The following is a 115,927-nucleotide window of genomic DNA, read 5'->3' on the forward strand; positions in this document are numbered from 1 at the left end:
CCAGAATATTGCTGCCGATGGATATCGATGCCTATCGATAGGCAGCGGGAGCTGCCCATCTCCAGAGGCAAGACGAGCTTTCGGTGTGTGGGCCGTATTGCTCTTGGGAGGCACCGAGGCCTATGGACACTGACCATTTTGGGGATTGAGGGCCCTTATGGAGCATTGATTTCCGTAGGCCTTGCATGGCATCAACATGCAGCCGTAGCAAGCCCTCAGGCTCTGCCTCAAAAGCTGTGCATCTCGACAGCTCCGTAGCCAGGGGGAGGCATCAAGAGGGAGAGGCGTGCTTAACTCTCCATGCCTAGCGATCGGTGTGGATCTCGACGGGCATTATAGCTTTTGGGATGGGGCCGATGCTATTCTTGGGAGGCATCCAAGGAGTCTCGCCATCGATACCTCTCGGTCTCGAGGGGCATTGAAGCCTGTCTAATTCCACACCTATCGATAGCCATCAATATCCATCGGCATCCATAATATTGCTGCCGATGGATATCGATGCCTATCGATAGGCAGCGGGAGCTGCCCATCTCCAGAGGCAAGCCGAGCTTTCGGTGTGTGGGCCGTGTTGCTCTTGGGAGGCACCAAGGCCTATCGACACTGACCATTTTCAGGATTGAGGGCCCTTATGGAGCATTGATTTCCGTAGGCCTTGCATGGCATCAACATGCAGCCATAGCAAGCCCTCAGGCTCTGCCTCAAAAGCTGTGCATCTCGACAGCTCCATAGCCAGGGGGAGGCATCAAGAGGGAGAGGCATGCATAACTCTCCATGCCTAGCGATCGGTGTGGATCTCGACGGGCATTTTAGCTTTTGGCAGGGGGCCGATGCTATTCTTGGGAGGCATCCAAGGAGTCTCGCCATCGATAACTCTTTGTCTCGAGGGGCATCGAAGCCTGTCCAATTCCACACCTATCGATAGCCATCGATATCCATCGGCATCCAGAATATTGCTGCCGATGGATATCGATGCATATCGATAGGCAGCGGGAGCTGCCGATCTCCAGAGGCAAGCTGAGCTTTCGGTGTGTGGGCCGTGTTGCTCTTGGGAGGCACTGAGGCCTATCGACACTGACCATTTTTGGGACTGCGGACCCTTGCCTAGCACTGATTTCCGTAGGCCTTGCCCGGCAGCAACATGCAGAGGTAGCAAGCCATCTCGCTCTGCCTCAAAAGCTGTGCATCTCGACAGCTCCGTAGCTAGCGAGAGGCATCAAGAGGGAGAGGCATGCAAAACTCTCCATGCCTACCGATCGGTGTGGATCTCGACGGGCATTTTAGCTTTTGGCAGGGGGCCGATGCTATTCTTGGGAGGCATCCAAGGAGTCTCGCCATCGATCCCTCTTTGTCTTGAGGGGCATCAAAGCCTGTCCAATTCCACACCTATCGATAGCCATCGATATCCATCGGCATCCATAATATTGCTGCCGATGGATATCGATGCCTATCGGTAGGCAGCGGGAGCTGCCCATCTCCAGAGGCAAGACGAGCTTTCGGTGTGTGGGCCGTGTTGCTCTTGGGAGGCACCGAGGCCTATGGACACTGACCATTTTGGGGATTGAGGGCCCTTATGGAGCATAGATTTCCGTAGGCCTTGCATGGCATCAACATGCAGCCGTAGCAAGCCCTCAGGCTCTGCCTCAAAAGCTGTGCATCTCGACAGCTCCATAGCCAGCGGGAGGCATCAAGAGGGAGAGGCATGCATAACTCTCCATGCCTAGCAATCGGTGTGGATCTCGACGGGCATTTTAGCTTTTGGCAGGGGGCCGATCCTATTCTAGGGAAGCATCCAAGGAGTCTCGCCATCGATAACTCTTTGTCTCGAGGGGCATCAAAGCCTGTCCAATTCCACACCTATCGATAGCCATCGATATCCATCGGCATCCAGAATATTGCTGCCGATGGATATCGATGCCTATCGATAGGCAGCGGGAGCTGCCGATCTCCAGAGGCAAGCCGAGCTTTCGGTGTGTGGGCCGTGTTGCTCTTGGGAGGCACCGAGGCCTATCGACACTGACCATTTTTGGGACTGCGGACCCTTGCCTAGCACTGATTTCCGTAGGCCTTGCCCGGCAGCAACATGCAGAGGTAGCAAGCCATCTCGCTCTGCCTCAAAAGCTGTGCATCTCGACAGCTCCGTAGCTAGCGAGAGGCATCAAGAGGGAGAGGCATGCAAAACTCTCCATGCCTACCGATCGGTGTGGATCTCCACGGGCATTTTAGCTTTTGGGATGGGGCCGATGCTATTCTTGGGAGGCATCCAAGGAGTCTCGCCATCGATAACTCTTTGTCTTGAGGGGCATTGAAGCCTGTCCAATTCCACACCTATCGATAGGCATCGATATCCATCGGCATCCATAATATTGCTGCCGATGGATATCGATGCCTATCGGTAGGCAGCGGGAGCTGCCCATCTCCGGAGGCATGCAGAGCTTTCGGTGTGTGGGCCGTGTTGCTCTTGGGAGGCACCGAGGCCTATTGAGACTGACCATTTTTGCGATTGAGGGCCCTTGCCTAGCATTGACATCCGTAGGCCTTGCACGGCAGCCAAATGCAGAGATAGCAAGCCCTCAGGCTCTGCCTCAAAAGCTGTGCATCTCGACAGCTCCATAGCCAGCGGGAGGCATCAAGAGGGAGAGGCGTGCCTAATTCTCCATTTCTAGCATTACGTGTGGATCTCGATGGGCATTTTAGCTTTTGGCAGGGGGCCGATCCTATTCTAGGGAAGCATCCAAGGAGTCTCGCCATCGATACCTCTCGGTCTCGAGGGGCATCGAAGCCTGTCCAATTCCACACCTATCGATAGCCATCGATATCCATCAGCATCCATAATATTGCTGCCGATGGATATCGATGTCTATCGGTAGGCAGCGGGAGCTGCCGATCTCCAGAGGCAAGCCGAGCTTTCGGTGTGTGGGCCGTATTGCTCTTGGGAGGCACCGAGGCCTATCGACACTGACCATTTCTGGGACTGCGGACCCTTGCCTAGCATTGACATCCGCAGGCCTTGCATGGCATCAACATGCAGCCATAGCAAGCCCTCTCGCTTTGCCTCAAAAGCTGTGCATCCCGACAGCTCCGTAGCCAGGGGGAGGCATCAGGAGGGAGAGGCATGCATAACTCTCCATGCCTAGCGATCGGTGTGGATCTCGACGGGCATTTTAGCTTTTGGGATGGGGCCGATGCTATTCTTGGGAGGCATCCAAGGAGTCTCGCCATCGATAACTCTTTGTCTCGAGGGGCATCAAAGCCTGTCCAATTCCACACCTATCGATAGCCATCGATATCCATCGGCATCCATAATATTGCTGCCGATGGATATCGATGCCTATCGATAGGCAGCAGGAGCTGCCCATCTCCAGAGGCAAGCCGAGCTTTCGGTGTGTGGGCCGTGTTGCTCTTGGGAGGCACCGAGGCCTATCGACACTGACCATTTTCAGGATTGAGGGCCCTTCCGGAGCTTTGAATTCCATAGGCATCACATATCAAAAACATGCAGAGATAGCGAGCCCTCTGACTCTGCCTCAAAAGCTTTGGATTCGACAGCTCCGTAGCCAGCGGGAGGCATCAAGAGGGAGAGGCGTGCTTAACTCTCCATGACTAGGGCTACGTGTGGATCTCCACGGGCATTTTTGCTTTTGGCACGGGGCCGATCCTCTTCTTGGGAAGCATCCAAGGAGTCTCACCATCGATACCTCTCGGTCTCGAGGGGCATCGAAGCCTGTCCAATTCCACACCTATCGATAGCCATCGATATCCATCGGCATCCAGAATATTGCTGCCGATGGATATCGATGTCTATCGGTAGGCAGCGGGAGCTGCCGATCTCCAGAGGCAAGCCGAGCTTTCGGTGTGTGGGCCGTGTTGCTCTTGGGAGGCACCAAGGCCTATCGACACTGATCATTTTCAGGATTGAGGGCCCTTGCCTAGCATTGATTTCCGTAGGCCTTGCATGGCATCAACATGCAGAGGTAGCGAGCCCTCTCGCTTTGCCTCAAAAGCTGTGCATCCCGACAGCTCCGTAGCCAGGGGGAGGCATCAGGAGGGAGAGGCGTGCATAACTCTCCATGCCTAGCCATCGCTGTGGATCTCGACGGGCATTTCAGCTTTTGGGATGGGGCCGATGCTATTCTTGGGAGGCATCCAAGGAGTCTCGCCATCGATACCTCTCGGTCTCGAGGGGCATTGAAGCCTGTCCAATTCCACACCTATCGATAGCCATCGATATCCATCGGCATCCAGAATATTGCTGCCGATGGATATCGATGCCTATCGATAGGCAGCGGGAGCTGCCCATCTCCAGAGGCAAGACGAGCTTTCGGTGTGTGGGCCGTGTTGCTCTTGGGAGGCACCGAGGCCTATGGACACTGACCATTTTGGGGATTGAGGGCCCTTATGGAGCATAGATTTCCGTAGGCCTTGCATGGCATCAACATGCAGCCGTAGCAAGCCCTCAGGCTCTGCCTCAAAAGCTGTGCATCTCGACAGCTCCGTAGCCAGGGGGAGGCATCAAGAGGGAGAGGCGTGCTTAACTCTCCATGCCTAGCGATCGGTGTGGATCTCGACGGGCATTATAGCTTTTGGGATGGGGCCGATGCTATTCTTGGGAGGCATCCAAGGAGTCTCGCCATCGATACCTCTCGGTCTCGAGGGGCATTGAAGCCTGTCTAATTCCACACCTATCGATAGCCATCAATATCCATCGGCATCCATAATATTGCTGCCGATGGATATCGATGCCTATCGATAGGCAGCGGGAGCTGCCCATCTCCAGAGGCAAGCCGAGCTTTCGGTGTGTGGGCCGTGTTGCTCTTGGGAGGCACCAAGGCCTATCGACACTGACCATTTTCAGGATTGAGGGCCCTTATGGAGCATTGATTTCCGTAGGCCTTGCATGGCATCAACATGCAGCCATAGCAAGCCCTCAGGCTCTGCCTCAAAAGCTGTGCATCTCGACAGCTCCATAGCCAGGGGGAGGCATCAAGAGGGAGAGGCATGCATAACTCTCCATGCCTAGCGATCGGTGTGGATCTCGACGGGCATTTTAGCTTTTGGCAGGGGGCCGATGCTATTCTTGGGAGGCATCCAAGGAGTCTCGCCATCGATAACTCTTTGTCTCGAGGGGCATCGAAGCCTGTCCAATTCCACACCTATCGATAGCCATCGATATCCATCGGCATCCAGAATATTGCTGCCGATGGATATCGATGCATATCGATAGGCAGCGGGAGCTGCCGATCTCCAGAGGCAAGCTGAGCTTTCGGTGTGTGGGCCGTGTTGCTCTTGGGAGGCACTGAGGCCTATCGACACTGACCATTTTTGGGACTGCGGACCCTTGCCTAGCACTGATTTCCGTAGGCCTTGCCCGGCAGCAACATGCAGAGGTAGCAAGCCATCTCGCTCTGCCTCAAAAGCTGTGCATCTCGACAGCTCCGTAGCTAGCGAGAGGCATCAAGAGGGAGAGGCATGCAAAACTCTCCATGCCTACCGATCGGTGTGGATCTCCACGGGCATTTTAGCTTTTGGCAGGGGGCCGATGCTATTCTTGGGAGGCATGCAAGGAGTCTCACCATCGATCCCTCTTTGTCTTGAGGGGCATCAAAGCCTGTCCAATTCCACACCTATCGATAGCCATCGATATCCATCGGCATCCATAATATTGCTGCCGATGGATATCGATGCCTATCGGTAGGCAGCGGGAGCTGCCCATCTCCGGAGGCATGCAGAGCTTTCGGTGTGTGGGCCGTGTTGCTCTTGGGAGGCACCGAGGCCTATTGAGACTGACCATTTTTGCGATTGAGGGCCCTTGCCTAGCATTGACATCCGTCGGCCTTGCACGGCAGCAAAATGCAGAGATAGCAAGCCCTCAGGCTCTGCCTCAAAAGCTGTGCACCTCGACAGCTCCGTAGCCAGCGGGAGGCATCAAGAGGGAGAGGCGTGCCTAATTCTCCATTTCTAGCATTACGTGTGGATCTCGACGGGCATTTTAGCTTTTGGCAGGGGGCCGATCCTATTCTAGGGAAGCATCCAAGGAGTCTCACCATCCATACCTCTCGGTCTCAAGGGGCATTGAAGCCTGTCCAATTCCACACCTATCGATAGCCATCGATATCCATCGGCATCCATAATATTGCTGCCGATGGATATCGATGTCGATCGGTAGGCAGCGGGAGCTGCCGATCTCCAGAGGCAAGCCGAGCTTTCGGTGTGTGGGCCGTATTGCTCTTGGGAGGCACCGAGGCCTATTGAGACTGACCATTTTTGCGATTGAGGGCCCTTGCCTAGCATTGACATCCGTAGGCCTTGCATGGCATCAACATGCAGAGGTAGCGAGCCCTCTCGCTTTGCCTCAAAAGCTGTGCATCCCGACAGCTCCGTAGCCAGGGGGAGGCATCAGGAGGGAGAGGCGTGCATAACTCTCCATGCCTAGCGATCGGTGTGGATCTCGACGGGCATTTTAGCTTTTGGGATGGGGCCGATGCTATTCTTGGGAGGCATCCAAGGAGTCTCGCCATCGATACCTCTCGGTCTTGAGGGGCATCAAAGCCTGTCCAATTCCACACCTATCGATAGCCATCGATATCCATCGGCATCCATAATATTGCTGCCGATGGATATCGATGCCTATCGGTAGGCAGCAGGAGCTGCCCATCTCCAGAGGCAAGCCGAGCTTTCGGTGTGTGGGCCGTGTTGCTCTTGGGAGGCACCGAGGCCTATCGACACTGACCATTTTCAGGATTGAGGGCCCTTCCGGAGCTTTGAATTCCATAGGCATCACATATCAAAAACATGCAGAGATAGCGAGCCCTCTGACTCTGCCTCAAAAGCTTTGGATTCGACAGCTCCGTAGCCAGCGGGAGGCATCAAGAGGGAGAGGCGTGCTTAACTCTCCATGACTAGGGCTACGTGTGGATCTCCACGGGCATTTTTGCTTTTGGCACGGGGCCGACCCTCTTCTTGGGAAGCATCCAAGGAGTCTCACCATCGATACCTCTCGGTCTCGAGGGGCATCGAAGCCTGTCCAATTCCACACCTATCGATAGCCATCGATATCAAATGGTATCGATATTATCGCTGCCGATGCATATTGATGCCTATCGATAGGCAGCGGGAGCTGCCCATCTCCAGAGGCATGCAGAGCTTTCGGTGTGTGGGCTGTGTTGCTCTTGGGAGGCACCGAGGCCTATCGACACTGACCATTTTTGGGACTGCGGACCCCTGCCTAGCATTGATTTCCGTAGGCCTTCCACAGCAGCAACATGCAGAGGTAGCAAGCCCTCTAGCTGTGCCTCAAAAGCTATGGATCTCCACAGCTCCGTAGCCAGCGGCAGGCATCGAGAGCAAGAGGCGTGCCTAACTCTCCTTTTCACGCGTGACGTGTGGATCTAGACGGGCATTTTAGCTTTTGGCAGGGGGCCGATACTCTTCTTGGGAAGCATCCAAGGAGTCTCGCCATCGATACCCCTCGGTCTCGAGGGGCATCGAATCCTGTCCAATTCCACACCTAGCGATAGGCAACGATATCCATCGGCATCCATAATATCGCTGCCAATGGATATCGATGCCTATCGATAGGCAGCGGGAGCTGCCCATCTCCAGAGGCATGCAGAGCTTTCGGTGTGTGGGCCGTGTTGCTCTTGGGAGGCACCGAGGCCTATGGACACTGACCATTTCGGGATTGAGGGCCCTTCCAGAGCCGTGATATCCGTAGGCCTTGCCCGGCAGCAACATGCAGAGATAGCGAGCCCTCTGACTCTGCCTCAAAAGCTGTGCATCTCGACAGCTCCGTAGCCAGCGGGAGGCATCGAGAGCGAGAGGCGTGCCTAACTCTCCATGCCTAGCCATCGCTGTGGATCTCCACAGGCATTTTAGCTTTTGGGATGGGGCCGATGCTATTCTTGGGAGGCATGCAAGGAGTCTCACCATCGATACCTCTTGGTCTCGAGGGGCATCAAAGCCTGTCCAATTCCACACCTATCGATAGCCATCGATATCCATCGGCATCCAGAATATTGCTGCCGATGGATATCGATGCCTATCGATAGGCAGCGGGAGCTGCCGATCTCCAGAGGCAAGCCGAGCTTTCGGTGTGTGGGCCGTGTTGCTCTTGGGAGGCACCGAGGCCTATCGACACTGACCATTTTCGGGATTGAGGGCCCTTCCGGAGCTTTGATTTCCATAGGCATCACGTGTCAAAAACATGCAGAGATAGCGAGCCCTCTGACTCTGCCTCAAAAGCTGTGGATCTCGACAGCTCGACAGGGTTCGTTACGATCCCAAGGACGAGATTAAGGTGCTACAATCGGTCAAATATTGTACAACCTTTTAACTTTATTTTCACAGAGTGGGGAGAAAAGGTGGGGAAAGGAGAAGGGGAGGAGAGAGAGAAAGAGAGAGAGGGAAAGGGGGAGAAGTATCACCACCCGTGGATCAAGCAGTGTCTCGTTGGTCCTCTTCACCCCGGGTGTAAATTTTAGCGATGCGCGTGCAGTAACTACAACTCGAGCAGTGTACGACCCTAGGTTCCCACTGGAAAGTTCAGAGCCAAATCAAGGCAAATTAAATAAATTGTAATGACACGCATGCTGTAGTTACAGCTCGAGTTGGGTGCCTCCGAAGAGGGACCTCGAACAAAGAAATCCCTGGGCAAGTATAGCTTTTTCAAATTAAGTTTCCCACCCCTCACACGGTAGTTCAGACCAATAGTAATTTTTGGGTCTGGGGTCTCCTGCTCCCTATTGGGTCTCATCGTTGTTCCTAGGCAGGATGCTTTTCTCCCTTATCTTTACTGTTGCGGTTTCTGCTGACAAATGTGTTTTGATTCCTCGGGTTCTGCCCTTCTCTCTCAAGGCCCTGACAAACAGGTGTTGTTCCAGCAATTAGCACTGCCCCAGCAGTGACAGTAGGTGTTATCTCCCAAGGTCCTGACAAAGAGGATATAATCCACATCCCCCCCTAATTAACACTGTTTCAGCAGTGAGGGGAGGCTTTGTTTCCCAGGGTCCTGGCACCCAAGCAGGCCTCACTTCAAAGCCTTGACATCCTCCCTGGTGGAGTGTGAAGCACAGGAATGCAGACTGCTTGTAACTCCCTTATCTTTCCAGTCTGCACCAGCTCTGGGGCCCTTTCTCACTGAACTAGGGAGTGCGGCCTAAGGCTTCAGCAAATTTAGCCACTCATGCTAAGCAAGTTTTATAAAAGTTGTGCTAAGCGCCAATAATTTACAGTCCAGGTCCCAAAGTCTCTGCCCGATCATGCCCTGGTTTGGCGCAGGCTTGGTGTGTCCCAGGTGGTTGCAGGGAGACCATTTTGGGGGTCTCAGCAGCTCAGTCCTGTTTCCGCCCAGAACAGCTGGCTCATTCGGGGTTATGGTTTGCTTGCACCTTATGTACCAAGAAATGTTTAAGGCAAAAGTTCTCTCATCTGTCTGCCACAGTGGCTCTATCAATGTCGGGGTGTGTCAATGTCGGGGCATGTCGATGTGCGTCTCTATCGATGTCAGCACATATCGATGTCAGGGCGTATCGATATGCAGCTCTATTGGTATCGGGACATATCATTGTCGGGGCATATCGATATGCAGCTCTGTCCATGTCGGGGCGTTTCAATGTGTGCCACTATCGATGTCGGGGCGTATCTGTGTCAGGGCGTTTATATGTGCGGCTCTATGCATTTCGGGGCATGTCGATGTCGGGGCGTGTCGATGTGCAGCTCTAAAGATATCAGGGCGTGTCCATGTCAGGGCGTATCGGTGTGCAGCTCTATCAGTGTCAGGACATATCGACGTGCGGCTCTATCAATGTCAGGGAATATTGATATCATGGAGTATTGATGTCAGTGAGTATCAATCTGCAGCTCCATTGATGTCGCGGCGTGTCAATGTGTGGCCCCATCGATGCAAGGGCATAGCAATGTCATGGCATAGCGATATGCGGGGCATACCGATGTGCAGCTCCGTCATGTCAGGGCGCATCGATGTGCAGCTGTACCAACATCAGGGCACACTGATGTGCAGCTCTATCGATGTCGGGGAGTACCAACGTGCAGCTCTATCAATGTCGGGGCATATCAGTGTCCGGGCGTGTAGATGTGCAGCTCTATCGAGGTGCAGCTCTATCTATGTCAGGGCGTGTCGATGTGCCGCTCTATTGATGCCCAGGCGTATCGATGTCAGGGCACATGAATGTGCAGCTCTATCAAGGTGCAGCTCTATCAAGGTGCAGCTCTATCTGTGTCGGGACGTATTGATGTGCCACTCTATTGATGTCGGGGCATGTCGATGTGCAGGTCTATCGATGTTGGGCCATATCGATGTGCGGGGTGCATCGATGCGCAATTCTATGGATGTGCAGCTCCAACCATACTGGGGCACATCGAGGTGCAGCTCTATCGATGTCGGGGGCGTATCAATGTTGGGGCATATTGACGTGCCGTGATTTCCGTGTCAGGGCATATCAATGTCAGGGCATATCGATGTGCTGTGATATCATTTTCTTCTGCTGTGGCGAGGCTTGTGATGCTTTTCAAGGTAATGGTGAGTTTTGAGTCTCTTCAGCACCCAAGTCGTGCTTTTGTGCCAGGGGAAGTCCTTCCAAAGGGTGTTTCCTAGGAAAGCGAAGTGGACATGCTCAAGCAACGTCAAGTTATGAAAGCGCATTTTCTTCCATTCCGGTGAGGCTTGTGATGCTTTTCTAGGGACTCGCAAATTTTGAGCCTGACTTCAGGGCCCACTGGGTCGAGTAGGGACTGGGGAATGCCTTGCAAAGTGTGTTTCTGACAGAGAGTGAAGTTGAGGTGCTCAAGCAATGACCAGCCACGAAAGAGCATTTTCTTTCATGCCGGAAAGCCTGGTGATGCTTTCCAAGGTCGTGGCGAGTTTTGAGTCTCTCCAGCACCCAGGTCCTGCTTCTGTGCTGAGGAAGTCCTTCCGAAGGGTGTTTCCTGGGGAAGTGAAATTGACATGCCCAAGCTATGACCAGCCATGAAAGACCATTTCTTCGCAGCCCTGGAAAGTGTGGGATGCTTTTCAGAGGACGCGTGAGTTCTCAGCCTCGAGGCTGTGGTTTTGAGCCGGGGGACTGCCTTCCAAGCAGTGTTTCCTGGGGAAGTGAAATTGACCAGCCCGAGCAGTGAAAGACTGCTACTTCTCCAGGGTAGCGAAAAATGCTCTTTTAGGCCTGGTCATGGATGGGCCCGCCCTTTTCCCTCCTCCAGGAAACACTGTCAGGCCAACCCCAACCCATACTGATCCTGTGGGCCCTCAAAATGTGCAGTTAGCTTAAAGAGAGTCACAAGCCTCCACAAGATGGGCATACAAAAAAAAAAAAAAAAAAAAAAAAAAAAAAAAAAGCAGCTCTTCGGGGGATTTTCACTGCTTGGGCTCAACAGTTTCTGTTCCCTGGAAACACCACTTGGAAGGCATTCCCCAGTCACAAATCGATCCTGTAGGCCCTCAAGACAGACTCAAAACTCACAGTTAGTTTGAAAAGAGTCACAAGCTGCCCAGGGTAGGGGAAAAAAAAATACTCTTTCACTGCTGGTCATTGCTTGGGCTAGTCCATTTCTCTTTCCCAGGAAAAACCTTTTGGAAGGACATCCCCAGCTCAGAACAACAACTTCCGAGCTCAAGAAAAGCTCAAAACTCACGATTAGCCTAAAAATCATCACAAGCCTCCCTGGGGTAGCGGGAAATTAATGCTTTGTCGGGGCTGGTCATTGCTAGGGCATGTCACTTTCACTCCCCCAGAAACCACCATTTGGAAGGACTTGCCCAGTCCCAAACCAACCCTGTGGGTGCTCAAGAGAAGCCCTCCTGCAAACTATGTTCTCCTGCTGCGGAGGGCTGCCCTGTGCCCTAGAGTCCATCCCACTGATTTTATCAGCCTGCTCCCAACACCTTCAGGCTTTTGAGCAGCATCCACTGCTGAGACATTCCAATAGCAGAGCTCCTCCTTCCAGAACCAATGCAGCCAAAACGTGCAGGCTGCCGAGTCCCTCTCTCCACCAGGGAACTTCAACTGCCAAGGCCCTTCTGCTGCCAAATCAGACAGCTGCTGAGACCCTCCCACCACCAAGCTGAGACTGCTGTCAAGCAAAGACTGCAGCTGAGATGAGACTGCCATCATGTCCATCATGCTGCTGAAGCTCACCACAACCCTGCCTGCTGCTGACACCCTGCAGCCGCCGGGATCACACCCTGCCATCAAGACCTGTCAACACTGCAACTGAACTGCAGGTCTCGTTGAGACCCTGTCATAGCCGAGACCCTCCTGCAGCCAAGTCTCCCCCCAGCCATTTGATATACTTTCCATGGCCCTCCCAGTGCTGAGCCCCTCTGACTGCTCAGATCCTCCCACCACTGGGGGCCTTCTGCCACCGAAACCACACCCTGCCATCAAGACCTGTCAACACTGCAACTGAACTGCAGGTCTCGTTGAGACCCTGTCATAGCCGAGACCCTCCTGCAGCCAAGTCTCCCCCCAGCCATTTGATATACTTTCCATGGCCCTCCCAGTGCTGAGCCCCTCTGACTGCTCAGATCCTCCCACCACTGGGGGCCTTCTGCCACCGAAACCACACCCTGCCATCAAAACCTACCTACCACTAGGCAAGACGTTTAGCTACTGAGACCCTGCCATAGCCCTGTCCCTCCTTCTGCCGCTGCAACTGCCCTGCTGCCTACCCCCTTCATTCTGACAAGTCCCCTTCCCTTGCTGAGGCCCTCCAGCCAGCAAGCTGAGATCACCACCAAGACAAGACTACTTCCATGTCCTTTGTCCTGCTGATAGTCTGCTGTTCCCAAGATCCTCAAGGGCTTGTAATTAAGCCACTTAGACTGCCCTATTGTCACAGAACATCTAGGCCACTGACTGCCTCCTACCCCTGAAGTTCCTCAGTGCACCACTAATATTTTCATAGAGCAGAGACCACTCTTCTGCAAACACCTCGAAGCTGTTGAGTTCTTGCAGGCCTGAGGCAATCCCATCACTGTGTTCACCTTGATATGAACACCTGCAGGCTTATATGTCCCACCCACTGCTAAGCCCCTCCCTGTCCTCAGGACCACACGCAGCCAACACCTGCAGTCTAGTGAGTCTCTCCTTTCATCAAGAAACTGACTGCCAAGGCCCTCCTGACACCAAATCAAACTGCTGCCAAGCCCCTCCCTCTGCAAAGCTGAGACCACTGCTGCACACAACCTGGCACCAAACCCCTCCCACTGACAAACCCCTCCCACTGCCAAGTCCCACCTTCTGCTGAGCCAAGATTGCAACTGAGCCGACGCCACCGCTGTGTCCCTCCCACTGCTGAGCTGAGACTGCTGAGGCCCACCCACCACTAAGCCCCTGCTGCTGCTGAGCCCACCCCCCGTCATCAATACCTGCCTGCAACTGGGAACACTGATGTTAAGCTTGTTACATGGTATCGCACATGTTTGATTCTACTGAGATGGGTTTGAGACATCTGTGACGTGTATGTGGGTTGTGTGATTATGGATGTGACACGTCTGTGAAGCAGGGGTGAGTCCTCTGTGACATGGGTGATGCTCACATCCTCCCACCACCAAGACCACACTCTGCCATCAATATATGCCTGGCACCAGGACAGACCTGCTGCCGCCTAAACCCTCCCGCCACCAAGCCCCTCCTGCTGTCAAGTCCTCAGGCTGCCATCACCCCCCCCCCCCCAGCTCCTGAGGCCCTTCCTGCAGCCAACACCTGTGGGCTGCCAAGGACCCTCTCACTGCCAAGCCCCTCTTGCCACCCAGACTCCACCCTGCCATTGGGACCTGCCTGCCACCTGGACTGACCTGCAGCCACTGAGTCCCTGCCATAGCCAAGTCCGCTCCACTAGCCCAGCCCTCCCACTGCTGAGGCCCTCCCGTCAGCTAGACTATCCCACTGCCGAGGCCTTCCTGCCACTGTGGCCCTCCTGAGGCTACTGAGCCTGCCTTACTGCCTACACCTTCCTGATGCTGATTTCCTCTGTCCACCTAGCCAAGATCACCACCAAGCAGAGACTGACACTGCCTCCCTCTGGCTGCCGATAACCTACTGTACCCAAGATCCTCCCACCACTGAGACCGACCTATCACCACAAAAGTATCCATGGCACTCAGCCACTTCTGCCACCGAGACCCCCCAACCACTGAGATCCTCCTGCCACCAGTACCACACTTCCCCCAACATCTCCAGGCTTTTGAGTCCCTACCATAGCTGAGGCACTCATCACTGAGTCCACCTTGATACCAACACCTGCAGACCTATAAGCCCCACCTCCACCAAGCCCCTCCCTCCTCCTCAGAACTCTACACTCTCCCTTCAGATATTTATACACATTGATAAGATACCCTCCTGTCTTCTCTCCTCCAGGCTGAACAGGCCCAACTCTCTCAGCCTTTCCTCAGATGAGACAGTACTCCAGATGTGGCCTCACCAGGGCTGAGCAGAGGGGGAGGATCACCTCCCTCCACCTGCTGGCAGCGCTCTTCCTAATGCAACCCAGAATGCCATTGGCTTTCTTGGCCACAAGGGCACATTGCTGGATCATGGTCAACTTGTAGTGCATCAGGACCCCCAGGTCCTTCTCCGCAGAGCTGCTTTCCAGCAGGTCAGCTCCCAGCCTGTATTGGTACACAGGATTATTCCTCCCTAGGTGCAGGACTCTGCATTTTCCCTATTCCTAAACTCTAAACCCTAACTCTACCCCTCAACCCCAACTCCTACCATAACCGTAGCCCCAACCTTTACCCCCACACCAAACCTAACCCTGAGTTTAAACCCTAATCCAAAACCTAAACCCTAACACTAAATCCTAGCCCTAATCTCTAGCCCAGGCCATAACCCAAAACCTAACCCTAAAACCTGACCCTATCCCTAACCCTTAACCTAAAACCACACCCTAAACCTAAACCTAAAACAAATCACAAACCCTAACACTAGCCCAAACCCAATCCTAACCCTAATTCTAAACCCTAACCCCTAACCTTAACTCTAACGCAAAACTATAACCTTAACCGTAACCCTAACCTAACCCTAAATACTAAACCATAACCCCGATCGTAAACCCTAAACCCAGAACTTCACTCAACCTAACTGCTGAACTCTAACCCTACTCCTAATCCTAACCCCTAAACCTAACCCTAGCAGTACCCTTAATTCTAAACCAACAACCAAACCCTGAGCCTAAACTCAAACCCTAAACCTTAACTCTAAACTACAAGCCCAAGCCATAACCATAATAGTAACCCCAACCCTAACTCCAATCCCCCAAATAACTCTGATCCTAAATCTTAACTATAACCCTTACAGCTCTAACCCTAAACACTAACCCTTGACCCCCAACCCTAACCACAAAAACACTAACCCTCACCACAACCCTAACCTAACCTTAAAACACTAAACCTTTACCCTAAACAAAACACTACCCCAACCCTGAACAAAACCTAACCGTAACTGTAAACCCTAACAAAACTTAACCCAAACCTAAACTCTTATGCTAAAATGTAACTTGAAACCTAACTAATCCTAACCTCTAATGCTAAACATAGCCCTAACCCTAAAAACTATTAACCCATAACCCAAACGCTAACCCGCAAACCCGTAACCCTAACGCTACTCCTAATCCCAACCTAACCATAATCTTAACCCTACAAACAAACCATAACTATAAACCTAACTCTAACCCCAACCGTAACCTTGAGCCTAAACTCAAACCCTAAACATCAATCCCAAACCTAAGCATAACTGTAACTCCAATCCTAATCCCAACAATAACCCTGGTCCTAAATCATGACCAGAACCCTTAACCTTAATCCTAAACACTAACCCTGACCCCCAACCCTAAATGCTAAATCCTTACACTAAATGCTAAACCGAACCCAAAGCTAAACCGAACCCAAAGCTAAACCGAACCCAAAGCTAAACCGAACCCAAAGCTAAACCGAACCCTAATCCTAATCCCAACCCTAATCCTAATCCCAACCCTAATCCTAATCCCAACCCTGAACTCCAACCCTAAAACCTAACCTAAAACCTAACCCTAACTAAACCTGAACCCCTAACACCAACCATAAACCTAAACACTAACCCTAACAGTATTCCTAAACCCAGCCCTAATGCAAACCCTAACACAAACACTAATCCTAAAACCTAACCCTAATCCCCCCAAAACTAAACCTAACACCAAAACCCCTAACCGCTAACTAAACACTAACCCTAACCGTACACCTAAATCCTGAGCCTAACTTTCTTCTAAACCCCAAACCCTAAACCCTAACCCTACCACTAACTCTAACCATAATGCTATCCATAAGCCTAAACCCTAACAATAACCCTAAACACTAACCATAACCCTAAAACTAACGCTAACCCCTAACCACAAACCTAACCCTAACCTAACACTGAAGGCTAATCCCTTATCCTAAACCCTAATCTGAACACTAACCCTAACCCCAAAGTAAACCTAATCCTAACCCAATCCTAAATCCAAACCCTAAAACCTTACCATAACCAAATGCGAACCTCTAATCCTAACCCTAAACCCTAACCCTTATCCTAAACCCTAACCTAACCTTACCCCTAAACCCTAACCCTCATCGTAATCCTAAAACAAACCCTAAACCCTGACCCTATCTCTAACCCTAACCTTAACCATACCCCAAACCTAAACCCTAATGCTAACCCTAACACCTAACCCTAACCTTAAACACTAACCTTAACCCTAATTTCTAAACTCTAACCATAAACCTTAGCCCTACACCCTAAACTCCCCCAACACTAATGAGAACTCTAAACCTTAACAGTAATGCTAACCCTAACCTAACTGTAACCCTAACACTAAACCTAACCCTAATCCTGTCCCTAATCCTAACCTGAACCTTAACCCCTAAACCTAACCGTAATGCTAATCCTTAACCCTTAACCCCAACTCCTAACCCTGATCTAATCCTAAATCCTAACCTTAATCCTCACCCTTACCCCTAAACCTAACCCTAAATCCTAATCTTAACCTCATCCTAAACACAAACCCTAAACCTACAACAAAACCCAAACCCTAAACCTAACCCTTAACCCTAAATCCTAAACAGTAACCCTTACCCCAACCCTGACCCCTAACCCTAAACCCTAATCCTGACCCTGACCCTAATCCCAAACCCTAAGTCTATCCCCAACCCCCACCCTAACCTTAACACTAATCCTATACTTAACTGTAACTCTAAAACCTCACTCTAACCCTACCTACCTACTCAACCCTAAACCAAATGCCAACCATAAACCCAAACCCCCTCTTAACCTAACTGTACCCAAGCCTTAAACCCTAAACCTAACCCAAAACTTAGCTCTAACCCCTAAATTTAACACAAACAATAACCCAGACTACTAACTCTAACCCTTATCCTAATACAAAATCCTAACTCTAACCCTTATCCTAATACAAAATCCTAACTCTAACCGTAAGGCAACCCCAACCCTAACCCTAAAGCTAATTGCTAACACCAACCCTATACCCTAAACCTAACCTTAAATCTAACCCTAATCCTGAACCTAAACCCTAATGCTAACCCTTACAATTAACCCTAAACCCTAATGCTAACCCTTACAATTAACCCTAAACTCTAATCCTAACCCTAACCTTAAACTGTAGGCATAACCCCTAAACCAAACTGTACCACCAAAAATCTAACCCTAAATCCTACCCCAACCCTAAAACCCGACCCTAACCTTAACCCAAAATCTAACCATAAAACCTAACCCCAACCCTAACCCTAACCCTTAACCCACACCCTAACCCTAACTGCTAAGCCTAAACCAAAACTCTAACCCTAATGCAAAACGTTAAATCTAACCCTATCCCAACCCCAACCCAACCCTATTTCTAAATCATTACACAGAACACTGAACTCTAAACTTAACCTTTAATCTAGCCCTAAGCCCTATCCCTAACTCCAAGCCCTAGCTCTAAACCCTAAAGGTAATCCTAAATCCTAACTCTTAACACTGACCCTGCCCTAACCCTAATGATAACCCTAAACCCTAACTCTAACCCTAACCTAACTCTAACCCTAATGCTAAACCTAACCCTAATCCCTAAACATAATCCCTACGCTTTGCAATACCCTAAATCATTAATTCTGGCACATAACCCTAACCTGTCAGTAAAACCTAACCCTGATGCATAACCCTAAACATAAGCCCTAACCCAACTCTGACCCTAACTCTACCCTAAACCTAAATCCTAATGCTAACCCTAACCCCTAAACCTAAACACTAACCTTAACAATAAAAATAACCCTTAAAGCTAACCCCAAACCTAACCCCTAAACCTAACCCTAACCCTAAACCTTAACACAAATGCTAACCCTAATGCTAAACTTAACCCCAACCTGTGATTCTAATTCTAACCCTAAACTTCACCCCTGACCCAACCTTAACATCAAACCGTAAGGCCTAACCATAACCCTAAACCCTAACCTTCAACCTAAGGCCTCATTCTAAACTAACCCTAAACCCTAAAGATAATCCCTAAACCTAACCCTAAACACTGACCCTTATCCTTAACACTGACCCTTATCCTTAACCCTAACCCCCTAACCCTAACCCAAAACCTATACCTAAACCCTAACCCTATCCTCAACCCTCACGCTAACACTTAACTCTAAACCATAAACCCTTACTCTTAACCTCAAACCTAGCCCCAACTCTAAACCTAAACTCTAACCCTACCCTGCTTACCCTAACCATACCCAAAGCCTAAACCTAACCCCTAACCCAAACTTCACCCTAACTCCTTACCTTGATGCTAAATCTAACCCAAACTCTTACCCTAACACAAAACACTAACTCTAACCAATCCAACCCAAACCCTAGCTTTAAATCTAATCCCTAACCCTAACTCTTCATCTTAAACCCAACCCTAAACTATAATCCTAACCCAACCCCCAACCCAAACTCTAACCGCAAAACCTTAATGCTTACCCCAATGCTAAACCATAATCCTAAATCCTAATCTTATCCCCAAGCCTCACCCTAACCCTAAACCTAACGCTAACCCTATACATAATCATAACTCTGAACTCCCATCCTAACCCTAACGTTTAATGCTAAACCATAAACCCTAATGCTAACCCTAACTCCAAACCCTAATGGTAACCCTTAGCCCTAAGCCCTAGCCCTAACCCTAAACCCTACGCATAACCCCAACGCTAAACCCAAACCTCATCCAAAGGCTAAGACAAACCCTAAACCCTAACCTTAAACACTAACCTGAACCCTAACTCCTAATCCCTAACCATAAACCTAACTCTATACACTAAACCTAACCCCCAGCCTTAACCCTAACCCTTAATACTAATGCTAACCCTAACCTAACCCTAACTCCTGTCCCTAATCCTAACCCAAACCCCTAAATCTAACCCAAATGCTAATCCTAACCCTAACTTTAAACCCTAACTTTAAACCCTACCCTGCATAACACAAACCACTAACACTAGCCCATCCCAACAATAACTCTAATCTAAACCCTAATCCCTAACCACAAATACTAAACTCTGACCCTACCCTTAACCTAATCCTTGCCCTATACCCTAACCTCAGCCCCAAACCCCAACCCTAACCCAGAGCCCTAACCCTAACTCCTTACCTTTTCCCAAACCCAACTGTAACCATAAAACTTTACCCTAACCTAACCTGATCTCTAATCCTAACCCTGAACCTCAACCCTAATCCTAAATCTAACTCTAACCTTAAACCCTAACCTTGACCCTAAATAAACACAAACTAAACCTAACCCTAAATGCTAAGCCCAAACCCAACCCTAACCCCAACCCTGAAACTAACCCCTAACCATAACAGTAACCATAATCATAACCCTAATCCTAACCCTAAAACTAAACCCTAATTATAACCCTAAGTATAACCCCTAGTCCTTAACCCAACCCTAATCGTAATCTTAAACCCTAACCCTAAAACCTAACCCTAAACTATAAATCCTAACCCAGAACCTCCCAACCCAGAACCTTAACTCTAACCCTAAGCCTTAACCCTAGCCATAACTGCTAACCCTAATCCTAAACCCTAACATTCTAACCTTAACTGTACGCAAACCCTAAAACCAAAACCTAACCTTAACCCCTAACCCTAATACCAAAACTTAACCCTAAAACCTAATCCTACCCCAAACCCTAAACCTAACCTAAACCCTAACACTGATGTTAAACCTAACCCTAACACAAAACTAACTCTAACCATAACCCAACCCCAACCCTAAATCTAAACCTAACCCTAAATCTAACCCTCACCCTTAACCACAATCCCAAATCTAAACCTATCTAACCCTAACCCATAACCCTAGCTCTAACCCTAAACCTAACCACAACCTCTAAGTCTGAACCTAATGCTAAGCAAACCCTAACTCTAAACTCTAAACCTAAATGCTAAACCCTAACCACCCAACCCTAATGCCAAGCCCTAACCATAACTGTAATGTCAAGCCTAACTCCACACCCAATGCCAGCTCTAACCGAATGCCAACCCTAAGATGAGCCTAAACCCTAACCCATAATCCTAACACTAGCCCTAAACCTAATGTTAACCCTAAACCCTTATTCCCTAACCCCTAAATCTAATGCTAACCTAGCCCTAACCCCCAGCCCTAATGCTAAATCCTAACCCTAATGCTAAACCCTAAACCCTAACCCTAAAACCTAAGCCCTAACACTAACCTAACTCTAAACCATAAATGATAACCTTAATCCTGAGCCTAACACTAACCCTAAACCTAACCCTACAACCTAAACCCTAACTGTAATGCTAATCAAACCCTACACCCAACTCTAACCCTAAACCCTAACCCAAACCCTCATTCTTACCAAATACTAACTCTACTTCTGAACTCTAAAGTCTAATCCTAACCCCAATCATGACCCCTACACCTAACCCTAAATCAAACCCTAACCCATACACCTAACCCCTAGCCCTGATCCTAACCCTATCCTTACCCTTAATCCTAAACCCTAACCCAGAACCCTGACACCACCCTAACCACAACCCCAAACCCAACCCTAACCCCAACTCCAACCCAAACCTAGAGTCCTAACCTTAACTCCTAACCTTTACCCAAACCCAACCATAACCCTAAAACCTTATCCTAACCCTACCCTATCCCTAACCCCAAACTCCAAGCCCCTAACCCTAAATCCTAACCCTAACCCCTAACTGTAATTCTAACCCTGACTCTAAACACTAACCCTAACACCTAACCTTAATTCCTAACTCTAATCCTTAACACTAACCATACTCTGTAAACCCTAACCCCAAACCCTAACTCTAATCCCTGAACTCTGATCCTAAACCCTAACCCTCTAACCCTAATGCAGTCCTCAGGCACCTCTCCTGATTGCTGTGACCTTTCAAAGATGATTGAGAGTGGCCTTGCAATGAAATTGGCCAGCTCCCTCAGCACTCGTGGGTCTGTCACATCAGGCCCCACGGACTTGTGTCCATCCAGTTTGCTTAGGTAATCTCTAACCCAATCCTCCTCCACCAAGGGCAAGTCTTCCTTTCTCCAGACTTTCTCCCTGATCCCCAGGGCCTGGGATTCCTGAGGGCTGGTCTTACCAGGAAAGACCGAAGCAAAGGCGGCATTCAGTATCCTTGCCTTTTCTGTATCCTTTGTCACAAGGATCACCAGCCCCATTCAGCAGCAGTCCCACATTTTCCCTAGTCTCCCTTCTGTTACTGAATTTGAAGAAATCCTTCTTGCCCTTGGTATCCCATGCCAGATTAAATTCTAGATGGGCCTTGGCCTTCCTAGCCCCATCCCTTCATACTTGGACAACATCCTTGTATTGCTCCCAGGTTATCTGTCCCTGCTTCCACCTTCTGTACACCTCCTTCTTCTGTTTGAGTTTTGCCAGGAGCTTCTTGTTCATCCTTGCATATCTCCTGCCCCCTTTGCCTGACTTCTTGCTCATCAGGATGGACCGCTCTTGAGCTTGAAGAAGGTGATTCTTCTTCCTTCTAAGGCCCTATCCGATGGGATTCTTCCAAGCAGATCCCTGAAGAAGCCAAAGTTTGCTCTCCCAAAGTCCAGTGTTGTGATCCTGCTCCCTGCCCTGCTCCTTCTTCACAGGATCCTGAACTCCACCATCTTATGGTCACTGCAAACAAGGTTGCCCCCAACTTCCACATCTCCAGCCAGCCCTTCCTTGTTTGTTAGTACAAAGACTAGCAGAGTAGTTCTCCTTGTTGGCTCCTCTATCACCTGTATCAGGAAGTTGTTAGCAACACTCTCCAGGAACCTCCTGGATTGCTCATGCTTTGCTGTGTTGGTCCTCCAGCAGATACCAGACTGGTTAAAGTCCCCCATGAGGACCAAGTTGTGTGAGTGTGAAGCTACTTCCAGCTGTCTGAAGACAACTGCATCTACTTCCTCCTGATCAGATGGCCCATAGCCACCCACAACAGTGTCACCCATGTTAGTCTGCCCCTTAATCCTTACCCATAAGCTCTCAGTCAGCCCATCATCCACCCCTAGGCAGAGTTCCATACATTCCAGCCACTCTCTCATATAAAGGGTGACTCCCCCTTCTTGCCTGTCCTTCCCAAAGAGCCTGTATCCATCCATGGCAGCATTCCAGTCATAGGAGCTTTCCCACCACACTTCTGTAATGGCAATGAAATCGTACCCCTGCAATCGCACACACATCTCTAATTCCTCCTGTTTATCCCCCATGCTGCATGAATTTGTGAACAGGTACTTCAGAGGGGCATCCAAACATGCCAATTTCCCAGAAGGGGTGCAAGAGATTTCCCCATAGTCTTGTCTTGTAGGCACGTCCTTTCCTTCATGCAAATGCTTGAGGTATCCCCACCTGCATCCTGTTTTGTTGATTACATACATAGTCCCTGTAACTCTCCCTTTCTCCCATCTTTCCTAGTTTAAAGGTCTCCTTACCAGATTGGCCAGCCTGTTAGCAAATACATGTGCGCCCTGCTTTGTGAGGTGGATCTCATCTCTCCCAGATGTCACCGTTCCCATGGTCGTAGAAACCAACACCCTGTTGCTGACACCAGCCAGGCAGCCAATTGTTGACTTGTAGTATCCATCTACTCCTCCTCCTATCCTTCCCCCTCACTGGCAGGATCAAGGGAAAAAGACACCTGGGCCCCCATACCGCTGGTCACTGCCCCCAGCTCTGTGGCCACATTTGATACATTCTAAGTTGCCCTTGGCAGTATCACAGGTGCCCACATGGAAGAGCAGCAGTGGGTAATAGTCAGAAGGGTGGACCAGTCTCTCCCCGACATCCCCGATCCAAGACCCCAGCAAGCAGCTAACCTCTCTAGACAGGAGGTCAGGTCAGCAGAGTCCCCCTCTGTCCCCTGCAGCAGGGAGTCACCCACTAGTATCATCTGCTGCTCCCTCTGGGTGTTCCTGTGTAGCACAGGGTCTGTAAGTCCAGTTGCTTCACTTGAAACCATGACCATCTCCTCCTCTGAGGGCAGTGAACCCACTCATCAACTGCAAGCCTTCAGGAGCAGCAGAAGCCTTCTCCTTGTATGGGAAGGCATCAGCTTCCAGCCTTCACCTTGTTTGGAGTTACCACTTACTGTCCCACAAGGCACAGACCCCACCTGTGTCTCCACAGGTCAGGTCTCTTGCAGCTGTAGGATCTCTGAGAATATCCTATCTCTTGCTCATCCTCGTGAATGCTACGCAGCCTGCTGGCTTCCTCCTGTAACTCATTTACCTGGCAACACAACTCATCCACAACAGCATACCTTCTGCAAAAAAGCTGATTTCTGCCCCAGCCTCACGGAGAGGCCCAAGGCACTCCCTGCACCCTGAGACCTGAAGAGCTGCATTCTGTCAGAAGGTCTGTCTGGGTGGAAGCCTCTGACATGGCAGACACAGTGACTCCAACAGCTACTGGGGAATGCACCCTGTGGTGTGTCACAGCCATATCTGAGGAAATGTAGGCTACGATGAATGGAGAAGAGGAGCTCTTCTTGGCACCCTTCTGCACAAACTGCTGCATCTGTTGGCTGCCTCCGTTAGCTGTGCTCAACTTTAATATAGCAATGCATCATTATTAAGAAGTATTTTTCCCCAACATATTTTTAAAGTTCTTTTTTTTTTTTATTATTATGCTGAAGAACAGAACTGCAAATAAAAAGCTAAAATATAAAACCCCTTAAAACATTCACTACATTTCTGAGAAAGTCTGGTCCTCTGTGAAAGAACTGTATTCTTGCTAAAGAAGCAACACAATAACAAGTTAACCACATTTCCTGTTACTTCCACACTACCAGTCTTGGGTAGCAATTGGTTCTTTCTTTCTTTCTTGTACTGGGGAGCTCAGAATTGGACACACCACTCCAGATGTGGCCTCACCAGAACTGAGTGGAGGAGAAGGATCACCTCCCTTGACCTGCTAGAAACACCCTTCCTAATGCAGCCCTGGATACCATTGGCCTTCTTTGCCATGAGCGAGCATTGCTGGCTCATGTTCAACTTCTTGTCCACCAGGACCTCCAGGGCCTTCTCTCCAAAGCTGCTTTCCAGCCAGTCAGGCCCCAGTCTGTAGTGGTACATGGATTGTTCCTCCTCAGGGGCAGGACTTGGCATCTCCCTTTGGTGAACTTCACGAGATCCCTCTCTGCCTAGTTCTCCAACCTGTCAAGGTCCCTCTGAATAGCAGCACAACCATCTGGTGCATCAGCCACTCCTCCCAGTTTTGTATCATCTGCAAAATGCTAATGTCAAATGTTCTTCAGTATTACAGACTCGTTACAAGATATAACCAAATCCCATGCAACTGAAAACTTGTTTCACAAGTTGTGCCATACTTTTTTTTTCCCCTTTATTGAATTTTTGGGGAATTTAAACCTTTTCATGGAATAAACACGTCTCAGTTTTAGAAACTGAACTTCAAATGGTTTTCATTACAAAATAATTTTCAGAACTCTGCTTTAAAAGCATTATAATAAAAACTCCTGCTGGGGACAGGCAGAGGGAAGATCTGACACACACACAGTAATACACCTGCATCATTGTCAGACACACTCAGATTTGCAAATTAAAATTCCAGTTAAGCATAGCTGCCAATCCCTCTTCCCCCAGTAGGCTTAGGCAAAGTTACTTCTCATAAAAAGCCAGTGCATCCCTTATCTTCAGACATGAATGTGAGCATCTGTTTATGGGACAGGCCCAGAAGCTACTCTTCTGGACTTTGTTCAGCAGATGCAGACAGTAATTTGTCATTTTAACAGATAGCTGTTCTGGCTGGAAGTGAAATCCCATAAACTGATGTCATATATTGACTAAAATATCTTTTTTGCAGCACTGCTGATCAAAATGGTTTATAGAGAGAACTTCACTTTTTTATAGAGCTAAATTAGAAGAGAGCTGTATCTTAAGCCTTGAGGGAAGAAACACACAAACTGGGGAACAGACGAAGAGGAACAGAGGGTAGGAAGAAGCCTCCACTCCCTAAGATAGTGAGTCATCATCAACCACAACTTCATCTCCTGAAACTAACCCTCAAGGCTTAAAGTAATAACATCATGAACAAGTGATTACTTTGTGCCATTTAGTTTCATACCATCCATAGCATAGGTAAATGACTTATCTACATTTCTTCAGCTGTTACAGTTACCATCTAACGCTGTCTTGATTGGCTATACACCCAAGGTAAAGAACAAAGAAAATGGAATTTTCCACTAGAAAATTCTACAGTTTCTCACCAGTTCTATCCTGTCTGAATTTCTGGTAAGCCAGGCAGGAGTTGAAGAGTTCATACAAAGTTCAGGGGTTCTTTCTTTGTTCTATCTTAAGATGACAATTAGTAAAGTGGAGTTAGTCTTCTCACTATTGATTGTCTTTTACTTCCACATTGTAATGCCAAACACAGAAAAAAACCAATTCCCATATACTCCTGGAGTCACAGTGAACGAAACCATCTCATTATCCTTCTCCTACACAGTGGAAGTATTTAGTGCCTCCCCACACACATTGCTGAGTTCCAGAATATTCACCAACCAAAACATACTAAATACTTCATATTTCCTGGAACTGCAGAATTAGAGAAGTATTTGACATTTCAAACTACCATAAAAGTTGCTTTATTAAGTTATATTTCAGATGTTTTACTTTACACAACAGGAAGCACTAATTTAAAAATTAGTATAATTAAACAGCTGAAATAAAGTGTTGTGAATTCATGCTGCTCAGACAAGCCTGCTGTCTTTGCTAAAGAGCAAATCTGTTGACATCAAATATCTTAACACAGTGATCAGCTCCACAACTTGCAAGCTGCAACCACTTGCTGCTGTTCTGATCATAACGTCCAGCTCTGCCCTCATGATGTCTCCAGCATAGACGTTTCACAGCAAGAGCATGACTTTGGCTGCAATAAAAAGAAATCCATATCTAACTGCAAAATGTCAAGCACAGTTGGACATGGGAGTGTAAACACCATCATTCATATAGTTAATACTCTCCTTTCAACATTACCAACACAGAAAACCTGGCTTGCGACAACCAGCAGGTATTAACTTCCTAAAATAAGTAGGGCCATTAACACTAAAAACACTCTATCTTCCTGCTCATAACGTAAATAGCTGTTGATTTCAAGTTTTACCATATTAAGTTGCAGGTCTAGCATCTCAATTACTGAGATATGACAACTAGACATCTGACTTTTAGCCAGAGATTTCCTATCATTTGATATCTCTTTCAAATTCACTTCAACCACATACAGGCAAAAGTTACCATCATCTTTCATTTCTGGTACTACTAATGCCAGTACGTAAAGAAAGAGTCTATGAAAAGTGTTCCAGGTGAACTATTTAAAGTATCTCCACAGAGAGTTTCTTTAGCTGTCACCACAGCACCACTGCATATAATTTGTCATTCCTGTGGTTTCTACTAGAAGCAGCTGCAGAAGATTTGCTGATGTCCAGTCCAAAATGCTTTTTGGGCAGTCCTCATTTATTTACTGATGTATTTAGACAGTGACTTTTTCCCCCCCTCACTGACTTTTATCATTTTTATGGCTAAAGATAACACAAGCTTTTTTTTTTTTTTAATGCTCTTTAAACCAAAAAAGGGAATGATCTGTCAAAACATTTACAGCATGAAGTATCGTAGGGTTTAACCTCTGTCTTCTGTTTTTTCTTAAGGATTCTAAATAACCAATATTTTTATTTCCAGGTTTTGCTTAAAGGGATGACCTTTTCCAAAAAGGATGACAAATTGTTAACATACAAATAAAACCTGCAAATCCTTTTATGCAAAACTCCAGAAATAACAGTTTCAAGAAGGTGGTTTCCTTGCTTCTAAACACCCTTCAAAAGAAATACCTGTTGTCCATCTCAACACACTTAGTCCAATCAGCTAATGCTGGTTCCTGCCCACTCTGCTTCCATGTGTGCAAGTTAATCTTCCCACACTCTAAGCCTACTGCAACGATGTATCTGTCAAGAGAGCAACTGCATTAGCTGAAAATTTTAAAGCAAGCAGTTTAGTAAAACAAGCTAGAAAGAACTAGTGCTTAAAACATGTGTTGAACCTTGCCTTCAAATCAATATTTACTTTGTCACCAAGAAATCACAATTAAAAACAGTTTCTTCATAAAAAAGAGCAAACTAGAAACCTGCAAAATATATTGGGATAGAAAAAAATACAGTGCTCATAAGGAGGGTTATTGCAGCATCAGACCAGCCAGTACTGTTGGAAAAACAAATGTGCTTCAGATGCACTTGCCCACTCAGCCCCCCTTTTTTTTCCCCTCTTGTTACACTGTTTGGAGAAGTCACTGTAGACTGCAATAGGAGGATAGGAAAGAAAAAAGGAGATTGAATTCAATTAAAGAATGGTCAAAAAATTTGACAAGAAAATTTTAAGAGTTACTTAGGCCACAGAAGCTGACTAAAGTGGAAAAAATACTAATTTCTATATTAACACAGAACTGCATTATGAAAAGACAGCAATACCTTCCATCAGGAGTAAGCACATGGCTGATGCTAACTGCCGTAACAGAATCTCCAGCATCCAGCACTGTTGAACAAGGCTTGATTGAATCCAACATATTCCATTCAGTAGTCTCAGATAAGTCACACTGGCCCCAAATAATGACCTATTAGAAAAAGAATCATCTAGAAATTTTCACTTTAATCTTTTTGTAAATGCACTTAAAGAAAATGTGAGGAATAACTTAATTAAAACACCTCCAGAGCACAGAACAAAGTTGCTGACCCCTAAAATAACCAAAAATTTCTCTCTACAGAAGTTCAATTCTCTAAAAAGTCTGCCTCAGTGTATTAGAGACAGCGATAACAAACAGATTCCATTACAAAACCTAAAGAAAAACTTAAAGAGACCCCAAAGAGTTATGTGATGAATCTTTGTCATAGGAAGGGAGGAAGCCTACTTGACAGACCACAGTCTTGCACATACATATGCAAGCCCTTTATTTGGCATAGGAAAGTCTAATTGATTTCTATGGAAATACACACAATAAGCTTTTCATGTATTTATAGATCCTGGGCCCATGAGAACACAGCATCTGCTAATCTAAAATACATTCAAAAAACAATTCTTATTTATGCTAGGCTTTGTTAATTTCCTCTGTTAATTACCTTTTTGTCCCGACTGCCAGTAATAAAATACTTGCTATCTGGTGTCCAATCACAAGACCAAATGATTCGATTGTGAACAGCTGTATTTTTGTCCGTGTATGCACAGCAACAGAAAACTGGTCCTGGAATAAAACATGTAGAGGAAGACCCTTGCTTCAATTATGTTACATATATTTACATATAGTACTCTAAGTAAGGACTGTAGGAATAGTCCAGCATTATTCCAGTCATCTTTAAAGGAGTTGGGAATATTTAGAAATGCACAATATTTTTTTCAACACTTACCACATGCTCCTAATTAGTAGTTGTTGAAGATCATATCGGTCAGCCTTTACAGCACTAAAACTATGGCAACAGCTTGTTCTTTTACGCACATATGCTTCAAAAGACATGAATTCCAAGCATAGGACGTTAAGATTCTATTAAAGCTTTTAATAAGGATACTGGCTTCAAAAGCTTTAGTACAGAGCAATTTTTACCGTACGTACATGTACTCCCCTGTGACGCCACAAAAATTCCTATTTACCATTAAAGTTTTCCAGTAGGGCTTCAAGAACTCAAATCATAATGATTTAATCCTAAAGAGTAATCTGTTCCCAAAGAGACAGACTACCATTTCAATATGCATACAAATTGGCAATATATTTGATTAGCAGATCAATGAATGGGAATGATTTTCCTAAATAGAAAAAGCTGTTATTTTTGAGTGTGGACTTTGAATAACCACTTCTTGGGAAACTAATACATGCAGTTTTGCTTTACATTGATAATGATGTTCTTTGTAGACAGAAAGGTTATTGATGGGCAGATGAAGATTTCATCTGTTTACTTTGTGTGAGAACTCATATCCCTTAACTTGAAACATGATGTACTACTTGGCATTTAACTACTGTTGACAGTGTGCTAGAGTTTTAGAATAGAAGTCTGAATAGAAGTCTCAAGGCAGAACACAAGCAGACACTGTCTGAATGGGCCAAAACACACAGACAAGTCTCTGGGAAAACACTATCAAGCTTAGTAACCTTTTAACAATCCTGTAGTATTTACATGCTGTTAAACAACTGGTGCAGTGATAATAGTTTTCAGCACAAGCATCTGTTCTAGGAATCCGTTAAAGTGTTCAGCAGCAACTGCTTCTTGATTTTCCAAGGCTGAAAGTTGTAGTGAGAAAGTCAACTGAATCTTTACTATCTACTCTTTTTCTAGGCAGAGCCAGTCCTAGTCAAATCAATCAGTTGTGAAGGATTATTAAAAAGCTATGCAAAAGACAGACTAATCCTGTCAAGAGACTCAAAGTGTCATGCCCTGCAAATAGGGAAATGTCAACTCTATGCAGGACACCACACTAATAATGCAACTTCTAGACTGCTCAGAACACAGAGATGCAGGGTTTGTTTGGTGGAATATCAGTTTAAAGTACAGACACTACACTCTAATATGTATATATATTTGATTTCAGTAAGTCTGAAACACAGAATCATGAGCAGAAGAGTAACGACAAATGGCAGACTTCATTGGACACATGATTATTGACTTTACTTTTTAATTAACTTTGTGGCTTTTCTATACACTTAAAGTCACAGGAACCTACAGCACTAATTTTTCTTAAAAGTTCTAAGGAAAACACCCCTTAAATATTTTACCAGTTCTCTCTCAAATATTTTGAAGTCAAAAATATTGAACAAGTCTAGAAGTCTTCAAATATGCATATCCATTTTGCATATCTTACCTGACTCTGATGAGTCTTGTTTCTTCCACAGTGACCAATTCCTGTCTCTAGAAACAGCTAATAGAAATTTATCATTAGGAGAAAATGCCAGCTGGGTAACAGTCAGATTGTGAAAAGACAAACTCTGCAGTTTCTTCCAAGAAGCAGTGCTCCACAAAATAATTGCTGCATGTTCTTTTCTGGAAGCCTGTGTTGATGGAACAGTATCAGTGAGAATTAAAGCAAATACAAAAATCAAAAGTTCCAACAAGGCATTAGGAGCCTTGTTTGTTTGTTGTTTTAAGGCTTGCAGTCAAGTTAGAGTCAGCTTTCCTCTAGGAAGTTTCAAGTTTGTTTCACGCACATTTTTAATAACTTCCTATTAATATTAACAATATATTAGTAAGAAAATTTTTTGTATCAATGTTTGTTAGACTTCACTATATAAAATTTTTCTTCCTAATATCTTCAAGTGAATTATACATCCTTTAGAAATACTAAGTTTTGTGTTGGCTCTCACCTTTGCAAGGCAACTATCATTTATACAGAATCTTTCACGTTAACTTAAAGAGCAGAATTCAGCCCAAACTGAATCCTGACTCCTGCTTTATCAGTCCTAGAAATCTGACAGCGCTAGCTGGCGCTAGAATCTTTTCTTACCTTACATGCTGAGGCAATTACAGTGTTTGAATTATTGCAGGCAACACAAAAAATTTCATATCCATGTCCATATCTGAAATAAATGTGAAAAGATGGTTTTTCACAAAAATGACTGTGATGTGTTATACTTATCAAGACCTTTACATTAATTTCATCCCCTTTGCAGAAAGGGAAGGAAACTGCTAGGAATTTTTCAGCACTGTTATTGCATAACATGCCAAATAATTCCTACTAATGTTCTGCATTCAACTTAAACATCTGCATAAATTCTTTCACGTATGTCTACAAAACAATCTCTCCAGCCTATTCCAAAGTCCTAAAGCATCAACACGGCAAAAACAACAGCAATAGTTCACAAAGCACACTAAGGCAGTATTTAATATATTTAGTTTCCTGTAAAGTAGTTTTAACAACATCAATAAAAAAATGAAGCCACATATTTGAAGATCAAAGAAATACACCACAAACCCTCAGCTAAAGGATGCTTGTTCTATGAAATACTGAGAAAACATTTCTGAACTAGAGGACAAGAGTCAAGTCACAAGAGGAAGACAACACTTCCAGCTTCCTCCAGAAACACATTTTTAATCTGTTTTACACAAGTTCTGCTGGAATTCAAGCTCACGTATTCCGATTGGGATTCAACTTATAAGCAGAAGCACCACACAGACTAACATAAAGGACAGCCACACAAAACAGATTAACGTATAAGAAAATTGGAGATGCAATCTGGCAACAGTGGGCAAGTAGCAGCTAAAAGGGATGTGCTGATACTCTCAGGAAAAGAGAAGATACCAACAATTAAATACCAGTTGGGGGGGGGTTCATTTATAGCCAAATATTCCTGTTCTATGAAAAGCCATAAGAATTCTAGGATGAAATTTACACCATGGAACTCACTTTTTTAGAACAGTGTAGGAATGTCTAAGAAACATGCAAATCCCTATGAACTAAGTTGACTGACCTTTGGATGATCTCAGCCTAACTCAAGTAAGGCCTTTTTTTTTTTTTTTAGTTTTTGTTTTCTTTTCTAGTTCATTCTTGAACAAAGAGATTGGGCAACAGATATTGTTTCCAGCCTCATCAAGTGCCAATATATCATAACCCATTTATTTCTACTCATGGCCTTATACTCATAGATTGTATATTATTTCTGCATGAGGAATAATAAAATAGGCTAGACTTCTTCAGCTTGGAAAACATGACGGGGTAACAACACTGATCCACAAAAAATACAACTGGCGTGCAAAGGGGTGGATGGGAAATCAAGTTTTCACTCTCTCGTCTAATACAAAAAAAATTAGCTTGAAGGAAGGGATTCTTCATACAAGAAACAGCACACTTGCTAAATTCTTTGTGACAGGATATCAAAGGAGTTCCAGTTTCCAATAGAAACTGACAGAGAAAACCAGTGAGTGTTGCTTTAAACAAGTCAAAATTCATATCCAGCTCAAAAAGCCCCTGGGCAGAAAGCAGATAATTACTGGGAGAACAATGATAAATGCCTTCCCTGTTCTCAAACTCTCCTCTGGGTGTCTGCTTATACTCAGCCTAGTCTTCAGGAGACAGCATAAATGCAGTCCTCCACTACCACAAATTATGCAGTGGAGTCTCCTGCACTGGAGGAAATAGGAAGGTCGATGTGCAAGGAGTGAGTCTCAGCCTAGGAAAACCATCATCTTAATCATGGTGTCTCCCCTGTCTCCCACTGGTTTTGCAGTTGTTTATTTTTCCTTGGATGTTGATTAACAGAGGCCAGGCTTGTACACTCATAAACAGCATCTCCTTATTGCTATTATCTTTATTGGAGACACTGGGCTAGATGGGCTCTCAGTCTGACCTAACATAGTCCTGTTTCTGCGAATGTTCAAAAGATGGCATCTTAGGTTTCATTTTCATTTAAAGAGAAAGATTACATTTTAGTGACTCTATTCAGCAAAAGCAAAGTTGTCTGCAGAAGCTCAAAATCACAGAACAGTTGGGGTTGGAAGGGACCTCTGGAAATCGTCAAGTCCAGCCCCCCCTGCTCTGGCAGGGTCAGCTAGAACAGGTTGCCCAGGACCATGTCCAGTTGGGTTTCAAATGTCTCCAAGGATGGAGACTCTGCAGCCTCTCTGGGCAACTTCTTCCAGTATTCAACCAGCCTCACAGAGAGAAAGTGTTTTCTTATGCTCAAATGGAATTTTCTGTTTTTCAGTTTGTATCCATTGCCTCTTGTCCTGTCACCGTGCATCACTGAATAGAGTATCAGCCTGTCTTCTTTACACTCCCCCCATCAGATACTATAAAAACATTGATAAGATCCATCCTGGGCCTTCTCTTCTACAGGCTAAACAGTCAGATCTCAGCCTCTCCTCATATGAGAGCTGCTCCAACCTCTTAATCATCTTTGTGGCCCCTAACCCTAAACCTTAACCCAACCCCAACCCGTAACCCTAACACTTAACCCTAATCCCTGAACTCTGATCCTAAACCCTAACCCTCTAACCCTAATGCAGTCCTCAGGCACCTCTCCTGATTGCTGTGACCTTTCAAAGATGATTGAGAGTGGCCTTGCAATGAAATTGGCCAGCTCCCTCAGCACTTGTGGGTCTGTCACATCAGGCCCCACGGACTTGTGTCCATCCAGTTTGCTTAGGTAATCTCTAACCCAATCCTCCTCCACCAAGGGCAAGTCTTCCTTTCTCCAGACTTTCTCCCTGATCCCCAGGGCCTGGGATTCCTGAGGGCTGGTCTTACCAGGAAAGACCGAAGCAAAGGCGGCATTCAGGATCCCTGCCTTTTCTGTATCCTTTGTCACCAGGACTGCCGGCCCCATTCAGCAGCAGTCCCACATTTTCCCTAGTCTCCCTTCTGTTACTGATGAATCTGAAGAAGCCTTTGCTGTCCTTGAGATAAACCATATTCTTACAGGATTTGTCATATTTTTACTTTAAAGTTACTGAAATTTTTACAGAATCTAGTAAGTTCTTTATACTAAAACCTGTTTAACCAAATAGTTATCAAAACCCAACACTAATCTTTCAAATTTGTTGTCGAGTTGGAGCTGGGAATACATAAATGTCAATGACAGACAAGCTATTTTTAGCAAGCCAGTTTCTTGCACTGTTTTGTTACTCCTATGACAACATGAAATCTACATTACATGATTTCATGTTACTTATTTCAAGATTATTCTCAGCTAAAAAAAAAAAAACAGTAAATCCATGAATGCTTTGCATCTTGTTGTCTTTGCATAGAACCCTGATCATAAGCCACTTCTCTAAAAACAGAGGAAAAGTTGGTCTGATAATTCACCTGAAGACCATAATAAAATACAACTATTTTAATGAATGAAGAATACATAAGTTTATAGGCAATACTCTTGTAGCAGAATATCAAAAATTAATGTCTCCCCAGTCTTTTCACTAGCTTTTCAGAAACATCAAAAGACAAAGGAAAAAATATTTTTGGCCTTGGCTTTTTTCACTACTTAAAGTTCCACCACCGAGCTACTTATGTAAGCGGGTGCATTGGCAGCCACAGCATGAACTGGAGAATCATTTAACATTAAGAGCTGGAAATTACAAGATGTTCAGATATGGTCTAATTCCCACCAGCTTGCCTCCTATGAAGTACTTCTGAGTACAAAAACAGGAGAAGAGCTTAAAAGTAATCAAAGATGATTAACTGCACAGTTGAATGTAAAGATGAGCTCCCACAAAAGTTCTCCCTCTCTCTAATGAAAGCAACTTGCAAACTCTTTTTCCAAAGTTTTTATTCCCCCCTTTCCAACTGAAGTCATAAAAAAAATGGTAATGTATAAAGCTAGATGCAATCATCAAAGGCTTGATATTCTTCTGGTTTCTGGTTGAGGCCACTGTTTTGGGAGGTTCAGATAAATAAACTCCCATGAGCTTGAAAAAAATTCATACATTTGTGCTATAGAATCAAGATCAGGAATGAGAATACTGCTCAAAAGATTTAAGTGTTCACTTAAATATTCATGAAAGGGTACTTCATGCTCAATAGCCATGAAATAGCTGTATTTAAAAGGCCTGCTCCCATTCTCCCCTTCTGTTCCTCTCAAGTCCATTGCATCAACATTTGCAACCACGCTAAGAGGTTCAAAGAACTGATCTGATTGAAAGCTAAATTAGGAAAAAAAAATCACTACACAGGGACAGGTTAGGGAGCAGCAACATGTAGCTGGTACCAGCTCTTTCAGCAGAAGCCTGCAATTAGGAAAGCTTTAAGGATTGTTAAATTGTTGCCTAACACCACTGAGGTTCTTAGGGAACATACAGGTTACAACCTTAACATGCAAATTGTTGTGAAGCGAATACTTGTGGTGAATCTCAGATAAGAAGGAACAAAACGCAAATAATTCTAAAGTACTGCAACCTCAAAATAGTTATTGCCATGACCAGGTAACCATATCATTGTGATCCATAACCCACTCTGTCAGCATACAATACTCAAACAGGATCTGTAACCATCTTACTCAACATTCATTACTTTGCTCTACCACCAGCCACATCGTATTTTGGTTCCTGCCTTTATCTATTGCATCTTACAGCACTGTTAGGTTTTAAGGGGGAAGTTCCTTATTTGATGCTTCAGCCTTTACTAACAGCATTACTTCCATTCCAGAAGGACAGACTTGACCTGCAAGTCTGTACTATGAAGTGGAAAGAAGCAGAAAATTCCTCATGCAGAGAGACCTTCAAAACAGGCAGATGCACAAAGTCTATAGCATGGGGGAAAAAAAGGCCTATCATATTCCAGAGTACAGCTGAAACTATGCAAGCATAGAGTAATTCCTTAGAACAGACTTGAAGAGTTACTAATCTCTTGGAACAAGGAAGGAAAAAAAAAAAAGGGGGGGGGGGGGGAAATCTGTGCCCTAAACAGACCTTCAAAAGATAAACTTCTGAAGGTACAATGAAAGTCTGATCATTAGAAATTCAGCAGAAGAATGCTGGAACATACATATTTCACTGTTACAGCAACAACCAGCAAGATAGATTATTAACAGAAATCAGTCCCAACTGTTATGTCCTGCATTGTTTCCTATTTTTATGTATTTATTTATTTTACAAGCAATATGCTGCACACAAAGTCAAATCAGGTAATAAAACAGGAAGAGTTACAAGACCAGATGTAGCATGTTGTAATAGCTTTCTGGAAATTTTGTAAATTAAAAAAAGGAAAATAAAACTTACAGCTTTTGAATTTCAGGCCACAAGGTATTCTGCAACAAGTGATCCTCTGGGGGAGGTTCTAAAAGACATTTGCACAACATGTTCGAATTTGGTGCTAAATTGTCTAAAATCAGCAAAATCCTGCTCCAAATTTATACCAAATGAACCTCATTTGCTATTTCATATAATAAAACTGAATCTCATACCTGTAAGGATCAAGGGTTGAAAATGAATTTCAGGATGCTGATTAGAAATGGTGTTAAATGTTTCTTCATCCTCAGCTGGTTGAACAGCCATGTCTCCTAATCAAATTAAGGACTTCATTAGCCACAGAGAAAATACTTGACAGAAGGAAAAGCATGATCAAGTATTATACAAGTAAAAACTACCTAGTAGTTTCAAAGTTTCCTTTCCTTCCGTATTTTAACATATTTAAGGCAAAAAAATCTCAAAAACAAGTGATGAACTTCCAAATTTAAGTTACACCCTGCAAATAAAAAGTCCAACTTGCATAAGTGTATCTACAATTTGCAAACTTCAGCAAAACTGTCAAGTGCTCAGCCCTTAACTTTAGACAAAGGTACTAGAATAACTGAAATTACTCAGTTAATTTGTAAGTTAAAATTCACCTTTTCACTTTGGTTTGAAAGTATTATTTAAGAAAAAGATACAGAGTTGGGGAAAAGTTACTCTCAAACAGAATCTGCCTTTTTGCCAAACGCATATTTTGAATAAAGCCGTAAGTTTAAAAAAAAAGAAAGAGAAGAAAAAGTTACAGAGAATTCAGCAGAACAGAAAGACTATCTTCTCATCCATCCTGCCTTCTCTTCTCTTGAAAAAGAAATTAGCAGCATTTACCTAACTTAAGACCACTATCTGTGACCGTAATTGACCATGAAGGTCCCTCTACAAAGTTAGAAAGAAGAGAATTGTATGGGGCTTTAACCTAAGCCATCCATGCTGACAGAATGTGGTGAATGGTGGACAATGAAGTGTGGTGGTGGACCACCTTTTCTACTCATAGTACTGCTGCTGAATGTCCCACCGCAAATCACTTAAAATCAGTTATTGTGTCTGTGAAGATACTTTAGGAGACAGGAGTTTAGCTCCCTCTATCAGTCGAAGGACTTACAAAACAGCAGAAAGAAGACAGCTTTGCTATACTTGAAGTAATTCATAAAATATATTTTGGCAAAAACTACCTTTCTCTCAAAGAAAGTTTATGACAACCTAGCTCTATTGACATTGAAGATCCTGAACAGAATGCTTAAGTTACACCTTCTGATTAGACTTCAGGCAGAAAAAACAGGTCCAATCTAATTGTAAATTCCATTCTAAATGCATATATCAGATTTTAATAAACACAAGATTTCCCATCTCCAGACTCAATTCCATTATATATATCATTCCAGACAGATGTTTGTGCCTCCTTCAGCTACTGGAGACACCAGAGGTCCAGGGCCACTGCCAGAGAGATCGTGGGGCTTGGGGGTCAACCGGGAGACCTGTTTCCACGTATGGGTGTCTGTGTGAGACAACTGGATGATCTGCCTACCAGGGGGACCAGATGGTCTGGGCCAACTACCAGAGAGATCGTGCGGTCTGAAGGTCAACTGAGAGACCTATTTGCATGCATGTCTGTCTCTGTACAGCAGGCAACCAGGGAGCATAAGGATCGAAGGGTCAGCTACTAGATGGACTGTCTAAATCCAGTTACAGGAGGGATCCACAGTGTGTGTGCCTGTGCATGTGTTGGTGTGTGCACGGGTGGCTGCATCAGCAGCTGGAGTGGGGCTGCAAGTTTCAGGGGCTTGTATATTCAGATGCCAGCAACTGGAGAGACCAGGGACGCAGGGGTCAACTACTGGATGGACTGTGTGTCTAAGGATCTACTTACTGGAGGATCCACACTGTATATACATATGATTTCCCACTAACAGACCTGATCAGTCAGAGAAGGGAATGCGATGAGGCCACTGGTGCTGTTTATGTGAGTGCTGCGCATTTCCGTCTGTACTGATCTGTGTGGCTGGCTTCAGGTATATGTATATATGTATTGTATACATGTGTTTGTGTGCCTTTTGGGAATAAATGCTCAGCTTCACTATTGGTTGGATCTGGTAACATGGAGCTGCAGCAGCCTCACCTCTATTAGGCTGGCAGATTCAGCAGTCCCTAACAAAGAATATTATTTAAAGTCTTGTCCTTCAGCACAGAAACGCCTAATAGCCAAAGGTTTATGGAAACTTATTCCCAGAAGTACAAATTTTGGAAGGAGATGGGGAAGCGGAGGGAACTGCCAAAAATCAGTCAGGACACCAAAATTTGGGGGCATGCAATGAGACCAAACATCCATCTCTGAGCAAACAGAATTGGACTGATCACAAAGACCAAAGTTTGTCCTCCTCAAAGGTAATATGCTAATTGCAGACCATGTCTGCCTTCATCAAAAGCTATAGCAAGGAACAGGAACAAGCAGCCAACAGCTTACAAAGTTGGCCTGTAAATGATGCAAGAGCCAGGTTACAATCCCACCAAATGACAGGTTACTTGAGCGACCTAGGACATTTCAATGAAAGCCAAAAAATCCTGTGTTGTGGGTGTAGAATGAAGATAGCCATTAAAGACATCTTGTTGGGTCTGATATTTCAATTCCAACAAATACCCTAGGCAAAGGAACCACTAATGGGAGAGCATTCTAGTAACACCCCGAAACCCCTGAACTTAACTGACTTAGCTTACAGCTAGTGTATCCACAGATACAGACAGGCAGAAATGCTTCAGCATATCCACTACTTATGTTGTGAGTACAGATATTCAGTAAGAGGTGGAGAACATGAGGTGATTCAAGCATGAGGAAACACTGAAGCTGTTCCAACATATTGGGATTGTTACTTGAAGATACTGGATATCTTAGCAACAGAACTCTTCCAATTTTGCCAGTACCAGCAGATTATTTGTGCTCACTTTCACTTCCCCCCCCCCCCATCTGCCATATTTAGGTGCTACCAGACAATAAACACTTTGTACAATTTGTTTCTAGATTCTAAACTTGCAGTCAAGCATACAATGACAGGCCTAACAAAAAGACTTATGGTAAAACAGTTGTTTTAAAAAGTTTCCAGATCATCACCACCATTAATTCTCATTACCCATACCTTCAAAGACAGCTTTATTGGACAAACCCAAAGCTGGCACAGTTGCACCTTCTGGAAGGTCAGATGATTGCTGGATTAAAAAAAAGAAAAAGCACTTAGGCATAGATTGTTGTGTAGAACTACAATACAGATAGCATACTTTATGGAATCTCTGTAATAAATAGGGACTTTGCTGGACAGAAGTGAGGGAGAAGCACTCTGGAAATCTCCCGACACATCCAGAACATACCTCAGAGAAAACACATGAACCATACTCTTCCAGAAAAAGCCTTTGTAAGGCCTCAATTCAAGAGTAGTTTCTTCGCTGTAAAGTATGCATCCTCATTCCTACATACAGGCTTTCCACAACTATTTTATTTATTCTAGCATATGAGATGATTACTTAGAGCACTGCAGGTTTTAGCACAATATAACTGGGAAATAGTCTGTTCTGAGGTGAAGTAAAAAGGACGCATTTTGAAGAGAGGAGGGAAAGTGAGAGTCTGTGCCCATGATTTCAAAGATAATCCAGTACATAACACGGATGTGTTTGGAGCAGCACAGAGGAAAGATCATCACGTAAAAACTACTTCCATAAAGGTACCAGGGAAAAGACAAAAATTAGAAGGAGTAAGTGAGCTTGGGGCTGGGATGGAAAAGGTTAGACGTAATAGCTGTAACATCTCATCCTTAGAGCATGTGAAAAGTTCAAAGACTGCATTAACAGAGTCAGATTACTAATTTAGATGATAGCTTAAAATTGTATATTATTTATTTAAATGTTCATAATTTCATGATAAAACATGTGACACACACACACACACACACACACCAGTAAGACCTCTAAAACAAAAACATTTCTTTGTTATAAGCCAGGGTATAATTAAAGTCCATGCATTTGAATTGAATAAAATCCCATTCAACCCTTTTGGAGTAGAAAATCATCTTTCTGGTTTAAAATATGTTTTTGAGAAGATGTTTGAGATAAATTAAGGAAAAGCTTACATACTTAAATGAAGGAAAAAACAAAGCATTCACCTAAGAATTTCAATAAAACTATTTAAGAGTAGCTATATCATTAGCGCTTGTAAAGCCTTCCTCTTCAAACAAAGCCCCTGCAAAATACTTCAGGATATATATACATCAAGAATAGCATGCAGAGGAAGAGCTAACAAACACTTTTTTTTAAAAACGTAAAAGTAAAATAATGACATCTGCCTGCATTATAAAAGCATGTTATTTACACAGTGCCATTAATGCAAATGCTTACAAAGAGTCATGAAATTAAACCAATAAATAGCGACTTATGTAACTTCTTGCTATGAAAAATGAATAGATTTCTTTTCAAGATACTTCAATTGTTAAATGAAGTGGAATGGCTAATCCTTGTCTGAGAAGCTGCACAGAAAACATTGCTTTTGAGACAGAAATGCAAAGAACAGGCAAGACACTGTTCCCAAGGAACTATCCTGAATGATGACTGCTCTACAAAAAGCAGAGAAAAGCAGAATTAGACCCTGAAGTGAATGAGAATCAAACAAAGGATAGTAGTTCTGCAGTCTTATTTTTTCACAGAGTAGGAAAGCATACTTATCCACAGTAGCTATAGCCCTAAGAACTGGAACATAAAGGCCTCACAAGGAAATTTCTACTGCCAATAGGAAACAGAGGACGAGCAAAGTACATGTTTATAAATATTTATATACAACAACTAACAACAGTGCTGAAAGCTTTGTTATTTCAAAGCATATAATTAAAAATCACATACAACCACACAACAACAATTACATCTAGACAAGACTATGACAACCCTAAAATTGAGAAGCATATTCCCAGGATTTGTTTGCTTTCAGATCACTAAGTGTGTACATCAGTCCACCTGTGCAGATTTCTTATAATTTATCCATATGCTTTAAAATCTCAGAGACCAGGTTTTGTCTTATTTCAAATACAACCTGTTTTATACAACAGCACCATGCAAATACACATGAAATGAAACACATGGAAGCGAATGGCAGGGAAAGAAAAAATAAAGTGAAGGTTTCAGAAGTATTAAAGAATCTTCATGGAATTTAATGCAATTTGATGTTCTTTAAAAGCATTGATTTTACTGATGTGGAAGAGGGCTGTCTTCATTTAGCATTGTTTGAGAACTTACATGGTAGCATAACTTCCCCATTGGAATACCACTGATATTACTGAAGTTTTCTACAAAATTCTTGGGAGCACAAAAGACTCGAAGCACTTTTTCATCTGCTCCAGATACAAACTGAAACCGGCCAATCATTGCCAGGCACCGCATATCATACCCATGTACTTGAGGCCTTGCAATTTCATGCCAGGTTACCTAAAGGAACAAAACACAGTTCTTAACTGGAGAAGCAGCAAGATTTTTGAGTGGCAAAAAAATAGTCATATTTTACTTGCTGACTGTATGAACATAAAGTTAATAGCAACCTTCTACTGATGCTCATAAAACTGACATATGCTCACATACATCAGTTTAATTCCGTTCTTTCACCAAACAATTCATGTAATTATTAAAGATATCCAGGCAGAGACACAGGTTAAGGCATGTGCTTACCTTTGCTACATAGGCAAACTTTCACTAGCCCCTAGTGAGGGCTTCTTCATGTTAGACAGTCAGGAACAGGACGCACATTACTTAGGCAAAAGGAAGATTGTATGCTATTTACTGTTTTCAAACCTGTAGCTCTGAAAGACTTAAGAGGGTAGTAATAATTACCTCCCTTTTTTCAGCTGCCTTTCAAGTATAAAAGCACTGTAATCAGGAGTCTACAGATTTGTACCTCCCCTCTTCTTTAAATGACTGATTTTAGCAGGACCATTCTACAGAAACTTTGCAAAAACTGACAGAAACAATATAGACTCTTACAAGAAAACCATTCGGAAAATCCTGACGCCTTTAGAAGCATTTTCATTCAAGTATTTTTTTCCTAGTTTCCTGAAGCATGAATATGAATATTTCAAGTATTAACCCAAGAAAATCATAACAACAATTGACCAGAAATTAGACAAATTTTATGATCATACTAAGCAAAGAATACTAACAAAAAAGGATATGAGGTTATTTAGATTGCTTTTCTAAAAATCTAATTTGTTCTATGCATGAACAAATGACTTCATCTGGAAAGCGTGCTTTCCAGAAACACCCTTTTATGAAAAGTTTTTTTTATGAACTGTCATTTGCTACTACTTATTCATGATACTTCAGTTGGAAAAAGTATGGTGCGCATTTTTGAGTTAATGGCTAGGAGAATCTTGTTCAGATTACTTCAGTATTAGACTGCCTAGAAAATTGCAGTCAGGCTGGAATTTATATTGTAGTAGATATTATACAAACATAAGGAAAGGCATTACCTTCACTATAAACTGCCAATACCATGCTAAAAAATTGTATTAATGTCATATATCAAGATTTTCCATAGAACATGAACGGGATATTTGAGAGATACTATGAAATCTCATGTTTTCACAAGTGCTTGATTATTTTCCAATAGAAAAAAGAGCATAAAAAATAATAAGCCCTTCTTACTCTTTATTAGGCGTGTCTTTGTACACCTTACATCATAGCACATAACAGGAACAAAAAAACTCAAAACCCAAAGCAAACAAGTAGAGTCGCAAAAGTTGTGCAATGAGCTTCTTCCAGAAAAGTCAGGATGCAGGTTTGCGTGAGCAACTGAAGTCAATTGTTACCCCTTATTTCTGATAAGTGTACCTAGCATAATATCAGAACTGGGATTTTAAGAAGGGTAATTATTTGCATGTAATTCTTCATTCTCTTTTTAAAGATTAAAAACTGAGTAAATTACTGTATTACCAGCTTTCCATAGACATCTGAATTGCCCTTTGTATCTTGTTAAGATGAACATCAGGTGTCACCCACTGTAATTTTTCAGATGGTACAGAAAGTAAGGCATTTTAAAAGCCTAAGTTATCTTAAGTTCATGAACAGCAGAACTAACCATCTGAGGCACAAATCCTGAACATACAAGAACACACTCCTTTAAATCATGCAGCTCCATCTAAACACTTCACCTCATCCCGCCTACAGGATACTACAGCCTTCTCCCACACCCCAAGGGAAGCAGCAACATGTGTTGATGCTGCTTCGATTTATGCATGGTCTAACTGGCCAAATGGCTGCTCTTTGTCAAAATCAGCAAGAGAACTCCAACAACTCAGTTCACATCAAACTTAGATATGAAAACTGACATGACTCTGTTAAATCAATGAATTATTCAAAAGTTTCAGAGGTAGGAGGAAGAGATGTACAAGCAGACCATATAAACCTCAGTTCTTTAGGAAAATAGGCTCAAATATAGTAAACTATACTACATAATGAAAAGTGGTACTTCAGTAGGTCACCAGGTATTGACAAATGTGTGGAGCACTGCTAACTTACATAGCAGCTTTGTCCTGGACTAGGTCTCCATAGAGTCATATCCAACATACTATCTTTTCCATAGAGCTGTTGCACCATCCAGATTGGAGATTAGGGAAAGAGGCAGGGAAGGAAATTGGAGATGCCCTTCCTACAACACAACGCAAAACTTAACACTTGAGCTGGGATTGCCACCACTTCAACGTGGCCTGGAAGAAGGAAATCCATGAACTAATGCCAGATTCACTCTTCCAAAAACATGAGACATCCTGTGCTAGTTTACACTACAGAAGCTTTGCTGAGACAGTTATAATGGCCACCATTTACCTCCCCCAACTAATAGCAGAGCCTGGACAGTGCCTCACATGACTTCAATCAGTTTAGTTTCTGCCAGTTCCCTGAATGGAACATGAGTACTTTTCTGCCAGAAAAAAGGTGTATTCATTGATTAGCAAAATGCACAAAACTGGGAGCTGGACCTTTTAAATTCCTAGACAGGGTTTCCGACATCAAAACTTAGTGGGAAACAAAAGTCTTATTTTGGAACACACAAAGTTGTTCAGGAATAGCTGTTCCTGAAAAGTTGCATGCACAGATGAGGTCGAGTGCACTCATGTAGTTCAGTTAATCATTCTGGCGAAACAGTCACATTCATAACCAAAATAGTGTAAAACACAGTGAGAACTGTGCTTTAATCAGGCATGTGGAAAAAAAGAGCATCTTTATAATCATCTACAGCAGTGCTTAGGAAATCATTAAACAAGGAGAACAGGTGGTTATTAAAACCACCCATCGTATTCCTTCTTCTGAATTACTGCAGTGCTTGGTTTTTAAGAGCCTGAGAGAACAGTAACTGAGGGTAACCCAGAGATGAACACAGGCTTAAACAAAAGTCATGCCACATGATTGCTAAAACTCTGCTGCTAGTATTTTTAAAGTGAAAACAGCAAATACTGAATGACCAAACCAAACATTTACACATACAGTTTTGAACAGATCATAGCTTGGGAAATGTAAGGTATAAGTAATATTCAGATAATTTGTTCCAAACTCAGAACAGGTAAGCTTTCTTTACCAGGCTCACAAAAGTCTTTGAACAACGTACCTCTGTCTCGTGTTTTCTTTTCCAGGGAGCGAAGAGTCTGGTAGTTTGATCAGAACCAACACTTATAATAAATTCTCCTTCTGGATCCCACTTTACATCCTCTACACTGTTAAAATGTCCTGAAATCACAACTTCTGGAACCCATTCTTTCTATAAAAATTTCAAAAAATATCACCAAAGAAGCATGAAGTCTTCAATTGACTAATTGGTGTATTCTAACCAAAATACAAGCGACAAAGTCCTTATCAGGAAAACAAAAAAAATGGACATTTGAAAACCACAGATTATTAGAACCCAGAGTGGCTAAATGGACACAAGTACTTCCAGAAGTTGATTTATTGCTCAGACCAAGAAGAAACTTGTGTTACTGGTTCACCTGCCATTTCTGAACCATAAAGCCAACAGGCTTTAGAGCCTGGGAGATCCAGCCTCCTTTCTAGGCAGGAGTGGGACTCCTGCAGAATATTATATTCAGAGAAGGCCCATTTCTATCATTTATTTTAAATTGACCCATTATACTTGATATTTTCTATGAACTTTACAACTTCTCTAGTGACAGAGAAGTGTAGTATTTTTAAGCACAAAAAAAAAAAACAAACCCACACAGCTTACCTTATTAACTGCAGCCTGTTTCCAAAGGTGTAGTGCTCCATGAAAAGCATGAGCAACAATCATTGAACCATCTGGGCTAAACTGGCAGTCAAAAAATCCAAGCGTGTTGCCACCCACTTCACCTACCCGCACCTGAGTTAATGACCAGAAGTGAAATATACATTAAAATGGTTTTTCATTCTTATAAACTTATCCTAATATCATAAAATGAAAGTTCACCTATAGGCAAGAGTTTATATTATACCAAAAATATGTTTGAAGAATATCATAACTACAAAGTTAAGCACTAAAATGCCACAGGAATTAAAGCCACGTGCCCCTTTAATAGGGCCTCCCTTCATAAACATCTCAGAAAGGGATCTTCCTCAATCACCTAGGGGTAAGAAAACACAACAATAGAGGAGACCAGAACTCAACACACCTATGCTTCAATCCAGCCTGTTTGGATGCAATGGTTTCTCGTCACCTGTTGCTCCCTATTGCTCTGTTGCACACAGTGGTTGCAAGACTCACTTAAACCTTACAAGATTCACTACCCTATTTCCTCTTCCCTCCTTCTCCATGAACCCTGCAGCTTGCTCTGCATTTTCCAGATACCTTCTGTAGCATATTTTGGCCTTCGTGCCTCGCTTGAGCATGAGTGCTTGTATGTAGGTGCGCACGCACACACTATCCCCACATGCTTCTCTAATGCTCTTCCAGGTTTTTGATTACATTAAAAGATTGTTAAAGTTGCACTTTCAAGATTTGAAAGATTAGAACATGATTTCTTTCGCATTAAATTCCAACAATTCCCCTGGTTTTATACAAGTGCTTTTAAGTTCACAACGAAATTAATCTGTGCCTCATGCCAAATGGCAGTGTGGACTAGTTATGTCCAGTTAGTTAGCAGCAATTCCAAATAATACTCCAGGTGTGGATGAGACTTATTTGCCATGTTAGAAGCAGAATTCTAGTCCCACCTCTGAGCAGTGAAATGATACTGTGAAGTTTTCCTGTTCATCACATTAAAATGGAAGAGAGCAGAGAATGGGACATTCTCCTTGCCTACTTCCTCCCAATATTGATTTAAAAAGAAAATGAAGAACAGATTATAGAATGCATTATTCCCCTTTCTTCTCCTGCAGGCTCCCAATATGGGTCTCCTTCCTCAATGCAAAAAGAATTATTGAACTTAACATGTCTGATTTGAATTGTAAGCTACATACTTGAGATCTAATCAGTACAAAAGGAATGTAAAAAGAAAAAGTAACAAACCTGCAACAAGCCTTACAGCACAATGGATTTTTGAGGCATCTCTAGGTGCTGACCTTATTAAGGAAATAATTCCCACTTCTAGGAGAAAGGCCCAACAATTTTTCAACAGAACAAAGGAAAAAATTAATGAACTACTCTATTTCTCTTCTTTTCCTCCAAAGAGTTGTTTTTTCTTGTGTGACAGGAAAAAACATAAAGAATGATTGGCATAACCTAACACAAATTTTTTGCATAATTTGGAAAAGCAAATTGTTCTACCTGTTTGTTTAGGATGATATATGTTACAACAATATTCTAAACATAGTGAAATGTGACTATTTGGCACAAATGGAAGCAAAACATAATGATACAGCCAAAAAAAAGAGCTGTTATGAATAAAACAGGGCTGTGCATTGTGCGTCAGCTGCTCTGTCATAAAGGAATGTGTACTCAAGCAGTTAAGTATTAACTATAAACAATTTAGGGCGGTTTCTTCCTCCTCTTACTGGAATGCACAGCATTTTACTATGTAGCACCTGACTTGCTATTCTATGAATGACACTTGAGTACAAACCCTACTAGCAACTCCTCAATATGGTAATAAGCAAGTGAACAAGTAATAAAAATTGCACACCATCACAACATCATCTTTTTGACAACTATAATTCTAGTCGTGACACAATGTCAAAATGAAAATTTTTGCTAGAAAGTATTTTTGCACTTCTCTCCCAGCATTTTATAAAGTTTTTATTCACTCCAGTACATACATGATGCTGGAAACAAAATATCAAAACACTACATATTATGAGAAAGACTGACACTTGCCTGTTCTAGCCAGACTCCTGATTCCTCATCAGGTGCCCAGAGGATCACAGTTTTGTCCATCGATGCAGACAGTATTCTCATTGGTTGTTGCATGCTGCCATCTACAGCATAAGGGAGAAGATTACCCCTACAACCTATAAGAATGCTTTCTAAAAGAATTTCAGAATACTGAAATCCAAACATGCCAAAAAAAAAAAAAAATTGTTCAGCACTAGAGATTTAAAATGTAGCAGTTAAGTGCCAGACTTAATAAGCCCTGCATTTTTACAAGGCATTTATTAGAAGGTATCATATTTTTCAACCATAATTTTCCAAACAAAATGTAAAATATATACATGAGGACAACCACATTCTACTGTTTAATTCTCTCCAAATTGATACTGAAAAAGCTGTAATTTGGAGGAAAAGCTAGAGCTTCACACAGAGACTGCTTAGCAGTTCTCAGTTCTTTTCCTCAAAGGAGATCTCTGTACTGAATATTTACCATGAGGTTTCCAGTTTAAAATAACAGTCTCTATGCCAATATTCACTGTTCTCCAAATTAAATGTCAGATTCAATAACGGACTTCAACAGACTCTAGCACCTTGCGGCACATACAGCAGGAAGTACTGCTCTCTGAAGTGCACTGCAATGTTCCAGGCAACAGCTGAACACTGCCAGAACAGGAAGAGGAAGCTAATTCATCAGCCAGACAGGAAATTCCAGAAAGAAGAACTGCTGAGAAACCTTCCTTGGAGAACAGAGACACTGGTGTGCATCCATCCCCTGAGGCAATATGTTATACCAGTGCCAGATCTCCTATCTTCTGCATTGGGAAGCAGCAAGCAATGCCTGGAGTACCTCTCTCTGATCAGCCTACCTCTACTGAAAAGGAATAATACCTACTTGGGGAACCCACATTTCGACAGGCTAAAGAACAGAAGCAGCTGCATGTATGTATGTATGTAAATGCATGTATGTGAGACACCTAGAAAACTTCATGGTCTATCAGGATAGGGCTTTCTGGGTTACAGTGTAGGACTTACATGCTTATATTTTGTCTAACCCCTGGTTTAAGGGGCAAGATCTTTTATTGGTGCTTTTAAATAAATAGTAAAAGAACAGATAATTAAGCCATCGTTTCTCAAGCAAGTCCCGTACCTTTCTCTATAGGTATTTTGCCATTCTTATTGCACTATACTGCTTAAGTACTGCATATACACTGGTAAAGCTGTGCTTTGTACTGGTGAAGTCACCTGACACCAGTAACCCTAAAACAGCTTGGGGCAGGGGGGAAGGGCAGCTTTGCCAATACAAATACACTAGAGCCTTCTGATAGTACAAGCACGTCAAATCAAGAATCTCATTCCTTTCTACCTTGGGTAGACATGCACAAACAAATCAGTACTGCAAAAGGGAGCTGTCAGAATTCGAGAATTTAAAAAGAAAGATGAAGACTAGGGCAAGATGCAGAATTAATCTGTAAAAAATTCTCAATAAAACTCTGAGTTAATGCTTTAAAACTACATGTTAGCTAGCCAAAACTGATATGCAAGGAATCTCTGGCATGTTGTATTAATACATTGAAGAATGAAGATGAAACTTCTGAACATTGCTATTTGCTCCCTTCTAGTCGAAGAAAAACAAGAGTGCTTTTGAGTTGATGTTTACCTTCCAAAGAATGGACGTTTCAAGTAAGTTTATAAAGACAAAGTATTAGAGCTATTAATATATACTAAAAAAATGAATTTTATTCCATAAACACCACATTGGTTATAATGAAGTCAGTATAGCTCAGTTATTGTCTTTCATTCATAAAAGAAAACATGACTAAGACACAGCATCACGCAACACACAACCACAGAGAGAGTCTGTGCTAGTAAGATGTGCTATTGTGGCACATGCAGCCAAAACATCAGTTTACCTAGAAAACATTTTGCAGAATTCTAACATTTTCATAGTGACAAGTGAACAATGCAAACAAAATACAAAGACCGTACTCTACGTATGCAACCCCTAACGCAACTGCTAAGATGTTTGGTATCTTTTTACCTTTGAAAAACGAAGGTTGCCAGTGAACTGCGTACACCCAGTTTTCATGACCAGCCAACACAGACTCCAAGGTAATTGCATATGTTGTAACAGTGCCTACCACAAATTGGAGAAAAGAACATTTGTTTCTAGAAGTCAGATCTGAAAAAAGACCAGATCATTTCTGGCATCTTCAGAGATACAATCAACTGCTTTCATCACCTACCAATAGCCTATTAATATTGAACAGCTCTTTGAAAATGTACTTGGATGCTGGCCTCACATACCATATTGACAGCTACATGTCAGCCTATCACCTTGGAGCAGTGCTAGAGAATTCCTGTAGAACTCTCAAGGAATTTTGAAATAAACACTCAAGTTGCCTCTACCCACTCTTAACTTAAGCATACTTGTCTCCAAATGACTGTAAATACAAGCATTAAGATACTTCAAACAATGAATCTGGATTTGCAGCAAACAGCATGAGCACTTTTTACACATACAAAGAAATTTGTATAATGTTATATTACCTAAGTTGCCTAGTAACTTACCTCGTGTCAGCATTACAAGCCTCTAATGCTATAGCGCCCAAGCAGTATGTTAAATAACCACACAGTAAACCTGCACATACTTATCCATTCTATCATCTTTCTTTAAGAGTTAAATACTACTAGTACTTCTTAATGCATTGAAAGAAAATTAAAGGCGTTATTAAACTGGAGCAGAACTGTTTAACAGCTTACTTCCCCCAAACAAACGTATCTCAAAACAGCGTACTAGCAGCTGGAATATATACAATGATACATGCTGATATTAAGCTCTCTGCTTTGCTGTTTTCATAGCACATCTTTAGCTTCACATAGCCACTGCTTTAAATCCACTAGTTTTTTTAATGGCTGTAGAAAAATAATGCAATCAAGCTGGTCTTAGCTGCTTCTAATACAAGAAAAATAAAACAAGCTAGATGGTAACCACCTGGTCCTCAAACCACTAACACATACACTAGAAAGAAGCTGTACAAGAGTATTTTACAGCTGTTACCCACCTTTAACAGTAAAAATGGTCTCTTTCAGTTTTATGGAATCGTCTTCAGTTTCTGGAAATTGCTTCAATTTTGTACACACTTTCCAAATTCTTATCAAACAATCCTGAGCACAGCTTGCTAAGAAGAGATCCTCACCTGTTTGGTTAAAAAAAAAAAAAAGTAATTAAAGAGCCATACTTTCATATGTTTTTTCATTGCAACCATTGCCATGATTAACCTACCATCTTTCTAAACACTCGTATTACTATAGTATTATCCTGATTTTCCATAATTGTATACAGTATCAAACACTGCTGCTTTTATTTCAGCATCAACTCGTTCTCCCATTACAAACCCTTTACTTATTTAGAACATACTGACTATGGAGACTTCCTTGCTCTTAAGGCATGGCACTGCCTTATGGTAAATACCATACATTTGCTTCCCTATTACTTATGGCTCTCACTGTCCATATTCTGACACCCACAATGAGTTACTTAATACTTTTTAAGAACTCCTTTCCTCCCTTTCTTTCATCAGGATGGTTGCTTCCTCTAATTTTACTTTCTTTTCGCCATTACAAGAAATATTTGATTAGTTAATGTCTGTTAACTATTTTTATAAAAAAAAAAAATGGAGAAGAAGGACTCTGCTCCTCTATTTCCCACTCCTTTCAAAAAAGGGGTCAGCTCTTTCTCACTCAGCTACAGATACCAGCACAAGGACAAGTTGCTAAAATTCCTGTTTGTTTTTATTTAGGTACCAGTCAAGTGAACACACTTGAGGCAGGCAAAACCAAAGGGGGTATGCAAACACAAGATGCGAGTGTTTTGTATCAATCTCACTGTAGTCATAATTCCTATCACTAAAAATTTATTGTCATATAGTTTCAATAATTCTTATTTTTAACAGGACACAAAGTTTCACCTTTATTTTTAATAATCTGCTTGTCTTAGATTGGAATTACCATTGACTTTCTATCACCACCTCAGAAAAAGATGCACAGCCAAAACTGCTCAGAAGCTACAGGGCATCAAAACAATCTAGTGGAGGAGTAAAACAGTATTGTCATTAAAACCAATATTCCACTTTATTCATCTTTCATACTGACCACAGACTGCCCACTCAATGCTTCTTATCCAGTCTTCGTGACCAGGGAGTATTAATGTTCTCTGAAACTGAATAAAAATTCCTGTTACATCATAGAAATATATTAATTACCATGCACATATGGCCTTGGACAATTAGGTTTGGAGTTGCAAGTCTCCTATATTTACAGCTCCTGTTATTTCAAATAGGAAACATATGCTGCTACTTAAGATTATAATTTATTGATAGATGTTAAATAGGCCTTTCTGGTGTTGTCACCATTGTGTAGAGGTGTGTCACATTACGGCACTTCCCATATAAGACTGGGAAAGCAGGATAATTAAAAGGAGCTCCCCTTGAAGAGACTTAAAAATTTTAAGTTAATCAGGCTTTGAATGGTGCACAAAAAAATAACATAATGTAGGTACGACATGGTAAATTTATGTATTACAGAGACGTGAAGTGGATGCAACTGCAGATTATATAAAAAATGAATACAAGTAAAATCAGGGGTAAAAAGAAGAAAGTCTTTAAAATAATTTCAATTAATAATTTGTAATACAATACTATTAATAGGTATTACTTATGTAGGTAGAAGTCTTTAAACTTAGAAAAGTCCTTTATTTTTCCTATGTTACCTAAGAAGGATATACATCAATAATTGTATCTGCAGATGGAAACCTCTATGAACACAGGCTCAAGAACACAGGAACGCAATCATGGTCAAAATTCCCTCTTAAGAACTTTCAGTAATAGTATAATTTTATTCATAAAATACGTAATCTTACCATTCTATTTTAATTCAAGTAAGGTAGACATGTTTATTGCTTACTTGGCACTTAAAACATTTCTATTTGTCCATAGAAAGCTCTACTCCCATGATATTTTTTATCCCCTAACTTCTGCTTTAGTTTGAGTAAAGACGAGTTGGCATAAAATGCCTGAAATAATCATTAGAGTTAAAATGTTAGTGTTAATACATATGAACAGTCACATTATTTCTTGTATTATCTTCTGCTAAATCCCTTACCTAGGCCCACTAAGAGTTAAGACAACTAAGTGATAAACCTTGCTATCAGCACAACACTGCAGCTTAGTTCTCTTCCCTTACCTGTACACAAAGCAAAGCAACGCAGTAAGAAAGAACAAAAACCACAGCAACAAGAAGGCTTTCTCAAAACTTCTGTCTTCAACTCAAGGGAATTTGGCCAGCAATAGTGATTCACCTGGGCAGCTTTACAGCTAACTAAATGCATTCAAAAATTAATGCCTCTCCCTGTGGTCTATACCTTCCCGGGTAATCCCCAAAAAATCATCTTCTCCCATTAAGCAATGTTCCTCTGCTTTTCCTTGTTTCACATTTGCAGTTCTAATGTTACAGAACCATCTGTATATGAGACATATGACCAGAACGGTTTAAGAGAATTTTCCAGATCAGAAAGTTTTGGTCTTGATTAAGAATCTATGTTCTCACAGCCATATAAGTTTTGTTTGGCTAGTGACTTCTGCACTCTTGGATACGACATTACAGAAGAGATTTTTATTTTAAATACCCAACTGATTCTGCGTATATAAGAGCAGGAACTGCCGAGGAAGCAAATTCAAACAATGACTCATTTAAAGACTTCTTGTTTCCTATAATGCATTAGAAATGTAATGAGTTTTGCATCTTTTTAACTATTCACATCTCCGATAGTAGTTCAAAATACGTATTTATTCATTCATTTATATAAATGATGTACTTCATGCCCTGTATTTTTCATTCACTAAAGTTAGTTTGCAATTTTATTCCCAATTGAAAAATTAGTTCAGGCTGAACTTTTGCTAACCTTCCTGTCTTCTATGGTTCCTTTTATGTTAAACAGTGTGCATATCTCCTGAAATGCCACTTTAGCAATATCTAACACACATCTAATAATTCTCATTCCTACATTTAACTTCAAAGGGGTTTTTTTTTGGGGGGGGGGAGGTTTTTTTTAAAAAAAACAAAAAACAAAAAACTTAGCCTCATCTTCTCTCATCACAGAGAAAAATTAAGGAAAGTAGGTATTTCTGTCCACTTTAGAGGGTAAGACTAATTACTTTGACATTATTAATTCCCCCCCCTGGGGTTCTAAGTCCCCTCCTGAATAGGCTTTTATGTATTGCTTAACACTAGGTCAAGCATATAGTTGTCTATTGTGCTAAAGTACAAGCATTCACTCAAAATTTTCAAGAGATTGCCTCTCAAAAAAAAAAAATTGTCCATCGAAACTGACACAACAGTAGTGTCACTGTTACAGCCCTCTACTTTTTTGGGTTTTCATACTGTTCCTGCTCTTTTCCTTAATCTCTCTCCCTCTCAATATTGCACATTTAGTTTCCTTCGATGTATTCTGTTTTAAATCTGCACCAATTTAAAGCTTCTTACAGATACATATGGTTAGATAACTTTTTAGTATTGCCTAGATTCTATTTATAAATATTTTCATCTGGAACCCTCCTCATTTTATAGATTTTGCTTCTACATTCTTAGCCTTCCCCTTCTCTATTTCAGTTTTCCCCTTGGTCCTTACTGAATACATGAGGATGTTATAGTAGTATGTAATAGTTGTATCTAACAAAAAATCATTATCTCACCACCTACTTTACAGCCTTTCCCCTGCCTTTTTAAATTAATTTCTTAACCTATACCAGAATGTTGCTCCACAAATATTATCTTTTAAGCAAAGAATAAAGCTGTTATAGAGGTAACAACTAATGAAGCCTGGCTGTCTGTGGACATGCTCAGCACACTCAGTACAACTAACTCTGCCTACAGGTTCTTTGAGTACATGTCCTTCAGGACCAGGCTGACAGCACTGATTGGCAAATTGGCAACTGCCACAGAAGCTAACAGAAGCCCAAGTCCTATCAGTTTTCTTCTCTGTCGGACACTAGATGGGATCTCCCTCCTTGATCCAGTTGATAATCTTCACAGAATTAGGAGGAGTCTGAACTACCTTTAAGTCTCTGACTCCACTTTCCAATTTGGCTGAAATCTCACCACACTATCTGGACAAAGCATACTCAAACATACACAATAAAACCTTCATACAAAACCAAATTCAACACAGAGCTCTTTTGTTTTAAGATCTTTGTTGATACTCTGCTTTTCTTTGATTTCCTTTCATAGGCCTTTAATATCTCAGGCAAGAAGAGCTATAATGGTTTTTGAAAGATTCTTCCCTAGACACCAATTATAAATCAATATCTTCTTTCAGTAACTCAGAAAAGCAAAGAGATTGTTTTTTCTCTACTCCTAATGCTTTAAGGGATCTCTGGGTAGACGACCTTAAAGGATTTGGAGTCTGCACACTCAATTTCCAAACCAAGCAGCTTTTATGAATAAATATATTTCAACAATAAAACTCATGAGTTTACCCAAGAGGCAGGCTGAGTCAGCTAATGAAAGGAACCTGAAGATGTCTCATCTTGCCTCAGAGTATAACAATGCCCTTTGTGTTTTCTTTGAATGTTTCTTTATGAGCCATTACTCTTCGTTTTGGGTTCATATGATTGTTTTTAGGACATGAACTACAGGAAGAGACTCCCAAGAGTCACAATCAACCAGAAGCAGCTAGGGATCCTTACCAGTCAGGGAGGGATGCCGAACTTCAGGTTTTAAGTTCAAATGAAAAATGACACGATAGTGCTAACATTTCCTTCAAATACCTCTAAAAATAGAACTATAGAAGCCATAATAAAGGTGTCAGCAGATCTGAGAGAGCCTGAATAAAGAGGAGAACCTCCCCTTAGCAGCTAGGAAGGATTTTATGTCAGAAGGCTCACAAGGATTTTTCATTTTGTTAATAGCGGTCATATACCCTACAGGCATTTTTATTCTACACGTAATCACATTTGGGCTCTTCTCTTTGATGTCTGTAGAGTTTACTTAATTAACAGTAATGCTCTGGAAAATTAAAATAGACACCAACCAGAAGTCCCAACATATGATACAGTCAGTAGAAAAAAAAACTCCACACAAAAACCACATAATTAAAAAAATCCTTTATATTAAAAAAAGCAAAACAAAACTATGAGAGGACTCTGAACCCTTACCCAGCTAAGACAGCTGGTGAAAACACTTCCTGAAATTGACAATATGAAAAATAAAAAGAAGAAATGCAGAAGAAAAAAATCCCTATTTCTTCTATGAGCAAAGTCTCTCCAAAAAGACAGCAGTGTAAAACTTGCTTCAGAACATGGAGCTTGTTTATTCCAGTTACCTTCCTTCATCCGTCCACAGACTGATGGATCATCTGTGTTTAAGAATGGCTAGGAATGTTGGCATATTCAAAAAGCTGGCCAACATCTGCTAAAATAAGTTATGCTTCTCTGACCACCTTGGCAGTCAAACTGCATGTTATTTATTAAGCTGAGCAATACAAGAAAACAAGTTCTGTATTTTAAATGAGGTAAATGAACTGTGCAACCCTGAAGATGAAAGTCTTCCTTTAGCACAACGATAAGGTTCATGAGTGGCACTCTCATTCTCAGATGTCACTAAAGCAATTCAATTTATGTGCTACACAGAAACAAAAGCTAAGAAAGTGACCCTTCTTTCCTGCTTAGTGGTCAAGATATCACTGAACATAGCGGATAGATGGTGAAACATTTATTTTATTAAAAAAAAGAAAAGAAGGGAAAATCCTTATTATTGCATGTAACAGCCTGAACATGCAAAATAATCTACAAGAGGCTTTTGTCTCTCCCAAAAGGTAGAATGGAATATCTGTTCTTCGGCCTTTAAGGGCTGAAGAATACCTGAAAAGATTCAGTAAGTAAAAGCTTCCTATACGTGTCAGTTTCAGTGAGTTTCAGTGGTTGGTTGAAGGCTTTTTGTTTGTTTGTTTAATTTTCGTAAAGGGACTGATGGGGGGGGGGGGGAAGACATCTTCTCACCTGTTTTGGCTGACAATCGTTCAACAATTCCTTTTAGAGTATAACAAAGCTTCTGAACAGATAGATGCAGGAGAGGACAGAATTTCTTTGCAGTGCTCCAAATGAACATTTAACCATATGAAAAATTAAACATTGTCAGCTTCCAAATAATGCATGAAAAAAAAAATGTATATGCTTGTAGAAGATCAAATCTTTTAAATATTTCTTTGGACTTTCGGAAGCATTCAGCACAAGGGGCATAGTTAATGACAAATACACAATTTCATAGATAGAAATCAATCATCTCTATTTTATCGTGAGAGCTTGCAGACTGAAAATAATGTCATTTCCATATGAAGCACTCAATGAATGGATACCCATTAAAGAAAGAAAGGCAGAGTTATTTCAGGTCAGCAGGATTAGAAAGACAGGCTATCTTCATGTAGAGAAAAAAATATGAAGACTAAAACTTTTACACATTGATCCCAACTTTAATATTCTGTACATAATTACCGAGGAAATGAATGGCGTATTTGAACAAGAACAGTTGTAAGTGATGGCTATTCTAGAGAGAGATAACAGTTACTTGAGAACTTCAAAATATCATCAGCAGCACCCATGAAAAGAAATGAAGCAGAAGAACTTTGTACTGTTCTGAACAAGAGACAAAAGCTATAAATACCTGACCATCCTGCTGTATAAACAAATTTATTTTGCAGTCATCACCACCACAAGCCAATATTGGTACTGGAAAGGAAAAAGAGAGTCTTTATTACTACAGTTACAAAATCTAATATCCTGTGATATTAAGAATTACAGAAATAAGACAAAATAGATATAGTAATACAAATATATAGAATACTTAAAAGATATAGTATCATGCCATCCTAAGTCAGACATCTAATACTGTGCAAAATAAACAAGCATTTCAAGAACACAAGACCCAAAATAAAAGTTATTTTGCCATGTACGTAATATAATTGACAAATATTTAGGATGCTAACAGGTAGCCTTCTTGGAGTTCACACATCTCCAGAAAATTAAAGCATCAGAGATTTTTATTTATTTACATTTATTTCATGGATATGAACATTAGAGCATTTAATTAGCTCTAAATATGAAAGCAGCAAGTAGTAAAAACAAAATAACTCACAACTAACATGATTCAAGTACTGAATCAAGTGAAATAGGTGTATGGGAGTACAATACCACAAATAAAGACAGACTATGACCCATCACATACAAGGAAAAGAGAGCAGTTAACAGTGCTGTATGCCTACTCAAATCTTAAAGTAGTATCTTACTTCCATAAGCTATTAAGAAAGTAAGCAAAACACCCAGGTTCATTGAATCGAACTAGACAAAGCTATGACTGAAGGAAAAAAAAACAAGAGAAGTTATATTGTGACTTATCAAGAAGTATATCAGTCAAAAAATGGACTTTCATATAGGTTTTTGCATAAATGCTCTAGAGTATTATATTTGGATTTGATCAAGAGAGTCCAGCAACAATAGAAACATGAGTTGGAAACTGTGGTCCATTTGTAATGGCGACAATATTATCTACAAAGCTTTTTCAAGTTTGCTCTTTTTCACCTGTTGCAATTCAATTCTGAGGAGACAAATCTTATTTTTCAGAGGCCAAGCTACAGCACTACACAATTATCCATGAGGTAGCAAAATCACAGGATATGACAAGAGAGCTGATGAAGATCTGCAAAATAGGAAATCCTATTCTCATTTTAGAAGCAGAGTTGCAGCAGACATGGCAGGGGAAAAAGGAAAAGAAGGGCAGCAGGAAGCTTCTTCTTCAAGACTCAGGAAAGAACTGTAAAGGAACTACTTTAATTAAGAGGCAGTCAGTACGATGCTTAAGTTATACCCCAGCTGCAACAAACTGTTCAGGCTTTTTGAGCACTCTGTGGCTTTCCACCTTTGACTTCTTCATAAAAATGGTTCTCAACTTTAAGGGGGAAAAAAAAGGAAGATTTTGAGGGACAACCAAAGCTATGAAAAAAAATAAAATATTGGGCACCACAAATTTCAGTGTCTTTTGGAGGTTAACACACTAATTACATATGAATCAATTTTCAACATGAGCTTTAAATTTCTTTGCTTGGAGAAATCAGACGTTACTGTATATGCTTCTAGACGAGGGGGCAGCTTACCACTTTCAGAAAACTAGTTCTGCATTTCTTACTAGTTCTGACTTAAGAACTGCAGACTGTCCTCAGAGAACCTTCTTTAAACCTTAATACAGCTGGCAACGTAGCCTTCCTAAAGGGATTTCAGAGCAGCTCCAAAAGTTATCATAGATCCTCTTCCCTGAGGTCCTTTAATCATTCAAATTGCCATTAGAGATGAACGTTTCTGACAAAATGATGAGCAGCAAGATTTTTCATAATAATTTTCAGCTGTTGTGTTTAGATTTAGAATTGTTCACCTGAACAAAAGTAGTTCAACTACATGGACTACTACATTAGGTTTAAGGGAAAACACACAATGCAATCATGCTCCATTAAAAGCTTCCCTATGGACTTCCAGAAGAAACATTTCCAGCCATATATTTATGGTTTGAAATCTAAGCAGTTTCCTGACAATCTCAGCAGCACAGATCGTTCATATTGGAATTAGCATTCAAAACATAAGTTGTTGTTAGTTTTCATTTGAAAAGAATTACAGTTAAAGAACTCTTTTTCAGGTTGTAAGCATTGTATTATTTTGGATAAGTAATTTAAGTTAACAAGGGAAAGAGACTGTAATAAAGGATTAACTGCTTTAAATACAAGTTTAAGCAACACTAGGTTTTGAGGATTTGGGGGGGGGGCTGGGGGGGTCCTCAACAAAGCAGTGTTTGTTATTCCACCATCTACAGAATTTCAAGACTTCTATGCAATTTCCGTTTTGGAAGCACCTAGTTTCAAGAATTAATGCACTAACCTAGGTTTCATATTTTTTTAATTTGCAAAATAAATGAATAATCACTTCTCTTTTTATATATAACATGATTTCAACATTAAACTGAAGCAGTGCACTAGAGTATTAAAGTGAGAATTTCTTACCTGTACAGTATCATAAATGAAGAAATAATCTATCGAGTCACAGTATGAATTTTATACTGATTTTTGTACTGGCAGTATAGGTACTTCAAACAAAAATTTGCACTGGAAATAAGATTTTCATTTATCCTCAAGCCTTTTAACTTCATCTCAACAACCATCTACTAGTATATTTAGAGTGAAAATAGATAGAGAGGTTTTTTTTTTTATTTACCAGTTATTTACTCGTAAATAACACCGCTTTTGATATCAGACATGCTCTGAAAGCAGACGTTATTTCCAAACAGAACAATGCATTTTGTTCCATTGATATAGTTCTTATGAGATAGGGAAGCTATCACAAGTCAAAGAATAAAATAAGCTTCTATGCAATTGTGTTGGAGGTATACACTCGAAGCGCACACCATTGAGGAATTCTGAAGTGAACATGTGCAGAGAATAATCCCAGATACAGTAAGAAACCTTTGTACTTTTCCTCTTGGCAGCCTAGAACTCCCCCATCCAGATGCAGGAGTCTAATGATATTTAAACACAAACCAAACTGAACACATGCATTTGGCTTGTACGGTTTTGTTGAATGATAACATTTAATTTAGAAAAAAAGCTTCTAGAGGTTTGTAACACAAAAACATCTGTGGCAGGCTACAAAAGCAGTTTCACTATAGAAAAGGTCTGAACATACACATTAATAGAAAACTATATAAACCACACTGAACAGTCAGGTTAAACTTGTTCATCAGTTAATCTTCTTCATATTTATTTAGGACTGAAGAGTTGGTTAATGCTGCTCTTCAGTCTGCAATTTTTGATGCAGGCATGCAAACTCTTTTTCTGCATCTTGCCATTCAATCCAAATGACAGGGACAAGCAAACAGTAGTACCACAAGTGAGTGTGTGAAACTAACAGCATCATTCTATCCCATTCGCTTACAGCTCCGTTATCTTTTTTATGCCCTCTATCTTACAGCACAACTAAAGAATTCCATTTGAGCATTGTTTTGAAAACACTATAATCAGCGATTATTCCATTTGCTAAGAACACAGTCAACTGAAATCTTTAAATATAAGCAACAGCTTAGAATAATTCCCTAGAAATTTTAAAAAAGCCACAAGGTTTTGGAGTTGGTCAAATAAAAACCCCTATTACAATGTTCATAAAATACATTTGAGGAATTCTGTAGGTTTTATTTTTCCTGAGCTGATATTCAGGATCTGCAGCTGTACTTACCACTGCTGCCAGGCAAGAAGGATAAACAAACATCCATAATAAATCCATTTCCAAACTGCAAAATTTGAATGCATTTAACTGAAAAATGAGAATAGACAGTGTTGATGTCATTCTTCATGGAAGTATTACAGTTATGCTATCATCCCCTGCATTGTGTTTTTAAAATCTCCCACTCAATTTTATTCTAAAGAGCTACAACACTTCTACAGTTTTCAGGAGCCATTGATTTTTAGAGGGAAAATAACCCTAAAATAATAAAGTTCTCTTTTGTGGACCCATGGAAATCCATCCAAAGTTAGCTGAGTTAGAAGATAAGTCACTATTCTCCACCTAGTATTAAGGTTACTATAATGAAACTCTACAACCTATCAGAAGCAATTAATATTGCAAATTACAAAAAAGAAGTCAATCTTCCTCCAAACGCCCCTGAGATCCTACAAGTGTTAAACTGGTGAGCCATCAAGATCAGAGTAACAGACAGGATAGCAAAATACCATTCCTACAGAAGTAGGATTAAAAATCCCAGGATTAAAAATGTCCTATCACACAACAGCAAGATAGAAGGGAAAAGCCAGGACTTGAAGGTGTTCTTTCAGAGCATATGGGAATGTTTTGTAGAACATGGGGCTGAAGGCTAGCAAGTCCAACCTATTTCTTCAGTGTAGGCAGGGCAATGGGAAATCCTCACATACAGCAGCTAATGGAGAAACCAGTTTGAGAGATGGTGTCAGTATAATTTAATTAACAAGTGACACTTTGCATCTAGATTATCCATTTATTCTTTATGTATTACAAAGACCTATTCTCCTGTGTGTACAAACAAGGGTGTAGTTCAACAGAAGGTCAAAACCCTATCATCTCTCACTTCATTGGACTCAAGTCAATATTAACAAACAAGTGACTAATTTAATCCCACTTTTCTAAGGCCAGTATTACCATTTTACTAAGTAATTTTACTTCACACACACAAAGCTGTAGCTGGCCCCTATATTTCAGGAAAAAATTAGGGTCCAGATTATCAGATTTTGAATACACATTAAAAAAAAAAAAAAAAAAAAAAAACATCATTAGTAAGTTCAGCCAACATATCACTGATGAAAAAAGAAGGTTAATTTGACCCCCAGTTATTAAACTAGTATAACCCTACAGCTTCCAAAGAGTAATGCAGTGAGTGGCTTGATGGACCAAAGCTTAAAGAGAAATCAGTGCAGTTGTTTTAGAAGACCAGGTAGAAGTACTTGAATGCATATGCATTCATCATTTTTACAGTTAGATATTAAGCCAGTATGTCATCCCTAACTTTAACAACTTTTACCTTCTGAACCTTGCCGAGACCAGATTCTCACGGTAGAGTCAGAAGCTGCAGAAGCTACTAGCAGACTTAAGTCAGATTCATCTGACTGGTAGACAGCATCCACAGAACAAACAGCTTCAGTATGGCCTTTGAGAGGAATGCTTTTCACAAGCTGAATACATCAGAAAGAGTTATACAAGTTAACAAAATTCAGTTCCAGCAACTTACCCAAGAGAATTTTTAAGAGACTTTATTGTTCTTATAATAATTTAATAGTGAAAGCAAGTTGTATGCTCCTGACTGCAGAGCTTCTGCCAAGTGTATGCTTAAGCTACAACATATTCCAAGAAAAACACAGGGGAGGCATACAGCAGTAACGAATATTAACTTGATAAGTTGAACAGAATTAAATGTTCCTGTGTACACTATACAACTCACTATCTTTGAAGAAAGCTTTGCAAGACTACAGATTTCACAACAGCAACGTAAGTGGAAAGAGTACAGAAGTTAGGAAGAGCTGCTGTCTTTCCACTTCCTCCTTCTCCTGCCCCTTATCCTAAAGAGCATCTCATAAAAGTTTGGAGAACCTTAGTGAAGAAGCTGTGGAGCACAGAATACAGCAGAATAAACAGCAGCTACAGCACTACCCATACCGTGTGTTCTTTGCAAATTAAAGCATCTTTTTATGCCTCCAAAATACTCACCTAATTAAAGCATCTTTTTATGCCTCCAAAATACTCACCTAAAAAACAAAAACTTCAAATCTGGACTTCAGTATCTACTTTCCTAATGAATGAACACAGGTGTGTCACTTTGTAATCTGTTCTTCACATATATAAATAGCAAAATGAGAAGTTTGTACTTCTGTGACTGGAAAAAGTCTAGCATTTATCCAAACTTTGACATATATACCCTTGACATCTCTTTCAAACAATAGCCTGGTAGACCACAGGAACAATTTTTGTTTGAACCAGCATACAACTTTACTTTTGCACTAGTCTAGAATCATTGTTAAAATGTACACATTTACTTGCATTCTTTTTCAAAGATTGTCATTAGGCTGTGCAGAACATCAGTGGAAAAAAAGAGGTTAAAGAAATCTCTGTACTTATTATTTTAAATAACTAGTCACAACAGATGGATGTCAGCCAGGAAGCTTTTTTTGTGTGCGTGTGTTCCCCCATCAAACAAGCCTAAGGACCATTAGCCTAGGTGCACTTCCCCCTAGGACATTACTGCTCTTGCACATTTCAAAATGCAAAGTCTGACCTACCTTGAAGTAGCCTATGAAATGATTTTCTTATACAGCTGTTCACAAGTCAGTGGCTAGTACATTAGATTTAAAGAGTTATATAACAAATTGGACACACTCCCAAGCACCTTTCTTTTCTACTTAAAGTAACTTTTCTTCCGAACTTCAGTTTATTCTGAAGGCTCATATTATGCCATACTTCTTCTTTTCCATTACATTTTTACATCATTAATAATAAAATAGCAGATATCCTTACTTCTCTCCATTTCTCCTCACAAAATTCAACTGTTACACACCTTTTTCTTATTAGATACATATACCCCAACTTGTATATTCTTCTGGTAAGAGTATCTATATACCAGTACTACATTGTTATGTGGATTGAGCAGAAATCATTAGAAATGGATATAAAGAAATGAGAAAGTCATGTACAGGCAGTTTCAACCAAAAACCTCACAGTATGAAGAATAAGGCAGTTAAAGCTGTTACATGAAAAAACAAATCTGAAGACTCTAAAACAGAGAAAGAGGATCTCTGAGACATGCTAGACAAATCCACACAATGATGGGTTAGCTAACTTCTTAATGGAAGGCTGATTGGAAAAAGATAAGATGTGGAAGAGAAGCAGCAACAATTAGAATTAAACACAGCATGATAAACTACCAACATTCTGTTCACACAGGAATTTAAAGACAGACAGTTTGGAGGAGATATATATGGGGTTCAGTAGTCAAGGAACAATGAGGAAACATGAATAAGAAATACAGACAAAACAAATAATTTCACTTAACACACAGTTTGTCGCACTTGAGAAACTAGGAAAAAAAAACAGGTCTAAAATGTTATTATTTCTGCCTACCTGATTACTCCACGTTCCCATTCCATTCCATGCCCAAAGAATAAGTTGCTTATCAGATCCACCAGAAATTAACTCTGTTTCGGTAGCTAAACAAAAAAAAATCTATATATATATACTTATTTAAGTCCTGTGTACTCTTACTTTATATCAGCAGACAAAAACATAAGCAGTTATATTGGTTATATTTTTCAAAAAGTATCACGTGCATCAACTTTAAATAAAGTGTCCATCAAAGTAAAGTAGGGATAATATGAAAATAATATAATTTATCTCATCATTTATTATGAAAATAATATCATTTAAGACAACGCTTTGAGAAAAATCGCAGGAATGCTTACAGCTTCATATGAATATGATAAAGAATATATCTTTTCAAAGACACTCTCAAAACAGAGAATATAATTTAATATTTTACTTTTTGTTTGGTCTTTTTGCAGTATAGGAAGAATAAACAAAAAAAATGGGGAGAAAAAAAATCTAATCCAATAGATTTCAAAACCTCACATGAAAATGTAATTCCCAAGTTCTCAGAAAATAATTTATTTTAATCCATTTTAAGACAAAAAAAAAGTTGGGAAGAGAAGAAAACATTTTAGTGCAACCATTTGAAAGTTGTCATTAAAGAGGACTCTTTTCCTCCAGTTCCCCCATCCACCCAAAAAACACCACACACACACAAAAGAAAAATCACAAACCATAGGCACATTACACTAACTGTCCAACAAATACCCTTATTTCTCTTTGTCAGAGAGTTGCACTAAAAGCCTAAGGGCAAGAATAAGTGCTTTTGAAAAGTCTGCACCAAGCTACCTTAAAAGCAGTAACTGCTATCAAGCAAAAGCCTCATAAGGCTTTCATAAACATTCTTATCTCGGAGGTGGGGTTTTTTTTTTTCCCCTGGATATTACCTCTGTGCAACTCACAGCTTTTTAAGCCAAAATTTCTTAAGAGACATTACAAATCAGTTTACAGTATCAAAACATTAAAAACTCCAAACTCTTCTTAAGAGCCTGGAGGCAGTACAAGCATCATTGAATAAAGTCACGGTTCAAACACCGGCTTGTCAAATCCTCTGCAGCCACAGGCACAAAACACCGCCTCCCAGAGCTGACGTGAGCTGAAGAGTCAGGAACAGAAAGCCTGACAGGATCAACTCATTTAAAGGAAAGCCTTCTCGATTTTAATGTGTTAAGTTCCTGCGGAGCCATCTATTAAAATCCCTACCGGGAAAACGAGCTCAAGACTTAAATCAACAAGAGCGCGAAGCGTTACAGCTCCCTATGTTTTAAGTTCCCCCAACTTTGCTACCGAATTTATCCACCTTCCCCCAGGGGCAGGAAAGCAGCGTTGAGCTCCCCCGCGGGAAGTGGCCCCGGCGCCTTCTCGGAGCGGGTCTCCCCCCCCACCCGAGACGGGTACAGACGCCGCGGCGGTTCGCCCCCACCTCCCGCGGGCCCCCACCCGCCGAACTCGGACCTAGGGGGATCCCGGGCACAGCGGGCCGGGTCGCGCTGCGCTACTCACCGCCGTCCCGCTGGCGGACCCAGCGCACGCAGTTCACCCTGTCGGTGTGGCCGCGGAAGGTGGCGACCACCCACCTCGCCTGTGGGAGGATGAGAAAGGGACGAGAATGAGGCCTCGCAGCCTGCAGGCGCCGCCTTGGCCAGCCCCGGGCCGCCGCGCCCTCCCCCACCCCGCACGGCAGCAACTCACCACCGGCTCGTAGAGGATGACGTCGCGGCAGCTGCCGAAGGCGAGGATGCCTCTCTGCCCCCACGACATAACCCCACCGCCCGCCCGGTTGGCGCAACAGGCAACATGACAGGCTTCTACGGGCGCCGACATTTTCTCCCTGCCACGTGTTCTACAGCCGTTGACCTCACGCGGTTTCCATAGCAACCTCCCTCCCCTTCCACGCTGTACGTATAACGTCTTGGGAAGCGCGCGGGCCGGAAGGGGCGGGGCTAGGGGATCGCGTAGGAGGAGCGAGGACGCTGTGGGGGGAAGGGCAGGCCCGAGGCGGGCAGAGACTGAGGCGCGAGAGGCGGGGCTCAATGAGACCTGTGGAGGGCGCCATGCTGCTGTCGCCGCGGGGGCGGGCACTAGGCGGCCCCGGCAGCCCGGCTTCGTCGGGCGGTCCTGACTTCTCGCACCGTCCTGCCCGGCCGTCCGTGCCTGTCTGTGAGTCGCGTGGAAAGAGTGCTCTCCACCTCTGTAGCATTGCCTAAGTTGCGAAGAGGTAGGGGAAACGCATGCTTCGCCCTTGCAAAATATAGGCGAGTGATTGCTATTCTGTCCCTGCCCCTTTTTTTAATAAAAGTAACGTGTCCTCCCGTGAGCACTGCCAGTGGGTCTTAAGCTAGCTAGAGCTCGAAGCGTTACAGCGCCCTATGTTTTAAGTTCCCCTTACAGCCAAGGGCTCCTGCCTGGGTAGCTGAATGGAGAATCGAGCTCTGTGTCCTGAATGTTTGATATAATGTCACAATCATCATGCTCTTATGTCACAAGAACTAATTGTATGTGTTCAAAGTCATGGGCTTGGCACCCCAAAAGCAGAAGGTGAGCTTAAAACAGGAGACATAAAAAAGTGGAAGTTATTTTTATTTGGTGGATTTTTAATCGTTATTGTATTTTTAAGTAAACTCACAAAAGCCACTGCACAGCTATGAATATTAAAAACTTTGAGTCATTTATTTTTGTTTGGTTGGTTTTAAATAAAAGCCTGGATTTTCACTTAACTAGATAAATCCAAAAGCTGTACCTGTCTGAACACTATCAGATTGCCCACAGAGGTTGTGGAGTCTCCATCCTTGGAGATACTCAAAAGCCATCTGGACAGGGTCCTGGGCAACCTGTTCTAAGTGACCCTGCTTGAGGAGGGGAGTTGGACTAGATGATCTCTGGAGGTCCTTTCCAACTTGAACTGTTCTGTGATTCTGTGAAATGGAATAAAATTTGGCTGCACTGTAGCACCTTATAAATATGTACAGCTTTGACTAGGATTGAAAGTTTTCATTCTATAAAGGCATGACCTAAATATGGTCATGTATGTATCAGAATATATATATCAGAAATAAACTATGTGATATTAAGAAGAATGCAGGTGCAAAGGGGCAGAAGGTAGAGTCACATACCAGATCCACAAGTAAGGCAAAGCATCATCTGTTGGCCAGAGTAGCTAGGGATTTTTTGTATAGCAGTAGATTTCACATGTGCTAGGAAAGAGACTGAATAGCTGAGATCATATCTATGCTGTTATTACCATTTCTGACGTTTTCGTTGGCAGGTTACTTAATAGCTTGCTCTATCTTCATCTGCTTTCCCCTTTTAGAAGTATTTCAGATTTTTTGATTAAGTTATCCTTCTTCCAGTATTTCACATTTTGGATATTTGATGTCATTTCCTGCTACTCATACATGATGGAAAGTTCCAGGTCTGTTAGTCCTTGGAGACAGCTGTTAACATCTTTTTCATCAACTGAACCTGTCACATGTGAAGCCTCCCACTGATAAAGAATCATTTTTAAATTAAGTCACTGGGTAGACACTGCATTTAATAATATAGTTTATTTTTAATATTATAGTTTATTATGATGTCCTAGAATAGCTGTCATAGAAATCACTGGATTTTGCAACTGAGCAATGGCCAGAGGCACAATGGGGTGATCTAAATATGTTTCAGTATATCTGTTTTTCAAGACAAAAGATGGGATCATAGCAGATTGGAGAATTGCATCTATTACATTTTTATTTCTTGATTTATTAATATATTTATTGCCTTTCCCTGTCCAAGAAATTGAAGCCAAACTATATTTTACAGATCAAAAAAAAAAGACTTCAATGGTGTTCTAACTTTATTTGCATAGTAATTGACCTAAAAAATGATATCATTAGGGTATTACAGTACATGGATGTATTAAAGAGGCCTATACTATAGATTGTTCCAGCCATTTGGTTTCACGGACTCAAAAACTTCATCAGTTCCCAATGGCCTGCTACTTACAACCTACTACCCCATGAGCTGTGTAGCAGTTTCAGCAGGACCTTTCAAGCATCCATCCTACCTCCAGGTGCTCTACACCACACACATGAGCAGAGGCCAGGCTGAAGTATGAATTGGCAGAAAGCTAGGGCACCTCTCAAGGTTACTTTCCTGGAGTTAAGAGAACCTCTGACAAGAAACTGTTGGAGAGGTAAGAAGGCGAGACTCAGGCAATAACAAATGTGCAGTAAAATTTGCTTGCTGTGACTACATTGTATTGCCATCTTCAATAAACTTGTTTGCCGTAAACCCAGAGTTAATGCCCCCACCCCCACAACAGAGAGGGAGGAAGCTGCACCGAATCAGATATTAGATACTGTCAGAAATGTTAGCTGCTAAGGGCAGATATAACTCCCAGCACAAAAACGCATGTGGATCCAGTCATCAAAACACGGTTTAATTGACCAGTGTTGTCTGGAGCGCCTGAGGATGGCTGTGCAGCACAGACAGGTTGCATTGCAACCCCCTCCTCAGCATGCCCGCCGTTGTCAGAGTAAGGACTCTGGCACCAGCAGGTCAGGCACAGCCTAAAAACAAGGACATATTGCAGGAGCTGATTTGTTGTTGTGTGAACAAAGCAGGCTCTGACTGAAATCGTGTTCATATGTTTAATCTTTTTCAAGATGGATTTGGGTAAGGGATTCCTCTGCAACATGAGCAATTTACTCTTCTGATAGATGCCCTGCTGATGATGCCCTGTAAAGGGGAAGGCCCTGGGGCCTGCTTGTATAAGAGAGTTTTGGAGGTGCACATCAGGCCTGAGAGTGCAAGGGCACTAAGGGACAATGCTGCAAGGTTTTGTGGGGCTGGTTCTAGTGGCCTGAGGCAACTGCCATGCTGTCACAGGACGACCAATTATCTTTACAGTCTCAGACCATGAGGGTTTCATGTGGCGCAAGGGAGGGGAGGAGGGGAGAAGGAGATTTACTCCGTGACTCCACAACTCATTTTAAAGATCTAAATTTACTACACAAGTTACAACAGTACAAAGCAACAATTCTTATCAACAGAAACTTAGTTCAACTAGAATACTTATTTTCCAATTCTAATTGGTCTTACCCACAGGTTGCCTGAGCAGCCAACATACACTCAATCCCAGGGAAGTAACTGCAATAGGGCGTCCCCATCCCAAGGGGATCCACAAGTTGACAAACCCATTGTCACCGACAAAGAGCCCAAGACAGCCTCTGGGGCCAACCTATTTATACCCGTTAGGGGAAAGTGGAGGTGGAGTCGCTAGGCCAGCTGCAGTTCTCTTCGCGCAGTCGCAGTCCCTAGCTCTTTGCTGCTGCAGGGTTCAACTCTCCTCCGTCCTTATCACGATCGTCCCCACAGTCATGGGGTAGGGTGAGGGGATAGCCGAACACCCCCAAGGGCAGGCTTGCTGCCTTGAGCACTCTTCAGCACTGGAGAAAGGAGTCTGAGTGACTGCGAATGACTGCTTTACTCTTGCAGTGGTGGTCCCAAGGAGAGATCGCAGAGCTCAGGTAAGGAGGAGTTAATTCCAGTCCACAACGGCCAACACTGCCCTAGCAGTGAAAGTAGGTGTTATCTCCCAAGGTCCTGAGGAGGAGGAGATAGTCCAGACTGCCACCCTAATTAACATTGTTCCAGCAGTGAGAGGAGGCTTTGTTTCCCAGGGTCTTGGTGTCCAAGCAGGCCTTACTTCAAAGCCTTGACACCCTCCCTTTCGGAGTGTGAAGCACAGGAATGCAAACAGCTTGTAACTGGCACCAGCTGGGGGGAGGGGGGGAAGCTGGGAGCATCCCCCCACACGTGCGGTGGTGTTCTCACAGACAGCCTGAGGGAGCACACTGTGGGGGACTGCTAGCACCAGGTAATCCTGGGTGGTCGCCCTCCCCCACCCCCCAGCTGCAACGTTCGGGTACTGTCGCCTCAGAGGCCTTCCAACACCAAGACAATGGCAGAATTCAATAGGGAATACGGACTTGAAAGTGCCATTGAGGATACTGTAAAACGAACATGAAGGTATGGCCAAAAACCACTTAAAAGCCGTGACCCTATTAGGACATTAGGACAGATAAGCCTGGACAAGCACTGTTTCTTACATACTTTTCATAAGTGTTGTGTCTAAGTCCTTGTTCATACAAGATGCTGGACCGTAGGTCTAACCCGAGAATGTTTTGGGGTCTTTTTTGTGACCTTGTATTAAAGGATCTTCTCCTATGTTTAACAGAATGGAAAACTGAAATGTCTATAGGGTAGTGTATGAAAAATTTAGAATATCAGAAAATTATAGCAGAACCAATACACCTTTTAGGAGCACATGCATTCTGAAGGAGTGATCGTGGTGGTCAGTGATGTTACAAGGGTGGAAAAAAATATTCAGGACTAGTAGGTCTTAAATGGGCCCAAGAGACAGTTCAACAGCCAAACATGAGTTCATCAACTGCCAGTCTTCATATCTAATGTCTCTACTGAACTGAAATCTGTCTTTGCTGTTTCTGTTATCCTTCCCAGGAAGTGACTGCTTCACTTTTCAAAAATACATGTAAAAATAATCTTTCCATCTTTTGTGTAATTTTTGAGACACAAGAACTCAAGTCACTGAGCATCAGAAAGGGCTATGATAATGCCTAAACAGACTTCAGAGGTCAGTTTATAGCCTTGTTTATATTTTTAGTATGTCCCAATTTAGATCTGTCAATGGAGCTACATTAGTAAATTCCCATAAAGGAGATACTACTTATACTGGCAAAGGATTTATCTGGCTTAAAACTATTCATCAGTAAGATATTGGAGTAAGTTCTTACTAGCAAAACAGTCCTTTCAGTGGTAAATTCTGTATACAGGTCAGCTTTCTTACAGGCAGAGATGTCTTAGTGCTCTCTATTCAACAGTTATGCCTGCAAGCTTATAGATAGCTCAAGGAAATATAACACCAGTGAAAAACTGAGAAATAGTGTTTAATATAAATATTTATATAATTTTCTCTGAACAATGATGTGAAAATGTAGTAGTGTTGCAAATATATTTTCACTTCTTGCAGCACTTATTCCTACCTATTACACAGCGTATTTAGTTTCATCTTTCTTTTCTTGTTTTCCAAAGAAAATAGAAAGTTGGATATATAGTGTATGTACTGCTTATTGAATGCATATTGAGAAGAAATCTAATGTTTGATACATTAAATCAGAATTCTATGTTTTCTTTTATCAGGTGGGATGTTGTTGGTGTAAAGGAGTATGTATTAGTAGAAAGAGGTTTTTATAGCATGATGCTATAAAAAGTAGTAATCATATTATACGTTAGGTTTAATGTTTAATTATATACAATTTAATTCTATTTAAAAGAGCTGATAAAAATGTGTTAAACTAGTAAAACCCAAAAGTTAGGAACCTTGTTGCTCATGTAGTTGTTGGATTTATCCTCTCTTTATTTGTCTCTCTTGTTTGCATGCCTTATGAAGCAACCATTAATGAAGTTACCTTGTACTTAGAATTACGACCTGCTATTTTTGCCATAGGATGCTTGCCTTCAATAGCAACCTGGACGAATAGAGCCTAGTGAATGAGGCAACAATTCATTATTTCTATTTCTCCTCATTAGTTATGTTGTGGCCCTAGGCCTAATTTGCTGTATGTTATTCTTAGCCAGCACAGAAGTATTCTTTTTGTCATAGGGTTTTGTGTGTGTGTGTGTGTGTGTGTGACTTTCACTGTCACAGTGCTGGAGTGTCTCAGAAATATGAATTCTATTTTTCTTAAGAATATCACTGTTAGGCAAAGGGGTACTGTTATATTCATTTTCTGGATGACAATTTCTTCTTAAGAAGAGAATTCATAATGAAAGTACTGCAGTTTTAAGTGTTTCAGTGATGAAGTACCCAATGTGAAAGACACAGAAAGATATTCAGTAGAGGTTTGGCTGTGACTGTTCAATACTTTTGGAAATCAGATTCTGCAGCTGGGACTGTTCTGACAGGCTCTACAGGGCTAGGATTTCACCTGAGGGCTCAGAGCAGTAGCACTGGGAAGATAAATAATATATAGTAGTGATCAAAACCAAGAAGATGAGTTTAAATGATGTGTCAGCTTTACAGAAGATACTTACACAACAGCTAGGAACAACTCCATTCCCTTAGATCATACCCAGTTGTCTCAAGTACAAATCCAGCCTTTCCCTCTTTGCCAAATTTGTGGTTGGCTCCTGTAGGAATTTCCATGCATGAGGAACACTAACTCTTGGGCTTACTTACTTTTCTTCTTACAGGGATTCCTTTCCCTTGAGCCTACCCCTACCAGATTTGCAACAGGAAGGGATCATCAAGGACAAATGTCATTACTAAAGTTACTGACCAAGTCCATTAAAATTCAATATCAGATTTCATTTTCCTGGGACTAACTTTTTACTACCATTAATTGGAAAACACCACTATTTTCTGGAATTTTTGGTTCTACCTTCAGTAAAAACTAAGATTGCCACAGTAAAGCATGTAATGTAAGTCTGTGGCATCCTTTCCAAACACATTTTCAAAATAAAAAAGCAGATGTTATCACTTAAATAGATTTAGTTTAAAATGTTTAGAATAAATTTTTAGATGCAATTTGTCCTTTAATTCTTCTCATTGAAGACTGAAAGTTGAATGGTGCTTGTGAAAGAGGTTCAACTAGATAAATCTTAACTATAGCTATTTACATTTTTTTCAAATGGCTGTATTTTAAATTTTCTATGAATGGCTTCCATTTCCACTGCCTAAGTGGATTTCTGATTTTCTGAAGAAAAAAGGAAACTAATTATTTAGAAATATCACATTATAATTAGCTTTCAACAAAAAATGAATATTATTGCTTTCTGAAAGAATTTCCCCAGCAAATATCTGGGAGGTTTTTTGTTAAAAAGGGAAGTTTCATGCAAACGTGACCCAGAAAATTGCTTGGGTGGGGGGACAGAAAAAAAGGATGAAACAGCTTGTCACATAATCAAACTGATTATGCATTATATTTTTGAAGCAGAAGCTTTAAAATGAGATACAATAACAGATATGCATTCCAGAGGATGTATACAAAAAGCCCCAGAATTTTCAGAAATGCAATCTTGAATAGTGAAAACCATATTTTACACCCAAATTCTGTGTTAGCAGCAGTTCTTATATAATGTGGGTAGAATATTGTTGCACACCATAGAAGTGCATCTTACTAAAGCAAAAATTAAATTCTCTAATGTTTTCCTGACACGTCCTCATGCTCTTTTCAAAAATCATGTTGAATGAATATCAATAGGAGATTTTATTTGTACATACATGTGTATATATATACACATACAGCCACATCCAATGTCTATATATTTATAATGAGTTTGATCATGAAGGATTATTGCACAAGTTATATGATATATAGTAAACCCCAAAAGAATCAGGGACCATAATGAGCCTGATTCAAAGCCTTCAACAGTCAAAGAGAATCCTGTTATTTGAGTAGGCTTTGAATCAGGGTTGCCATCCATTAGATACTGGCAGCCTTTTTTATCTGTATGCTATTGCTGTTCCTTACTCTTTGTCACTGTCTTGCACACAATAACTTAGTAATCAAATCTGAAACTTTCACAGATTTCAGTTAGGAGGACATACAAATGGTATTATAGAACTGTACTAGAAAATCCCAGTTCCCTATGCTAAGTCCGCAAAGACAAACATCTAATGAATCTGGGAGCTATAGGGAGAAGAAGAATACTGTACAGTATATAGAACTGTCATAACAGTCTTGTCCTGTTATGTATGACTTCATTTCCTAAAAAAAGATAGTGGAGAAAATTTCTTAATTTCTGTCTAAATACACATTTTAAAAGATTACATTTTCATTCTTTTTTTTGTTCTGTATGTTCATGCACAAAGTGGAGATTTTAGTTAACTGCTTTACCACCAAATGTAATAAGGTTAAAAGGTTGTAGAAAATGACTGAATCTCTCTTGATGCAGTGGGAACAAAGTGGCCATTAACATAGTTGGCATTGCAGGTGACTGGTATTATTTCTTTTCTGTCATCATGTAGCGTCTATCTAGGCTACATTCCTCTCTCATAGCAGACAACTGGCAATAACATGTATGCTTCTGACCAGAAGACTGGCAGTAGCAGTTACTGATACAGTCTGTGCGAAAACAAGTGGGCTGAACTTGACAATATCTGTAATACAGTCTGCTGGAGTAAAAAGACCATGGGCTTTACTCAAAGAGACATTGTATTACTGAACAGTTACATAATAACTCTTTTTTTAATACAGATACAGATACCTTCATTCAATGCTAGGCCTCTCAGTACTGGAAAGAAGTTGCAGACCTGGATATGCAAACAGGACTATTAAGTAGTTCCTGGGTCCAGTAATTTATTTTTGAAGAAAAAAAAAAGTACTTTAATATGTCTCAAAAGCAGGCTTGATATCCCGCTAGCAAATAGAAAACATTGTTGACATGGGAAGAGAGCTATTTCTTAGATACAAGACTAAATACTAATACTTGATGGGAAAGAAATCTAGACAAGAAAAATATTGACTGAATATGAGGAAAAAGATCCCAATGGTAAATCAGTCACAAAATATCAGATATAGGCAACTTTAGTGTACTGCTAGGGGTTGCATTATATGAGCTCTGGGTTAAAATAATGTACAAGTGAAAGACTGCACCTTCTTTGTACTGATAAATAGATTGGACTATGTAGTGAAGGACAAGAAGGTGATCAGGAGTGGTCATCATGGATTCCCAATGGGGAAATTATGGTTAATGAACCTGATAACCTTCTATGATGTAATGACTGGCTGGGTAGATGAGGGGAGAGCAGTGGATGTTGTCTACCTTGACTTCAGAAAGGCTTTTAACTTCTTACTTCAGAAAGGCTTTTAACTTCTTCGGTAACATCCACATAGACAAACTGATAAAGACAGTGAAGTGAATTGAAAACTGACTGAATGGCAGAGTTCAGAGGGTTGTGACCAGTGGCACAACGTCTAACTGGAGGCCTGTAGCTAGCAGTATACCCCAGGGGTCAATACTGGGTCCAGTCCTCTTCAACTAATTCATCAATGACCTGGATGCAAGGACAGAGTGCACCCTCAGCAAGTTTGCTGATGACACAAAACTGGGAGGGGTGGCTGATACACCAGAGGGTTGTGCTGCCATTCAGAGGGACCTTGACAGGCTGGAGGGATTGGCAGAGGGTAACTTCATGAAGGTCAATAAAGGGAAGTGCAGAGTCCTACTCCTAGGGAGGAATAATCCCAGGTACCAGTACAGGCTGGGAGCTGACCCGCTGGAAGGCAGCTCTGCGGAGAAGGACCTGGGGGTCCTGATGCACTACAAGTTGACCATGATCCAGCAATGTGCCCTTGTGGCCAAGAAAGCCAATGGCATTCTGGGTTGCATTAGGAAGAGCGCTGCCAGCAGGTGGAGGGAGGTGATCCTCCCCCTCTGCTCAGCCCTGGTGAGGCCACATCTGGAGTACTGTGTCCAGGTCTGGGCTTCCTGCGTAAGAGAGGTATGGACCTACTGGAGTGAGTCCAGTGAAGGGCTACTAAGATGCTGAAGGGCCTGGAGCATGTCTCATCTGAGGAAAGGCTGAGAAAGCTGGGTCTGTTCAGCCTGGAGAAGAGAAGGCTGAGGGGGGAATCTTATCAATGCATTTAAATATCTGAAGGGAGGTTGTAAAGAGGATGGGGCTGGACTCTTTTCCGTGGTGCCCAGTGACAGGATGAGAGGCAATGGGCACAAACTGAAGCACAGAGAGTTCCATCTGAACATGAGGAAAAACTTCTTTACTGTGAGGATGACTGAGCACTGGAACAGGTTGCCCAGAGAGGATGTGGAGTCTTCATCCCTGGAGATATTCAAAAGCCATCTGGACAGGATCCTGGGCAACCTGCTCCAGCTAACCCTGCTTGAGCAGGGGGGTTGGACTAAAATATCTCCAGAGGTACCTTCCAACCTCAACTGTTCTGTGATTCTGTGTAGTTAGGTTCCTCGGGCTGGTTATTAATTTATGACTTTCTGAGTATTTTTTGTTTCACATCTTTCAGGACTTTTCCTCCACTTACATTTTGTTTCACTCATTTACAGTCTTTGGTAAAATTGATAGTAACATACTTAGTTATTGAATGCCTTTGTGAATAACTGTGAAGATATCGCATGTCAGACTGCACGATTTCTGGCTATGTATTTCTGATTATTACAGGAATATTGGATGCATCGTCAAAGTTGTGACCACAGAGCGGGCAAGAGAGCATCGGATACCAGCAAAGAGGGACACTCAGATCATGAGGGGTTAAACAGGATAGACTTAATAAAGGACTTAACACTCCAAGCCGCACAGGAAGCCCCAGGAACCACACAGAGGGGTTGCCAATGGGAGGCTGCTGGAAGCACGAGTCTCAGGTGGGACTCAACTCGTTGTATCCTAAGGGCCCCTTAAATCTACTAGAACTATTTCCTTATCTCAACTGTGCTAACCTTGAGTAGCTACTGTCTGGGAAGCAGCTACACATTGTTGACAAAACGGAGTATGCACGTCTGGTCCTGATGGGAATTTGGTCAGTGTGTAGTTTCACATACTGAGCCTGCTACCTGCTACTCTGCCAGTCACTGACTCCTCACCAGCTCTTCCTCAGGAGTTCTCACTATAAGAGTTAAGATAATGAGTTCTATTTTGCACCTAAAGCTGGAATTCAGCCTCCCTCTTACACATTAGAAATTCTGAAAAATACGCTCTTTGGACATAGTGCAAATATTTTGCCTGTTAAAATAGTAACATGTTCTCTAATTAATTTCATATCTATATTGTCCTTTTCTTTACATAAAATTACTTTATTTATGAGATGACACAGATACTTCTCATGTATGCAAATACACAGTTACAGCAACCAAAAAAACCTGTAAACAATAGAGACACAGTAGACCCCAAAATATCAGAAATAATCATAGATATATTTATCAAAGATATATTTATTATTTTATTAATCTGCAAAGTCTCTTTCTTCCTACTCCATGAATGGAGAAAGCCACAAATTATGCATCTGGTTCTGTTACCATCATTATAGATGAAACCTGCCTGGTTTGTCTAAGTAACTATTGAGGAAGTGAACAGAAATGTGAAGACAATCCCAGTTTCTCAGCCTCTCCTCATATGACGGATGCTTCAAACAAAAATAAAATTTTAAACAAAACAAAGTTGAAACATTTTAGTGGCCCTCCAATGGACTAGCTCCAGTAAGTCCATGTCTTTCTTGTACTGGGAAACACCATGGCACATGGTACTGGGCACACCATTCCAGATGTGGTCTCACAAATTCTGAATAGAGACCTCCCTCAACCTGCTGGCAAAGCTCTTCCTAGTGCAGTTTAGCATACCATTGGCCTTTGCTGTGAAGGCACATTGTTGTCTCATCTTCAACTTGTTGTCCACCAAGACCTGTCAGGGCCTTTTCTGCAAAGCTGCTTCCCAGCCAGTCAGCCACCAGCCTATACTGGTACATGGGATTATTCCTCTCCAGGGGCAGGACTTGGCATTTCCCTTTGCTGAACTTCATGAGGTTCCTCTCTGCTGATTTCTCTAGCCTGTCAAGGGCCCTTCTGAATGGCAGCACAACTATCGGTGTGTATCAACTATTCCTCCCACTTTTGTATCATTCAGGTCATTAATGAGGATATTAAACAGTATTGGCCCCAGTATCAACCCCTGGGGGATACCACTGGTGACTGGCCTCCAGCTGAACTTTATACAACCCTCTGAGCCTGGCAATTGAGATAGTTTTCAATCCAGATTAAGTCCACTTATCTAGTCTCTACTTTATCCATTCGTCTGTGAGGTTGTTATGGGAGATAGTGTTGAGAGGCTTACTTAAGTCAGGATAAACAACATCCACTGCTCTCCCCTTGTCCAGCAAGCTAGTAATTGTAGAAGGCAAACAGGTTAGTCAGGCAGGATTTCCCCTTGGTAAAATCAAGCTGACTACTCCCAATCACCTTCTTGTCCTTCATGTGTTTGGAAATGGTTCCCAGGAGGATTTGCTCCATCACCTTCCCAGGGATCATGGTGAGGCTGACCAGCCTGTAGTTCCCAGCATTCTCCTTCTTGCCCTTCTTGAAGATAGGCATGACATTTGATTTCTTCCGGTGCTCAGGAACACCGTGACCTTCCTAAGATAATCAAGAGTGGCCTCACAATGGCATCAGCCAGGTCCCTCAGTTCTCATGGGTACATCCCATCAGGTCCCATGGATTTGTGTATATCCAATTGTTCTAAATGTTCCCTAACCCGATCCTCCTCCACAGAGGGTAACTCTTCCTTGCTCCACATTTTCACACTGTTCTCAGGGACGTGGGGTTCCTCATGGCAAGTCTTACCACTGATGACTGAGACAAAGAAGGTATCGAGTACCTCAGCATTTTCTGTGTCTTTTGTGGCCAGGTCCCCTGCCCTATTCAGCAGCAGGCCCACATTCCCCTAATCTTCCTTCTGTTGCTGATGTACTTGTAGAAACCCTTCTTGTTGCTCTTCACATCTCTTGTCAGGTTTAACTCCAGATGGGCTTTGGCTTTCCTAACCCCATGCCTGTGTGCTCAGACAGTATCTCTGTATTTGTCTTGGGTCACTTGTCCCTGCTTCTGCCTCTTGAATGCTTCTTTTTTACATTTGATTTTAGTCAGGAGTTACTTGTTCATACATGCAGGCCTCTTGCCCTCTTGCCTGATTTCCTGCTCATTGGGAAGGACCATTCTTGAGTCTGGAGGAGGTGATCCTTTAAAACCAATCAGCTCTCTGGGACTCCTCTTCTCTCCAGGACCATAATGCATGGGATTCTTCCAAGCAGATTCCCTGAAGAGGCCGAAGTCTGCTCTCCTGAAGTCCAGGGTTGTGATCCTGCTATTTGCCTTCTTCCTTCCTCTCCAGATCCTGAACTCCACCATCTCATGGTCACTGCAGCCAAGGCGGCCTCAGACCCTCACATTGCACACCAGTCCTTCCTTTTTTGTAAGTATGAGATCTAGCAGAGCATCTCCCATCATCAGCTCCTCATCATCTATCTTAGGAAGTTGTCACCAATGCACTCCAGAAGCATACTCCAGAAGTATTGCTTGTTGTCCCTCCAGCAGTCACCCATGAGAACATGAAGCTTCTTACTATTGTCTGAAAAAGGCCTCATAAACTTCTTCCTCCTGACCAGATGGTCTGTGGTCTGTAGCAGACATCCACAACATCTGCAGTTGTGGTCTGCCTGCTAATCCTGACCCATAAGCTCTCAGCTGGCTCATTTGCCGTCCCAAGGCAGAGCTCCATGCATTCCTGCTGCTCTCTCACATAACGGGCAACTCCCCCTCCTCACCTTCCTGCCCTGTAAAGAGCTTGTATCTATCTATTGCAGCACTCCAGTCATGTGAGCTATCTCCCCACATCTGCTTGATCCCAGTGAGACTCTAGCCCTGTAATGCCAAACAGACCTCTAATTCCTCCTGTTTGTTCCCCATGCTGCATGCATTAGTGTACAGATGGACATTTAAGAGAGCCATGCAGCTAATTTCTCAGAAAGGATATGAGACCTTTCCCCATAATGCTGTTCTTGAGGTACTTCCTTATTTATGTGCATATACTTAGGGTGAGCCCACTTCAGCTCTGAATGAGGTCCGTTCTGTTCACATTACTCAACACCCTTTGCTTGCCAGTCCAGTCCACCACTTCCTCACTTGATTGTTGGCCATCCTCTCCCTCTCCCATTGTTCCTAGTTTAAAGCTCTTCCTACCAGGCTGGGCAGCCTACTGGCAAAGATACTTTTTCCCACTTACTCAGGTGGATCCTGTCTCTTCCAACAGTCCTTGATCTGCAAAGAGGGTCCCATGGTCAGAAAAAACAAATCCCTGTTGTCAACATCAGGTGCCCAACCATTTTTTGACCCACAGAATCCATCCACTCCTCCTCAGACCCTTCCCCTTCACTGACAGGATGGAAGAGACACCACCTAGGCCACTATACCCTTGGCCCTCATCCTCAGAACAATGCATCACCTGCTTGGAAAGTATTAATATTTTCCAGGTCTCCGCTAGCAGTACTGCTCTGCTGACCTGCTCTTGAAGATTGTTTTCTTGATGGCACAGATCCTCAATGAGCACACATCTTGTACAGGCTAGAAGACTAACTTCTACTGCCCCAACCTCAGCAAGAGGCTCCGGGCACTCCCTGCAGCCTGAGACCTTCAGAGCTGCATCTTCCCTGTGAAGCTCCATCTTGATTGAGGTCTCTGACATTACAGGGAAATTTGCTCGAATGGCTGCTAGGAACCGTGCCCTGGCACGTCTCCACCATTGCTGAGGATGCAGATGCTGTTCTTAGCAGAGTTGCTGGCCCCTTCTGTGCAAATTGCTGTGTAAACTGCTGCATATGTTTACTTCCTCTCTCCTTTATTAAATGTTTTCCTCATCATGTTATCCTTTCTTCCAATAACCATTTCTTCTCTAACAGCTAATTGCATTTTCTATAGCCATTAAATTCTTTGTCTCTGTTCAACTCTTCCACTCCATCTTCTCCCTATATTTGTCCTTCCCCTCCTATTCTTTCTCTTCCTCTACAAACTTTTCCTCATCTCCTCTTCCTCTCTCCTATCCCCTTCTCTGTTGCCCTAACCTCCTCTTCATATTCCTCATATCAAATGACAGATTCTTTAATCTTGTCAGCTCCCCATATTTATAAATGTTTAGTTCAGGTTCCATGTCACAGCCCAGTTAGCTAGTGCATAGAAAGACTTCTAAGTTGCTATTGGCCCAGCATAGAGTCAAAGTAGTAACTATGTGGTAGTAACACCCTTAGTAACTGAGGCATGAAAGACTCTGTGACCCGCCTCAATGAGTTGCCATTGCATTTACATGTTTCAAAGTATAGCAGTGTTTCCTAAATTGTGTAAATTAGCTATATTTATGAAGAAAAGGAAAGAGTGCTACAGACAGATCTGAGCTGAAGAGCTGCATATATGCCTCATATAGAAATAGGCTAGGGAACACGGTATCATTCCCATCCCTGGTAATAGTATAGTATGTGTGCTTGATAAATGCTATCAAGTCATCCCAAAACATATATAAAGCAAGAAATAAAGGGGAGCTGTTGATATACCTTGAGATACTGGAATTTCTAATCGCACTTACCCATTTTTCTGCTTCTTGTTTAGCACTCTGTGAGAATGGCTTTAAATAACTACATCTTCAAAGGCCTTTCGGCTTTTTTTTTGGGGGGGGGGGCTGTTATTAGTCCATATCAAGGGCCAGCTGTCTGTCCTGCACAACCTGATTTCCTCTCCGTAGAAACCAAAGCACAGTGGAAAATGATGCATTTCTCCCTCCTACCTTCCTCCATCACATCAATTCTATCCTGATATGGAGTCAGGGATAAACATACAAACCAACAAGCTAGAAAGTGTTCTGAAGTCCAGTAACATAAGTGTAGCTTAAGATGGCAGGCTTTGCACTAAATTTGTGAGTGTACAGTTCTGTTCTGTCAGTTCTGCTTTAGAAACCTGTTACCTCTAGCGGCAGTGCAAGAGTGGACTGGTACATTTTGTTATTTCTTAAATTGCTGCAATGAGTTTTGCCTTATTTTTTTGATCAGTCCCCTAAACTCCTAAAGCTAACATAATAATCAGACCAACATACACATTTATAAATGAGGAATATCCTTATCTGTCAGAAAGGTTGTTATTTTCCTGTCTGTCTTCTTGTTCGGCAGCCACATAATAAGATACAGATTTTCAGATCTCGCATCTTTTATCAAGAGGTGTTATGATATTCCTACATCTAATAAGCTAGAGATAAGTAACAGAATTCATTCAAGGCAAACAGTAGTTATGATCTGAATTAAAACAGAACATCATTTATTTGTTTCCTTTCTCCTTTCATTGACAGCTGTTATAAAGACTATACACTGTAATTGGACCAAATTTGTATTCAATGGTCCAGGTATTTGAGTACCACTCTCAGACTGTATCTCAATGTTTATATAGCTCCTCACACATGACACAAATTTGCACAAGCACACCTAGCTCTCAAAAGTATATTCATCCTTTTCAGTTTTCAGATACTCACTGATTTCTGTAATTCTACCTCATTTAGGTATATCTGTGACACCCATATGCTCTTCTATTTCTAAGCATTGTAATCAGTTTGAGCAAGTGCCTTGCCACACAAAGACAAGTGAAAGATGCAGTTCTGACCTTCACTATCTGGAAATCTTTTGTTCTAATATATTGACATTTTGGTCCCACTCCTGAGTCCAGCAAGTATTTTCATACTTAATGTGAGCATCTCTGATAAAAAACATTGTACTTATACTGATAATTTTTGAGGCACTTAAGAGGTGCAGATTTTGTTTCATCTATGTTTGAGTATAATTTGGTTTAAAATAAACTTGGTTTGTTTAGCTGAGCAGCACTTATCCAGGACTGGAAGGAAGTAATAAAGATGTGTGAATGTGTGGTACTCTGATCCCTGCAGCTGCTGATGCTTAATGTGGCCACAACATGAGCTACACTGTGGATGGTACAAGCTGCATAGCCTTCAGCGTGGCTTTTACCACATTATACTTAGGTTATAACTTTGCTGATGACAAAAATTAAGTGCATTTAATCTCTAAGGTAGAAGCTAAATCCTTTTTCTTATTTAAATGCAGGGATTTCAGGAGCCTCAGTCTTGTATTCCCAAGAGGGAGAGTCCTCAGTTTAGTCAGCTATATAAAAAGCAAATCACTCAGTGCTTTGTGAGACATCCTAGAAACTTCTTCCAGAACTGCTTTATTTTACAATCTATACAGGCTATCTTTGGCCTGGCAATGACAGATTGGTCAAAACCATATATGGGTAGTTTTCTTAAAACATCACAGGTGGATCTCCTTATTTCTTCTTGTTGATGAGAAGAAATTCTACCTGTAGATTACTTTTTGCTGTACTACAAAGGCATACATATTCTCTGCTAATGAAGTATGATAACTTTGTTTGTCTTTCTCCAACTTCTGTTGATGAGCTAAATTTCCCTATTGTGGCCTCCTCATCTGACTTTACTACAAGCCAAAAAAACAGGTTAATCTATGATTAATTTTCCTCTTAACATTATTCAGTAACCCCTTCCAGATTTCCTTGCTGCTCACTGGCACCACATTATACTATGTGACATACCACTATGTTTCTCTTATACACTCTCACATAGCATGACAGGAAGGAAAACTAATTTCAGATGCCTTGGTCAAAATTTCAGGCAAAAAAATTTTGCCTTCTAAAAAAATTCTCAGGTTTATGTTTGCCATCAAGCACTGGAAAAAGGAACCCAGAGGGTAACCCATGGTTTTCTCTTTGTATTTCCCTTATGACTCTACACGTTATCAAATTAAGATATCTTTTAATTAACTGTTTAACAGACCATCCTGTGTTTCCCATCCTAATGGTAACTTGCTCTGTGAAATTTCAGAGCCAGAGAACCCAGACATGCCTTTGTAATAATTACAACAATTTTAACTAGATAAATATGTGAGGAAAGGTGAATCATGATAGTATAGCCAGACTGTAAAGGCAAAAACCTGCTTTTAACAGAAGATACAAATTTGCTGTGCTTGATTTCCATGCCAAGATTGAAATGTTTCCATCCCAAAGTGGGGACAGTAGCAGCTGTGCATATTCTGTACAGCTGCACAATCTGTGTGATATTTGTGTGTGTGGGCTATGGGTTTTCCCTCTCTCATACACATAGTATGTAATAAAAATTGAAGGTACAAGCTTCAGAGACTTAGATTTTTACAGAATGTCTTTGGTGTGAAATTCTAGGGGGACAGTATTTGCAAATGGCATATAAGTAGGTAGAAATTATTAACAGATTCTGCTTATCTATTTTGCATCTTCAGCATAAAAATACTTTCTTATTTCATTAAAATGTGTAGTAAAAAATATGAAAAACATAAGAAGATGCTTCCTAACCCTTTGATATAGCAACTTGAACCACAATAGCATCTGAATTTGTATAAATGGCTTCCCTGACCTCAACAATCAACACAAAAACAGCCAAAGAAAAAAAATATTACTCTCCCAGCTCTATCTGTACTGGGAATTTAAATGCTTATTCTTATTGGGCCACAAGGTGGGCTTACCACTGACTTCAGCAAGGGAAGTAAGGAAAAGATGCACCTGATATTGAGGTGAGCCTGCAAAATCTTGTCAAGTCAGTGATCATATCAAGAAACACAGAATCATTTCCTTGGTGGTGATCTTATGAATAAAAGATGATTCTGTTTAACCAGTATTTTTAAAAGGTTATGGGCTTTGACACTCAGGAAGGCCATCAAAGGCAAACTTTACATTTTTACTTACTGATTCTGATATCTAAGTATAATGCTGTGACATGCAAATCCTTCAGGGAATACAGACTCAAACACAAAAATGAGCAGCTAGAGAAATTTTAAAAAGATAAGAACAACGAGAATGGTCAAAGGAGCCAGATTTTTCTAGAGGTTATACTAGTATGAATTCAAAATCAGAAGCAGAACTGCTTCTGTTAAACACATTGTTTAACAGCTGCTCTGTGAACACCAGAACTCATGACACCTGCTTGCTTTCAGGGGTCGGAATGAAGTTTTGCCTGAATTTACAGGCAATCCTGTGATCTCCCGTTGAGGTGCAGTCAACAGACACACGGATGGAAGAATAGACTTCCTGGTATCTAATAAGGTATGAACTCTAGCTGAAGCTTTCCTGAAGCTGTGGCCCTTATACAACACGTGATAGACTATTTGCTGTCAAATAGGGTGTGCCTCAGGTGGGGGCGCTGATGTCTATGTTAGCAAGCTGTGTGGAGTAATAGGACTGGGTCTGTAGAGAAAAGTAGTCGCAGTCTGTGCTATCTGCTTTGCAGGGATCTTTTAGCACCCCTTGACTGGTCCAAAGGACTGTGTGCTCATATGTGATTGAAGTGTATTAAGGACATTCCTGGACATCATCTCCCAGTTCAATTTAATCTGAAAAGAATCCATTTCATACACAGTGAGACCACTCCATGACATGAAGCTACACACACTGAGAGCAGGCAGTTGAGAAATTTGCTTCAAAAGTGCACTCAGAGTTCTACACATATATACAGTGTCTCTCCTTTCTTATCTGCTTCCTTCAAACTTACTGGAAAGTTGTATCTTTGAAACATCTATCTTTCTTGCAAATGTGGTTGAAATACACTGATAGGTACAGAGTCTCTGGATGTGAACAGGGTTCAAAAGTTGTTGGAGGGAAAAATGAAACACACAAAGCATGATTACATATTCTAAGTATGTACTGGGGACACTATAGAGCTACATTAGTTTTCTTGTCACACAAACACACACAAAAGTTAACTCTTAGGGCCAGGATGTCAACTTATTTAATTGTGTGTGCACTGACTTCAAAGTAGATGTGGTGTTTTACCCAAGTCAGGGACCTGGAGCCTTGTGTTCACAAAGTGCAAACTCACTTAACTGAATTGATCTGACAAGGACTCCTGATTAAAAAGACTTTATTAGGGATAGTAATTCATTATGCATACCCACAGCTTCCCAGAGAAACTCATTCTCAGTATCCTGCTGTGACAGATATTAGTCCTAATGCAGTAAAACTGCACTGCTGGGACCACATTTGCATTATTTAATAAAATTAGAGTATTACTTAAGAGAAAGAAATCACATAGCTGTGGTCACCAACCCAGAACCCAGGCTAATGCAGCAGGCAAGTGTTACAGGACACCTCTTACTGTTTAGAAGGAGATGCATCCTCTCTCATCTGCCACAGTTAATCAGACTTGCACTGGAGTCTATAAAATATAAGATAGGCCTCAAGAGGAATTTTATATTAATAGGCAAGTACCTGTTAACAACAGCAAGCTATAGGTAGTACTTATAAAATGTTACAATAGCGACTTTTTAGTTTTTTCTCCACTACATGGTGTCCACAGCACCACTAGAACATGTCTGCATCACAGAGTTTTAAGAGCTGGTACGTGATGTGCTTCCTGACCCATTGCAGCAGCTCTCACCAAATCAGCATACAGTCAGGTACTACCCAGTCAGACAGGAGCAACTAACATTTGAGATGCAGTCAGCAAAATCTTGTAAATGATCTTTACACAGCCATCTCTCCTCTGGAATATTATCCCTTCATCTTAATGCAAAGTTTAAGTATGTGTGCTGAAAGTATCTTTCTGACTTTGAACTCAAACAAATTAGAGGGACTCAAGCAGTCCATACCATCATAAAAATGAAGAACCAGGGCATTTCACCTTCTTAAATGGTCCCTTGGCTAATCTAGGCCATTAAAGCTTTCCAGTACTTTTCAAGGCAAAGTTAAACACAACTGATGTTAAGAAAATTTCCACTATACTCTAGTTTGCAGAGAAAGAACGTGCAAGGTCACTAGCATTTGTGGTGTTTGGGCAGGCATTAATGAGCAAAAAGATTATCTGAAAGTCTTTTTTGCACAAAAGAAATACATTGTATGTTGTTTACTTTAGGATTTACTGGTCAAGTGCTAGAAAGGAAGCAGTCTTTTTGACGGTACTTATATTTTGTTGATCAGGGCTCTTATGCTATTCCCATGGAATGCCTGTCTGAGATTCTAGACACTTGGTTTAAGCAGTATGCTGTCTCTCAATACATTGTCAGCTACATCTTTTGTCATTTGCTATGAGCAGCCTCAAAAAATGGTCTTTTCCCAAATCCTTTACTGAAACTAACATATAGCCTTAAGCAAAGTGCAAGATGCACCTTATATTTACAAAAACAAGTTTGATCGTGACAGGTCTCAAACAACTGTTTTCAAAGCCTTTTGAAGGCCTTAAGATACTGATATTTAAGTTGTTGTACGCGTCATTCACGGGAAGCATCAAGACAGCGTGCTTAGCTAAAAATATTCTAATGTCTATTTATTATCAGTGTAATCAAGTCTCGCATGGCAGAATTCAGTGATCCTTCCATGGCTTAGTTTCAGGGAGTATTTATAGACTACTATATATAAAGATCAGAGGAAACCTAGCTATCTCACAGCCACTCCCACAAACAGAAGTTACACTGGAAGGCACTCTACAAACACCCCCCTGGGTAACTGCCCATGCTTTACACAGGATGATTCAGACTTGCATCAACTACATTTGTTACTGCCTCGACCTAATTGTTCTTCTCCTCTTCCTACAGCAAATATTCCAAGATATTTTCTCTGTACAATGAGGACTAGTTATAGTATTCACTCCTCTTCTGTTTTGTGTATTTTCTCCTTTCTAGCTTATAAAAGGGAATTTCAAAAAGGAATTTTCTACCATTATGAAAATAAGGGAATGACAACAATGGAAAGCCTTTGCTAAGAAAATGCAGTAGCACTACAGATGAGACAAGAAGCTATAAAACCTACAACGGATGCCTGCTGCAAAGCAATTTTGCCACATTTGATATCATATGTAGCACATTTGGTCAAAACAAGCAGCCTTCCCCAAACCACTCATACTTTTAGTAGTTCATATTGAGTTGGAGGGGAACTACGTCTACTGTTGCACTTTAATTACTGTATCTCACTAGGTCTTATGCACTATTTGAAGACATGCAGACACAGGCCTTCACCGCCTCATTTAGCCAGACAGCAGCACACGCTATCCTGACACCCAGATCCGCTACAGCATACAAGCATACACGCGAGAGAGCACAGAAGCAGCAGCTAGCATTTGACATCCAGTCCATAAGGACAACAAGCAGAATTGTCATGTAGACTTCTCATCACAACTCTGATTATATATGTGCATCAACAAGTACACTGAGCATCAGAAAATATGTATTTATCCTAAAATGTATCCAAAAATAAAGAGAGATTTAATGTACTTTTCATTGGGAACAAGCCTCTAAGTACTGTCTTTAAGTCTTGCTGAAGTGCAAGACTGCATAACTAAGAAATCAAACATGAGCTCACAGACCCAATAATCTGTTTTAGGGATGTACAGGCCAACAAAAGAACATTTTCCTCCACTCTCGCTGCCCACTAGTTCAGTATATTCTTACCTGAACAGGTAGATTTCATAATCAAAGCTATTACCTCTCTTCGTTCTGCACCTAGAGATCCTGTGCTTGAACAAGTTTAAGAAAACAAATCAACTTAGAGGGAAGTTTGTTGCTTAAAATGTACTCTTTCAGATGTAGTTGAAACAGATGCAGACATGTTCTCAGCAGAGAGATGCAAGTCTCAGAAATAACTTAATTTACTAACATGGTTACTGTGGCTTTCCTGCCTAGCTTGCCTTTGTTTTGATACCTAAACTTTTAATGCTTGTGTAAACAAGACGTGTGGATGCTTACACCATTTGCAGCCAGCTCTGAGCTTCTCTTATTCAATAAGAGCATCTTTTGCAGAACTAAGAATTCAGATACTGTAATAAAGGATGTAATAGGAAAAAAGTACTGATATTGCCTGCAATTGAGAACTCTTTCAATTCCATTCAATTCAATGCAGGCTCTTGAAGACTGGCTCTTGAAAATGTGGAATAAGCTGCTTGTTGGCTCCATCAACAGGCACTTTCACTGGTATGAATATCAGCTACTCAAACTGTCTTGCACTGGATGTTGCAGACAGGAAGGTTCCAAGTCTTTTTTTAGAGAAGGCTTCCTTAGCAGCATTTTCACCTATAAAGTTCAGAATAACACCTCATATTTCTTCTTGAAAAGCACTTACTTACCTAGGAATAAATAGAGAAGTAAAAAGTGCTCTGGAAAAGGCTATTCAAATGAAACTATTATCCACTTAGAAGAATTTAAAAAAAACAAAATGCATATAATCCAGGAACCATTCTCTTATTCACTTCTGTTCAAGATCCTGTGCATTCTCTTGATTGCTTCCTTGACATGATCAAGATCAACAAAAACACATTCAGTTGTAAGATTTAAGACTATTTACATGTATCTCTGAGTTGCAATGTGGAATCTTTGATAATGAAAAGGAATATTCCATATACTGATCTGTCTTCTGCATTTCAAGCACTTGCAACTTTGGACAATATTAGCTTTCTAAATAATTTTGACACCTGTGAATAAAAAACATAGCCACCAGATCCCATTTTTAGCTTTACTTGTAGTTGAAAATACATAATTTGGAAGTGCTTAGCACACTAATTGGTTACATTCATTCTGCTTAATCAAAAAGTCACTACAAAATGTTGCTCAAAGACAAAAGTGACTGCATAATTTTTAGTTTTTCCATATACCTGTGAAAGGACCTCAAGCATTTGTTCATTCACGATTTCTGTAACTTTGTGTTTAGACTTACCTTACCATTTGATAATTCATTTTTATGTTTAAAATAAGAAATCATCCCATTTGCTCTTTGTAATAGAGTAGATTAAGAGTTATGAGTTGGGACCAGATTCTATCACTACTACTTAGTAACCCCACCAGTTTAGAACAATACAACTGGAAGAGTAGCAATGATTGTATAAGGCTCTATCCAGTAAGGGTTATGCTTTATCTGTGAACCCATGAAAGTAAAATAAACCCATGCAGAAAGTAACAGAATCATAATACCATGCAGCAGTTAAAAAAACCCTATAATCAGAGTTGTTTGCAATCATTAATTCATAATTCATCCTTTGCAGATTTTAGCACCTAATCTGTCTAAAACCATCTGTTAAAAATGCTGAATAGTAAGAAAGCTAGTCTACTTCTTTTTGTGCGGGATCACTGTGAGGCAGTTGTGATCTAATGCTCATGGGAAGTGGTTACTGCCCGAGAACTACAAAAATTTGTTTCATCTATAGAAAAGGCATTAAATCAGATTACATTAAAAAAATTTTGAAACGTAAGAGTCCATTAAAAAAGAGCAACCTCATTTTCACCTAAGTCAATGCAAAGTATCTTACTTCAGCTATTTGACATGTTACTTTAACTCATTTGTCGTAGCAGAATAAAGTATTGTGCATCATACAGAAAAGGTAAGCTTAACTCAAAGTCCTTTTCACCATCCAAGGGGTAACAGAAAAAAAACAAAGACTAGAGCTGTTTCATGGCAATATTATTGCTCATGTGAGAAAATGTTCAAATGTGATTTTTCCTCATAAAGTAGAATATCATTGATGATATCCTAATATTAGGAAATTATTTCATTTATATGATTAAAATATTCTAACTAAAGTACTCTTGTGCTCTCCACCATATCTTAAAAAACACAACTGTAAATAGCATTATCTGTTGCCCCTTCAGTATTTCATAACAATTTAGCTTCAAAGATTAAACAGCTGACAATTAAAAACTAGCCTCAGTAAAAAGAAAGCTACTACACCAGCCCAGAGGTGCAGCAGAGAATGTACAGTGACTGACAGAAACACATAACCTGCATCTGTCAGATGACAAACTCAGATGGTTAACTTTCCTGCATAAATCAAAGAAAAAGAAGCAGGCTCCTTAAGTGACAGAGTACCCAATGCAGGCTCCTCCTCTGAATAACACGAACTTCTGCAAGCCTACTTTTCCAGAAAAGGTACATTTGTACAGAGTAAGAGTTCCATAACACAGAACACAAGCTTATAACTTAATCCACAATACCTATGGAATCAGAGGGGGAAGGAGAGTCAAGAAGTTAGTCACTAATTTAAAATAATGAGGTGCAACTCTGTACAGGCATACCTCATTTTATCATGCTTCGCTTTATTGCATTTTGCAGATATTGCAGTCTTTACAAATTGAAGGTTTGTGGCAACCCTGCAGCAAGCAAGTCTATCGGTGCCATTTTTCCAACACCATGTGCTCACTTCATGTCTCTGTCACGTTTTTGGCAATTCTCGCAATATTTCAAACTTTTTCATTATTATTTTATCTGTTATGGTGATCTGTGATCCACTAATCTTTGATGTTACTATTGTAACTATTTTGGGGTACCACAAATCATGCCATATAAGATGGCGAACAATCAATAAATGTTGCGTGTGTTCTGACTGCTTCACCGACTGGCCATTCCCCCATCTCTCTCACTCTCCTTGGGCCTCCCTATTCCCTGAGACAGAACAATATTGAAATTAGGCCAATTAATAACCCTACAATGGCCTCTAAGTGTTCAAGTGAAAGGAAGAGTTGCACGTCTCTCACTTTAAATCAAAAGCTAGAAATGTCCAAACAGTTGGACAAATTGTGAATGCAAAGGAAAAGTTCTTGAAAGAAAATTAAAAGTGCTACTCCAGTGAATACACGAATGAAAAGAAAGCAAAACAGCCTTTTTGCTGATATGGAGAAAGTTTTAGTGATCTGGATAGATCAAACCGGCCACAACATTCCCTTAAGCCAAACAGAAAGCCAAAGCCTAATCCAGAGCAAGGCCCTAACTCTCTTCAATTCTGTGAAGGCTGAGAGAGATGAGGAAGCTGCAGAAGAAAAGTTTGAAGCTAGCAGAGGTTGGTTGATAAGGTTTAAGGAAAGAAGCCATCTACATAACATAAAAGTGCAAGGTGAAGCAGCAAGTGCTGATGTAGAAGCTGCAGCAAGTTATCCAGAAGATCTAGCTAAGATAATTGATGAAGGTGGCTACACTAAACAACAGATTTTTCAATGTAGACAAAACAGCCTTATATTGGAAGAAGATGCCTCTAGGACTTTCATAGCTAGAGAGGAGAAGTTAATGCCTGGCTTCAAAGCTTCAAAGGACAGGCTGACTCTCTTGTTAGGGACTAATGCAGCTGGTGACTTTAAGTTGAAGTCAATGCTCATTTACCATTCTGAAAATCCTAGGGCCCTTAAGAATTACGCTAAATCTACTCTGCCTGTGCTCTATAAATGGAACAACAAAGACTGGACAACAGCACATCTGTTTACAACATGGTTTACTGAATACTTTAAGCCCACTGTTGAGACCTACTGCTCAGAAAAAAAGATTCCTTTCAAAATATTACTGCTCATTGACAATGCACCTCGTCACCCGAGAGCTCAAGACAACATCCATTCTGCAGCCCCTGGATCAAGGAGTAATTTCCACTTTCAGGTCTTATTATTTAAGAAATACATTCTGTAAGGCTATAGCTGCCATAGATAGTGATTCCTCTGATGGACCTGGCCAAAGTAAATTGGAAAACCTTCTGGAAAGGAGTCACCATTTTAGATGCCATTAAGAACATTTGTGATTCGTGGGAGGAGGTCAAAATATCAACATTAACAGGAGTTTGGAAGAAGTTGATTCTAACCCTCATGGATGACTTTGAGGGGTTCGAGACTTCAGTGCAGGAAGTAACTGCAGATGTGGTGGAAACAGCAAGAGAACTAGAATTAGAAGTGGAGCCTGAAGATGTGACTGAATTGCTGCAATCTCATAATAAAACTTTAATGGATGAGGAGTTGCTTCTTACAGGTAAGCAAAGAAAGTGGTTTCTTGAGATGGAATCTACTCCTGGAGAAGATGCTGTGAACATTGTTGAAATGTCAACAAAGGATTTAGAATATTACATAAACTTAGTTGATAAAGCAGCGGCAGGGTTTGAGAGGATTGACTCCAGTTTTGAAAGTTCTATTGTGAATTGAAGTTGTAACTTGATATAAATATTGAAGTTCTATTGTGGATAAAATGCTATCAAACAGCATCGCATGCTACAGAGAAATCCTTTGTGAAAGGAATAGTCAATCGATGCACCAAACTTCATTGTTGTCCTATTTTAAGAAATTGCCACAGCCACCCCAACCTTCAGCAACCACCACCCTGATCAGTCAGCAGCCATCAACATCAAGGCAAGACCTTCCATCAGCAAAAAGATTATGATTCGCTGAAGGCTCAGATGATGGTTTTTAGCAATAAAGTATTTTTTTAATTAAGGTATGTACATTGGTTTTTTAGACATAATGCTATTGCACACTTAATAGACTACAGTATAGTATAAACATAACTTTTGTATGCACTGGGAAACAGAAAAATTTGTGTGACTCGCTTTATGGTGATATTCACTTTATTGTGGTGGTCTGGAACCGAACCTGCAATATCTCCGAGGTATACCTGCATAAGGCTGGCATGGAACTATCTTGTACTGTAACATGGCAAGGGGATTGGTAGAACTAAGAATCGTGGATAGATCTGGTTGGTTATGTAAACTAAAGTTATTAAATACGTAACAACTTACTATCACTTAAAAGTTGTAACAAAAAGCTGCTCGGGGTCCTTTCTTGTGCTCCCAACCAAGAGGCACCTTATTGCTAGCAATAAAACTTAGAAATCTGACTCCTGAATCCTCATTACCGGTGCCACGAACAAAAGAAAGAGAAAAGATGATTTTAACACTGAAATAAGTTAATGTGTTTGACTTTGCACTGATGTGATTTAGGAGCATTCACATGTTCGATGCATTTAAAAACCATTCCTTATTTCTTCACAGCTATCAGTTCCTGCCTTTTAGCCTCTGGTATGGCTTACTCATTCCATCCATACAGCGTACAGAACATAGCTCATGACCACCTATGGAAATGCTGGCCATGTCTCTTGTCTCTGCTCTGACCCAGCTCCTCATTTCAAAATCTAACCTAGAGCATGCTTTAGTCCAGGGCTAGTAGTATGGCTGGATAGTAAATTAGGGCATTGCTCAGACACAAGTTTAGCTGTGTAGCAGTGCAGGCATCACGTGCTTTTTTTCAGGCAGACTTGAAAGCCATGAGAGGAAACCCAGGAAAAAAAAGAGAGCTGCAGGCAGGTCCTGGCTGTGCAAAGGGATGAGAAATGACTGGTGGCAAATTGCAATAAAATGATGTATTTTAGGGTACAAATACTGTATGCAGTATCATCTTGGAAAAAAAATGCCAAAATAACTACGCTAGAAGCACACAATGCATGTGTGAAATGAGCAGGACTTTTTGCCCTCCCCCCTAATGGTAGCTATTATTTAAAGCTGTCAGCAAATGCAAACAGTTTAAACTTGGTTACACCAACTTAAACTTGGTTCATATTTTCAAGGTTATCATCATACTCATAATTCCATAGAGCCAAACACAATAAGGTATAGATCCTAACTGTTGCCAAACTCCTTGAAAAGCAATTAAATCAACAGGAAGTTACAAATCCAGCAAAGTACAGGAGCCTCAATTTTTTATCAAATGGGGGTCTAAATGCTTGAACTACAGAGACTCTGCTCTATTGCAAAGCTACTGTAGAATGTCAAGGGTCTAGCCTTCTCAAATAGGATGACCAAGCAAATCAAGGCTACTAAAAGGAGCAGTCCTCCTCCCCCTCCTCCTTTTTCCTTTAGTCACTGGTGACCTGTGTTCTTGCTTTCACCCCCAGTGGTCCCAAGCCCACCTCTGGGCTAACTCTGGTGGTTATCTGACCCTTCAAGGAGCCATCTGAGTTCATGCAAGTGACAGAAAACTAACCCAGCAAAAAGTGGACTGTTTTTCAGCAGCAGCAAGCTGTGAAGTCAGCTCAGTCATCTCATCTGATTGCATCCCCAGTCTTGCCACATGTGTGCTAACACAAGCAAACACTGGTAGTTCTTGAAAAAATTATTCTGAGTTTCTCAGACAGCAATATGTAGTAGGCAGAACTCCACCTTTGTTTACTTTTGCAAGGTTGTATGCAAGTGCACAAAAGTAGTCTGGCTCAAAATTTCTACAGTTCTTTTGTGCTAATTAAAGTCAGTCTTTCCTTGCACCAGGTCCAAGATGTTGCCTGAATTTTCAAGTGGTTTTGAAGACAATTGCCATTTACTGCTTAAAATGAAGGACCAATGGCTTAATATTTAACCTGTAGCTGTTGCCTACTATTTAACTTTGTTGAGAAGTCAATAGCTAATTCTCCTTTGCTAATACAACTGTAAAAGTCTTAAAATGACCTTGTGTCAACTTTATGGTGAAAAATCGCAGTTCAGTAAAGCTATGCTACTAATAATAGTGTTGACCTTTTATTCTTAGTCATCTAAATGTTAAAATCTGATTAAAAATGCAGTTATGCAATCTTAGGCACAAAGTGTAGTTAAATTAATATATATACTTAAATAAAACAAGGGGAAAAAAAAGGAAACATAGTAAGGATCACTGCATAGACAGGGCAAGTTAAGCCCCATTTGTGGCAGGCCTGAGAAAGAAGTGTTCTAATTTTGTCTTGCTGATTCTTAGGTGGTTATAGCATTTTTGTTATCAGAATAGACTTTTTTATTTGGATGAAGAGTGAATAAGCAGGGTGAGTTATTCACATTAACAGACAGTCACTACTAATGACTCATTAGCATACGATCAGAGAGGGTTTGTAACTCTGCAGGCCTGTGAACAGAGCTGAACAAATTAATAGGAGAAGAAACAGTGATGAGTTTGCCTTTGAAAATTTGTTTTAAAAAAGTAAGCCAGATAAGAATGTTACAAGTTATTAAGAACCTAGACTGACTAGTGGATATTCTTATTGAAGGAATGAGCATATTAAGACTTCTCAAATTGCAGTGTCTTTTAAGTCACATTAAATCTCAGACTACATTGCAAATCAAGGGCAAAGGGCCTTACACACGACCTATGGAACCGTCTTCAGCTCTTAATAGCCTGGAGGTGCCAGCGTAGTTACCCAGGCATCCAAAAGTAACAGATGAGATTTTGTAAAATGCAGTCCAGCCCAACAAAATGTAACTGCATGTTCCTTGCACTGAAAGCTGCAATTTGCTGTTTCATCTGACTGCATCAGGGTGGGAACTACCTGCTGAAATGCTGTAAAAGCTATAAGGAGTAATTTGTTCTTTAGACCACAGCTCTACTACAGCCTCAGTTCAGTTTTTAATACAATCAGGGTCCTCTGGACAAGAAATTCCACTTCTCCCATCTCTCAGTCCAGCAGCTCTTCTGTTGCCACTGCTTTCCATTCAGTTGTGCTTTCCATTCCACATATCCTTCTGAGACCTTAGCTTCTCTGAAGAAAAAGCTGTACAGATCTCTACAAAGACAACTTCACTGTCTTCAGATGCAGTCGTCATAAATCCTTTTTTGTTTTGATACAAAATCATTCCTGAATGCACATTAGCAGGCAGGGTTTGAAATTTTGGTACAGAATTTGTCCTTTGGGCAAAGCTTGCTGGTTTTGGCATAACAACTTTGTTCTGAAATGCTTACTTTCTTAGTACTTCTCTCTATTGCTGGACTGGATTAAGTCCAAGTGAGTTCTTACCCTCCTTCTCATTTAACCAGGCAGGTCTCACATCCATTGTAACTGGAGTTGTGGCTCTACATTTCAAAAGAAATGAAGCTAGCTTCCTCTCCTAGCTCTTACAACTGATCACCTTTGTAGCCTCTTCAAAAGTTTCTAACAGCCAGAAGTAGGATCACATCAAAAGTTGAATTCCCTCTTTAACACTAATTCTGGCAATGGATTGCTAAAGGAAACACTGGTCCACTCAACACTGCTTGGCTGGAAATTCTGGCTTTAACTGAGGGCTGTGCACGCTCTTGGAAGCGATAAAGTAGATGCCACTTTCAGCATGCCTTCACAGGCAGCCTCACTGCTTCTCACACATGGGAAAAAAGTGGTGGTGGCTCTGTACATGCAGGCACGGTAGGAGAGATTCAAAAACACTGGGGGATGGCCTGATCCATTCCACAGACATAGCAAATAAACAGAAAATAATAGTGAGTGTTTTCATATGAGTGCTGGAGCTTTATTGTGGCCTATTTTGGTTTCAGTGTGTCAGGATAGGAGAGAACCTCTATTTTCATTCTTCAGATTTCAGAGTACCTATTGTAAACTTGAAGTGCCTGAATGTCCTGTCTGGCCAAAAGCTGAGAACAACAGAGCTCACAGATTCTGCTAAAAGGGATTTCTGCCATCTTTCTTCTCACCCTTCTTAGGGCTAGCTAGTCATTGACCTTAGTAAATTTAAGATAGCTATAGGCCTCTTTAATTTGCACCTAGCTTCTTATAATCCAAAAGGATTGTTTCAGAAGACAAAAATAGCTGATGTGCTTACCCAGCCATCCCTTTATTTTTCCAGGACGGATCTCAAAACTACTGGGGACAAAAAGATGCTGTACTATTTTTTGCTAAATGCCTGCATCCCATCCCATCCCCTCCTGAAGTATAAAATTTTCCTCAAGGCTCTTTACTGGTTTCAAGGCTCCTTATGGCAGTGGAGCAGTACAAAGGAATCACAGCTGAATGGAGAATCAAAATTAAAAGGACATGAGACTGATACTGAACCGCGCTATTTACTGAAAATTTGGCCAAGGAGAGAAACACAAAACTGCTAATTATAGTGATATTACAACCAAGAAGGCAGTTTTTATCCCATGCCTGGAAGATTAACTGTGTTCTAATTTCCAAGCAGGGGCAAAGTTTCACAGCAAAGGTCTTCAGTTGAAAACATTTGCCAGTAATGATCTCCCACTTCCTTCAAGATGGGTTCAATACAAACACTACTGCAGTAATCTTTAAAGCGGGAGACTGTGACCCATTTCTTTGATTAAAGTTTTGATTTGCAGGTCTTTCACCAGTTCCCAAAATCCAGTCTGAAAACATATGCCTGCAGACATCATAATTTAGACCCAGCTTCATTAAAGACAAAATCAAACAGCTTGGTTTTCTTTGGCTACCTCAAAGCTGTAGAAAGTCACACTGTCCTCTCTGTTCACTACATCCAAAACTCCCTTTTGGTTTCAAAATTTATTATCCAAATGCAGGACACATGATTACTAGAACCTTGATCTCCAAACACAGAACCCTGTTGCTCTAAAGACATTTTTCTATGAACTCTGAAAACAAACGACCCCCCTGTTCTCTGCCTGCCAACTGTCTGAGGCTATGTCTACATTAGCAAATTGTGTGGTGCAGTCAGAATGAATCCACAGATGGAAAATGGTTGGTGGTGATGATCCAACATTGGCATTAGACATACTTCAGCTTTTGCCTGGTCCCCTGGACTGAATGTCCAGTAGCGGTAAAGCACATTTAGAACCGAGAACACTCAGTCCTCAAGCACATTGTTTGGTTTAGTTTCATCCAAACAGAATCTAGTTCATACACTCTGAGACCACTCTGTGATGCAAACCACAGCACAGTAAGTGGGAAAAATCAGGAGAATCACTTCAAAAGCGCACTTCTGATCTGAAATAAGTCATTAACGTCAACACATCTTGTGTGAGCCTACATCTGTCTAGGCTTAGCCAGCTAGAGGTAGGTTTTAAGGACAACGTCAAAAAAATGAGCAAATTCTGATGCGCTCAAGTCAGAGGGCTGATGTAACTACAGTGTGTCTACATTGTATCTACAATGTGTCACCGATGTGACTACAAGTGTCAGCACTCCCCACTAGCAGAATAATTTTTTTCACCTTGGATGAACTAGCTTTAAATTTCAGGTGTATTTTTTTTTAACTTACTTGTCAGAAGGATGTGAAAAAGGTGGAACCAGTCAGTCAAATGTTACTAGCATGAGTTGTACCAAGCAACACCAACCAATCTAACTGGTGATTAAAACCTGTTTCAGGGTGCAGTTCAGCCTGTGGAAATGAAATCTTTAAAAAAAACACCTAAAGATAAAGCCTAGGAAAAAAATATCCTTTTCTGTTATTCTGTGACTATCCTGAAATGCACACATGAAATACAAAATCATGGCAGTGGTGTTGCATTTGAGATTTTGCCTATGGAAGACTGATGTTTCCCCAGGCATTTATTTTTGCATTTGTAACCCAGTTAGGGAAATGGCATGCAAGGAAGAAACCTTTCAAAAAGCTTCATGAACAGAAAATACTTACTGTATATGCAGACCACTATGTTTTATTGCAGATGTTTAGCGAGTACTGCAGGCAAGGCAGAAGCATGAAACAACCGAGGTCCTTCTAGCTTCTATAATTTTTTAATTCGTGGCTTTACCAGAGATTGATGGAAGATTTATAAGAGGCTCGCAGCTTGTAAATAATGAAGAAATTCAGCCACCAGGGGTTTTGCTGTTGTTATTCTCCCCACACACTATCATATTCTACAAAGAACAGTTATGGCGTTTTGATGGAACTGGAAGGAGAAATGGGATTCTTCTGATAAAGGCCAAGTGAGAGTTCCACAGAAAGCAGAGGTACAGCACATCCTGAATAAACAGCTGAGAGAAGTATGATGAGTACTCACTCCTACAGAGACTTCTGAGTTACTGAATTGAATCCTGAACCCAAAATTTCCTAAGTTTGCATGTAAACTTTATACAGAAAAGATTCCAGCTGTTGCTGAAATGTAAGAAAATACATTAGATATCTCCAGAAGAAACTCCAGCCTATCTCAAAGCTCTGCAGCTAAAATTACTCTGAATAAAGGTTATGCCATCCTTCCTCCTTATGATGTCATATATAGCCATATGTGATACCTGTCTTTCTAACATACATGTTTACAGGCACTAAGTGATGATTAATTAAGGTTGGCTGTGTTCCTCGTGTATTTTTATTTGGTTGAATTATACACTGTATACATGATGGTGATGACTTTAAAGATGATTAAAACATTTCATTAGCTAAACAAGAGATACCCTTTCACTGTGGAAGCATTCTGCAAAAGAGATAACAATTGCCATGAGGCTTACTGAAGTCTATGTAAGAGTTTTTCTATTGTTCATACTGGACTATCAGATATAGACAGCATATTAAAAGAGAAAATCATAAAAACCAATTCCAGTATTTCTTCTAAGAAATCATTTATTTTGTTGGTAAGAAATAGCAAAATGCAGACATGACTGCTACAGAGCAATAAAAAGTGTGCCAACAAAAAACCTCTCATGATTGTGACAGTAGATTATTTAATCTGAAATGTGTGACTCTTTTACCTATAACTTGGAGAATAAAGGTTTTATATATTTCAAAAAACACATATTAGCTCCTCTTTTAATGGAGAAAATAGTTAAAGACTTTGATAAAAAGGACACATCTTTGTGGCCTCTCATAATTGGAATGTAATATTTAGCATAGTTATGTTAATATAGGTTTACAAGGGGAATATTCTAGTACATATCTGAATAAATTCAAGAATGTAATGAAATTGCAATAGGTGCATGTAAAAAAATGTAAAATACATACTCCAGTCCTGTGATTTAACTATGACAGGGTATCAATATGTGAAATTGCCAATGCTAAATTTGAAAAACAGTTTTTTCTAAGGAATTAATGGGGAAAAAAAATATTTGCTTCTATCTAACTGTGATCACATAGTCCATAATACATCAAAGTATGTTACTGATAAAATAACTCTTGATCTTGAAAGTTATGTACCCAAAATTTCTAATCAAATCCTCATATACCAAAAAGACCAGAAATTTCAAGATGTATTTCATTTTTCAACAGAATATGCAAAAATACTAAAATTTATTCACCAAAAATGGTTGTCTGTGTGCAATGCAATTGAAAGGAACCTAAAAGCTTTTCCAGCTACTATAAATTACTTTTATAGGTTAGGTGAGGACTTCTCAAATGCAATTTTTAAATTGTTTAAAGATGATGAAGGTGTGGATGATGGTAAAGCACTTTTGGTAATAGAATACTACTTATATTTCTTCTACAGTATGCTGAAAGTCTTTTTACAGTGTGATCTTAGAATAATTGCATCTTGTATATGCTGAAGTTTCTGAAATGATTCTTTCTTTGCAGAGAGTATTATGACAAAGAATTGATGACAAATTCTTTCATCATAATGGTAACTTTTATCTAAAAATGCATCACAACGAAGTATAGGATATAGAAAGGAATAGGATATATATTCAGTAGCACGCCTTGGCTATCAAAAACCTGACTTCACATTTTTATATTTTATATTTTTCAGACAATTTCCGTGGGAAAAGAATGATTTTCAAAGTATTGCAAGTATGACTGAAGCACTGAAATGTGACAAAGGGTTGGAAATGGATCGTTTTATGAGTAAGATAAAGTACGGAGAGATTCAGTAGAGAAACAGATATCTGAGGGAACTGTGAATGTACACCTAAAGCCTACAGAGTTCCCCCTTAAAACATTCTCTGATTTTTTTTTATGTAGTTATTCTTTTTCCTTCCATCCAACAGTGATCACATCATTCCAACTGCTCTTGAAAAGTCCAGAGTTTGTTATACCTCCCATGGCCATTCTACCCACATCTTCAAAGACGTGCTATGACGACTTACTATTGCATTCTTGTGAACCACAATATTTTTTTGATATTGGCCTTTTGGCCTTTGGGAAGGGAAGCAGGTGACACACAGAAAGGATATATGGATTCTCTCAGTGCCTCACTGCAAAACTCAGAGATGCCAGTGGTCTGAATCCCAGGTCATGATGGTTACCTAATGAGATGTTACTTCAGAGGTGAGGATGAGAACTTTGTTAGTGGAGTTAAGGAGCTAGCAGCTTTCTCTGAGTATCTCATTGAAGAGCATACATTTTCAGACACAAGACAGGGGATGGCTGCACTCAGACTTCATTTCTCCAACACAGTGGGCAGTCTTCCACAGTATTATCACCTAGCATGGGTCTTCCAAAAGTGTAACTACTATTTCTTGCACATATTTTCCACAGAAAAGTCACTGTTGTTTTCTCTCAACCCAGTGGAACTACTCTTCTAGCAGCTCATCACAAAAAATCAGGGAGTCTTCTTCCTCATTCTGGAGTGCTAAGGGTACTGCTCATCCCACACCCCAGACCCAGAAATGGGGTTTTGTTATGAAAGACTGTTGTCAAATACTGAAAAAAAAAAGGAGAAGAATATAGGACAACAAATAATTCTGCAGCTGTTGGTCTCAGTTTCCAGTTCTCTACCATTTCCCCCACATCACAACAGCTGCTACATAGACCTTGTGGCCCATTTCCAAAATCCTCAACAGAAGCTGTTTAACACCATGAGAAAATTTGAGTTTCATTCTTATCTCCATTTTCAGGAGAAAACAGCACCAGTTCCTGTGGGATTTATAGGAGGTTCTTATGAGAAACTTTAACCCACAGTCTCATAAAAACTGAGGAGGCTTTTTAAAATCACCTAGAATTTGCCATTTAGAGAGCTGTACTGAGGTCAGTGCAACTGCAACAGCAGGGCAGTAAGGACAATAGATAAAAGTACAGCTAAAACTGTTCACATGTGACAAACATTGGTTTTTTTCATATATGATGGCTGATATCCCTTCAGGCTACTCAAATTCATACCAGAATCTGGACTCCAGGATCCAAAAGCTGCATCTTTTCCTATTCTCTTAGACCTCACTGAATTGACCTCAGTCTGACCACACAATGTGAATTATAAGTTTTTTTCCTAACGAGTTTGTGTGTGTGTGTGTGCATGTAAGCATCTGAAATTGTTACAAACTGTCAATGGTAAAAAAGCTGAGAAGCAGGTTGCACCAACAGGCACAAGCAGACAGATCGTTGTAGCTGCTGATGATCTGGTTTAAGAGGTTGCTCTCTCTAGCTTCTCTATGCTGTCTGATGTTACCGGCCTGTTTTGCCATTGTAGCTGTTCATTTTGTTCTTCCTTAATGAGTTATGCAAAAAGGGAAACAACCTTCATTTAGCAAATCCAGATTCAGGAGCCATCCAAAAAAAAAGTCAAATAGGCAGAATTTAGGATCAATAACCTTCATCAGGTTCAAAAGCAGCTGGATACAGGTCAACAACAACCAAAACAGAGTGGAGGACTATTGAAATGATCCTAGCTGAGCACTTCCTGCAGGCATCCTAGCTTCACATACCTCAGCTGTATCATTATGGAACAAAAGCAATAGCTGCTTGTCTCATAGGTGATGGCTGATTTCACTCTTACTGTTCTTAGTGCTTTGAACAGTTATGCTATCCATTTAATTAATCAGCAGTATCAGTCATCAGGGAAAGGGAGAATGATACGTAATTGAAAGTCATGCCCTGACTTGGAGAGACCTGTTAGATACAGATATTATCAATGTGCTATTGGAAGCCAGTTACAGGAAGACTGTTTATTTCTGTAAAATGAGAATGGTGACAATACGAAACAAAAGAAAGTTAGCAGAAAGGACTTTAAGAAAAAATCCAAAATTCTAAAGAACAATGCTTAGAAAGATTATATGTTAAGAGAAACACTCAAATGCTCCTCTCATTATCCAGTTTTCTAACTGCCATTGATCATTACTTAAACTGTCATTTATCATTAACTTTACCATTAACCATTAAATTGTAGGAGGAATATTTTGTAATCATACAGAAACACATTAAATCTAATCTTGAAAATCTTCATTGGTTAGATAAACCCATAAATTCACAGAATTTACAGGATTATGCTCTATTGTAAGGATTTTCAAATGCTAAGCAGGTAAAAATGAAGAAGACCAGAGCGCTTAGAAATCACATTTTGAGATCTAATATGCAAAAAATCAAAACATGCACACCAGGAAAAATAATCTGGCTGTATAAATTAGCAGGTACTTGGAAAGAAGTCGTGCTTCTCCTAAATGTTCCAGTGCCTTATTCCCCAAGAACCCAGAGACCTGTTTGTTTTCTCTCTCTGTCACAACAATGCTAAATGTCTTATCTTTGAATAGTTAATTTACTCATTAATCTTCCCAGTTCAAGATGTGTTATTAATATAAACACGAACACAGGACTAGTTAAGGTATTCAGTGAAACAGAACCCCTTTACACGGATCTCAGGCCTGTGACCAATCAAAACTAATTTCAGAAATGTCCCAAATACATAGTCTATAGTAGCCTTTCCCTAGAAATCTGAAATAGCTGGTGTGATCTCCAGTATCTTAGATAATGTCAGGAAATTTGCTTGAAAATATACGAAAAAGTATTTGAACACCTTCCTGACCACCATCAGGTCTGATTATTTCCCATTCTGTCCTCCAGTGCTGGGTTATCTCTTTTTCTTCTGAAGTTCTGTTTAAATCCATGAAACCATCTACATGGTGTGCATAAGGGGGCACGTGAGCATGGAGAGTGTAATTTATTTTGTGGGCTTCTTGAAGAGAATAATCTGCCAATAGGAAATTATGCTCTGAAAAAACACCAGTAAGTTTCAAGTCGTAAAGTGACAAAGCACAAAATGCCTGGATACATTTCCTGTTGGACACTAGCAAACATGAAAATGACAAGAACGGTCAGTGTAAAAATAAACCAATCAATGAATGAACTTTTTCCCCTCCAACACACTGAAATGTGTGCCAGTTCCTACACCCATAGATACATCTCCAAAGCCTCATTGTTCATACAATGATCCTAAGGTTTTAAGATCGCTGAAGAACACTACAAGGAAAGTATTTCTATTCACATCTGAATATTCCTTTTCCCTCAACCCACTTCAGTGCCTACCCTCACTCTAACTTAATTTATTCCCATTTTTATCCATCTTCTTCTTGAATCTCCTCACTAACTCTAGTTTTTCCATGACATCTCCTGATGCTCAGCTGAGTGCTCCTTGATATTTCTCTGTGCCCTCTCCAGTCTCCCAGTTTGTCCTATATCCTCCTTTCCTCTTTGTCTTTATCCTCCCTCCTTTATCTCGTTGTTCTCTCTCTCTTGACTTTCAACACATGGAATTTTCTTATCCCATGGTGCTTGCAGATGAGATTCCCTCTGCTACTTAGTTTCACTTTCTCTGCCTCCCCAGATCTCTCTTCTCTTTTCTTCTTTCTTTGCTATACGGCACTCCTCATTTTCCTCCTCATTGTGATCTCTACCTTGCTCTTTCTTCCCTAACACCTTACCCTCCAAAAGCCAACACGTTTCTCCTACTCTAAGCCCTTTTTCATCTGCTTCTCCAACAGTTTGCACCTCTTCTTCATCCATCCTCTAACTTTGGCAAAGCCATCCCTTTTGCTGTCATAGGACCTTCCTGAGATGTAGCACATCCAGCCTCTGGGCTGGTCTACACCCAGCTATCCTTTTATTTCTCCTTGGAACCTGGGCAAGTGTCAATCTCTCCTCACTGCTGCAGTCCTATAAAAAACACACACAATCCAAAGAGAAAGGAAGCCAGCATGTGATGTCCAAAAAAGAAGAGAATTTGCTAGCATCCTCTCTAAAACAGAAACAGAAACTGCTGGCCTTGGAAGAAAAAGTGTTGGTTAGCATTAGCCAGGAGTTTGACCTTGTGGAGGCTGTGTGAAAAACAGTGATGGGAAGGTGATGATTCCTAAAACTTACTGTGATAATGTTTAGAAAGAAGAGCCTGAAGACATATGCTGACAGCAAACAAAGAAAATAAAATATGGTTGAATAAGGGTTCAGCCAGTGTTTTTTAACAGCAACAACTCTGAATGTGAGCTTGTACTGTGATTCATATTAGAAAATGAAATACTCATGACTATGACACAGCTTAGAGTCAGAATTCCTCAGTATAGCATTGTATCCACATCTGTTAAAGCTTTTGTTATTTTGTATAGTATGCCATGTTCTGGTTCTGTACAAACAAAGGAATGCACTATTTATAATCCAAAATGCAAATGCTATAGAACAGCATAGAGTTCTGACTACATTAGCAGATAAAAACAGAGAAACTGGAAGTCTTGGGAGAAAATGAAGAAAGCTATGGGGGTTGAATTATGAAGAAAAATATTCTGAACAGAAAAATTATTCTGAAAGGATTATTTCGCTTGTAGTAATGAGGAAGCTTCTTTGTCAATGCACCTTTCTTAAAGATTCCGTAACTGTCAGGAAACTGCTGTACATGGAATATGGTTAGCTTATTCCAGCACACAAGGCATGTTGACTGTCACCATCTTGGATATGAAGTTTAACTTTCTACAAATAAAATACAGGATTAGGAATCCAGCAAGCAGGCCAAACTAGGAAGACAAAACTGGAATCCAGACCCCCAAAATCTTAGTCCATTGCTTTACACAGTGCCATCTTATGTGATCTGCCATCTTATCTCAGCCTAAGTTCTTAAAACATCCCTATTTGCACTGCATTGGCATAGTATTCATACAACAGCCCATCTGCCTGAGACCCAGATCTTTCAGAAATCTGAAATAAATCTTCTTAAACAGCAACTGAGCAATTTGGAAAACTATTACTCTTGTGCCCTATGTGACCTGTAGAGCTGAAGTCTAAATGAGAGGATGTTCTTAGATAACTGCTCATGTAAAGAGTGTTTAAGAGGTCCACTAAATATTTTAGTTTCTAGTAGTATTTATTAAGTATCAGAATCTGTACTTCCTGGGAATTACACTGTTTAAAAATCCATCTCGAGTAGCCAAAAGCAAAAATACTGGTTCATTTATTTTCAAGTAGAAAATTCCTGTTTGGAAATGCAAAAATACACCATTTTGTCTTGGTCTGAAATGAACTTGTCCCTTAGTGCTTCACCTATAACTGGTATTCCCATTCTTCTCAACGGGCTGAGCTTCCCAGAGAGATTGCCTTTCCCATTGCCCATGACTACCACAGTGCACTAATGTCAACTTAAAGAGAGGGAGACTGTTTGTCTGAGACTAATTTGATACATGAAACCAAAACATTTCAAACCAAGCTGTTTCAATTCAAGTCAGCCCAACCTGGAATTTCCTAGTGGAATAAGTGCAAATTTTTTGGCATAGGTATTTTTATTAACAAAAGAAATAGTGTAAAATTTTTGACTAGCCTGACCTACACTAAGAAAGAAATGTTTTTCTAGTTACGTGTTTTATTATTGGAGTTTAACTGGAAAGTAAGTCTGATAATTTTCCTTTAATCTCTACTTTCTTTTCAAAAAAATATTCAAAGGAATAGTAATATATACTATGATATTGAAATCCAATAATTTAAGAGTTATCTTTGGAGAAGGAATTTGTTGTCAAACATCAGTGATTTTGAAAAACTATGACATAGTTCACATCCATACCCACCATCTACTTCGTCTTTTTGTTTCCATTTTTATTCCATGTACATTATCCAGAGCAGCTGTCAACTGTGGCTCATAGCGTGCTCAGCTTTCTTCAAGGGTTTTTCCTTTTATCTTGATAATGAAATTATTAAGCAGTTTAGAATGTAATTTACAGTAAGACAAAAACTTAGAAGATATTTTTATGGAGCATGTCAGAAGTTTTACAAGAATGAACTCTGGGAAGCAGTTACTGTGAAGTCATTGCCATACATATGGTATATTTCAATGATCTACCACAAGATGAATAAGCTGGAAGTTTCTTTTACTGAAACAAAATTTTTCCCTACTTATGAAGCAACAGAAATAAGTAATAAGATCCTGAGATTTGGAGACATTACCATTGATATCAACTCTCTTTAAAGATAACAGTAATGGAATATTGCTGAAGGAATTAATTCACTGCTTATTCTTTCTTTTCATATTTAGGAACAGACAAAAAGGATATAAAGATGGAGCTAACAGTTTCTACCATGCTTGGAAATATCCTGTCCAAACAAATAACAAAAGCACAAAACAGCACTGCCACCAGGTCCTTCACCTAAAAAGTCTCTAATTCGAACATGTCGGTTGCAAGGCAGCACAATACATGAGAAAATATAGTCTCGTGAGAATAAATCATGGGCCAGTTAGGGATTTATATATTTAAAGCAACACTTCTGAATCCTCAACCAGAACCTCCAACCAGCTTCTGTACAGCAGAAAGCACTAGTATATTTTGCCTGCAGTAAAATACTCTGCTTAATGCAGTAAATCAGTTTCAGACTCTAAATGGATTAGGAAACCAGTTACAACTAGATTGTTGCACTAGTCTCGCTCTGAGATGCATAGGCAATATGTGGAAATTTGCAGGAGGGGATCACTGTAATCATTTGATCTGTCCCCAGTTTAATTCAGTACATAAGTCGGCAGATATGAGACAGGAAAGTTAGATCTCGCTTGTGATGACTCATGAAGGAAAAAGGCAGAAGGAAAAGGGAGTGGAGTAGGTAATCCTGGACAAGAAACTGGAGGACAGTTGAAGCTAGTTTTGAAAAGGGAACGGGGTTCCAAAGAACCATGGAATCTAGTTCTAATTTCAGTACTTTTTCCAGTGCTTCAAGTTTTAGGAAAACAGGAAGAAATGGATACAACTTGCAAAGGCAGAGGTCCAATCTAGGGAACTAAGGACCAAATAAAGAGATCTGCTATGGACCTAGATGTAGTTTGTAGGAAGGCTGGCTAGCAGGTACTTGGTAAGCATAAAGTGAAAATGACATAGTTCTCTAAAGAATGAGGACCTGAAACAATTTAAAAGCAATATTGAATAGGTGGACTTAGATTTGTAAGTGGAACATAGACCTGGTCCATTCATTGATTCCTCCTGTTGACAGAAAATGTTTTGAAGGAACATCACGCTCTAAGTCAGGAGCTGGTAGGTGACTATGGAGAACTGAAGAAGGCATTATGCCACTACCATAGTGGAGAGAAAACTTTAACAATAACATTGTCATGATTCACAGTAAGTTTTTTCTTGTACTTGCATGTATAAGAAGCAATGTAAGGACGTTTTACTATTATTCTACTTCTTCCAACATATTCAGTTGCCTCTTTGGAGAAACAGATCTCTCCCACAAACAGAGAATCTTTCTGCAGTCTTCCTATCCTTTGATGCTTCCTGAATCAAATGCTTCTTTCCACTCTTAAAGCATATTTACCCATCAGGTTTGCTTCCTGCATTTTGTTCCCTAAGCATCTAGCTCACACTTCACAGATCCAGCTTTCTTCAGGATATCATTAAGGCTTTGACATTTAGCCAGCTATGTGTTTTCTGCAGATGGTAACAGGAATAGTAGTTTGTCCCAGTGTATGATCCTCTATTCTTGTTTTAGTAATTGTAATGTATCTTCTAATTTTCTTTTTCCAGTTCTCTTTTGTTCCACGTACTCTTTCATGTGATGGTTACAACTAGTCTCCTAGCTCTTCTGCTGTATGTTTTCCTTTGTTCGAAGTGCCTACTCAAAGGAATGTTATACCTTTTCCAAAAGCTGTTATTGGCTTCCCTTTCAGTCCATCAGTCTAAACTAAATGCTTTTTTCCCCAACACATAACATTTTCTTAACCATCTCACATAACTCATTCAAGAGCAGAAGTAGTCGCTACCATTATCCATCCTACTTCCAGTTACAACAGAATATTTAGTTTTCTATGTAGTATGTGGCAGTGTTCTTAGAAGCACTGCAAAAAGAGGGAAGAATGAAAAGTAACATGAGGAGGCAGGAACAGTAAGGGGCCTGTTATTCAAAGCAAGTGTCTTGAATGTCTCAGGAAACAAATCTGCCTCACAACAGCTTTATTCTCATTCCTCTCATCTCCAAAATCTACCAGCAGGGTAACAACATCCTGTATTGAAGATGGTATCTCTATACCCATTTAGCACTATATCATTTCATGAAGAAGAGTAATTAACCACTGGCTATAACATTTCCTCGTGGAAGTGGTGTCATTGAAGTCAAGAGTCTACTTGCATGATTAGAGTAGACAGCATTTAATAACAAAAGAGGTAGCCAAAATTCAGATATTTAGTCCCACGAAGGACCAGTACCAAATCAGTAGCTGAACTCATGATGATTTAGTTGACGTTTAAAATTAATTACAGCATAACTAACGAGAGTGCCTATACCCTTCAATATAATTGCTCCCATGAATGGGTAGGAAAGATCAGTAAACCAGAACCGAAGGTTAGATTTGAGGGAGCTAGGATAAAACCTTGTCCCCATATTCAGACTCAGCAAACATATCTGGTGCATTTAAGTGGTAAGTACACATTTTCTGGCCCCTGAACAAAGTATATTTACAGTAAACTGACAAAAAAAGTTCTCATTGTATTAAAACTGATGAAAATGTGCCAAGAAGTAACAGTAAATTCACTTAAAAATTAGTCAGATTAGCAACATTGTGATTTATGAAGTTAAAAAAAATCCAGAATGTCAACATTTGCGCAAATATTTAGTCAGTTTTGAAATATGACACAGAAGAGGAAGGACTACCTCCTGTTCTATATGAGACAGCAAGAAGAGATTAGTGGACTGATTTCTCCTCTTTTCGAGGTGGGCAGAGTGTGCAAAGAACCTTGGCCTCATCAGTATGTGGGCTGGGCTGCATCCCAGAGCTGGAGAGGAGGAAGCAAGCTGTGCCAGGAAAAAGGGTGGTGTGAACTGTTTCCCCTCTGGAATGAGGAGGATGTGTGACATTGTGAGTCAGAGTTCCCAGGATGGTTTAGCTACACTTCTGCTTCACACAGGTTGAATTGCTTGGTGAAAAGCCAGTGTTCTGTTTTGTTAGAGAGAATGCTTTAAATCTATTTGTTTAACCAATGTTTAAAGGGTATTTTTCCATTTAGCACTGTGATATAAACAAGAGTAACAGTTATATTAGTCAACTTTCAAATTTCCTTGACAGCTAAAAACCCCTTACATTCTATTCAGCCTTTGTGCTTCTTTCATCACCGTTATCTGTCTCTGCTGTGATCCTTGTATGTTATAGTTATGAAACTTTATTAAATGTCTTGGAATTGATAACCGCTTCTGGGGGTTTTTTTTTGCTAATACAGTTTCTCACTGCATTAATGGTAATAACAGTCAGCATGAAAGAAAGCCTGAAGCATCTTTGGGCTTTACTATAAGAAGTATGCCTATTAAGGAGCAATTTCCTATCCATACACTATCTTGTATGTATATAATGTATCTGGCATATTTTGCCTCAATAATTAAAATTATATTTAGATACAAATGATCCCTAACTGCCTCTTACCTAGCTATTAGGTTGCTAACTTCTCTTAAGCAGTAAATTAGAATATCATAAGCAATTTGCATAAGTAGAGGAGCATACTGCACAGCAGCTTAAAAGTGTTCTCTGTACAGTCATGGTGTAGAAGAAAATGGATGGGCTGTAAGAAAAACAAGTAGCTAGACTGATGCTTGATGTAGTGGATGGTTAGATGGTGATACCAGTTAAAAGCATAATCCAAAAATGACCAGCTTCTACTTGGGCAGCTTTCTAACAACTCAAAATATTATCAAACAAAAAAATATAAGCTATCACATATGTATTAACAAAAACACAGAGAGCAGGGGACCAAAGAACCCAGGCTTCTGTTTCTGACTTGACTACAGATTTGTTGTCTAAGTCTAAGTTAATTAACTCTTTATGTCCCTGTAAATCTGTAAACTAGAAACAGAAACAAGTATCCAGTTATTTTTTAAGACAAAAATCTTGCTTTTAAAGATTTAGCAGAAAATCAAATGTCTTGAAGTTCATCCCAAATCACTAGTCCTTTTGGCTTTTCCCTGTAAGAAATGCCAAAAAAAATTAATGTTCATTCTCTCCTAGAAATCTGATGCCTCTTAGAAGGAAGGGAAGGGAACGGCACAAGCCAAATAAAGGCATTCACTGTAGAACTGCAAATTAGTCTGCACAGTGTTTTATACTTCACTGGTCCTCTTTGTCTCCTCTTCTGAGCAGTGACTGCATTCTTGGAAAACCTTGTACATGAATTTATGAGACTATTTATTTTATTTTCACATTTTCACTCTGCAGGCCACACTGCAGCTTGAGAAATTCATTTGAAAGGGATGGCAAACTGGTTTTCTTTTTTTTTTTTTTGGTAAACAAGATATGTGTTTTTCTCATAACATTAGAATAAAAAAGGTATTATTTTGGCAGAATCAGAACAGAAAGGTAACTGAAAAGTTGAACTGTGTAAAGAATGAAATGCTATCAAGGGGAGTTTAACTGCAAAGAATAGGATATAACATCAATGATTAATATTTGTGAGTCTTACACTCTCAAAATTTACAAAAGCCATCTAATTTTTTACAGTAAATAAATATCTTTTTATAACTTGACAATAATTATAAATATATTTAGTACATCTGTTTTTAAAAGGTTAGGATAAATATATAGAGCTTGAGTTATGTTTTTATAAAAAAAGGAGCTAGAGCTAGAAAGTCGTACCTGGAAGGGAGTGAATACTGAATCAATTCCTCATTATGGACCTAAAGTCCATAAAATTTACCTTCAAAAGTAAATTTCTTCCAATTCTCTACCTCAAAATGTAGCAGCACATTTCTTTTGCAAATAGTCATTAATCTGCTGGTTATCTGAATAGCTGATCAGCAGCATGGAGTGGAAATGCCTCAGCAACAGATCCTCAAGTAATCTTTTTACACCAGCTAATATTTCACTTATGCTGGATAAATTTCATTCCACATAAAAAGTGACAAACAGTAGAAAAGTAGTCCAAATACAGAGATTTCATCAGTAAGCTATCAGTTATTGCAGACTGCATTATTGGACGGTGGGATCCATAAAACTATATTTTAAATAATAAAGAAATAATCAGAATGGTATTATTAAAATTACATCAAAATAGAATCTACTGTCTTGAATCATGCAGATTCCCTTTGAGATAAATGTTCCTCATATAGAAAATTATTACAGAGAAGAACACAGGTTAGAGACATTATCTGACCAAAGAAACTAAGTTAAGAAGTTTTAAAATTATTTTTAGGAGGATTTAAGAAGGAAGGCAAGCTTAGGAGCTACAGGGCTATTTTTCATGATGTGAGGACTTATTTCTTTAACAAAATCATTCCAATCCCTAGCAGAAAGGTTTGCAAGTTTGCCATTCTTTTTTAAACAGAGGATACAAAATCTATTGAAAAGAGTACTGCATAAATACTACAATTTTTTCTCCATAAATATTTAAATTCAAATTAATTATTTTCTACAATCATTCATTTGAATGTTACCATCTGTGATATGTTTGTATAAAATGAATTTCAATCTCACTACAAAATATTTGCTGAAAGTAATTCTAAATTTACTTTGGAAAATATTCACCTTAGAAATCTGATAAAAGTTACATATTCAACCAAGGAAAAGAAATTACCAGGGAATCTATAACCAGTGAAGTCAGCCAAATTTTGAGCTTTCAGATAGCAAACAGTAGCGTACAAGAAATTCAGCTGAGTATGTAATTCAGCAGAGTACAAGAAATTCAGTATTCAGTAGCACACAAGAAAACAGCAGAGTACAAGAAATTCAAGAAAGTCTGGCTAAACATTTTCTAGTAAAGGATACGCTGGAAAAAAATGAAAGAAGTCATACTCACTGTATTAGTTTGTTACCAATCATTTGCTAGGCTACCAACAAACAAAGCTAATGCTCTATATAGTCTTTCCTAACATACCATATGCATCTGTGCCATATTACTCATACATGACTAGATGCTGCTGCACAAAGACATTTCAGATTTGATGTAACTGGCTAGTTCAGGTTTCCCTTACCACAACTCATATATAGGTTCTGAATCTCAGAAAAAGAGGCATCTTCAGGAACTACCAGCTTTGTAAGTGTGTACCAGATACTGTAACTTATCCAATGTTTCTTTATTTTGTTGAACTGACCTATATTTTATTCATTTTAACATTATGATTCATATTCATATGATGTCTGGGAACTTATCTTGCAACAGAGTCCCAGATTCTTGTATGAATCTCAGATTTAGTGATTTACAGTCTTCTCCAAGTATTTAAGTCTCAGGACAGAAATAATGACAGATGAAGGTTACTTTCTCTCTGTTATACTGGAGCAATGATCGTGTTGCTTGGCAAAATATGTTACAGAAATTGCTCTAAAAAGGAAGCTTTGTCTTGCTTAGTCTGCCTGTCTTGCATGTCTGTGTTTTAGTGCAGTGGAACAGAGGACACTCAGCTATTTTTATTTCCCAGCAGGGTTATATTTTAAAGGTGCCTCTGAGAACACAGAACTCTTCCATGAAATAAAATTAAAACAAGCTGCAGAATGCCTTTTCAGGCAGTCATGCCATTTCCCACTTCTTTTGTCCCAGAATGCTCTCCAAGGTTGGGATCTATACAAAGTAGAAGACAGAGAATTTAATACTCACATCAATTCTCCTACCAGCCTCACAGAAATAATCCAGAAAAGGGAATACTAGCTATGGCTGGATCACCTTTCTGTGCATTTCTTTGGATCAGAGGAAAAACTCTTAAAAATAGTACTTTCCCAGAGAAGCCACAGCTGGTTCTTCTGGAGCAGAACTGCCAAAAGAGGACCAGAGGAAACCATTGTTCCGTCTGTTGCAAACAAACCTATCTCCACTCTGCCAGAGTCATCACTGATATTTGACTAGAAGAGTCTGTATCTATGAAAAGCAGAGCCATAACTGATATTCATCACGAGAAGGTGAAGTCAGTTCCTATCGCTTCTGGGATACTTGGTGTTCAGCACTATTTAGGGTGAGCAGCTGAAACACACAATCAGCAGAGAGCAGGGAAGATTTTGTTGGGTTTTTTTTTCCATCAACTTACTTACATCTCATTAGAAAGGAAATAAAACATAGAAAGAACTAAGTACATACAAATGAAATGCCTCTCATTATCAGCCCTAGTGGCACAGGACAAAAATAGAGTCACTGTAGATATGGATAGATAAGACTAAATATTCTAAGGTTCAGTATATACAGGTTCCCTATGCTTAATTCCTTCCAAAATTCATTTTACATAAGCCTGACAAAAACCAAGAGATTCAATAGTGCTGAACAGAGAATACCTTGATAAATAAGAAAAGTTATCAGACTATGGGAAGCCAGAATACAGCAAAGTCTCTGAAGAATAGATCTGAATGTGGGCTATAGGAACTGGGGATTAACAGAAGTGACTTTTATTGGCCTATACCTGATCCCAGAGAATTTAGGACATTACAGTTGACTTCCATGGGAACAGTTTTAGGCTGATGTCTGAAGGGTTTTGATTTTCACCAAAGAATTCTGATAGGATAAGTATAAGGTTCTGAAATAGTTCATTGGTTTTTATTATTCTTTGCTTGATGATTTCAACCAAGTATAACAGAACCAAGTGTAAGTGGGTTTCGCTGTATTAAAATGAGCAGTATGACAAACTGGTAATTCTAATATACAAGCACCTGCTCTGTAACAAACTGCAAAATAATCTCCAGAAGGATAATAATCTCAAGATGTAAGTAAGGAGAATGTTGACTGGAAAGGAGTTGTGATAAAAATTATGAAAGTAACAGTGCTGTAACAAACTGCATGGATATAGTACAATTTCATTGTACACATGAAGTCTCCTGTGATCAGCCTGTATACACACAATCCCTGACAGAAGAAAGCTGTTCATGCTATTTTTAAGGTTCCCCTTGGAATGCTGAACTTTCTCTCTCATACTTCTCATACAGATCTCATACTTCAAATACGACTTTCAATAAATGAATTTTTAAGAGGAACCAAAATGATGCTTGGCTTAAAAGCCAAAAGTACACATTCAGTTTCCATTAGGAAAGTGTTCAAAGGAGCGCCTTAAAGTATCTTTATATACTGAAAAGAATGTTAAGAGTGAAGAAAGAACCATTTGTTTAGGCCCTAATATGGAATCTAGCACCATTTGTTTTGGATGAAATGTAAACCTACAGTAACATTCCTAAACATACTATGAACTGCTTCAGCTCTGACTACATTGCTTTTTGTTCAAATTCTGCTTTGAAATAAAAAGTACAGTAAATCATAAAAACATTGATATAATGTTAAGAGTGCAAATTTGCTATTGGATCTATTAAATTTTCCTAGGTTTGGGTAAGAATTAATTGTGAGGGAACAAAGCTGTTTCTATTTTGTATCAGGATAAAGCCACAGTCTTTCTGAGACTAATTTGAAAAAGACACCCACCCTGAAGTATCTGTAGCTGAGCATTCACATAGGAAGTGGGAACCTAGTTTCAAGACCATGACCTGAAATTGGCTGAGCAGAGATTTTAATCTGCTTCTGTATTCTGCATATATGACCTGAACACATGGCTATAC

At 40.8% G+C, this 115,927-nt stretch overlaps 1 protein-coding gene and 2 long non-coding RNA genes across 6 annotated transcripts; 2 read left to right on the forward strand and 1 right to left on the reverse strand.

The window, feature by feature from the left end:
* Nucleotides 1-26,110: 26,110 nt before the first annotated feature.
* Nucleotides 26,111-66,170, reverse strand: ELP2 (elongator acetyltransferase complex subunit 2). 2 transcript variants are annotated; one of them, XM_026118364.2, is made up of 22 exons: nt 65,949-66,164; nt 65,760-65,838; nt 64,236-64,321; nt 62,146-62,296; nt 60,831-60,908; nt 57,226-57,290; nt 51,664-51,730; nt 50,574-50,708; nt 49,550-49,645; nt 47,518-47,618; nt 45,457-45,588; nt 44,845-44,994; nt 41,490-41,678; nt 39,353-39,422; nt 36,401-36,496; nt 36,216-36,273; nt 31,012-31,084; nt 30,373-30,559; nt 28,644-28,765; nt 27,999-28,141; nt 27,366-27,479; nt 26,111-26,410 (listed from the first exon to the last, which is right to left on the reverse strand). In XM_026118364.2, the coding sequence occupies exons 1-22, from the start codon at nt 66,078-66,080 to the stop codon at nt 26,254-26,256; spliced, it is 2,481 nt and encodes an 826-aa protein (XP_025974149.2). In that variant the 5' UTR covers nt 66,081-66,164; the 3' UTR covers nt 26,111-26,253. The 2 variants fall into 2 exon arrangements, with proteins under 2 accessions (XP_025974149.2, XP_025974151.2); XM_026118366.2 differs by lacking the exons at nt 26,111-26,410; nt 27,366-27,479; nt 27,999-28,141; nt 28,644-28,765 and adding an exon at nt 28,772-29,794 and having other exon boundaries at nt 65,949-66,170.
* On the forward strand, nt 48,228-59,349 carry LOC135327514 (uncharacterized). The gene is made up of 3 exons (XR_010387739.1): nt 48,228-48,450; nt 49,131-49,191; nt 58,182-59,349. It is a non-coding gene; the product is annotated as an uncharacterized LOC135327514 (long non-coding RNA).
* Nucleotides 66,171-66,295: 125 nt separating the features above from the next.
* LOC135327515 (uncharacterized) lies at nt 66,296-102,470 on the forward strand. Of its 3 annotated transcripts, none has more exons than XR_010387741.1 (4): nt 66,296-66,474; nt 76,456-76,655; nt 84,860-84,968; nt 101,012-102,470. It is a non-coding gene; the product is annotated as an uncharacterized LOC135327515 (long non-coding RNA). The 3 variants fall into 3 exon arrangements; XR_010387742.1 differs by lacking the exon at nt 101,012-102,470 and adding an exon at nt 97,213-100,216; XR_010387740.1 differs by lacking the exon at nt 101,012-102,470 and adding an exon at nt 99,002-100,216.
* The last annotated feature ends 13,457 nt before the right edge of the window (nt 102,471-115,927 follow it).

The sequence above is a fragment of the Dromaius novaehollandiae genome, chromosome 2 (assembly GCF_036370855.1).
Source record: "Dromaius novaehollandiae isolate bDroNov1 chromosome 2, bDroNov1.hap1, whole genome shotgun sequence".
NCBI lineage: Eukaryota > Metazoa > Chordata > Aves > Casuariiformes > Dromaiidae > Dromaius > Dromaius novaehollandiae.

Excerpts from the sequence above, each read along its gene's own strand:
- ELP2 (XM_026118364.2), bottom strand. The coding sequence starts at position 66,080 with ATGTCGGCGCCCGTAGAAGCCTGTCATGTTGCCTGTTGCGCCAACCGG. Across the intron at positions 57,291-60,830 it reads CTTCTTGCCTGGCAGCAGTG|TACCAATATTGGCTTGTGGT; the intron begins GTAAGTACAGCT and ends TTTCCTTTCCAG. Across the intron at positions 50,709-51,663 it reads CATTGAGTGGGCAGTCTGTG|GTGAGGATCTCTTCTTAGCA; the intron begins GTCAGTATGAAA and ends TTAACCAAACAG.